This window comes from Tamandua tetradactyla, chromosome 21 (assembly GCF_023851605.1).
Source record: "Tamandua tetradactyla isolate mTamTet1 chromosome 21, mTamTet1.pri, whole genome shotgun sequence".
NCBI lineage: Eukaryota > Metazoa > Chordata > Mammalia > Pilosa > Myrmecophagidae > Tamandua > Tamandua tetradactyla.
In genome coordinates, this window is record NC_135347.1 from 45,823,647 (window position 1) to 45,967,825 (window position 144,179).

The window sequence follows — 144,179 nt, forward strand, 5'->3', positions numbered from 1 at the left end:
TTATTTGTTAGTAGCCTTATTTAAATTTAAGGAGAACATACCTTAGCAGAATAAAATTGCATTTGTTTAATTTAAAGATTCATTATTTAATTTCCTTTATTGTTTTTATAATATTCTAAAATTATGAAGAACTTTAAAAGTATATTGACTGTTAAGTTTTGAGAACTATACTGAGCTCATTGTATTTGTTCTAAGTTTAAATGTAGGAAACCTTCTTAATTTGTTGCATAGACAGAAAGGTATCAGGCTTTGGGGGTTTGAAAGTTTTATGTAAACACCATGGGATTTTAGGAGATTTTATGTTTTTTTTTTAACTTTTTTTTCTTTTCTTTTACATGGACAGGCACCGGGAATCGAACCTGGGTCCTCGGGCTTGGCAGGCAAGCATTCTTACCTGCTGAGCCACCATGGCATGCCCTTAACTTTTTTTAATTATTAGATTATTTTATTAAAACTTGTGACCAGGACCATTGAAAAAGTTCATTGATTTTTCCAGAGACAGCTCTTTGGCAGTTTCCTGTTATTTTAGGGAAATTCCAGGGACAGGAAGGAAATTCCAGGGGCAGTTTTTAATATTCCCCTTTGTTTACAGTAAATACAAGACTAAAGTTTGAGCAATTCAAATAGAGTTTGTTAAGAATTTTATTATTAATTTATTCTTATTACCCAGAGGTATGAGATTATAAATTATAAATGCATACAGACACAAAAAGGAAATTCATTATTTCAAAAGAAAAATAGAAATACAGAAATACTTTTGAGAAGAACAAATAAAGGATGGAATATGTTATTTTATCTCATTTTTACTTTTGGCAGAACACTTTTAACCATAATATCCTTAATTTAATTATAACAGTAATATTTTTATTTTAAATTATAGTGAAGCCAGATTATGTTATAGAAATGAAACCTTTTTATAAACTCATAATGTTTTTTTTTAATTTTCAATATAGCCCAAATGTTCCCTCTTTAAAAAAACTTTCATAATTAATAACCAGTTATGAACATTTGAGTTATATAAATGCAGGAACACACTAATTAATAAGTAGAGTGAACAAAGCAATAGAGTAGCACAGAAGAAGGTAGAGATTTTAATAAATTTGTTAAGCTTGGGAATAGAGGCTTCTGACCATGTACCATTGCACCAAATAAAATTATTAAATTTGGTGAGCATTTGTTAATTGAGGAGCCATCTTTTGGCCAATGTTTTGGTTGTTCTAAAGGGTATTGGGAAGGCATATGCTTGTGGGAAGCTTACAGAATTTTACTTGTGGAAGGCTTACAATTTTCAGCTCCATTGGAGGCTTATGGGGCTATCCAAGATGTAGTTTTAAATGAGACTAACTGCCCAGATCCATGATCCAGTCACAATAACAAAGCAGGCTTGTTGTTGGAGACCAGGAGGATGCTTGCAGTCTTTCACTCAGGGCATTTCGCCAGGCTATGTTTGACTGCCACAATGGGGAAAAATGCTCTTGGAACTGGAGAGTTTTGACAGAGCACTTGGATTTGTCAGGCTGATAAAAAACACTCAGGGAGCTGGCCAGGGCACTGCATTAAAGTGGGCCCAAACACCATGGGGCAGCCATCCATGGGACACAAAACTCTAGGGGAGGTTCTAGGGAGAAAATCATCACTTACCTAGGGCCAAATTAGTTGTAAACATTTGAGTACCATAGAGGTGAGCTGGTGTTGATTGAGATGCTCTAAGCGGGGACACTCAAGCTGTCAATCACATGGAAACCATAGTAATTGTGCCAGTTTGGAGAACAGAATGACTGAAAGTTGCTCCTATAGTCACAGGGGGCCAGAAACTTAAACTTCAGTCTAATCTCCATTCCTGGGTTTTGGAACCATTATGTTAGGTCATTAAGAAATCCACGTGAGACAGCGAGTCAAAGCTTAACAGGTTTATTGAAGAGAGAAAAAGCAGGGAGAAAGTAGGCAGGCAGGAGCCAGTGAAACTTGCTAGAGAAAGGAAAGAAAAATGGCTACCGTTCTTTGTTCTGGAAATTATGTTTTAAAGGGAGAATGGTGCTGGGAGGGGAGGGTATCCACTAGGTGATGTGTTATCCTTTGATTGGATGGGGGCTTGTTGACTTAGGGTATGATAGATTTCCGGAGTATTGACACAATATTCTCCTTTGATATGCAGCTGCATGTATCAAGCAGGGTAAGACACTGGTAGGGGAGGGTGTTATCAGCAGAGACAGATTATGACTGTATTTCTAGCTATCTGGGATGTCTTCATTCATCTGGAGGGTACAATACCTGCCAGTATGGTGATTGGTTCATACCTGGATCCTTGGATCTGCTAAGGATGCTGGGGAGGGGGCTGAGGAGCTCTGTGTCAAGAGTTCCTTTTGCTCTTAGAATTCTTTTTCTGAGACCTAACACTAAGCCTTCCACAAATTACAATTCTAAAGTCTGAACAAAACTGAAAAAATAATATATTTTAAAGCATTGGAGTGTGACCCAATGCAGGAAGAAATAATGTATGATGAAAATTAAATATGGACCTCAAGATTTAATCATCTTTTTTCTCAATTTATTGAGTTTCTATTATATACTAGTCAGAATTCAAATGCTTTGCTCATGCTCATTACAACACTGCATTAAATATTATTATAATATTTACTATGTGCAGCCTGAGTCTCAGAGAGAATAAACCACTTTCTTAAGAATATAAAATGGAAAATAATGACAAAAGGAAATTCTTAAGAATAATTATTGGAGTATAATAAAATTAACAAAAGGAAAACATGTATGGTTATAATTGGTGGGAGTATAGCTATAGGTTTATAAATGCTGTTTTTCTTCCTACCACATGCAAATTTGCTTTGAGGTCACTCTAGACATGGGGTTGGCAAACTAGGTCATGCAGACTATGTTCAACGTACTGCCCCCTTTTTTATAGCCATGAGATAAGAATGGCTTTTATAATTTTAAATAGTTGAACAACTTAAAAACACCGAAGTATTTTGTGACAAATGAAAATTATAAAAACTTAAAATTCCAGAGTCTATTAATTAAGTTTTATTGCAACACAGCCACATCCTTTGATTTACTTCTTGTTTTACAGTTGTTTTCATACAATATAGCATAATTTAGTAGATATAAAAAATGCACGGCCCAAAAAGCCTAAAATATTTACTATCTGTTCTTTAAAGAAAAAGTTTTCCACCTCCTACTGCTCTAGAATAGTCATTAATCTACACGTGGTTGTCTTTGTATGAATTTGTGTGTGCACATGCATTTTTAAAAATATATGTCAAGAAAGTGTTTTCTTTGCTATAGTCACTGAAGTTTTGGTTTGTTTTCAAGTGACCAGTGTCTCAGTTGGTATTTCCAATTTATATTTAAATTGGAATTTATTAATCCAAAATATTTAAATTGGAATCCTATGATTGAATCATTTGGAAAGGAAAATTCATGAGTCAGAATGAGGCTCTTGTTGTAATCCTTTCCAATTTGATTCCAGAAGTAGGGATAAAAGCGAGCATGACATTTAGAATTTCATGGCATTTTTTAACTGCAAAATGCTTTACCACATTCATTCGGATGTTAACCCTACAACACACTTGTGAGCATAATTAGGCCATTCGATGCTGTTTCAACTACTCTTTTCCTAATAAGAAGAAAACAAACCAAACCAAGTTTATAAATTGTTTACTTGACAAATAAATTATAGCTATGAAGGTGTTTTCCCATAATATTTGGTGATGTCTACAAAATGTGACAATAATCTAATGATCTGGTAATTGAGACAAACATTAGCCAATTTAAAGTGTTTACTTGGACTGACAAGCCACTTCAACCAATTGATTGGTGAGTTTATAACAGTACTAAAAGGGTATACTTGATAATATAAAAACATAAAATGACATATATATTGTAATTAAACAGCACAAAATGCAGGAACAACCAAAAAAGATGCAGTTTATATTTACTGATATCTTGAAAATTTCCTCTTTTTAGGAGGTAAGGATGCATATTCCATCAAAAATTAAGTTTAAAGAAGCAAAATACAGTGTACAAAAAGAGCTATTGGAATTGGGATTTATCCAGATACTATATTTTATTGTTAGGTAAGATTATGTGTATGACATTTTATATTTCATTGATACTATTAGAGAAATTAAAAGGAAATATTTAAATATTTTTCAAAAAGTATTTGTAAAATATGCATATCCCATTTAGTTGTGCAAGGGAGCAATAGTTGGGTATGTGAATAAACTATATTTAAGAAAGAAAGCCAATATATTTTAGCAAAACAAAATGATATACCAACTCCAGAAGGGACTTTCAAAGTCATATTTATTTTTACTTAAGGTGAATTACCATACTATATTAATTTTGAAAAGTAATACACTATTTTAAGAAATTACTTTATTGGGGCAAAATTAAATGTTTATGATAATTTTTATTTATATAACGATATTGCGTTCTTTCATTGTGAGATCTAGTGTGTTTTGAATTTGGTTTAATATACATGAAGGAACAAGAGATAAGGGAAGATATAGCCACATCCAAGTCTCAAATGATTAACAGAGTATTAAAATAAAATATTTTCCACATGTTAATGTAGAAAACGGCCACTGTCAATATTAACATCTGGCTTCAGTACTTATACTTAATTACCCTGACATGCCATCTCTCAAAATGAAATTTTTGAGTATAATAGAAGTAGAAGGCATGCGAAAAATGTTTATACAATTCTCAAACTGATATACAGTCATAAAACCATTATTGCCGTATGCAATATTCTAAATTCTGTTGTTAGCAATTGTCCATAAATTTTAAATGGTTTCTCCTTCTGATTTTTCCTTGAGTAAGGAAGAGTGTTCAGGTTGAGAAAAGTGAGTTCTGGCTAATAGAAACCTACCCCAGTCCTAGAAGCAATGCCTCCCCATAACAACAAGCACACCAGTAGCTCAGAAGTTGGTGTCAAATACCATCCTCTAATAGAGGAAACCAGGGTTTCTAGGACTGGGGCAGGATCGTAACAAGGAAAGCCTGTAGCATCTTGTAATGTCAGAAAGGAAGAGCTCAAAAACCAAAGAAGCCAATATACCAAAATACAAAACAACATCAATGATGGGGATAGAGAAGCCATGTGGCAGAGCTCCAAATGATCAAAGCTTAAACAATTTAAACAAACCAAAAAATATTATTGGCTAATAACATGAAGTATAAAATGAATATACCTGAACCCGCATTAATGCAAATTCATTATTTAATAAATTTTTAAAATGTGGGAGAAGATAGAAAAATCTCCCATGCAGAATTATTCCAAATAATATTTAGAGATGCACCACTCTCAAGAAAGTGGAGTATGACTCTGTACTCATTGACTGTGAGGTGTGCAGAGTGCCCTCCTTCCAAGCAATACAGTGTGGAAAGGCATAAGGGAAGAAACTTTGCAATAGAAAAAAGCTAAAAAATACTACCTCAGCTAGGTGTATTAGTATTAACAATGATAACTTCATGTTAATAATGTTCCCTTGATGTAATGTTATGAGAATGGCAATTTACCCTAGTGGTCTTCCTCAATTTAAAATCACTTTAGTCAGAAAAATGCACAACAAATCCTAATTGAGGGACCATCTACAAAATACTGGACCAATACTCCCCATAACTGTTAAGCTCATCAAAAGTAAGAAAGGTCTGAGCCAAGAATACCTAAGGAAGCATTATAACTAAATGCAGTGTGATCATTTGGATAGGATGCTAGAAAAGGATTACAGATAAAAAGTAAGGAAATCTGAATAAAGTATGGACTTTTACATTAAGTGAATATAATGTATCAATATTGGTTCATTAATTTAGATTCAATGCACTTATACTAGTGTGAAGATAATAAGAAATAAAATCTGGGTTTGGACATGAGGAAACTCTGTATTATATTCATAATTAGTCTTCTAAAATTATTCTAAAATAAAATTTATTAAAAATCAAAACAAACTTGAATGATAAAATTGCAAGAAAATTCCCAACAGAAAATTAAGTACTTTTTATAAAATTTTGATGCTGTGCGGTGAATACCATTGATTTTTCCATTATTTTCTGTTTTTTTTTGTTTTTTGTTTTTTTTGCATGGCCAGACACTGGGACTTGAACCCCGGCCTTTGGGCATGGCAGGTGAGAATTCTACCACTGAGCCACCATTGCACTGCCTGATTTTTCCATTTTTAAGGGTGAGGTAACAGACTCAGCATGTGTTCCAGTTTGAAACTGTTATATATCCCAGAAAAGCCATTGTTCTTGTAATCCTAATTCCAGTTTATGAAGCCAGATCTATTGTTTAGGGTGGAACCTTTTTATAAGGCTGTTTCCATGGAGCTGCGACACACCAGTTGTGGGTGAGATATCGTGATTAGATTATTTCCATGGAAAGCTCTGCCCATTCGTGTCTTTTAAGAGGAGAACATTTTGGAGAAAGCTCAAAAGCAGATATTTGGAGATGCTTGGAGAACCAACACAGAACGCAGAGAAATACAAGCTCAGACACAAATATTTGGAGATTCAGAAGATGCCAGAAACCCCACGAGATGGCAGAAGCTGAGAGAGCCATTTGAAACCATGAGCTGGGAGGAAGGGACAGCAGTCAACATCATGTACCTTCCCATGTGACAAAGAAACCCCAGGCAGAGAAAGTCTGCCTTTTTTTCCAAGAAGGTGTCCTCTTATTGATTTATGGACATTTTCATAGGCTTAAAATTATAACTTGTAACTTAATAATAAATCCCATTTACAAAAGCATATCCATTTCTGGCATATTGCATTCCAGCAGCATTAGCAAACCTAAACAGCATGCTAAGTAATCTGTACACCTCAAATAGCTAATAAACAGAGTAGCTGCCATTTAGATCCATGGAGTGTGTCTTCACAGTTCACATTCCCAACTCCTACCTTTTACTTCTCATTACACAAAATATTCACAGCCATCCAAATGTACATGTTGGTGCCCACGATCTTGAAATGTCTTCTTAGTTATCTGGAACTACATAATATTAGGCATCAGGTATTTCATCAGAAGCAGGACTTGTGGAGCAAGTTGCTATACAGTACCTCACAGGAACACAGGTTTAGGACACATAAATGACCATTTTATTACTTACAGAGTCCAAAAGAGCAGGGAAAGAAATTGCATTATGGCAGGTCTCATGGGGTGGCCAAAACTGCTCCAGTTAGGGTCAGTAGATGGCAACTCTGTTTATCCCACTTTGCATTGGACAGGAGAGAGCAATGTATACTGTTTGAGCATAGTATTTATCCACTTATAGGGGCCCAGGCTGTGGAATGGAAACAGCACAACACACAAGAAAAGGCAGGAGTAGGTGAGAACTGGGAGATGGCCTCTTAGCATGTACCTGATTCCCCAACAGGACCTAGCTATAGTTGCAGTTGAGAAAAATCACCCTATTATAGTAGAAGGAGATTCTCCTAAGAAAGCATGCTTTCAAAACATGTTTACTTCAGGCATGTTTTACTGAGATGGATTGAATTATCCCTTTTTAAGATGGAAAGCAGATACAGAGAAGTTAAGAAATTTAGATAATACAAGTTTCATTGGTGATCCTCCCGATAAATTTAAATTGTAAGCTGGCTAAACAATATACCTATATCTGGATGTCAGTACACAGTATAGAAAGTAATGACTCCACTAGCTATTTCAATAAAATAATTACTAATTTTATATGCGAAGAAATGTAATGACTTTCATTAACTAATTTACTTCTCAGCTCAAATATCACCTTCACAGAGAGACAGACTGACATCTATTTTATAGTAGTCACACCTACTTATTCATTTCACCCTGTTTTATTTTTTATGGTACTTTTAGTGTATCATTTAATTTAAATTTATTTTTATTAATTTATTTTTATTTTATCTTATGCCTTCTCACTAGACTATAAGTTCCATGTAAGCAAGGATATGGTTTTGCTCATCTCTGTATTTTCAATATGTAAACTAAAACTTGTCGTATGGTGTGTATTGCTTAAATATTTTTGGACTAAATGTAATTTTCACCAAGAAAAACAACAATATTCTTCTATGACTTTTCTTCACATATTTTTTCGGGTAGTACACTGGCCTAAATCATCACACAAAGAATGCTACCAGCTTTCACTTAATATTATTTTCTTGGGTAGGTATATATGTGGGTAGGGTGATTTCATGTGAAACTTCCTAGGAAATAACTTAGCTTTGACCTTGGAATTTAGCTGTGTGCCAAGACGTTAGGTTGCTAAGCAATATTTATTCTCCACTTCTTTCATAAGACTTCCCAACGTGTATTCAGGGTAGAAATACACCCAACTAGAAGACTTTATTTTCTAGCTTACTGTATAACCAGTGTGGCTCTATGACCATGCTCTGCTTAATGAGATACAACAAACAATACTGTTTTACAGGAAGGATCCTTAAGAGAATCTGACTAGCTTCTTAATGTAGAAGCTTAGAGAAATTTTTAGTCTTTTCTTTATTTCTCGTATAAGCGTTTAAAGCTACAGATTTCCCTCTAAACACTGCTTTAGCAACATCCCACAAATTTCAATTTGTTTTCATTTCAATGTCTTCCTTGGATAGTCACTTTCTTCAACTTACCTCATCTCTATTAAAGTTAGTGACTGCTCATAATGAAAAACATCAACAATTATTTAATTAAATTTTAAATACTGATGAAAAGCGTCTTGATTTGTAAAATTCAAATTGAGTACAATGAAAATTTCAAATCTTCCTCCCATTAGGAGAATGTTTTAAGCTATTCTACATGATGTTTTGTCAGTAATGCTCATTCAAAGCTTAAACAAAATACATATTTTTACAGATGTAGGTTTAACTTGCAATGTCAGAAACACAAAGAATTAAGGACTAGAAACCTCTCTTTTCAGTTTCTATACGTATGAATGTGTACCCTGCCAATGTTCTGTCAGTAAAATAATTTTCCCCAAAGCTTTCTTGTAGCAAATATATATATTAGAGGTTTCAAAGAAATTTCATTTGACCAATTGTTTTAAATTAAGAATTCTGTAATTTAAATGATTAGTAGAAAACTAAGTCTCAGATGACCTTGGAAATTTCATGAAATATTTTTTCCTGGAATATTAAGCCTACTATAATATATTTTAAAATATGGTTTTAAATATTTCCATAATAGGTGAACATTAAAAAATGTAAACTCTTGTAGAAGGCACAATATTTTAAATTTTATGTACTTAAGACTTTTTAATGGGATTCGATAACAGGGAATTTGAACTCAGATGTGACATTAATTCCAGGAGACACAAAATGTCACTCTGGTCCACCTATCAGAGTACGAACTTATGAATGTCAGTTGACCATGGGAGTTTTAGCTCACATCCATCTCACATTGGGTCCAGTGGGTCTCCAGATCCATTCTGTAGTTATTTCCTCAGATATGGAAAGCATAATTGGAATAGACATATTCAGCACCAATAAGAATCCTCCCTCACACTGCTTCCCTGACTCATGGAGTGAGGGCTATTTTGATAGGAAAGGCCAAATGGAAGCCAATAGAGCTGGCCCTACCTAGTAAAATAGTAAATCAGAAACAATACCAGATTCCTGGAGGGATTGCAGAGATTAGTGTCAGTCTTCAGGACTTGAAGAATGCAGGGGTGTTGATTCCCACCACAACCCCATTCAATTCTCTAATTTGTCCTGTGCGGAAAACAGACGGGTCTTGGAGAATAACAGTGGGTTACCATAAACTTACCCAGATGGTAACTTCAATTGCAGCTGCTACTCTAGATCTGATATCATTGCTTGAGCAAATCAACATATTGCCTGGTGCTTGGTAAGCAGCTATTGATCTGCCGAGATCAATATTTCAGGGTATCACACTAACCTATACAAACCAACCAGATCTCGCTCCCTATTCAAGGTCCCATGTAATTAAGGTATGCAAATAAACAGACCATACATATTAAATTAGAAAGTGTGCTACCAAAAAAATCAATTTTGCACTAAATGAACATCTTTCTCTGGTCTCAGGCCGAAGTTGAAGTTTTAAAATACAGTCAGTATCATCCTTTATTCTTTAGTCTGATTTAATTTAGTCCTAATCAGAGCAACTTCACTCATATCTCTAATGAAGTCTGATCTCTTTCTCAGCTTTTTAAACAGTTGCTATAAAGTAATGCTGACTTTCATAGCTGCAAAGCTCTAGCTCTGAGTCTTAGGTGTCACACAGACAACTGAAATGCCATAAGACCTTGAATAGGGAGTGCAAAATCCTTGTTTTAGTTTATTAAAGCTGCCAGAATGCAATATACCAGGAAAAGAACAGCTCTTAAAAATGGAATTTATTAAGTTGCAAGTTTACAGTTCTAGGGCCATGAAAATGTCAAAATTAAGGCACCAACAAGAGGTTACTTTCACTCAAGAAAGGTTCCTGCCATCCAGAACAACTCTGTCAGCTGAGAAAGCATGTGGCTGGCATTTTGCTGGGGTCTTTGGCTTTTGGACACCTCTGACAGCTAGGAAGACATATGGCGACATCTGCTAGCTTTCTCTCCTGGCTTCTCATTTCATAAGGATTCCCCAGGGGAGTTTTCATTCTGCATCTCCAAAGGTCTCTGGCTGGGTGGGCTCTGTTGGTACTTTCCAAAATGGTTCCCTCTTAACAGACTCTAGCAAGCAACGCCACCTTGAATGCATGGAGACATATCTCCATGGAAGCGACCAAATCAAAAGATACCACCCACAATTGGTAGAATCACATCTCTGTAGAAGTAATAAAAAAAATCTCACCCAGCATTATTGAATGATGATTAAGGAGCATGGCTTTTCTGGGGTATACAACAGTTTTAGAACTGCAAAATTCCCCTTGAGGGATCGGGAAAAATGTGGAAATATCAACTTACACACCTGAGGAAGACCTAATATTCTTGCAAACATTCAAGACTGCAATCTAATACACCCTTGATCTTGGGACTTCCCCTTATGAAACTTATTCCTGTAAAGGAGAAATTAAGACTATTTATAAATATCCATAAGAGTCACCAGCAAAGAACTTCTTTTGTTTCTTAGATGTCTCTCTCTTTAAGCCAACTCCACAGGTAAACTCATTGCCCTCCCCTCTATGTGGGGCATGCCTGCCAGGGATGCAAATCTCCCTGGCAATGTTGGAACTGACTTTCAGTAAACAGCCTAGCCTTAGCATCGTGAGATTGAGAAAGACTTCTTGACCAAATTGGGGGAAAAATGCAACAAAATAAAGTTTCAATGGCTGAGATATTTCAAATAGAGCCAAGAGTTCATTCAGGAAATTTATTCTTATGCATTATATAGATATCCCTTTTCAGTTTTTGCTGTATTGGAGTACTAGAGGAAAATACTTGAAACCATTGAACTGTAATCCTTTAGTTTTTGAAGGTGATTTATAACCATATAGCTTGTATGGTGTGGCCATGTGATTGTGAAAACCTAGTGACTGACACTCCCTTTATCCAATGTATGAGTGAAAAAATAAAGACAAAAATAAATAAATAATAGGGAAATGGAGGGTATATGGGATGATTTGGGTGTTCTTTTTTTACTTTTACTTTTGTTTTTATTCTTATTTTTATTGTTTATGGAGTAATGAAATTGTTCAAAAATCAATTGTGATTAATGCACAAATATATGATGATATGAGCCATTGACTATATACTTTGGATGATTATATGGTATGTGTTAGGCACGGGGTCGCTAAAGGATTCCACGTGAGACAGCGAGTTAAGGCTTAATAGTTTATTGCTAAAGAGAAAGAAACAGAAAGCAAAGGTAGAGCAGGCAGGTAGGAGCCAGCGAAACCTGCTAGCGAAAGAGAAAGGAAAAATGGTTCCAAGTCTCTTTCTGACAGCTCCTGGTTTTAAAGGAAAAAACCGTGCCAAGATGGGTGGAGGTGACATGTGGCCACAGGCATCACTGGGAGATGTCAGGCGGGTGCAGATCATGACTTTATGCCCAAGGTTATCTGTTCTGGCTTCTGGTGGGTGGGATGTTGGCACATTTGTACTCACAATATCTTGCTGGCACATCAGGTCCTGTCAGAAGAACTGCTGAGAGAGAGAAACTAAAGGGGCCGCCATGCCACAGAATCCATTTTGAATGATAAGTTTTATTTTCTGATACCTGACAGTATGTGAATACATCTCAATAAAATTGCATTTAAAAAAAGAGAAGAGATTGATCATCTGAGTTATTCAGTATATGATTTTTAAAGTTCATACATAAAAAGGGCCACTCTAAATGAAGACCTAAAAGGAACGGGACAGTTTTAGGAGCTAAAAGCCATAGAAATGATTAGTAAAAAGTTCTGTAATCAAGATCTTCCTGAAATAAAAATGTTGGAGTCAGTCTATGAATTAAAGGATAACTTATAATTATATTCTTTTAACAATGAATTGTTGGCAAGATCTCCTTTTATAATTTATATATATATATGTGTAATTTATTTTATGTATACGTAAGTAATATATGTATGTATAAAATTCATGTGTTACATATAAACACAAAGTAATAAAACATGCATAATTCCCCATATCAATATTGTCTGAAGTGAGTGTAAACTCATAAACTGTGGTTTAGGTTTCCAGTTTTGAAGATTTTAGAAAACTGGTTTTCAGGATCAGTTGTCATCAAAATCACTTCAGGTCCTTCCGAAATTGCAGAGGTACTTGGACCCTGCCTAAAGCCTTTTGAATCAGCATCTCTTGCATAGATCCTAGACAGTCTTACTATGCAAAAGTTTTATTGGAAGTATCAGTTTGTAGCCAGCATTGGGAATCTCTCATTTGAAGAATGGAGAGCTAGGGCAATGCAATTACTGAATCAGTTAATTTGTTCATCAGCGATGGTAAAGGGCGAACTGACTGATCTGAGTGTGGGGACCAAGGCAGGATTCAAACATTTTTTATTTGTTTTTGTTTTTTTTTCTTAGGATTCAAACATTTTGAGCATCCAGTTATCAAATGTTGAGAAACCAGGGCAGAGGCTGACATGTACAAGTATTTGAAGTACAGGGCAGCTTTCCCCTTTGAGGTGAGGATCCACCCTCTTTACTGATGGATGGTCCTTAGGCCTAATGAAATCAAACCAGAAATTAATGGATGAGCAAGAAACTGAGTGATGACTTGGAGTTTGTCCCATAAGACTATATGTGAATATAAGTAAAAACAGACAGACATTATATGTATACTTTATATACATACAATAGAGCATTGTTCAGAGGTAAAAATGGAAATGACGTTGTGAAACATAAGACAACATGGATGAGAACATCCGAGTTAAATAAGCCAGAAGCAAAAGGACAAGTACTGTATGAGCTCACTGATGTGAAATAATAGAACGAGCAAATTATAGTCAGAAACTAGAATACAGGTTACCAGGCACCAGGGGTGAGGAGCGGGAGTGATGAATAGGAAATAAATGCTTACTGGATTCAGAGCTTCTATTCTGGGTGATGGAAACATTTTGGTGATAGATGGTAGGAATGGTATCGTCATGAATGTAATTAACTTTCACTGAATTATATATTAGATATGGTTAAAAGGTGAAGTTTTAGGGCGTTGTGATGGTGGCTAAATGGCAGAATTCTCACCTGCCAAGGTTTAATTCCCAGTGCTTGTCCATGTTAAAAAGAAAAAAAAAAAAGATGTGAAATTTTAGATTGCATATATGTTACCAGAAAAAAAAAGACTGTACAACACAAACAATGCACTCTAATGCAAACTATATATACTATAATAATAGTATAATTATTATAATATTGTTCTATAAAGTATAACAAAGATACCATAATAATGCCAAGTATTAATAATGGAGGGCTATTTGGGAACTCTATTTTCTGCATGTTTTTCTTGAAACCTACAACTTCTTTAGTAAAACAAACCAAAACCAAGACCAAAAAACTACAACACAGCTGCATTAAATTGATTGGGTTTTCCTATTTCCCATATACAGTGGAATCAGCAGTCAGCAGTAGATTTTCACGGTCTCTCCTCCTAGTGCTGGCCAAAAGGCCCTTTGAAATTGAAAGAGCTGTTAAACCCATTCTGAGTAGAAATTTGAAGGGGAGGAAGAGGAGTATTTCAAACTCCAGAAGTAAATAATCAGGGAAAATACCAGATCTCTATAACATAAGACAATAGAATAAAAGCAAAGGCCAAGTATTGGCAAAGTCCCTTGAATAAATAGAGAGAAACTATGAAACTTTCCCACTGGGAAATCCCTGATACTCTCTCAAAAATTAGGCAGTCTTAAGTCATGAGGCCAAGTCCTTGATCTTGAGGATTGCTCTTATGAAACATTTCTGTGGTAGAGAACTTAAGCCTACCTATAATTATACATAAGAGTTACTTCCGGAAAATCTCCTTTGTTGCTCTGATGTGGCAGTTCTCTCTCTCAGCGCAACTCTGCAAGGAAAATCATTCCCCCCCCCCCCCCCCGCCATGTGGGACATTATATCCAGGGGTAAAATTCTTTCTGGCAATGTGGGACATGACTCCCAGGGCCCTGACACCATGGAGTTGACAAAATCATCCTGACCAAAAAGGGGAAAAGAAATGTAACAAAATAAGGTAACAGTAGCTAAGAGAGCTCAGTTCAGGCCTATTCTGTAGGCTACTCGTATGCAAGCTTCAGCTAGATATTGCTAATTGCCATGGTTTGCCAAAGCCCAACCAACACCACTCATGTTAACTCTAAAGAATGGCTAGGGTTCTGAAATTCTACTAAAGTTTTTTGCACTAGGGCTACTTTCCTGAAAACTACAACCTCCAGATGGTTTCTAGGACAGATAAGTCCTGAAACCCAGAGGGACCAGCCTTTCCAAGAATATCAACTAATTCCACCCCCCTATTTCATACTATCAACACCCCTTTCCAACATGAAAAAGTTAGAATGGGCATTGCATAAATACACATAAAGATCAGGAGAAAGATAAAAGGGGAAAGAGTTACAACAGAGAAGATAGGATTTTATAAATGAGTATGACTGCACAATCATTATAGTGATATCTGAGTCTCCAATATCTTAGAGCAGTTAGAAGGAAAATCCTGAAATTGTGGAACGGTAACCCACGCCAAACTTTGAAATCTGTTCTATAACTACTTGTTACTATGTAGTTTGAAATTTATTGCTTTTATATAAGTGTGTGTGTGTGTGTATGTTGTATGTCAATAAAAAATGTTAAAAAAGAGTAAAGGCCATACTTGCTCTATACTATTCTCCACTAGACTGAAGAACAGTAAACTCAATCATCTGAATGTAGCACTCAAAATCATGCATTCTTTCCTTCACAATCAGTTTTCAAAATTTAAAAGTGATCACTCCTAGTCAGTGTCAAAAAAGATAATACGGAGGCTTAATTTTGAAATATTCAACTTGTACCATAATAACTCCTAAATAGCACATTCACTATAAATGGCTACTTTATTAGCAGCCTCACAGTGAATCAGCTTACTTAAAGAGCCTATGGAATTCTTAAGTTCCTAAAATTACCTTGAGTTTGTCTTAGCAGTAAAAGCCTAAGCAAGTAGACGTGAAAGGCTGGCAGCGCAGCATGCCTGCTCAGGACTCCCTAACTAAAACGACAGTCCAGACACACAAATTTAAATACTTGCTTCTGTTTGACAGGGAAAGTTCTACTTATGGAGAAACCAGTGGGTTGACCCATTACCTATGCCGCACAGCTCAGGCATTTCATTTAATCATTTTCAGTCAAAATTAAGTTGAGTCTCCTCAGATTTAGTTCTCTTAAAGACATAAGATTTCCAAGTAGACAGCTGGTAGAGCTGAAACAACTCCAAGGCACCTTATCAGAGGTGTTCTGCAACTCCCCACAAGAACCAAAGAAATTACATGGAGATTAATACACTTCAGAAAGAATAAGCATTTGAAATTAGGTTGTGATTACTGATCCGTCTCCTGTTTATACCATTAGAAAGCTGACAGAATAGATGTTTTCCCAGAAGCCTTTTCCTTGCAGTCACCATAGGAAGGGGCCATGAAGACCCCAGTAAACAGTCCTCTCTATCAGCTTCAGACTTAAGGTTTATTAGGGGAGTCTCCTGCTCCATTTGCATTGATGGCAAACATAGCTCCAGTTTCAGGAAGACAGGGAGATTCATAGATTTTGCAGATTCTGGTTTCTCCTCTTCATTTCCTCAGGTATTGTCTGCTTGTTGAGGCATGGACAAAGAAGTTTCCTCCTATAGGTTTTTTAGGATCTCAGCAAACATGGCTGCACCATCTGCTCGGGCTACCACTAGTTTAGTGATTACCACTGCTATGCCAAACTCATCAGCAAGTCACAGAAGCATCTGCAGGAAGCTGACCAAATGCATCTACTTGGCTGAGAGCTTGCATTGACCAGTGTAGTCTGTTCTGTAGGGGTCGGCGACACTGTCTACATTTAGCAGCGTATACCTGGACTCTACTATTCTGGCTGATGATTGATAAAGGAGCTGGATTTGGTGGTCTGGGTTGTACCCTCGAGCATATGCTAATGTTATCCAGGACATCCTGCCAGAGAGGCCATATGTCCTCTAGTCACTGCTAGCAGTTGTTCTGGCCCAAATGTACCCTCAGTGTCAATTTACATGCCTTTCCTTCACTCCACCCTGGTCACTGGGAAGCTGGCATGTTACAGCCAGGGTGTAACAGATTTGGGTCTTTCCAGTTTGGAATTCTCCACACATCTCTGTTATGGATCCAGGTTCTATTCCATCTTGAAATACTCTATCAAGCTCTTTTGACCCAGAACTAATCTGCATAATCTCTGATTGCCTTTGGTAGAATTCAGCTGCAGTGGTGAAACCCACTGGAACTAATTTAGCTGCCTCAGTAAAAACTTTATCAGCTTTGGCGTTAATATTTATCAATATTAATATTTATTAATATTAATATTTATTAGCTCCCTCTTTTATTGGTGCATAGGCAACAGCCTCGACAGTGTGAAATTCAGCTTCTTCCAATTTCTTTACACCATTGGCGTTTATGCCACATTGTTCTAACCATGAAATAGGTTCCAGACCAAAACATTCTTCTTCCACTGAAGTGTCTGCATTTTTCAAGCTGCATCTACACAGCCATGATTCCGGATGTTCAATACTGGTGAGCCTGTAGCGTGGCTCCTCAGAAGGCTGAGTGCGCAGATTTATGTCCGCTGGGCCTGCGCGCGCCCGACCCGAGACCAGTGGGATCTGCGCGCCTGCGCCACACTTCCCTGCTCCACTGTCCAGGGATTCCGTCCACAACCCAGGTGAGACGCAGCCGGAAACTTGGTGCTCGTGGCACTCCTCAGCTTTCCAAAGGCCGTCTAGCCGTAGCATGAACTTTGCTTTGTGCCTTTTGGAAACCTCCATATTATTTATAAATTCTCCTTTAAAATGAGCTCAAGTGTATAGAAAGGTAATTTTGTTCTTAAGATCCCTATAAACCAACTTCCTGCACATGTGGCACCATATAAAGTATGCTTCAAATAGATTTATTGCTGCAAAGGGCTCACTTTAGTGATCCCTTTTATATAACTGCTTTATTTGAAATGAACATTGTTTTTTTTTTTAATAAAACACAATAAAATTAAAAATGGAAAATGGAAATCAAATTGCATTGTAACATGCTCCCATTAATGCCAATGACTCTATTCAAAGTAATAATTAAGATTTTTGTGTCCTGAGATGAGCAGCTATAGTTGTGCCCACAAGCAAGGAAGTGTGTGTGTGAATGCGCACGTGTGTGTGTATGTTTGTGTGTGTCTGTGTTTGCGTGTGCAGGTATACTTAGGGGAAAGGTCAAGCTAGCAGTGAAGGGTCAGAGAATTAGCATCCCAACCACTTACGGGTATTCTCCTCATATTTAACCCTGGATCTCTGGTTCTATTTTTGCCAGGAACCTAGGGAAGACCTTCACAGTGCAGCTGCAGTGATGTGAGTGAAGGTCCATTTGGAACCTTTACTTAAAGTGAGTTTTGCTCTCCCAATTCCAGTTATGTCCATGTAGATAGTGAATCTACCATATTCTCATACCTTTCCATCCTCATGACAAAAGCTGTAAGGGGATAAAGATCTGTTTCTCTACCTAGCAATACTTACAAAATGACCTGGGTTGATAAATCCAGATGATTCAGAAGACAGTTTTGGTATAAAAAATACTTTGGCATCTGCTGAACAAGTTATTTCCAAAACCATATTCTAATAGTTTTCAATATACTGAAATATCAGTGATTCTCCCACTTTCAATATTCTCTAAAATTAAGCATCTGAAGGGTTAAGCAGAGACCCAGAACCCATAGTTTCTAATTCATGATCACATTCATAACAGAATTATTATTGGCAAACTTTGTATACCTATTGAATCATTCTTAGCTTCAAATAAATTTTAATATCTTTAAGAAGTCTTGTGAGAATCTTTTTAAAAAGTCTTTAATAATATGATTTATTGCAAAGTACTAAGAATACCTACAGTTCTAGAGAATGAGATTTGCATTTAAAATAATAATAAGGGAGAAAATGAATTCTGATTATCTTAATTTAAGTTCACAAATCTTAAAAACAAATATTCATGTGCACCCACTAATAAATAGGTGCATATGTGTACCCAAATATGCTTTTGGAATATTAAAAAAAATAAATTTCTAATAATTTAATGACAATACATTGCACTAATAAGGAATTTGGATGGGAAAGTGAATGGACCCTGGAGTTAAATTTACATGGATTTTTTCCCCAGAACTTGCCCATGCCAAAATATATATATATATATATATATATATATATATATATATATATATATATATATATATGTATATGGATTTTAGTTCCAGTTCTTCACGTTGCAGTCTGTGAGATCATAATCTAAATCTCCAGCTTCATTATCTGCAAAATAAAATGAGGTACTGAATATATTTTATTTCTGATCAAGGGCACTGTGAGATAACTGTTCATTTTATAGTTAATCATAGCTCTCTTATTTCTCATAAAGTCTTGTTGGTATATATTTGAGAAGTTAAATGTGTTTTATACACATCCTGGATGACTATACACCTCTTATTATACCTCTATATAGATGTCAAAATAGATATTCAAGAAAGTTTTTGTGCATGTGTGTAATTAGGAATAGAATTTCTATTGATTTATAAATTCCTCAAAACTTTGGTATTGAACGGGTTAAAGGGTTTATGTAGAGCTCAGTGATACTATTGTGAATGTTAATTTTGTCATCTGTTATTATTGTCAGTATAAGTAACTACTCTGAGACAATCTTGTCTCAGTTTTATACACAAATGTATTTAGTGCCATGAGATACAAATTCATTTTTTAAGACATGTTTGTTTCCAGGTAACAAATATATGTGAAACTGAATTGTATATGAGATCAAAATATGCCAGAAGTAGGATAATTTAAAATTCTGCAACACTTAGTCATGCATATGGCAGGTTGCTTTTTTGTGACAATAAAATGTGTGCCTGATTTGCCTCAAAGATATTACTTTGCTTCATGTTTGTATATTCTGTCATCATAGAAGCAGACTGTTTAAATATTTTTTTAAGTTTGTTTTGCTGTCTGCCTTCAGTAACATTATCAAAACAATGGCTTGCTGAAGATTGGAAAGGAAGATAGAACACCCAGATTTTGTATTAGAAGAAAATATGGATAACTTTGAATCATGTACTAGAGATTTTTTTGTCTCATTCAAGCATCAAATTTGAATGCAAGTATATTTTCTGGAAACTATTGTTTTACTTAAATACAGGAATAGTAAAAGGCTTACAAAACTTATTTTGCAAGGAAGGCAGAAGGCACTGGTGAATATAATTACTTATATATATCTAAATTCGTCAAGCAGTTGAGGTATTTATATTATACACATAATACTGAGCTATGCAGTCTTTAGAAGTACAATCGAGAAAAAAGTAAACCCTGCGGCTCATTACTACTTCTAGTCAATGGGTCCTTAAACTGCTTAACCAGTCCTGACAAACAGGCACTTGGAGCTGAAAGAAATATTTTACTTCCTTAGAGCATCACTCTAGTAAAGAGAGAGAAAAATGGAACAATTCAAAAGAGTTCCAAAAGAGTATTTCCTTCAGTCTCTGTTTTTTAAATGTGATTTTCTGCATCATTTCAAGCTAGGTTGGTGAACTGAAGAGTATAAAAAACAGGATATTTAAAGCCGGGTTTAGCACAGTGGATAGCAGCCTAGTATAGGGCCTTAAAAACAGACCCTGAGGGCAGAGATTTTATGCAACACTACTTTGTCTATTTGGTAACTTAGAAGATATTTGACAACATACTTTACTAAAGTCAGGCACTGTGTTATTGATTATCTGACATTGTTTAAGAACAAAATTTTAGACATCAGAAAAATGTTTCTCAACTTGTGAATGGATAAACAAATTACGATCCAGCTATGCAATGGAATGTTTCTTTTACAAGATTTGGAAGAATGAATAATTTTGGAAAAAATTCCAACATGATGTTGTGGTGTTCCTTTCAACCTTCAGGTTGGCTGAGCCAGGGCTTGAGTCACCAAGATCTGTCACTGTCGCTATAAGCAGTCTCAAATGGGTCTCCAAAAGAGCACCAATACTGAATACTGCTTTTTTTTTTTTTTTTTTTTTTTTAATGTGGGCTATGAAACAGAAAGTTTGGGAAAATACACAATGCTTCACACCAATATTGCCAGTTCTTCATTTGGGCATTCGGGGGTAGGTTGCCAGATAAAATACAAGATACTAAGTTAAATTTGAAATTGGAATAAACAAAGAATAATTTTTGGCATAAGTGTTTTCCAAAATCTTACAAAATATGTGTTTGTAACCAAAATATTTTTTTACCTGAAAATCAAATTTAACTGGGTGAACTATATGTTTATTTGTTAAATCCAACAATTGTAGTTGGTGGGAATTTCAGTTCCCATCTATCTTGAAGTTAAGTGTTGTAATTTAACTCAATTTGGCCAATTAAATGTATTTCACGTTCAGATAGAGACAATTTATTGCCTGAGATAAAATTCTTCCCCTGACACTACATTGTGGAATCATACGATGTTATGGTGGGGGAAATGCTGAGCTGTCCCTTGAACAAAGGCTGCCCCAATAAGCTCCCCAGTCTAGCAGCAGAGTCTTATTGAGAAGCAAACCATTGTCTGTTTGTTTTTTAAGCTACTGAGGTTTAGGGGGTGTTTGTTAGCAAAGCATAACACAGAATATTCTGACTAATAAACCTGGGATCACCAGGACTCTTGGCAAATGTAGCAGGACTATTGTTACATTTAACTTGATATTAGTGACCCTGAATTTCACTTGATATTAGTGATCATGAATTTAAAATGTTTATAATGAAGTATGTAGGAATGTGTATGTGTGTATGTTTGAATGTTCCAGCCATGTTAACCAGTGGAGAATTTAATTTAGCCTGAGGTAGGATTTTCCAGGTGAATATGATAGAAAAATAGACAAGAGAGTTGAGAGTGATTGCAAAGGAATGAGCGCAATGATGGGGCATCCTTTTCTGATAATGACAAATGCGGTGCTAGGGACCATGAAATAGATACAGAAATCAATGAATTGCTGGCTCTGGTCAGCCAAAAATATATTTAAAAAATATATAATACAGCCCTTAATCTACTAGAGCTTCTAATCTATTTCAGAAAATATAGGTCCTTAAGAATCTTTACTTATATAGTTATTTGAATTAATTTGTTAATGAGTAGCAATTGATAAATAAAGAAGTAATATGATGGTTATTTTGTGATGGAACAGTACCTCAAATGGGTCTTACAAATAATGGTAAAATATGAAAAGATGTAGAGAAGGGGTCGAGCATTTCAAAGAGGATATTCAGATTCAATCTCAAATGATCCATTGCTATTTAGCAGCCCTATTTCATTTCTCCTATTTTTTTCAGTTCAAACCTTTACCCTCAACTCCCCATCCCATTCAGTTTCCAGTAGCATGCATTTGTAACCACTGACAGTTAAGTACTTAATCCTTTCCCTTTCCTAAATATGTCTACATCAACACATTTCTTGTTCAACACTCATTATTTATGAAGATATATTCAAAATTCTGGATGATATAGTTTTTTGGAAAACCAAAATGGACCAAAATTGACACCACAGGGAAAATTTGAGCAGATCAGAATACCAAAGAGCTACCTTTGTAGCAATGACAGAATCCAAAACAAACAATACTATCCCAGTAGGTTTCAGAGGCAAATCCTAAAACTTTCAAAGGTAACCACAGCACTGTTCATCGTACCCCTCCTAGCAGTGGTAGCTGTTTTCTTCCTACTAAACTAAAGCTATTTATTTGCCCTTAAGCTTATTCTCATGTCTTATTACATTTGCATCTGAATTGCATTATATCATTATTTTTCATAGTCATTAGCATAAAAGTATACAGTGATATGAAATATCATGCAAAATCAGTAAATTTATGGACAATGAGTACATTTAAGTACATAAGTTGATTTATAAAAAGAAGCAACAACTAAACATCATTAATATTCAGTATAGGCACGTGCAGTTGTAGTTTTTTGTTCCAAAGCCTAGCAACATATGTCATTTGTTTTTTGAGATGCATTTTTTGGGATGATGAAATTTTAAGAGGTATCTATGAGTGAGTTATTTTGTTTATGTATATATTAATTTAAGTCACAAATGACAATTTTGTCTTTAATTAAATTGTATAAATAGATTAGAAAATAAAGTTAAAAACTGATTCTCACTTGACTAAACCTAAATATGATAGTTAACATAAACTAAAAATTGATAGGTCTTTAAAAGATAAACTTTTTTATTTCATTTTGTAACTCACAAAAAGAATATTGGTAGTAACCGACTATAAATGTTTTCAACAAATGTATCAGAGCTGTAATCAAAAGTGTTCAAATAAACAAATTGAAACAATGTCCTTGAAGATAAGATATAAAAAAATATATCAAAGAGTAATCACATGTAGTGGTGGGGCCATAATCCAGGTCCCTTAAATGCCTTAGGAGCCCAGATATGGTAAGGGAGGAGAGAACAGTAACAATCAAGAAAGAGAATGAAGAATTTGAAGCCACAATTATGAACAAAGCAGGGGTCAAAGAGGGAGGCACATTGTTGGAAATTTAGAAACAGGATGTAGTTACACAGTTGTAATGGGATAGTTCTGATTCCAAAGTTGTGGATACTTTTGTCTTGGTACAGTAATTGTTTTTAAATGAAATTATTATTTTAGAACAATTTATGATTTACTGAAAATTTGTGAAGAAAGTAGTATAGGAAGTTCCTATATATATGCACTCATTTCATCTATTATTAACATTTTACATTAGTATGATACAATTGTTACAATGAACAAATCAATATTGATTTGTTATTATTAACTGAAGTCTTTATCTTCAGTTAATAATCTCCTGCACTTTTCTCTAACATTCCTTTTCTGTTGTCTGATCCCAACCAAGATATCACATTACATTCTGTAGCCATGTTTCCTTAGGCACCATTTGGCTATTAAAGTTTCAAACTTTCCTAGTTTTTGATGACCTTGACGGTTTTGAAGAATATTGGGATTTTTAAGAAGCCCATCAGTTGAGGTTTGTCTGGTATTTTTGTCATGATTAGACTGGAGTTTTAGGAGGATACTGCTGAATTTGAACATGGTCACCTGGCTAAGGTAGTATCTACAAGTTTGTCACTGTAAAGTTACTCTTTCTCCCCCCTTTTCTATACTGTACTTTTTGGAAAGTAGATATTATGGGCAGCCCAGGTGGGAAGTAATGCTCCGTCTCCATTAGGGTGAAGTATCTACATAAATTATTTAGAATTATTCTGCATAGGAGATTGATCTCTTCTCCCTCACATCATTTACCTTTATGAGTATGGACCCAGCGATATTTATCTTGTACTTTGGGTTATAACTCAATATCATTTTAATTTTCCTGCTCATGTAGTTCCAGCATTGGCCATCATGAGCTCTTTCAGTTGAATCCTGCACCTCTTTGACACACCCCATTTTTGTGAGGGTTTTTTTTTTTTAGCTTTTCCTTTTTTTTCTGTTACTAAAGCGTATCCAGATTCATCATGTGAATTTCCTGCCATTAGACTTAGCCATTTCTGCATTCTTTCATTGGAGAATGAGATTGGAAACCATATATACATATTTATAAGTATTTACATACGTAACCATCTATATCAATGTTAAGCTAAAGATATGTTTATATTGATGTCTCTAACTTAAACCCAATACCTCATGGATCATTCCAGTTTCTTCCTCCTGCTTTTCTGTCAACTTCCTGGCTTCCACCATCCACAAGCCATTTACTTTATTGTTCAATTCCATGTGTAGCAATTTCAGAATCAATGCCTCTCTAGTGTTTTTGATCTATAAATATAGATTAACAGTCAAATGGAAGAATCATAAAAGAAAGAAGGTAGGAGAAACAAAAGATTGACAAACTTCTTAAAATAAATTATTGTCTTTGTAAAAGTCTTTAATGTAAAATTAGATTCAATTTTTTGAATATACAATATACAAACTAGTATACAAACTTTGAGACCCAACTAATGCCTCACTTTATCCAGAGTAGGTACATTTCCACACTGCACATTAATGAGCCGTTCTTGGGATTACTGCAATATTACATGATAGTTTTTTAAGATAGATATAAGTATGTAGGAAAAACTAACCTCTTTTATTTCACTGTTAATGAGTTTTTATATGAATACAAGCTGAATTATTTCCTATAGTCACCACTTTTTATAATTGTTCATATGCAATTTGGACTTAAATCATATAACCAGAGATTTAAGCACAGGTAGAATCTTAGAGATTATGCTATCCAACTACCTCACGTTTCATAGTGAAATGAAAATATAGAAAGAATAAGAATTCTTCACGTATTTTCATTTGAAAAATATGGTGTCTGAATTCAGATTCAATTTAAAAGACTAATTCACAGCTTTCAAGATCTAAATCTATATATTTCAACCTTGCAAATTCTAATGTACACTAATAGATATTAATGTAACTTAAATAAATGAAAGAAGTTCAAGTAAATTGCACTTAATTAAATATCAACAGGTCTCAACAGGTCTAAATAATATTCACAAAATTCAAATAGAAGGGAGAAAGAGAATGAAATGAAAATAACTCATTGAGATAATTTTGCTCATTAGAACTCCTTTGTTTCAACTTGTGAGGATATCTCTGATCAGAGAAGCAGCACCTACATTCCTGAGAACATTAGTTTGTGAATCAGAAAACCTATGCTCTAGGATTATGAATGCATTTGTTTATTCAACTGTAAAATAAGTTTATCATCCTGATGGTAACTAAACTTTAAAATTCCATAAACTTTCAATATTTAACAAAATAATTCCTGATCTACTGAAAATTTATCTCTTTTGAGAATTTATTTTCCATTTTAAGACTGTAAAAATCCATATACCATTTGGATATCATCCAAGCAGAAATCAAGATAGAATGTGAAAACTAGCGTCAAATTTCCTGGCTTCAAATCCCATTTCGTCTTACCTAGAAAGTCATTTTACTTATTAATGTGCTGACAATATTCAAAGTCAAAGTATTTATATTCTTAATCAGTTTGATGGTTTCTAATTAAGAGAGAGCTTTGCAATGCCTAAACTGCCTCTCTTATTATGCATACTATTTGCAATATTTTTATTTTGGGGTTTTTTTTTTTTTTTTTTTTGTAGTTTACACAGTTCTTTCCATATCTTCTGCCAGCCCACAGTTAATGACAATCAGCTCATGAAGAATTTGGACTCTTGGTCTACCATGAGAGTGAGCTGTCTTACCAATCTAGAATGCCTGTAAATGAGGCCTCTTGTTTACAAGCAAGCTGTTGCTTCTATCATGTAAGGAATAATCCAATTGATATGCATGCTTTTTAATTAGCTAAAATAGTAGACATATTCTAAACTAAGCACAATTGAACTACCAGGATTTTGCCAGGTCAGTTAACTATGTCAGTTTGTTTAAGGTTCTTCTCAGGTCCAAATCATGCATTTAACAATGTGGAAACTGAAATAGCAATATCTTGGTTAACAGAAATAAGACACATCCTGAATGATTTATGCTAACTGTATTATTTAAAACATATGTAGAGGACATGTAAGTTGCAAGGAGATATACTCGTATTCTTTACTGGTCAACCCATAAAGAAGCAAGCACAGTGATTCTTGCTTTAGTATACCAACTATCTGAGTGTCTTGTGAACATTTTTCCTACATTTTGACTAAATAATATTGATTCTTTGAGGACTTGGTGATAATTTTCTATTCTCTGGCATCTCCGAATTGTATATATTGTATCAGCTAAGTAATATGTAGAAACAATGATTACATCTGTACAAATTCTCTTCCCAATAAGGAGGCTTCTCTGATACAAAAGAAATTTCTACTATTACTTGTGGTAGATTGAATTATGTGCCCCGATTTAGACACAATCTTACTGCATTTCTGCATTCCTGTGGTTGTGAACACATTATCAATAGGATCTTTTGAACATGCTATTTTTAGTTCAGGTGTCGCCCTACTGAAGAGATTGGGTCTTTATCCAGATTACTGGAGTCTTTTATAAGCAGAAGAAATACAGATATAGTCTGTTGATGCCACGGAGAGATCCTGGAAATCAGAGGTCATCGGAACTGAGGAAAGAAAAGAGGGTGTAATGCCATGTGACGAGAGTCAGAGAGACAAACCAAGGAAACACAAAGATTGCTGGCAGCCAGTACTGCAATGCCACAGTCTTCTGGGAGGAAACAGCTCCTTTGCTGACCCCTTGATTTTGGATTTCTGCTAGCCTCAAAAGCATGAGTCTGTAAGTTCCCATCATTCAAGCTATACCCAGTTTATGGTACTTGTCATAGAGAAACCTTAAAGGATTCATTTCACTTTGGGTATGTACTGTAATTTCTTTGATTTGTACATATTTTCAATAATTCATAAAAAGACTATTATGATTTCTATTAAAATGTTAATTACAAAGATCTACTTTTAAAAAGACCCCATGAGAGTTTTAGTTACAAAATCTTTCATTATACTTCAAACAGATCTGCTTTATACTAAATTTTATTCTATAATGAATAATGTATAACAAAGTTGCCAATTGAAATGACAAAATTAAAATGAAGATGTGCCACATTCTGATACAAATCCAAACTTTTGACATTGGGTGGCAGATCTAGGTGCTATCCACCATGACAAAAGTTAATGAAAAATTCCTAATTGGAATTAGATGGCAAATTCTAACCTGCTAAGAAATCCTTTTAAAATTCCACATATATTTATGTCCTTCTATAATTTAATAATATTAAGGATTGAAAATGCCTTAGTTTTTTTTCTGCTTAGCTATATGCAATTAAACCATGTAGTGGATTTAGATTATTTATTTAAACTTTTATTGGTATAAAAGTGTCACAACCAGTACGGCTCAGTGTGGGAACTGAAGGGAGGCAAGGGGGTATTAAGAAAGAAACACAAGAGACAAATTATAGTTAAAGCTGGGACCAGGTGGGACTCTGAGCGCTGATGGAGACTTAAAGAGGGAAGAGGTTCACCACTGTTTGTTTTACAGGGCTGTCAGGTAAAGAAAGTAGCAAAAGTGTAACTAAAGAACTGGGAAGGAGGAAGCATGGGCTGAACCATTTGCTTTCCTGTGCCTAGATGAGTCCAAAGTTAACATGTGTCCCAAGACCTCCTTCCCCCCTTCTCCCACACACACTCAAGCAGCTTTGCCACACTGTAGTCTTTTCAGGACATCCGGTGCCTATTCCCACAGAGACAGCTTTGCTATATCTACAGCTTTGCTATATCTCTGCAGCGGAGCATGTAACCTCTGTCTCATCCCAACCCAACACTAAAGAGTTAACAGTTTTAGCAATATCTATGTAAACTTGCCAGTAAAGCACAGATGTCTATAAAGGAAAACAAATTTCACATCTCATATTGTACTCAGCATGATGTATCTAAAGGAAAAATGTGCAAGCAACCAGCCAGTATCCACATATCTAAGAACCAATGGACTCTTCCATCTCCCTCCTCAAGCTACAATTTGGTTTTAATCTCTCTTTAGACTAGAGGATAGCAAAATTCAGCAGGATTTTCTGGATACATTCTCATCTCATGAATGCAGTCTTCATCACCACCAGCATCCTTTTCTTTCCCACTCAGCTCTCTTAAACTTTACTCAATTTATCTCTTTCTTAATATATAAAATAACTTTATTTGATCCTCATTTAAATCATACTTCTTCTGAGAGGACTTTTTAAATTCTCCATTCCTGCCTATCCTGTCCCCTTCCTTTCTTTCCCTGCTCTAATCCTAAACTCAGTCATACAATGCCATAGCACCAGATACATCCCTGACAATCTTTCTATCTTACCCAAGACTATAAACTCAAAGGTCAGTGTCATGTTTGACTTATTAGCTTGGGGTTTACAGAGCCTAGTGCAGTGCATTACATCTTTCATGCCCAATAAATATTTTGTAATTTTGATTTGTTTTTCAGGACAATTTTCACAAAACAAAATATATAGAAAGTAGGGCATCTATTACTATTATTGTTTGACTACAGGATAGTAGAGCTGGAATTTTTCTCAAACATTGTAAACGTGAATTACAATATTATTTTTTTCTCTGTTAAAATTCATCTTAACCCATGGAACATGAAAGTGTTTGATAGAATGATATCCTTATTATTAATATAACTGTAGTGAAATTGTTTAAATACATTCTGATGTTTTTTTACCAATATAATATTTACCAATATAATAGCTAAGATCTCTGTGTGAGCCCCTTAGATTCATTCTCTTCTATGGCTCCAAACTTCATTAAGTTTTGAAGTGAAAATAGTATAAGACAATGCAAATCCATTTTTACTATTTGATTACCATAATACTCTTTGTATAACAGTTAAAAGCAGATGGCAATGAAATCTAAACTACTATTATGTTTGGCCTACCAAAATGTCAATTCTGACTTATTGCTATAAACTTATAACCTTTAGCACTGATAACTGAAATTAATTGCTCTAACAATAATCTTAGGTATTATGTTTAATAGAACTTTCATTTAGATTAGATACTACCCGTTGGCCCCACTGATGGCAATATGCATTCTTTTTCTAAAATAAAACACGGAAGCTATACCTCATCCCTAACTCTTTCAAAAATCCAATGAATAATTAATAGTTTAGAAGTCGATTTCTTTAATATACTATGTGGTTTTTGTTTCTGATTCCACATAGATTAAAATCTATGAATTGAAACTGAAATAGCTTCAGATACCTTTATCTAACAGGCTTACATTGCAATGATAAGCTTGCAATTCAATTTAGCATAACAATGGGAAAAAATCGAGGTCATTAGTCACTTAGGAAAACAACTTTCTACCAGGTGACATTTTTGGCCATTTCTTCTTAAATTGAAATTCTTCTCTGAAAATCTATAGACATTATAACAAAAATAACAATCTCATTTTCCTGTTCTCCTCCCACTTGAAACCCTGCTGGTGTTACCCACTTTGTTCATTTTCTTTCTCTTTCCCTCCTGTGGAGAGTTCCAAACTATTGCATTTTGCTACATAGTTTATGTGTGATAAACATGGAGCCATTTAAAATGATTTATCTGCAAATGACTTGCTATAATCCCCTTATTTTACCATTTGTCATTGTGTTTAGCGTTTAAATCAGTGAATCACAGTTAAATAATTGAATTAAAGTATGGAGAAATTTGTCACATCATTAAAATTAATGACAAAAATCAAGGAAGATAATGAATTGGCATATATTTTTCTTCACACAATGTGTTAAACAAAACAATCACTATTTGGAAATCTGGGTTTGGTGAAGCATAAAAACAGAAAGTGAGAACTTAAATTGATGGTGGATAAAATCAGAAGAACTAAATTGTGGGTAAATATTTCAAGGTAATAAGAAACATGCTTCTATTATCGTAAGCTGTATTACCTTCTTCCTATAAGTCTTCTTTCTAATTATTTCTTGAGCATTTCAGTTTCCCAAGTTCCTTTCCAGAAAGATAATGTAATGCAGTTAAATCTGTCTTTCCTTAAGATATATGAAAGAATTGTGTAGTTTCATGGTATTGTACTCCTTGTATCTTATGAAACTTGAAATCAAGAAACATATCATATCATCCAGTGTTACATAGCTAAGAAGCAATTTTATAGTCTATGAAATGTAGTAATTTCTGTTTGCATAGAATTGATTTACTTAATTCCTGACTTTAATTTAAACTATTGTGTTTATCCTGGAACATCAAGACAGTTTGAGATATATTCTTAACTCCAGCCACATAAAAAGCACACAATAGAAGCTGACAAAAAGTTTGATAAAGTCTGACAAAAACACATCAAACTCTTATTTTGCCATTTACTTTCTAAAATCAGAAGAAAAATAATTGTACACTTGAACTAGAAAATAAAGAATACAAATTAGCTCAATTTTAACTCATTGGAAGAAATAAAATAATGATATGGCAAGTGTCTTGTGTGTCATGGAAAGCCTGTGATTATCACAAAAGAAGCAGGAATTTAGCATGTCTGAAATTGTCACTGAATTGTTTGTGGAGATTATGAGGAGGAAACTTCAGGAAGGGAAAAGGAATGGGGTAAAATTCAAGTTTGAAGATACAGACAATGAGGGTGAAGGATGTAAAGATCACGCTGACTTTTGTGAAACTGCTAAGATGCTAACAGAAGAACAGCTGGGCATTTTTCATGCAGCAGCCACTAAAGACTGCTGGCGTGATTTGTAAAATATTTTAGATCAATTAAAAAGAAAGATGAAATATATGTCTGAGAGATATTAAGAAGATGAAGAAGGGGAAATTGTGTAGCTGTTTCAGTCATCCATTGGGCTTCTGTGATGAGAGCTGAGATTGGCAATGCATTAATGGGATCAAGAACTAATTACTGGAAGATATACAATGATATGACATCATCATAAATTTGTGTGAGACTAAAAGGAGTACCCAAACATGAATTTCGGCCCTATGTATGTCACTGGTATAATTTCAGATCTACATTTGCATATAAATAGTGTATCTATGTTTGTTAGGCAGCATTAATAATTCTAACAAACACAATAGAAAGAGAAAATAGTATTATAAGAGATGACTATATTTCTGAAGTCTCAGATGTTGGGTGGTGGTGGAAAGATTCTTTTAAATATAAAAGGCAATAAAATGACTTTTTTATTTAAAAAATGTGATATATGATAGATTAAAAGCATTTCCTATTTGAAGAGTACCATTTCTGAGAAGAAAGGAAGAAAACTGGTAAAGAAGAGGAGAAGGCTTCATCAGGCAGTCCAGTGAAAAGTTTCCTGCTATAGAATAGCAAGATAATTTTTATTAAGTCTCTAATATTCAATTTTAATTGGATTCCATCTTCCTAGAACTACTCCCCTTGCCCTGACATATTGTCAGATATTGAGATGTTCTACCCTAAATTACAATACTTCCGCAGTTTGTGAGAGAGAAAGAAATGAAGAAAATTTTTCAAAATTACTAATAACAGATAAACAGGGAAACATTTGTAAATACCACATAAGCTGTTCTGGTTTATCTCTCTTCCTAAGTTTACTGCTGAATTAGAGACTGCAGAGAACACAGCCCTGGTAGAACCTCATCCCTAGTTCTGAAAAACAAAACAAAACAAAACAAAAAACAGAATTATCTCTGTGAGATACAGCTACTGTTAAATAAGTATGGTGAGGGTGGGCCATGGTAGCTCAGCAGGCAGAGTTCTTGCCTGCCATGCCGGAGACCCAGGTTCGATTCCTGGTGCGTGCCATGTCAAAAAAAAAATAGCTATGGTGAATGGGAAGAAAACACATGAAACAGCAATTAGGTGTTTAAATCAGTTTCTTAAAATATCACTGTCAAAAGGAGGATTGTAAGGGGAAAAGAGGAAAGGAAAACATAAATATTGTAGCTAGCAGTCATCCTATTAATGCTTCAGTCTTTAAAAATCAAATTGCTATTATACTGCACATAACTACCAGTTGAGTATTTTGTGTACTGTGAGCAGGTCCATAGTCTGCATTTATATTTACTGTGCCGCAGGATATACACCACATTTTAACAGAGCAGACCTAGGACTATTAAACTATAAAAATGGTATTACAGATTGCAGTCCAAGACCATTTCGAGATTATTTAAGAGAATACTTTAAAAAAGCAGTTTCCTGGAGGGAGTTACACTTTAAATGCAGTGACCTGTGAAAAGAATTTCTCCTCTCTAAACCTTGTCTGCTTCAAAAGGTTTATTGATTGTGAGGAAGAAAGAGTAAACTTTTGTGTTTTATTTTATTTTTAATACTTTCTTTAGCAGTCTAAAGGGAAAAGAAACACCATCAGCTTTCCACCATCTTTTTGTTCTATGTGTCGCATATATTTACAGGAAGGAAGGAAACAGTCACAGAAGTTATGTTAGCAAGGTAAACAACATTGGGCCAGCATTTGCAGGCTGCTTATTTGCAAGATGTTAAGGTTCATAAGCTACTCATCCTTATGAATGGCAATAAGGTTATCTGTCAGAATCCCAATATAAGTGGAATGCACGCTCAAATTAGAACAATTTTGGAAGCGTTCAAAAAGACCCTATGTAAAAATACCTGGTAAGGTGTCAGGAAAAGTCAAAACAATAGTACAGAACCCAAAGGAGTGGGTGTGAAGAGGGTTACCGTGAGATGACTACAATTTCAGAGGAAGGACAGAGCCAGCTTGGTGACCCTGCAAGGCAGGCAGCAGAATAAATAGAGTGATCTCACCTCCAACCTCCTGCCAGGGCTCTGTGTTTGTTTAACAGTATGGGAAGTAAGAGACTAAAGGATATGCATTCATAAAGTGACCTGCGAGACAGGTCAACTTATGGAACAAAGATGGTAGAGAAAGGCGTAAAATAGAATTGGATGGCAAACAGGAGATAACTGGCATATCAATTCTATCAATGAAGATTACGAGTTTATTAGACACAGGAAATTGTCAGGTCTGAGAAAAAACGAATAGGACATGGCTCAATCTCTCAAAGAAGACAAAGTTATAACAGATTCTAAAATTGAGTAAATAGTACTGAGAAATGGGAGGGGCTAAAATGCCATATATCAGTTCCTCCCACAGTCACAAATAATGCTTGTTTGTTTTTAACTATTCAGTTACTCAGAAACTTTCATTTGGGGACCACTAAAGCTTATAGTTTCTTCTTCCTAATACCATCTATTTTTTCCATATTATTACTATAAAAACATTCTGTGTTATTTCTACTTAGTCATATCAAATATTTTAGCACCAAGGACATATAGATTTTAATATCTGCATAAATCCTAGCAATTTAGCAATAAACCATCTCCGTACTGTTTAAATTATTTGCAATACAAATTCACTGTCTCTGTAATTGTTTTAAGCCTTTCTCTCTCTCCTTTATTTTCACAATCTAAATCTAAACTTTTTCTTAATATCCTCTCTGTCTCTTTCATGCACACACACACACAAAGAAACCGAGCAAATTTAGCCCTCAAGATATGCAGAGTTTTTTTAAAATGAAAAGGTGTAGGTATTGTATACTTGTTAAATGAGTTAAATCTGATCTAATCTAACTTTTTCAAGCCTTTAGGGACATCTGGAATTTTAAAATTAGACACTAGGTAAAAAGAAAAGCCATATACCATTCCAAGAATACAATTAAGAGTGTGCCTTGGGATAGTCACTTGGGAACTTGGAGACTTAAATCTAATATCTACCCAATCTAGACATAGTCTCTGAAACACACTTGTGGATAAATATCCAGCTTCTTCAGAATTTTCTCATCAATAAGGAATATAAAGTACTTTAAAGCAGATTTTTTTCATTTCTTTTGGCTATTTCCAAAATGTAAAAATGATTTTTACTTTGTGATTGGGGGTGGGGGGTGATTTAATTAAAGTAGTTCGCTGTCTAAACCAGATTGAGAACATGGTCGTTGTCAAGATGTCATCAAGGAAGTAGAGCCATTAGCCATGTAGAAAATTATCTGATGGGATTTTTTGTGCTGAAAATGAGAGCTTCCAAGTTGGATCCCACAGACCCATGTGGTTCAAGTGAAAGGAAGATGGGAGACAAGACTCGAGGTCAGAGAGTTGAGGGGGCAGACACTAATGTTAACCTATGCAATGACAGCATATCCTATAAAGAAAGACAACATGGTATAACTTTACTCAGCACACCTCAGGTAAAAGTAGAAGAACTTGGCTGTGGTAAACATGAAACCATTCTTTTGGGGAGTGGTTCAAAATAGCTTTGCAAAGAAAGATTCTGTTTTTCAGTCATAACTGTCATTTCTCATTTAGTTGCATAAGAAAGTGAATGGGACCGAAAATTTAAAAATACTTTTCTCAGTTGTTTAAAGTCCTTCTAAAAAGACGTTTTAGCATCTTCTGCCCTGAAGTCTGCTCATGGAATCTGTAGTCTTAGAATGAAAAAGCCATTCCCACTATCAGTGGGCAAATAACAGCCTTGGTCACAGGAAAATACTTTATAGTATATAGATTTGCTATTTACATAGTTATAAATGCATTATTTATTTAGGATCCGATACCATTGAGAAGTGGGCTGAGAAGGAAAGCCTCTCAGACACCTGGGAGCATGGTCAATAAATTAAAAACAATTCTCTCCATTGATATTTACCTTGTAAATACTAGTAAGCCTACCATTTCAGTGTTCTTTTATGACCCTTCTAAATATTTATTTAGCAGGTATATTAAAGGTCTTCATTTATCTTGGTTACCAGAATTTTCTATAGTAAGTAAACTAAGAAAACTCTTTTGTAAGAAAAACTACTTTGTTAATTTAGTACATTTAGCACCCAACTTTCCTGTAGATTTTTCTTCATTGAGGAAGAAGATAAGAAAAGTTTCATGGCACCTTGGCCACTCCCATGGACAAAAGGAATACTATTTATAAATTACCATGACTCAAAGAGTGCCAGTCAATGCAAGGCTGTGGTGCTAGTCTAAGTCCCTACAGTAAACAAAAATAAATAAAAAGTTCCTTTTGTTGCCCATTATCCATTGTTAGAGTATTCCCTTATATGAAAGGGAGTTGTTTTTCCTTTAAATATATTATCACTTGGTTAGTATAACTTTAAAAAAATTAGGTCTTTAGTGTGTGATGAGACTCAGTAATTCTCATTTCCTTGTGATTTAGAGACCTATGGATGTTCAGTGAAGGTCATTGATAGTGGGTTAGAGAGATTAGGCCAATTAAAGTTCAAACAAGTGTGGATATGAAAAATAACAACACCTGTCATCCTCACTGGACCCTCAACTTTCCCATTATTTTGAACAAAGCAATAAATCTAAAAGTGACCTTAGATAATATCCACTGCAACTCTCATGTTACAGATGAAAAGTGGGGCTCCACAAAGATTAAATGCTTCCTCCAAGGAAAAATGGCTTGTAAGTGACAAATCTGTTCAGAACATGTCAGTGTTCTGAACTCTACACTCTCTTGACCTTCTTTTTATTGACTCCACTAGAATTAGTTTTCCTTTCTTCCTTGGCTCTTACCTGACATCCCCTTCTTCTATTCATTCAAAAATTAATTGACTGTATGTGCCAGGAATGGCACAGAAGGTAAAGATTATTAACATTTCTCTAAAATCTCATTCAACTCAGCAAATTTTAGTGTGCACTGATTGAGTAATGGGTGTTGTGATTGTGATTGGCACTTAGTGCATACAGAGGAATAAAACCAGACCTTGTTCTCAAGAAACTGACACAGGTGAAAGACAATAAACACATATAATAGAGGTAACAATGTGATAGCAGTTTACACAGGTTCTCTGTAGAACTGTGGTTAAGCACCAAGATCCTGGGTCCAGTTTTACCACTTATAAAACAAATGACTTTTGTTAAACCTCTCTGTGACTCAATTCCTCATCTATAAAATGGAATGACATTACCTACCATATAAGGCTCTTGTGAGGATTAGGTAACATTAAATACATAAAGAATTTAGAGAATGCTGTGCATAAATAAGCCTTTTATAAATCTGAGCCTTTTACAGGAGTCTGTAGGAAGAACACAGTCTCGGACTATGGTTCCAATGAGTTCTGAAAGACAAAAGTAGGAGCATGAAATAGTACTTTGTATGTAGAGAAACAGTCACAGCTCAGTGTTTGGAAAAGTTAAATTGCAGTGTCCAAAGCAGGGCATCAAGAAGACTACCCTTGCCATATTATGGACTTGCCGAAGGAGTTTAAGCAGGGAAGTACAATAGTCAGATTGACAGCTTATAGCATAACACCAGTGTATGCAAAGACAAATTTTGTAGTAATTGGAAAGAAGAGAATGGGAAGTTCAGAAAAAGGTAGATGACAACAATCTGATTACCTAATAGCTTCTGCCTTCAGACTCCTAAGTGCAATTCTAAATGACCCTAGTTAATAATGCAGTTTAAAAACCACTTCTGAGAGTTGAGTATGCAAAGGAACCAATTTCCCTTGTTTAAATCTATTTCATCTCCTAGCCTTAAGAAAAATTATTTTGCCTCTTTTGTATGTTTAATTTTTTCTTGACATTATAGGCTGTTAAAATTTAAAGCTATAAAATAGCTCTGTTGCGTTTTTTTTTTCCCCTCATATGTTTAAAATAGGAGATAGTTTGGGGCAAGAAAATGGAAATTCCATAGCCCTCTTCCATCTCAATATACTTTTTTGAAATGTAAGGTGCCCTGACTGATAAATCTTTATGAATTGGTGTTCATTATAGCTTGAAATAAGAGAAATAGTATTTCCATACATTTAAGCATGGGTATTGTTATTAATAGTGAGTAGTTGCTTGGCTAAATTTCTCTATAATTTCTTATCTATAAATGATAAGATGCCTGATTCAGATTTAGAGTTCTGCATGAAGAGTATGCAGAATGTCTTGCACAAATGTCACAACTTATAATTTACTTAAGAAATTTACAATACTAAACTGACATACTATACACTTAGCTCTGTATTTCATAGAAGAGCAGCCTCCTGCTTATAGCCAGATCAAAATAAAGAGTTCTAGTCCTGTTGTTTGCCACTATGTGGTCTTGACTCCTATGCCCGGCCAGCCCCTGTGTGTACATATAGGAGGCTGGCTGGTAATAATTAGTCTCCTGCAGAAGCATTGCTTGCCAGGTGTCTCCAAGGATTTTAAGCTTGCAGAGATATCTTAAATGAGAACATTCTCTGTGGTCATCGTGTAGATGTCATTTGACATTTGTCAATCACTTGTGAAAAACCTATCTCCCTGTTTCGCATCAGCCCTGACATCATCCTAGTTCAAGCCACTGTCACCTCTTATATGACTTATAGCAATAGCCTATATGAGAGGAAATACTTTATTTTGTATTCGTTTTTCTTTATTGCTGTGTTTCAGTTTCTCTAATGAACATTATTGGTTTCTGTGCTGGTTTGAAAGGATGTATGTCCCCTAGAAAAGCCATGTTTTAATCAAAATCCCATTTTGTAAAAGCAGAATAATCCCTATTCAATACGTATGTTTGAATCTGTAATTAGATCATCTCCCTGGAGATGTAACCCAATCAAGAGTGGTTGTTAAGCTGGATTAGGGGAGATGTGTCTTCACTCATTTGGATGGGTCTTGATTAGTTTCTGAAGTCCTATAAAAGAGGAAACATTTTGGAGAATGAAGGAGATTCAGAGAGAGCAGAGAATGCTGCAGCACCACGAAGCAGAGAGGCCACGAGCCAGCGACCTTTGGAGATGAAGAAGGAAAACACTGCCCGAGGAGCTTCATGAAACAGGAAGCCAGGAGAGAAAGCTAGCAGATAATGCTGTGCTCGCCATGTACCCTTCCAGCTGAGAGAGAAACAGTGACTGTGTTCCACCATGTGCCTTCTCAGATGAGAGAGGAACCCTGAACTTCATCAGCCTTCTTAAACCAAGGTATCTTTCCCTGGATGCCTTTGATTGGACATTTCTATAAACTTGTTTTAATTGGGACATTTTCTTGGCCTTAGAACTCCAAACTAGCAACTCATTAAATTCCCCTCTTTAAAAGTCATTCCATTTCTGGTATATTGTATTCTGTCAGCTAGCAAACCAGGATGCATCAAAAGCCCTGGCCAAGTAGCAGTTTTCAGTACAGAAATATCCTAGCATTATTTGTGCTCACTATCGAAATCTCAGGTCTTCACTGATGTGTGGGTAATCTGTAGTATGAACAGTGAGACAAAAAACACCAGAGAGAACAGCTATTCTGATCCAGCAGTGATGCCGAAGATAAGGCTCTGTCACAGCTGAAGCTAGTTAAAGTGATAGCAAATTAAATAGCCACTTGTTACTGGTCGAATTCCAGCTTCAAGATGATTAAAACCTATAAATTCACTTTCAGTTGAACATGAGCAAGGAAGCAAGGAGAGAAAATTCAAAAATTATTCTAATTTTTCCTGGAGTCCTTGAGGAGCATTCATATACCAGTTTACAAAATAGTATGCTTTCTTTGAGAGCAAACATGGAGAAAAAAGTGTCAATTGCATCCATAAAATATATCTATCATTTAAAAGAAATATATGAAAATTTTGCTCTAAATAAATCATTTAGGATATACCATGTTCTATATTTTAATTCATTTGCAGGGAACTTATATTAAATAGTTTGCTGCGCCTGCATCTCTGTTGGCTGTTCATCAGATTAAACAGTGCCTAGAGAAACATGGTTTTCAGTATTCAGAAGAAAATTAAATAATATGTTTATTTGATTGGCAACTTTACAGAACTGTAGGTTAAAAAAGAGCTAAGCTTAGAATTCAGTGGTGTGAGAATTCCAGTCTTGTTAATATTTTGTACAGTAAGATTTAAAACCCACTTAAAAAAAGTCATAAAATATGGGAGCAGATAGGAGCACTCAGGTATTGTGAAAAATGGTCTTTTATTTTGCAGACCAAGAAAGGGTAGCAATTTAAAGCTGTGATTTGGTACAACTCCACTTCAGCTTTACCCCATGGGTGTGCTGCTGCAAGAGGACCATCAGCCTACTGTCTTGTTTGGGGATTACCTTAGCTAAAGAAATCTGCCTTGCCCAAGGTCCTGCAGAGCCAACCAAGCCAACAAGTGACACAGACATTTGGAGTTGCCGAAAGTAAATGCTCCAGGTGAAGCTGTTAGAATCCAGAAGCAGAGACCTCAGTGACTCCAGCCATGCGCCTTCCCAGTGACAGAAGTGTTCTGGTCCCATAAGCTTTTCTTGAATCAAGGTATCTTTCCCTGGACACCTCAGTTTGGATATATTTATAGCCGTAGAACTGTAAACTTGCAATTTACCCAAACTTAATCACTGACCTGCTGTCCTGCCTGAGCCAAGGACTTTCAAAGCTTTGAAAGTCAACAGTGGAGCTGGACTCCTACAGATGAGCAACGGTTTGATTGCTCAGAGAGTTTCCGCATTCCTCCTACATTTCCTTGGCTGATATTTATAGATGTTTCCCTGATCCATTCTTTCTCCTGCATAAATACCACAACCAATCTAATTCTACCTGTTACTTGCTAGCTTAAAGAAACAATAGTGATAGGTATCAGAGAGCTGTTGTTAAGAGACTAGTCAGTGTTGCAAATATCTTGAATAGTTATTGTGCCTGATTATTTAACAACAACAACAAAAAGAAATATATCACGAGAAAATATACAAGAGGCTTGGAATTGCATTGCCAATATAATAAGGCCTAATGCTATTAAGTTTATAAATCAATTTGTATAAACTTGAAGTTTAAACAAAAACCTTTTAGGAAGTAATCTTAAACTGAAACGATAGTTCAGAAACCATGTTTTCTGAAAAAGAAAAGATAATTTAACACTGAAATGTGATTGTAACAATGATATAAAATGTAATACATCTTTTTTGCTTTAATCATAAAATCTTGTTTCTGTTTTGTGCAGTTTCCTTGTGTAACCATGATTAAAACTATATTTTAAGTTAACTTAAAATGTATTATAAATTTGTATTAAGGGCTGTTTCATTCTAGAATTAATATTAAATGATCAGTGGTGATGAATATACAACTATGTGAAGATATTGTGAGCCATTAATTCTACACCATGTATGGAATGTTTGTATGTTAAGAATGTATGTGTTTGTACGTTGTTTTATCAACAAAAATTTAAAAAATATGTTCAATGATCAGTGTTAAGGTTAGCAATAATTTTATAATACAAATAAATGCTCAGCACAGAGCAGTATATGAGCAAAAGTTATTACTCGTTGTTACTCATCTTTATATCTTCTTATGGTCCTGGACCAGTGACAGTAAATTACATACCAGACAACCTTTTTGGATAATGGACTAGAGATTTCTGTTAAAATACAATTGTTTTATAAAAATAAAATTAGCAATATACATTTTAACCATTAGTGATTTGGTTCAATTTAATTGATACCTTCAGGTCAACCTTCAGGATAAATAAAGGAAATAAGGATATTTACTTTCAGCTCTCCAAATCCTGGAAACTAAAAGAAATTTCAATATAGTAATTCAGCAGTCATGCTCATTTGTTAAATCCTGTTTTCTCTTCTCCTCTGATCCTTCTCTCCATTTATAGGGATCTTTGAGAACTACCCATTTTAACTTTTTTATGTTGAGAAGGTCCATCAGCAATAGAGGATAGGGGGATGGAATTAGTTGATAGTCTAGGAGAGGCTGGTCCCTCTGGGTTTCAGGATTTGTCTGGCCTAGGAACCCTCTGGAAGTTACTAGTTTCAAGAAAGTAAATTTAGTGCATGAAACTTTTATAGAGTCTCATTTAGAGCCCTTTTCTTAAGAGTTAACAGGAATGATATTGCTTGAGTTTGACAAACCAAGGCAATTAGCAATATTTACCTGAAGCATGCATACCAGTAGCCTCCAGAATAATCTCTCCACTCTATTTGAAGTCTCTTTATCCACTGATGCTTATTTGTTTATACTTCTTTTCCCACTTTTGGCCAAGAAGGTTTTACTGAACTCTGGTTCCAGGACCAGATTCATCCCTGGGAATCATTTGTCACATTGTCAGGGAGATTTTCACCCCTGAATTGTAGGGGGGAGGGTACTGATTTTCCTTGCAGAGCAGACCTTAGAGAGAGGCCACATCTAAGAAACAGAAGAGGTTTCCTGGAAGCAACTCTTAGGCCTCATTATAGGTAGTCTTAGCTTGTCCACTACAGAAATAACTTCCATAAACACAGGCCACAAAATCAAGGACTTGGCCTCTTTTCTCGGGAGTCCGCGATGTTTGAGAGTGCACCTGGTATTTCCTTGATGAGGAAGTTTTTCTTTTTCCTTCAGTCCATCAGGGAACTCTACCAATACTTATTAATTATCAGCCCACCATAGTCTTGGATATATCCAGATATTACATTAAAGTATACAGAATTACAAGGCTTATTCAGGGAGATTTTTATATAAATCAACTTCAGTACACCCAAGACACACCAAATAAACTCTAGGTAAATTATAGTGTGTCTGCTGCATGTAGAAAGCTTCAAGATGAGTTACCTATCACCCCACAATATACTTTGTCCAATTAAATTGTCTTCTGAGACCTCCATTAGAGAGAGGTTGTGGAGCCCTCCTATCCTTCCAACAAACATTAACCTGAATAATAATTAATGCCAGTTCTTAAGACATGCCTCCGAAGATAACATATTACATAAATATTCTTCAAAATCATCATATCTTATGATGGCAACCACAGTCAGAAAAACTGTGGTAATATAATTGGTTACAACCTGATAATTATAGGATTGTGAAATGATAAGGAGCAAAAAATAACACTTACAGATAGCAGTTTTAAATAATTTAGTTGCAACTATTATATTTAAGGGGGCAAAAGACTCCTTATGGAAAGGAACTTAAAAATAACCTGTTGTAGTCTTTTAGCTAGACTCAAAGCTCTTTAATACAGTTGGTGAGCAAGAGAAGCCCAACTTTGTCTACCTAAAATAATCTTTCTCCTCCACAAATTGTATAATTCATACTATCACTTCCATAAAGAGAGTGTTCATGAATTATGCTTTTGAAAAGTGTCTCCAGATCCCCTAAAATACAGTTTAGAAGGGCTGGCTTTTTGAGGTTTTTCTATTTCTGATATATTTTACTGTTCAAAGCAACAGAGACATGAAATTGCCATTAGTTCCAGCTATTAAAAAAAAAAAGAAGCACAAATAAATTGTTCTTTTCATTAATCCCATAAACTACAATCAGAATATAAGAGTTATCAGGAAACAGTTTAATAGTTTAGGAATTTCATTTAAAAATGAATCTAGCATCATCAGATTAAAAATAATCTAACATCAAAGAGTTGTTGGAAGCAAAGGTATCAACTAATCTCAAGTTACTAATTTTTGTACAAAAGTTCAGAATCCACATTCAAATCAAAGCCAAATTTGAAATGATACTTTTTGCTATGAGTAACAAAAATGAAGTGGATTTATGATATACATGGAGAAATACATTCTGTCACATCTTTTCTATGGCTTTTCTTTCTTAACTGCTAAAACTTCAATTAATCCTCCATCAGATTAGGCAAGAAATGACAATCTCAGAGGACTCACAGCTCCTCTAGAATACCTACCTTGGGCTTGAATCAAGCCTTACAAAAGATTCCCTCAGGTCTGGAGTATGTGTTTCTATCACTTACATGTAATTCTTAGAGAAGTGAGACTCAATTTTGATGTTTTTTTTATAATAACCTTTTAATGATTTCAATTCCTGAAACTGACTATCAGGCTTTCATGACTCAGTGGGAAAAATGGGATTTTTATATGTCCTATTTATCCTCTGTCTCTGGGAAAGCAGGGCAAATTTGAATACCAAGTTTTTAATTAATTTTTTTTTTCAAATCAACCATGTATCTAGGGTGTAGTGGCTAAAAATACAGACTCTAGAGCCAAAGTGCCATGGTTAAAAAATCAGATTCCATCTATATTGGTGATGTGGTCGTAGTGGTATTATGTCTAGGAATATATACTAAAAAAAATAAGAAAAATGTAGACAAGATATTAGATAAGATAGCTCATAAAAATATTATACTAGTAAAAAAATACCAGAATGTACAATAACAAAAAAATGACTAAATAAATTAACTAAATCCCTTCAATGTATTATTGTGCTGCAATTAGATATACTATTTTTAAAATATTCTAAGGTATATTCATTGTCACAATACTACAGTAAGGGAAACCACACCAGATAAAAAGCTACATAGGATTAACAGATAAAAGTAAGATATACATCCATAGAAAAAGTTTGTAAACAAATGTAGCAAATGTGATGTTAGTTGCTACATTTCTGAAGAGAAAATAGTCAAGAGAAGTAATTCCATCCTTTAGATCTCATCCTGATGCTACATGGAAATCATCTTAATTATTACAGTGGCATTGGCTGCAGTTTCCTGCTTGACATGTCTATGGATTATTCAATGATACAAGTCAAACAAAATAGAATAGTTCAGCTTAACATGAAGTGCATTAGGAAAGGTGCTTTATAAAATAATAATTTGTTATCTGGCAGAAGTTGATTTCCCTTACAAGGATTAAACAATGTATTCCTAATAAATTCCATTCATTATGATCAGTCCCATCATAATTAGGCCCGATCATTAAAATTATTGCCACCAGGAAATGTGACCATGGCCTTGAAGTCAGTTCATCTAACATTACCAAGGATCATTAACTCCCTAAGATACACTTTCTCTCTGTCCACATAAACCCCAACTTGAGTACACTTTATTACTGAACCCTGAGATATAAAGGTCAAGATTGGTTATGATCATCAGTTATAAGTAGTCCAAATGACAATCCTTTAACTCACATCTTTCTATTAAATACCGTTTTAAAATCTTTCAAAATTAAAGATAAGAGGTTTATGTGCCTCTAGACAAAAACATGAAGCTATGAGCCATTGGGCAAGTCACTTCACGTTTTTAACCTCAGTTACCTTATCTATGAAAGGGACATAAAAACAATTTTTATTTCTTAGGATTATATTGATAACTAAATGACACAATTCATGTAAAGTTTTTTCTCATACCGAATGATAGCTCTTACTGTTATCAAACACATTCCATTGTTTAAAATTGCCCATGAATATCATGAAGTTAATATTAGTTTAGATCATGAGAAGTAAATATCCTGAAGAATAGACTTTATATTTTTTAGAAATTAGAAAGTATAATAGACATATGGAAAAAATGTTAGAGATAATCTCTGGAATTCCATGTCATTAATGGATATTTAAGGAATATGTGAAATTTCCGTTTCTCTAGACCCGTACATTATTGTGTATTTGGTCCTTTCTGGTTGAGAGCTGAAAGACTCCACCCACCTTCTGAGAGCTCTGCAGAAGCTTATATCCTGGCAGTAATGTCTTCTCTAGTTCTTGTGCCCTGTGACCAGGTCTTCCCTTGTTCTCATACCCTATGAGCACAATCTTCTCTACAGCCCTTAATATGGATTTATACAGTACATTTACTCTGTTCCTGCAGTATCATCAAAGGAGAAAATTGATTAGCAAAAGAGTTATCATCACATACGTGTATGTTAAGTTGTCATTGGACTTGCATGACAAATTGGGTCTAGACCCCTGTTTTCAACCATGTCTTTTGTTTTTTAGCATGAATTATTTTCCTCACTCACACAGCTCCAGTTTTTGTCGTTTTCAATAGTAGTTTAAAGTTAATTCCAAAAAATAATCATTCACATGTTATTATTGAGAAATCTGCATATCTGGTGAAAAAGCTGGGAAAGATCAAGTTATTTCAGTGAGAATGAGCAATGTTATTAGAGGTGCTGAACCGGAAAGATGAAGTTCTGATTTCTGAGAGAAAGTTCAGAGTATCTGAAAGTGAACTCTTGGAAATCTTACAGGTAAGAGTTTGGCCAATGGGATCTAATAGGAGGTAGTGGTTAGTCTCAGCAATCAGAGAGATTTAAAAGTCCAACCTGTGATATCAGCAAAATAAGAACAAGTAGAAAACTACTTAACATGTTGGGTTTAGGGAAATAGTGGCCTTGCAGAAAGAATGTGTGGTGAAATCTCTTCAAATAGGCCATGCAATCAATTGCTGGGCAATAACACCATGAACTAATTTGGGACATAAAAGGGGGCTGAATCTTGATCATAAGATTGAGTCACAACAGTTACCAATACAGCTGCCTAAATTTTACTTATATCTTTTTTTTTGTATGCTGTATGCCAGGGTCACATTTCATTATTTTTCCATGTGAGTATCCCATTATTGCAGCACCATTTGTTGAATTGTTTGTTTGTTTTTGGGAAGTGCATGGGCTGGGAATCAAGCTTGTGTCTCCCACATGACAGGCAAGAATTCTATCACAGAACTACCCTTGCACCCCCAAAAGAGTACAAAGCTGACTGAACTTTGTCTTTGAGCATGCAATGTATTTTTTGTGAAGTCATGCACAAGTGAATAAACAACAAAAACAATGTATAGAATGAATGACTAAAGTAAATTTTGAAGACCATTTAGTTTCTAATTTGTCCAATATAATAATATTGTTTGGTTTTCTGACAAATATCATGTGAACTCAGAACTTCATTTTACCCTTATCCTTAGTATGTTTACTCAGGAGAAACTTCATATTGTCCTATAAACATGCCAAATTCAATTATTATGCTACCATCTCCTAAAATGCTTTTCTCCCTGGTGATTATCTCTCTAAACTATTCAGAACTCACCTCTGCCCTGTTCCTTTCTATGACGATTTTTCCTCCATTAAAACTTTGTTGAATAGTAGTGACCCCAAACTTTCTAAGTTCCACCAGAAAGTGCAATGTTTATCCCATTATTGTATTTTAATGTATTTTTAAATTTTTCTTTAATGCTTCATGCTTTATACTTTTTTATTTCCAATGAAATCACAAAGGTCTTAGAGCACATTGTTCATATCCTGCATTTCATTAAAATTTACCTATAGAATCTAGCAGTGTTCTAAGAACATGCTGTGGGTTGCCATAAAAAATGTTGCTGATTTTTTTTTTGGAGGGGAAGTGCATGGTCTGGAAATCGACACCCAGGTCTCCTACATGGAAAGTAGCATTCTACCACTGAACCACCCATGCACCCATGATGCTGGTTTTTATATACAGTTTTTAAGTCATTGTATAGTGTTGGCTTCTGGAGTTCAAGGAACTCACTAACTTAAGAAAATTGGAAGACTTTATAGGTATAGACAGACTCTAGTAAGCTAAGTTTTAGCACCAATGGCAGTGCTAATGACTCAAGATACTTTCATCTTGTTCTCATAGTTAAAAAATATTTTTCTCAAGATATGCCTGAATCACTACTCTTGTCTGCTCCAAACTAACTAAGTTACCTTCTATATTCCCTGGTATAAAATCCAAAGAGAAAAAAACATAGCTTCTTTACATCTCTTTTTTTAGGCAGAACTGTTCAGGCCTTCAATTGTTACTTGAGTTTAATTGACAGCCATCCTTGTTGCAAGCCTTCATGGAGGTCTTTATGAGTTAGAGGTTGTGAACTGGTGGCTTCTACTAGAAAATGGCATTCGACAACTAACAGATTCTGTGAATTGGACTATTAGGGAAGATGTTTGATTAGATAACAAGAGGAAAGTTTTCGATCAGTTTTACTCTTGAAGGGTATTAGAATTTTCCCTTTGGTATACTGTATGGTTTCCAGGCTGCTAAATCAACTAGCATAATATAAGTTGGCTTTTTTTTTTTTTTTTTTTTTTTTGTGTATAATTTTTTTTTTTTTATTAATTAAAAAAAGAATTAACAAAACAATTAGAAATCATTTCAATGTACGTGTACAATCAGTAATTCTTAATAACATCACATAGTTGCATATTCATCATTTCTTAGTACATTTGCATCGATTTAGAAAAAGAAATAAAAAGACAACAGAATAAGAATTAAAACAATAATAGAAAGAAAAAAAAAACAAAAAAAACAAAAACAAAAAACCTATACCTCACATGCAGCTTCATTCAGTGTTTTAACATAATTGCATTACAATTGGGTAGTATTGTGCTGTCCATTTCTGAGTTTTTATATCCAGTCCCGTTGTGCAGTCTGTATCCCTTCATCTCCAATTATCCCTTCTCTTTTTTTTTTTTTTTAATTAACAGAAAAAAAGAAATTAACCCAACATTTAGAGATCATACCATTCTACACATGCAATCATTAATTCTTAACATCATCACATAGCTGCATGATCATCATTTCTTAGTACATTTGCATTGGTTTAGAAGAACTAGCAACATAACCGAAAAAGATATAGAATGTTAATATAGAGAAAAAAATAAAAGTAATAATAGTAAAATCAAAACAAAACAACACAAAACAAAACAAAAACCTATAGCTCAGATGCAGCTTCATTCAGTGTTTTAACATGATTACTTTACAATTAGGTATTATTGTGCTGTCCATTTTTGAGTTTTTGTATCTAGTCCTGTTGCACAGTCTGTATCCCTTCAGCTTCAATTACCCATTGTCTTACCCTGTTTCTAACTCCTGCTGAACTCTGTTACCAATGACATATTTCAAGTTTATTCTCGAATGTCCGTTCACATCAGTGGGACCATACAGTATTTGTCCTTTAGTTTTTGGCTGGATTCACTCAGCATAATATTCTCTAGGTCCATCCATGTTATTACATGGTTCATAAGTTTATCTTGTCTTAAAGCTGCATAATATTCCATCGTATGTATATACCACAGTTTGTTTAGCCACTCTTCTGTTGATGGAGATTTTGGCTGTTTCCATCTCTTTGCAATTGTAAATAATGCTGCTATAAACATTGGTGTGCAAATGTCCGTTTGTGTCTTTGCCCTTAAGTCCTTTGAGTAGATACCTAGCAATGGTATTGCTGGGTCGTATGGCAATTCTATATTCAGCTTTTTGAGGAACCGCCAAACTGCCTTCCACAGTGGTTGCACCCTTTGACATTCCCACCAACAGTGGATAAGTGTGCCTCTTTCTCCGCATCCTCTCCAGCACTTGTCATTTTCTGTTTTGTTGATAATGGCCATTCTGGTGGGTGTGAGATGATATCTCATTGTGGTTTTGATTTGCATTTCTCTAATGGCCAGGGACATTGAGCATCTCTTCATGTGCCTCTTGGCCATCCGTATTTCCTCTTCTGAGAGGTGTCTGTTCAAGTCTTTTTCCCATTTTGTAATTGGGTTGGCTGTCTTTTTGTTGTTGAGATGAACAATCTCTTTATAAATTCTGGATACTAGACCTTTATCTGATATATCATTTCCAAATATTGTCTCCCATTGTGAAGGCTGTCTTTCTACTTTCTTGATGAAGTTCTTTGATGCACAAAAGTGTTTAATTTTGAGGAGTTCCCATTTATTTATTTCCTTCTTCAGTGCTCTTGCTTTAGGTTTAAGGTCCATAAAACCGCCTCCAGTTGTAAGATCCATAAGATATCTCCCAACATTTTCCTCTAACTGTTTTATGGTCTTAGACCTAATGTTTAGATCTTTGATCCATTTTGAGTTAACTTTTGTATAGGGTGTGAGAGATGGGTCTTCTTTCATTCTTTTGCATATGGATATCCAGTTCTCTAGGCACCATTTATTGAAGAGACTGTTCTGTCCCAGGTGAGTTGGCTTGACTGCCTTATCAAAGATCAAATGTCCATAGATGAGAGGGTCTATATCTGAGCACTCTATTCGATTCCATTGGTCGATATATCTATCTTTATGCCAATACCATGCTGTTTTGACCACTGTGGCTTCATAATATGCCTTAAAGTCAGGCAGCGCGAGACCTCCAGCTTCGTTTTTTTTCCTCAAGATGTTTTTAGCAATTCGGGGCACCCTGCCCTTCCAGATAAATTTGCTTATTGGTTTTTCTATTTCTGAAAAATAAGTTGTTGGGATTTTGATTGGTATTGCATTGAATCTGTAAATCAATTTAGGTAGGATTGACATCTTAACTATATTTAGTCTTCCAATCCATGAACACGGTATGCCCTTCCATCTATTTAGGTCTTCTGTGATTTCTTTTAGCAGTTTTTTGTAGTTTTCTTTATATAGGTTTTTTGTCTCTTTAGTTAAATTTATTCCTAGGTATTTTATTCTTTTAGTTGCAATTGTGAATGGGATTTGTTTCTTGATTTCCCCCTCAGCTTGTTCCTTACTAGTGTATAGAAATGCTACAGATTTTTGAATGTTGATCTTGTAACCTGCTACTTTGCTGTACTCATTTATCAGCTCTAGTAGTTTTGTTGTGGATTTTTCCGGGTTTTTGACATATAGTATCATATCGTCTGCAAACAGTGATAGTTTTACTTCTTCCTTTCCAATTTTGATGCCTTGTATTTCTTTTTCTTGTCTAATTGCTCTGGCTAGAACCTCCAACACAATGTTGAATAATAGTGGTGATAGTGGACATCCTTGTCTTGTTCCTGATCTTAGGGGGAAAGTTTTCAATTTTTCCCCATTGAGGATGATATTAGCTGTGGGTTTTTCATATATTCCCTCTATCATTTTAAGGAAGTTCCCTTGTATTCCTATCTTTTGAAGTGTTTTCAACAGGAAAGGATGTTGAATCTTGTCGAATGCCTTCTCTGCATCAATTGAGATGATCATGTGATTTTTCTGCTTTGATTTGTTGATATGGTGTATTACATTAATTGATTTTCTTATGTTGAACCATCCTTGCATACCTGGGATGAATCCTACTTGGTCATGATGTATAATTCTTTTAATGTGTTGTTGGATACGATTTGCTAGAATTTTATTGAGGATTTTTGCATCTGTATTCATTAGAGAGATTGGTCTGTAGTTTTCTTTTTTTGTAATATCTTTGCCTGGTTTTGGTATGAGGGTGATGTTGGCTTCATAGAATGAATTAGGTAGTTTTCCCTCCACTTCGATTTTTTTGAAGAGTTTGAAGAGAATTGGTACTAATTCTTTCTGGAACGTTTGGTAGAATTCACATGTGAAGCCATCTGGTCCTGGACTTTTCTTTTTAGGAAGCTTTTGAATGACTAATTCAATTTCTTTACTTGTGATTGGTTTGTTGAGGTCATCTATGTCTTCTTGAGTCAAAGTTGGTTGTTCATGTCTTTCCAGGAACCCGTCCATTTCCTCTAAATTGTTGTATTTATTAGCGTAAAGTTGTTCATAGTATCCTGTTATTACCTCCTTTATTTCTGTGAGGTCAGTAGTTATGTCTCCTCTTCCATTTCTGATCTTATTTATTTGCATCCTCTCTCTTCTTCTTTTTGTCAATCTTGCTAAGGGCCCATCAATCTTATTGATTTTCTCATAGAACCAACTTCTGGCCTTATTGATTTTCTCTATTGTTTTCATGTTTTCAATTTCATTTATTTGTGCTCTAATCTTTGTTATTTCTTTCCTTTTGCTTGCTTTGGGGTTAGCTTGCTGTTCTTTCTCCAGTTCTTCCAAATGGATAGTTAATTCCTGAATTTTTGCCTTTTCTTCTTTTCTGATATAGGCATTTAGAGCAATAAATTTCCCTCTTAGCACTGCCTTTGCTGCGTCCCATAAGTTTTGATATGTTGTGTTTTCATTTTCATTCGCCTCGAGGTATTTGCTAATTTCTCTTGCAATTTCTTCTTTGACCCAGTCGTTGTTTAGGAGTGTGTTGTTGAGCCTCCACGTATTTGTGAATTTTCTGGCACTCTGCCTATTATTGATTTCCAACATCATTCCTTTATGGTCCGAGAAAGTGTTGTGTAAGATTTCAATCTTTTTAAATTTGTTAAGACTTGCTTTGTGACCCAGCATATGGTCTATCTTTGAGAATGATCCATGAGCACTTGAGAAAAAGGTGTATCCTGCTGTTGTGGGATGTAATGTCCTATAAATGTCTATTAAGTCTAGTTCATTTATAGTAATATTCAGATTCTCTATTTCTTTGTTGATCCTCTGTCTAGATGTTCTGTCCCTTGATGAGAGTGGTGAGTTGAAGTCTCCAACTATTATGGTATATGAGTCTATTTCCCTTTTCAGTGTTTGCAGTATATTCCTCACGTATTTTGGGGCATTCTGATTCGGTGCGTAAATATTTATGATTGTTATGTCTTCTTGTTTAATTGTTCCTTTTATTAGTATATAGTGTCCTTCTTTGTCTCTTTTAACTGTTTTACATTTGAAGTCTAATTTGTTGGATATTAGTATAGCCACTCCTGCTCTTTTCTGGTTGTTATTTGCATGAAATATCTTTTCCCAACCTTTCACTTTCAACCTATGTTTATCTTTGGGTCTAAGATGTGTTTCCTGTAGACAGCATATCGAAGGATCCTGTTTTTTAATCCATTCTGCCAATCTATGTCTTTTGATTGGGGAATTCAGTCCATTGACATTTAGTGTTATTACTGTTTGGATAATATTTTCCTCTAACATTTTGCCTTTTGTATTATATATATCATATCTGATTTTCCTTCTTTCTACACTCTTTTCCATATCTCTCTCTTCTGTCTTTTTGTATCTGACTCTAGTGCTCCCTTTAGTATTTCTTGCAGAGCTGGTCTCTTGGTCACAAATTCTCTCAGTGACTTTTTGTCTGAGAATGTTTTAATTTCTCCCTCATTTTTGAAGGATAATTTTGCTGGATATAGGAGTCTTGGTTGGCAGTTTTTCTCTTTTAGTATTTTAAATATATCATCCCACTGTCTTCTAGCTTCCATGGTTTCTGCTGAGAAATCTACACAAAGTCTTATTGGGTTTCCCTTGTATGTAATGGATTGTTTTTCTCTTGCTGCTTTCAAGATCTTCTCTTTCTCTTTGACCTCTGACATTCTAACTAGTAAGTGTCTTGGAGAACGCCTATTTGGGTCTAATCTCTTTGGGGTGCGCTGCACTTCTTGGATCTGTAATTTTAGGTCTTTCATAAGAGTTGGGAAATTTTCAGTGAAAATTTCTTCCATTAGTTTTTCTCCTCCTTTTCCCTTCTCTTCTCCTTCTGGGACACCCACAACACGTATATTTGTGCGGTTCATATTGTCCTTGAGTTCCCTGATACCCTGTTCAAATTTTTCCATTCTTTTCCCGATAGTTTCTGTTTCTTTTTGGGATTCAGATGTTCCATCCTCCAAATCACTAATTCTATCTTCTGTCTCTTTAAATCTATCATTGTAGCTATCCATTATTTTTTCTATGTTTGCTACTTTATCCTTCACTTCCATAAGTTCTGCGATTTGTTTTTTCAGTTTTTCTATTTCTTCTTTATGTTCAGCCCATGTCCTCTTCATGTCCTCCCTCAATTTATCGATTTCATTTTTGAAGAGGTTTTCCATTTCTGTTCGTATATTCAGGATTAGTTGTCTCAGCTCTTGTGTCTCATTTGAGCTATTGGTTTGTTCCTTTGACTGGGCCATATTCTCAATCTTTTGAGCGTGGACAGTTATCTTCTGCTGCTGGCGTCTGGGTATTTATTCAGATTTCTCTTGGTGTTGGACCCAGCAAGGTTGTAATATTTTTCTGTGAAATCTCTGGGTTCTGTTTTTCTTATCCTGCCCAGTAGGTGGCGCTAGTGGCACACGTTTGTCTGCGGGTCCCACCAGTAAAAGGTGCTGTGGGACCTTAAACTTTGGAAAACTCTCGCCGTCCGGGGGGTTCGCTAGCCGAAACGGCTTGAGCCGGCCCGGGGTCCGAACGCAGGGAGGGTTGCTGGTCGCCGCAGCCAGGGAAAGAGCCCGTCCGAATTTCCTAGTCGGCCCTGGGCAACAAGCGTGGCGGGAGGGCGCCAGCGGCAGCGGCCCGCCCGAGAGAGTGCACGTTCCCCGGGAGTCACGGGTTTGGAAGGGGCCTCCCCCACCCGTCACCGTTCTCCGCGGCCTGGGGGTTTCCGATCCAATTCTCTCAGTTGGTCCGGGGGCTGCGCGTGGTGTGGGCGCCAGCCGTCTTTGTTTCAGGGGACCGCCTCTCCAATTCTCCCAGCCGGCCCGGGAAGGGGGAAGGGAGTAACTCCGGCCGCTTGCCACCCCGCCCGGTAAGGCCCGCGCGCCTCGGCGATCTCACCCGAGCTGCTTCTCTCAGCCAGCCAGCCGTTCCAGGATGGGGTACGCTGTCTTTTTTATCTCTGTTGTGGCTTTGGGCGCTTTCTGTATCGTTTCTACTCCCCTAGTAGGTGTCCTGGAGAAGAAACTAAGATCCGCGCGTCTTACTAAGCCGCCATCTTCCAGGAAGTCTAAGTTGGCTTTTAAACAATGGAAATTTATTGGCTCATTGATTTGAGGCTAGAAAAGGTCCAAACTTTAGGCTCCAGCAAGGTGATGCTTCCTCCCTGAAGGCTGCGATGTGTTGGGGCTGGCTTCCTCTGGTCCTTGAGTCCTTGGCTTTTCTATCGCATGAAAATGCACGTGGAAGCATCTTCTCCTTTTTCTTCTGGGTCCATTGACTTTCAGCTTCTAGCTGCTCCCCATGGCTCCTCTCTCTGTGGTCTTCTCTTTGACACCTCCAGTAACAGAATCAGATCCACCTTGATGCAGTTGAGGCCTGAAGGGAACTAACCTCATCAAAAGGTCTTATTTATAAGAGTTCACATCACAGGAATGGAGTAAGATTAAGAACATGTTTTCTGAGGTACATAACTCCAAGCTACCACATGTACTAAAAGTGGTAGAAAAAGACTAAACCTTTTCTTCTCTTACTCTCTACATCTAACTAGATTTAAAATGAACTATTTTACTCCTCTCACCCCCACAAATATTTGTCATCTAATTCTGGGGTCCTTCATCCTCGTATCCCCATTAAAGGCATGTATCAAGATTGTATTTAAACTTTTCCTTCTTCTTATATACTAGTTAGCAAAATATGACATGTATGTTATGCATGTATGAACTATATATATATATATATATATATATATATTTGAACAAATTTCTTAAATACGTATACACTCATTTGATCACACCAAAAAGAGTGTGGGTTGTAGGTGAAGTTATTTTTAATTTACCCCTTTTTCAAGAAAATGCTCTATTTAAAGGATTCAAAAGAAAAGCTTTGTTAGGTTACTGTCATCACTTGGAAAAACCTCCTAAAAAATGTTTATCTTGCATCCAAAAAAAGATACTGGTGGTTACATGTTTGCTGACTTGTTCCTTCATTTAAAACTAATAAAAAGCTAATCAATCTATGCTTTCTCTAAATTCCTGATGTTATATATTTTTCTGAACTACAAAACAATTTCTTTGATACGAAGTATATTTTCACCATATCTCCTTCCCACACTCTATCCCAACATTCAACTGTTTATCTTGTGCAGAAAAATGTAACTTTAGCCTAATTTTAGGAGCTCCAACGCCAAGTCAGAATTAATTTTACTGGCAGCTGTAAAGAAAATAATGTATTCAAAGAGAATCATTTTTACTATAATCCTGAAGAACAAAATACAATATTTTATTGATTTTGCAATTCAAAAATGTTTATATTTTATTATATCAGAAATTCAGAAGTATCCTCTGTCTTATAGCATGTTTTGGTTTAACTGATAGAGTTGGTGTTTTCCTCCCTCTGTTCTTAATTGTATATACATTAATGGTATGAATCTCAATCAATGACAACTTAGAACCTAAAAAAATATATTATAAAATCAGGAATAAAGAACATTTTTATTTTTAGTACATAGAACTTCATTTAGTAAATATTTCACAAATAATTGTTGAATGTATTTTGGCAAAGGAGGAATAGTATAATAATTAGTAATGGCTTTGACAAATTTTCAGTTTCAGCTGTAGAGAATAATAACCAAGCAAAGGAAAACAAGGTAGTTTTCTTGAAAACAGTTATGAAGGGATCAGAGGTGCTTGCACATGGAATGTGTAATATAGAATAGATGAAAGCTGTTACCTTGATTACCTCTTCCATGAATATACAGATGATGTGAAGTCCCAGAATCATAAATCTATCACCCCTAATAGGCATTAAATCCCAATTCGGATGATAAACACCTATGTTACATTCATCAAAAATTAATACCCCATGAACTGTTTATCCTCTGAGTGACATGTCATAAGTAGGAAAATGCTTTTGACATATTTTCATTTTCAGAAACAGTTCCCTTGAAATTTATCTTTTGATTCAGAATACTGGCCCTTTTAGCCACAAGCTGCAAGTAAGAGCCAGTACATGATATCCTTCTTTGTCACTTTTCCAGTTACGGTTTCCAATCATATGTAAGTTTATGATAAATGAGCTGGACTTGTTAAGTAGATGAATGATTAGGTTGACAACTTTTGTCTCTTAGCTCTTCCATTCTATTCCACATAAGATTTTTCAGTGAAACATTAGGGTTGCTAATAAAATTGTGAATATGCCATTAAAACAGAAAATATAATGGCATCAGATCATTGTCATGTGCCACTGAAGATCTTTCTGGATTTGGACATGCCCCAGATGACAGCAAATATCACCTTGTGCTTACATTACATTATTTAAAATAAAAGATGAAACAAAATCTTACTCTCCCATAAGGGCAAGCAATTGCATAGTGCTTAGTATGTGTAAGGTGCTATTCTAAGCACACAACAATAATAAAACAGTTCATCTTTAGATAATCTTATGAAGCGGCTACTACTAAGACCCTCATTTTCAGAACGGAAAACAGTACACAAATGGATTAAGCAATTTGTATAAGATATTACAGGTAAGAAGTGAAAGAGTCAGGCTTTTATGGACAAATTTTCTGAACCATTCTCCATATCTTTACTCACTATGCTATATTGTCTCCCTAAGTATAATAATGCACTCTTAGCAGACAGTTTCTTTGTACAAAATGAAAGGCATGAATTTATTTATTAATTCTTGGGCAGCATACAATATGGTACATTTATAAATACCTCCAGTGTCAGGTATTATTGGCTATTTTCTCTAAAATACTATTCTAAAACTATATGCCATCAGAATATCCTGCTGACATTTTGTTTTCCCCTTTTCTGAGAGCTCACTTACATTCTTAGCCACTGAAACCCAGTACAATATATTTATGGACATTCTCAGGCAGTTAGCATTGGAGTATCATGTTTTGACATGCTCAGCCAATGGCAGATGTATCACACCATCCTGAATTGAATGTGTTTGGCATTTATTATGCATTTGTTGTGCTACAGTCTCTTTTCCTACCGTTCATATTATGCTCTGGAGAACAGTTTTAACCTACAGTGGTTGGCAGATTGTGTCCAAGGGATATCAGAGACTTGATGTTAAAATGTGGGTTTTTACTAAGCACGAGACACTTTGGGAATATAGTGGGAAAGCAGAGGTTAAAAATCAGCAAGTATTTGGAGTTTGGAGTAAGACCTTTGACACTAAAGTGCATTACAAGCATCTACTACAACTTGGCAGAAATTACTGGCACTTGCATGAATGGAAACTGGAAAGAAATATGGCTGGGGACATCTTTTGGGGAGATTTGAAAATAACAGAAGGGTGCTTTCCATAATTGTAAAATCTCCCATTTCTTTAAAGCCATTCCATGAAAATACTTATACTGAATAATGAATATGAGTATGAAGTAAGTTCATGGGTCCAATGAGGTCAATTTGAGATTAAAGTGCTTCTATAAGCTTGGGGAGAAATGGAAATGTATGTGCTTCTGAAATAAGGGACAAGAAAAATAATATGCTAATGAATTGCAAATAAATATGAAAATTTAAAATTTGTTACTTTCTGAAAAACTATAAAGATGGAAATAAATTCTGAGATTCCAGAATTCAAATCCATGAGGTAGCTTTAGAAAATGTTCTTTATAAACTCAGCATTTATTACTCTGTGTCATGTTCATATATGCATTAAATTGATTTCAAGTTGCACATTTGCTCTGTCATAATTCACTTTGGTAATTATTTCTTGTCTCTCATCCTCACACACTAAATTTTGCTTAACTGATATCCTAATGTTTCCCATTTTCTAAATTAAAAAATGATGTGTTCCTCAATTTATGATATGTAAACCTCCCATATATTAATATGATTTCTGACATTCGATTAAAAGTGTGAACATATAGGAGTTCAATGAGAACATTGTAACTACTATGCTCTTACTCTGTAGTGGCATAAAAAAGCATATTAGAATGCCAAAACCAGGATTAAAAAAAAGAAATGGAAAGAAAGAGGATTGAACTTTTGTCAATATCTTAAAAATATACATCACAAATGATTTTATTTCTCTAGTCTTGGTACCAATCTCTGTTTTCTACTTTCACTTTGTTATTTTTTGTAGGCTTTTCAGCTATGATAACACCTGAATTTCTCAATGGTGTTACAACTTTATTACATATCATCAGAAACACATAAATCTATTTTTATCAATGACAGCCATGCATTGGAACTGAAATTTCGTGCCAAATCCCAGGCACATATATTTGGAGTTTGGTGTTTGATACTATTTTAGTGTTTCTCTATCATTATTATCTGATTTCATGTAATTTACTCTGAAAAAATACTGCCAAGCAGATAAGAAAGTATTATATATCTTTAAGTAATGTAGAAGTTCATCACTTACTATTACACATGGAAGGAAAGAGTCTTTTTGCTAAGGAAGAAAAGAATATCTATTATTATGAAATCATCCTGAGGACATGCTTATGAATTTTTAATGTGGCTAATATAATAACTCAAAAATGTTTCATTATCTAAAAATGCACGTATTTAGGTAGTTAAACTCGCTATCCACATTTCCAAGTAAAATACAGTATGTCTTTTGAATATATTATTTCTTTTTAAAAATATTTACAAAAATTTCTAACAGTCCACTTATATCTCTATATAATTAAAGTAAGTGAGGTTTCAAGCTGACTAGATTTGTATCTTGACTCTACTACTAGGTTGCTAGATGACATAACAAATCACTTATATGTAAAGTAATTTATATGTTTCCATATTATCATTGCAAATATACACATAATTATGACTGTTGATATAAATAGTATATTCCGTTTTGAATTATTTTCCAATTCCTAAAATAATTAATCATGAGGAATTACAAAGTAACTTTAAAAAGAAAATGTTATTAATGTCTTATTGTCAGAGCTTCTTAAAACAAGAGTAATTATCAGTTTGGGATTATAAAGATAAATATTAGAAGGACTAATGGTAGGTATTTAATATTTATGAGTAATAATTTATGCCTTTTAAGGATCCATGCATATGGAAGTGAATATATTAGGCAAATTAAAGTTCCTTGGGAAGGGTAAACTTCATGTTTAAGGATATATACATATGCAAGGAAATGTATTAAATATATTTGCCTTTCTAAAGATAAGAGGAGAGGAGTGAGAATGAGTCTTGAATGGTCCAATTATGGTCTTATAGCATTAAAAGAGAAGGTGATTAGCCTAATTTTTGTTTCTGAAAAAATATATGAAGAGAGATAAATGAGTGTTACATTTTCTCATGCAGTTGAAAATTGCACCTTTTATATTTTTGATAATATATAAGATAATATTTTATAGAGTGATTTAATGATGCCAAATTGCAATAATATTTGCATTTTTAAGGCAAATAATTGCTTCTTACAGATTTTAAAAGTTATTTAAGAGAAAGTTGTGATGAGAAATTTCAGTTCCACCCCTGATGCAATATCTGGATTTAGACTAATTCTCCTGCTGTAAAGAAAAATAAAATACAATAAACAAATGATTTTAGGACTGGGACAGATATAGCCCAGAGATAGGATCCCTGAGAATAGGGAGGCACATGAGCCAAACTCCCAAATCACCCCAGGTTCTAGCTTGAGAAGATTTCCAAAATTCTGAGTTGGTAAATGGAGTCCAAGTAGAGAGCGACAGTCTCACTTGTTAGAGGAAAGGACATTGAATCTTGGAATAGCTCAGGAAAGTAAAACTTGCAGACTGAGTACTGGAAGAGGGACAGCTGTACTGCAGGACCAACTACCAGAAACATGGGCGACTGGAAAACTTTCAGTGGCATGTATTCAGAGCGAGAATCTCTAAGAGAATAACCACTGGGGATTTGTTTCTAAGAAGTGCAAATATTTCAAGATCACTGCATGTAAAGAAGATTTTGAAATCCTAACGGATCCAGAATATAAAGACCTTGGTGAACACCCTGAATATTCTGTTGAGACCCAAAGTGAGACTTCAGAAAGCCTATATCTTAAGTGTGATGAACCCACTTTAGCCTAAAACAAAGCGTCCATAGGAATTGTGTGATATGTCATCAATTTAACTATCCACCTGAAAAAAACACAAGACCCTTTAAAGGAAGAGAAAATAATTCAGAGTCTCTAAACAGTATCACACAATAAAAAAAAATACAATTGTAGATATGTGAAGGAGCCGTAAGTATAAACCACAATCAGTAAAAAAAAAAAAAAAAAAAAAAAAAAGAATTGATATAGAACAAGCAATGTTCTAGATATTTAAATTAGGACAATCTTTAAAATAATTATTACAAATGTGAAAAAATCTTAAAGGGAAAATCAGTAAAATGTATGCAAAAACTTCAGCAGAGAAAGAAAAATTAAAAAACTACACACATATATATATACATATATGAATATATCTATAATATGAATTAAAGAATTAATTGAATGTGATTAATAGTATAACAAACAGCAGAATGAAGGATCGTTGAAATCATAAAGAGGTGAATAGAAATTATCTAAAGAGAAAAATAGAGAAAGAACATGGTTTCTGAGACACATGGGACAAATCTATGATCTTAAATTATGGCCCCAGAAAGAGAGGGAAGAGGTGGAATAATTATTTGAAGAAATGAAGACCCACATTTTCTAAATCTGATGAGCAGCAGAGAGGGAGAGGTGCATAAATGCAATGCACTATTTAGTTTCTCACTTCTACAGTGGTGTGATATGGGTGGTGTGCACAAAATGTTCAAATACACTATTATATGTATAATATGATATTTACAGGTGTATATATGAATAATTATATTGACTACCAAAATTAAAATATAAGTTTAGATACAAAATTAAATTAAATTTCTACAAAATTAAATTTGTACCTATTAAGAGTACAAAATGAATAACAAGGGAGCAGGGAGTGAATCAGGGAAATAGAAAATATATCAAAATGGTAAAGTTAAAATCATATTAGCAATTTCACTAAAAATAAATGAATTAAACACTACAAATTTAACAGAATATGCTTCTCAGACTAGATAAAAACAAAATAAAGCAAAAAAAAATCAAAATCAACTTTCTCAGTTATAAACTAATTCCAAGCAATACTTTGGAAATGAGGACACAGATTAAAAAACAAACAAATAAACAAATATTCCATGCAAACAGGAGTCATAAGGAAGACATGGGGCCATATTATTATTGAACAAAATAGACTTCAACACAAGTAGTATTTCCAGAATTAAATTCAGAATTTTTATGATGTCAAAAGAATTAATACGTAAAAAAGTCATATAATCAAGAATGTGTGGCATCCAATTCAGAGCATTAAAATACATGAATCAAAAACTGAAATTTTAGGTGACAACTGGTTGACCAAGATGGTGCAGTAAGATGCTCCAGGGTGTTGTTCCACCACAGAATCTTTGAACTATTAGCAAAAACTGGCAAAGATATCTTCCTCAAAACTCTGGAAAATACTTACAAGACTGTGGTAACAGGGCAAGGGTGAAATCAAGAAATTGCAGCTTTAAGAATGTTAGGAGAGTATTGTGACACATTGGTTGGCTCTTCCTCTACTTCTTCACTGGCATGTAGTGGAGCCAGTTTACATTCCTGCTGTGGGTCCCTGGCTCTGTTCTGGAGAGAGCAGAGAAACCCTTATGCAATACTGGGCTACCTGGATGACAGTGCCAATCTAGCATGTGGCAGCCTGAAACACTGAATCAGGAAGCGCATCTATGGCTTGCACTCTCAAATCTTACCTTGCAGAAAGAAACAGCTTCAAGTTAGCCAAAGTAATATAAAGAATTAATTCCAAGTGGTCTGAGGGAAAGATTACAGACATAAAACAGGCAATAGAGCATCAAGGAGGGATTAAGTCAATTTCATAGGAAATAGAGGAGTCTATTGGGTTCCTGTAATGGAGAACTTCCTAAGGCCACAAGGAGATACAAACCCATAAAAACATGAAGGCTCAGAAAAGATGGAGAAAACCTTGGATTTCATTTTCAATTTGGGATTATCTTGTTTATAGAGGATTAAATTCTGAAACAAAGTCATATTGTTCAGGGTTCTCTAAAGAAACAGAACCAACAGGAGATATCTGAAAATATGAGATTTATTAAGATGTCTCAGGCAACCATGGGAATGGAGGAGTCCAAAATTTGCAGGGCAAGCTGTAAAGCAGCTGTTTTGATGAATGTCTGGACGAACTCCACAGGAGAGACTCATTCACTGGCTGATGCAGCAGTGAAAAAGTCTCTTCCAATTCAAAAGCCTTTGACTGATTGGATTACTCACATTAGTAGGAGACATGCCTTAGTTGACCACAAATGTAATCGACTGACTGATGATTTAAATATACCAGCCTTCCAGTTTATCAACCAGCCATGAAATATCCTTGCAGCAATGGTCAGGTCAGTGTTTGCTGGAACAGACAACTGGTCATAGTCACTTGGCCAAGTTGACACCAGAATGAACCATCACAGTTCACCCCTTTTCAACTTGTCAACTATACACATCACTTGAAACACACTTAATTTCCAAATGGAACAGAATAACAGACATATGTTTCACCTAACAATACCCAACTGTCTGAACAACCGGAAACGCATAACATCTCTCCAGAATAGGATGCAAGTCCTTAGGCAATATTTACCCTTAGGCTTCATATCTTATGACATAAATACTATAATATGAACTACATAATTTACATCATATGGCAAGAGGAAAGCAAGGTATTTGCTTATGCATAAGCACAAACATACTCATAACAAAACAGGAAGGAAATGTCATAGAACCATAGTCCTTGTTTCTGTAACTGGTTACATGGTCATATTTCACATTTATCACTACCTTCTTCTACTCCCCGTTCCATGTTCTCTTTATCCTCAGCAAGCACTTCAGCTGGTTATGGTTCTTTTCCAAGTGGAGTGAACCAAACCTTCACTTCTGAAGTTTCTGGGCCATTTGTAGCCCTGCCTGGATTGTTGCAGTTTTCCATTGACTTTAATCAAAGGGCATGGTAGTACTAAGAGACACCCTAGGGGATCTCCTGTATTCCAGGAAAACTCTTCTTTATCTCCATTCTGTAATTGCAGTTCTAGTTCCCTTGATAGTCAGGATCAATCATCCCAGACAGAACAGTAATCTCCTTTTATGTCTGTTGATTCAGTGGCATGAGAAGCCCAAAATGGCCAGGTGGAGTGCTTAAGACTTCAAAGACTGGAAGCAGAAATATTCCTAGGGGATCACTAGGGGTGATAGCGAGTGGTGCCCCTCCCATTTCCCCCCCATTAATTCCTGGAGCCTTGAATCCTGGCTATGGAAGAAACAGCACCATGGAGTGGATGCTGATTCAAAACATACTCAGCCTCTTGGCTGTAAGTAGGTCTTCAAAAGGCCATTCCATTAGTCTGTGACCCAGCTGCCTCAGGATGATGGGTAACATAGTAAGACCAGAGAATTCTATGAGCATGTGCCCATTCCCACAATTCACTTGTTGTGAAGTAGATTCCCTGATTAGAAGCAATGCTGTATATAATACCATGATGGTGGGTAAGACATTCTGTAAGTCCATGTTTTGCAGAAGTATTATATGCAGGAAAGGCAAACCCATATCTGGAATATATGTCTATTCCAGTTAGAACAAATCACTGCTCCTTCCATGATGTAAGTGGACCAATATAATCAATGTGCCACCAAGTAGCAGGCTGGTCACCTTGGGGAATGGTGCCATATTGGGGACTGAGTGTGGGTCTTTGTTGCTGGTAGATTGGGCACTCAGCAGTAACCATAGCCTGGTTGGCCTACTTTGTTCATGAGCCCATTGGGCAATGGCAGAAGTGGCTGAGGAAAGAAAGTGACTTTTATTCACAGGATGGGCCATCTTAACCACTTGATTACTAAACCTTTCTCAGCTGAAGTCACCCTCTGGAGAACATTTATATGGGATGTAAATATCTTCATGTTCTTTGCCCACACAGAAAGGTCTATCCACATACCTCTTCCTCGGACCTTTTTGTAACAAATTTTCCAATCATGCTCCTTCCAAGACCATCCAGCCAAACCATTATATCTCTTAATTCCACAAACCCCCTAAAAGATGTCAAACACTCTCATCCAGACCCTTGCCTCATATAAGTAGATTCTAATGGTGATATTTTGAGTATCTGTTTGGTCAATTCACCCCATGGACTGTCAGTGCCATTTTGATTATAGAAACAGAGTCATTAGTGCCTCTGAGTCTATTCAGAGTCGAAAACCAATTGTAAAAACCCAGTTGTAAGATTCTGTTTTTCAAGAACCAGTCCTGATACCAAGTTGTATTAGCCAGGGTTCTGCAGAGAAACAGAAACAACAGAAGATAACTGGAAATATGAGATTTATAAAGATGTTGCAAGCAACTGTGGGAATGAAAGAATCCAAAATCTGCAGGGCAAGCTGTAAAGCTGGCAGTTATGATGACTATTTGAATGAACCCCACAAGAGAGACTCACTGGCTGATGTAACAGTGAAAAAGTCTCTTGTCCTGATTGGAATGTCTTATTGGTGGGAGATGTGCTTTAGTTGATGGCAGATGCAATCAGCCACAGATGCAACAACAGACTGATGATTTAATACACCAGCCTTCTGGTTTATCAACCAGCCATGAAATATCCTTTCCACAATGGTCAGGTCAGTGTTTGCCTGGGCAGACAACTGGGCATAATCACTTGGCCCAGTTGACTCCAGGACCTGACCATCACAAAAGCATTGGATAAGACAGAGCCAATTTTCAAAGATTTTGAAAATGTACAAGAATAGATTACAAAATAAACAAATAAAATAGTAAATGGTGGCCCATCCAAAGGAACAAAATAAAAATCCAGAAACCGTCATTGAACAAGCCAGATAAAAACTTACAAAAAATAAGCTTTAATATGCTGGAGGAGATAAATGCAAAAAAGGAGGAAGAAACAAAGGCTATCAGGAAAATGATGAATGAATAATATAAGAATTTTAGTAAAGAGATAGAAATTTTAAAAAAAGAGCAAAGGGAAATACTGGAGTTGAAGACAACAATAAACAGAATGAAAAGTACTCAAGAGGGTTTCAGTAGCAGATTGGAGCTGGCAGAAGAAAAAAATCAGTGAAAGTAAAGAAAGGAGCTACAATAATATTAAGTGCTGATTTCTCATCAGAAATCAAGTCAAGAAGGCAGTGGACAAAATATTTAAGGTATATAAAGAAAACAATGGCTAACCAAGGCATTTCTATAGCAAGTGTCTTTCAAAATTAAGGGAGAGATTAAGTCGTTTCCAGATAAACAGAAACTAAGAGGTTCTCACAACTAGATCAGCCCTACAAGCAGTGTTAAAGTGAGGTCTTCAGACTGAAAGGAAAGCCCATTAGACAGTGGATCAAAGCAGCTTAAGAAATAAAGATCTCCAATAAGAGCAAACAAATAAAGTAAAAGAAAGAAAGAATGAGAATGCAAAATAAAAACAGAAAAAATAGAAAATTCACCTAGCTTAAATTATACTTCTTTGAACAATAAATAAAATTGACAAGCTTATAGCATTATTGCTAAAATTTACCAATATCAGGAATGAAAATGTAGTAATCACTAGAAAATTTATTGACAGTGAAAGGAGATTAAAGAGACATATTGATAACCCCATGCCAATAAATGCAATAACTCTCAGTAAAAGGCTAAATTCCATGCAAAAATTACAAAAATGGTGTGCTGGTTTGAAAGGATGTATGGACCCTAGAAAAGTCATGTTTTAATCAAAATCCCATTTTGTAAAGGCAGAACAATCCCTATTCAATACTGTATGTTTGGAACTAATCAGATCATCACTTGGAGAGTTGATTTAATCAAGAGTGGTTGTTAAACTGGATTAGGTGATGACAGGTCTCCACCCATTTGGGTGGGTCTTGATAAGTTTCTGGAGTCCTATAAAAGAGGAAGCATTGTGGAGAATGAAGGAGATTCAGAGAGAGCAGTGAATGCTACAGCACCATGAAGTAGAGAGTCCACAGCCAGAGACCTTTGGAGATGAAGAAGGAAAACACCTCCTGGGGAGCTTCATGAAACAGGAAGCCAGGAGAGAAAGCTAGAAGATGACGCCATGTTTGCCATGTGCCCTTCCAGCCCAGAGAGAAACTGTGACTGTGTTCACTATGTGCCTTCTCACTTGAGAAAGAAACCTTGAACTTCATCAGCCTTCTTGAACCAAGGTATATTTCCCTGGATGCCTTTGATTGGACATTTCTATAGACTTGTTGTAATTGGAACATTTTCTCAGCCTTAGAACTGTAAACTAGCAACTTATTAAATTCCCCTTTTTAAAAGCAATTCTGTTTCTGGTATATTGCAATCCAGCAGGTAGCAAACTAAAATAAATGGGCAGAACGAGCAATAGAATGTCTGAATAACTCTGTAGCTAATAAAACAGGTAAAATAATAATTCATAGCTCCCAATATGTAAAACTTCAGATAGTGATGTAGTCACTAATAAATTCTACAATATGTCTAAGAAAGAAATATGCATTTTTAGTATTTTTTTTCAGAGAACAAAAGAAAAGTGAACATATTAAATTGGTTTAATGAGGTCAATATCAACCTTTAATTAAAATTTGGTAAAGATATTACAATAACAGATAATTACAGAGCAGCAAACTTCATAAGCATAAATGCAACAATCCTCTATGAAATATTAGCAAATTTTATCTAACATTATACAATGAAAGATAATCCATCATTACCAAAAGGGAGTTATCCCAGTAATGTAAGGATGGCTTAATATTCAGAAATTATTAATATAACAGACCATATTAAAAGAGTAGCAAAAGACATGCTTATTCAACTAAATTGATGTACAAGAAAGCATTTGTGATAGTCAGCAATCATGGTAAACATTCTCAGAAAACTATGAATAGAAAGAATCTAAAAATTTCTTACTCTAAAAAGGTACTGAAGACTGAAATATTGAGTATTTGCCACTAAAATTAGATAAAAAGAAAAGAATATCCATCCTTACCACTTGCATTCAATATTTTACTGAAGGTCATAGCCAGTGCAGCAATTAAAAAAAATGACTTAAGTAAAGATTCAAAAGTAAAAGAAAGATAATCTCCATTCATGAGTCTCATGATACTTTACATTGAAAAGTCAATGGAATATAAAAACTACTAGAAATAGCAAATAAATCCAGCAGTGCTATACAAAACAAAGTCAATTTACAAATGATGATGGGCATGATTTTTAGTATTATAATGAAGTATAGGTAACTTATAGGTTAAAGTCTAAGCGACTGTGCATGTCAGGCAGGCTCATTTTGGTTAGATCTAGTTTGGGATATGAAGATAACTTTAGACTTTGGGTGGGTTAGATCTGGGCTGTCTCAGAACCCTTCATTAATAAACCCAAGGGCTGTCTTTGGTGATCCAAGACCATAAAGTTGAAAAACTGGTTAAATGGGTACCGGTGAAGGTAAGTCACAAGGTTTTTACAATCACAAGAGTATACAATCGTTATCAGAGATCAAGGCAGCTGAATTATAGTTCAAAGATTTCAAATATTTCTCTCTGTCTACTCTAGTATGCCAGAAAGTAAAAAGGACTATTTATATAATAATTCAGTAATCATAATCATCCCTTAAATATAACTCCTTGGTTACATTACTTTATTACACATTAAAAGTCAGCATGGAAAAAATAGTAATTAAGGCTGTATAATTCTTGCAGGAATAATCGATCAAATGAAAAAAAACAAAAAGCACAAAAAGAAACCTCCATACATAAATACAACTTATGACAACCAATATAACAGCATGACGTTATAGAATGAATGATCTTCTCAGTAACTGGACTTGGGCCAATTTGGCATTCAATTAAAACATATGAATTTGAATTCTTCCTCACACCAAACATGCACAAACACATAAATCTAATCTAGAGGAAAGTAGATCTGAATGTGAGAGACAAACAATACAGTTGCCAGAAAATAACAGAGAATTTCTTTATGTTCATTAAAGAAAATTTCCTTAGAAGAACAAAAATACACTTAGCTTACAAAAGACTGACACACTGAATTTTATTTCATTGTTCAGCAAAATACACTATCAAGAGAGTAAAAAGAAATGAACTAGAGTGAAAGAAGGTATTTTCACACATATAAAAACAAAGAACTCATTAAAAAATCTCTTGCAAAACTTTAAAAGTTGAAAGGTAGATAACTAAGATATTTGAACAGGAATTTTACAAAAGTGGATATCCAACATCTAATAAAGATAATAAAGATATCTAATAAAGAGTTCTCAGTTTCATTGTCTTCAGGAAAATGCAAATTAAAGCTGCAATAATATATTACTATATACTCAAACAAAGCCATATGTTGGGGAGAGAGTGGAGCAGCTAGAATGCTGGTAGGGAAATCCCAGGCACCTGTTAAGTAGCCATCACCCCGGACTGGCTTTTCTGGGGAAGTCACAAACCCATGTTAGGTGGCCATCCTCCAGTCTGCAGATACCCCCACTTCCTACCCTATTTTTTGCTTTCCACATCCTGAGGAATATGTTAAGATTAATGAAAAGACCTGGCTAGACTTTAAACCAGGAAGTAAGGAACGAGTAGCCCCAGATGCTTGTCAGAACAGGAATTCTCAGTGGCAGAGTCACCTTTGCCCCCAAAGATGGGCACAAACCACCTAAACAGTATAAATTTATCTCTCTTCTCTGATATGAAGTGGGGCATTTGGAGCTGCCATCTATAGACAACTCTGACCCGGAAAAGCTTTGGCCACCACAGGAGACCAAAGAAGTCCAAAAGTTGTGGGACTTCTTCCCTGCTCTTTTGGCTCTTTCTGCTGTGTAAGTGACAAGGAGAGCATTTGCCCTTTCTGGACTCTCTATTTATGTGCAAATAATAAAGGGATAATTTGCTGAAAGATTCTGATGTGCCCAATGTGTTCCCATAACATACTGTTGTTGATGCTCTAAGTGCTCTTGGGAATATCAACTGGTACAACTGCTTTTGGAAACTATTGTGTAATATCTTCCAAAGCTGAGGATACACATGCATATAGAGAAACAGGGACAGGATTTATCCAACATTTAATTCCTAGGTACATAGCCACCAAAATGAATATGCATGTGCCCCAAAAGCTATCTATTTAAGAATATCTACAGCTGTGTAATTTATAATATCCCAACAATGAAAACAAGTTAAATGTCTAGTAACACTGTATTTATGCATTGCTAAAATAAAATGAGGAGGATATACGAACTACAGCTATACAAATAGCATGAATGAATTAATCTCGCAAACCAGTACTAAACCAAAGAAGCTGTACTCAAGAAAAGAGAAGGAAAAAAGGAAAGAAATAAAACACAGCCTGTAATAACCCATGTTATTAAAGTTCCAAATATGGACAAAATTACCATATCGTTAGAAGTCAAGATGGTCGTTTACGCTTTTGTGTATCAAAGAACTTTGTCAGGAAAGTAAAAAGGCAGCCACATATCAGAAACCACATATCAGATAAGAATTTAATATTCAGAATACATAAAGAGATTCTACAACTCAACAAAAAAAGAGAAACAATCCAATTTAAAAAATGGGCAAAAGACATGAAGAGACAATTTTCAGAAGAGGAAATGCAAATGGTTAAAATACACATGTAAAGATGCTCAACTTCATTGGCTATTATGGCAATGCAAATCCAAACAACAATAAGATATCATCTCACACCCACTAGAATGACCATTATCAAAAAACAAAGGAGGAAAGAAAGAAAGAAAACAATATGCGTTGGAGAGGATGTGGCAAAAGATGCACACTTATTCACTGTTGGTGGGAATGTAAAATGGTGCAGACACTTTGAAAGGGAGTTTGGCAATTTCTCAGGAAGTGAAGTATAGAATTGCCATATGATCCAGCAATCCATTACTAAGAATATATTCAGAGGACCTGAAGGCAAGGACACCAACAGACGTTTACACACTGTTGTTTACAGCAGCATTATTTATGATTGCCAAGAGATGGTTTAAGAGCCCAAATGTTCATCAATGGATGAGTGGCTAAAAAAGCTGTGGCATGTCCATATGATGGAATATTATGCAGCTGTAGGACAGAATAAAGTCATGAAGCATACAGGAACATGGATGAACTTTGAGGGCATTAGATTGAGTGAAATTAGCCAGAAATAAAAGAACAAATACTGTATGGTCTCAGTAATATGACCTAATATTAATGAGTGAACTTTGAGCGAACACAGGTGTGCTGGTTTGAAAGGAAGTATGCCCCCTAAGAAAAGCCATGTTTTGATATAAATCCCATTTCTTAAAGGTAGAATAATCCTTATTCAATACTGTGTATTTCAAACTGTAATGAGATCATCTCCCTGGTTGATGTGATTTAGTCAAGAATGGTTGTTAAACTGGATTAGGGGATGACATGTCTCCACCCATTTGAGTGGGTCTTGATTGGTTTACTGAAGTCCTATAAAAGAGGAAACATTTTGGAGAAAGAGATTCAGAGAGGGCAGAGAATGCTGCAGCATTACGAAGCAGAGTCCACAAGCCAGCGATCTTTGGAGATGAAGAAGGAAAATGCCTCCGGGGGAGCTTCATGAAACCAGAAGCCAGGAGAGTAAGCTAGCAGATGACGCCATATTCGCCATTTTCCCTTCCAGCTGAGAGAGAAGCCCTGATCCTGTCTGCCACATCTCTTCTCACTTGAGAGAGAAACCTTGAATTTCACTGGCCTTCTTGAACCAAGATATCTTTCCCTGGATGCCTGTGACTGGCCATTTCTATAGACTTTTTTTTTTTTATCATTTTTTTTTTATTAATTAAAAAAAATAAACTAACACAACATTTAGAAATCATTCCATTCTACATATGCAATCAGTAATTTTTAATATCATCACATAGATGTATGATCATCATTTCTTAGTACATATGCATCGATTTAGAAAAAGAAATAGCAAGACAACAGAAAAAGAAATAAAATGATAATATAGAGAAAAAATAAAAATAAAAATAAAAAATACACAAATATATAAGAAAAAAATAAAAAAAAAACTATAGCTCAGATGCATCTTCATTCAATGTTTTAACATAATTACATTACAATTAGGTAGTATTGTGCTGTCCAGTTTTTTTTAGAAATCATACCATTCTACATATGCAATCAGTAATTCTTAACATCATCACATAGATGCATGATCATTGTTTCTTAGTACATTTGCATCGGTTTAGAAGAACTAGCAATATAACCGAAAAAGATATAGAATGTTAATATAGAGAAAAAAAAATAAAAGTAATAATAGTAAGAACAAAACAAAACAAAACAAAACAAAACAAAAACCTATAGCTCAGATGCAGCTTCATTCAGTGTTTTAACATGATTACTTTACAATTAGGTATTATTGTGCTGTCCATTTTTGAGTTTTTGTATCTAGTCCTATTGCACAGTCTGTATCCCATCAGCTCCAATTACCCATTATCTTACCCTGTTTCTAACTCCTGCTGAACTCTGTCACCAATGACATATTCCAAGTTTATTCTCGAGTGTCGATTCACATCATTGGGACCATACAGTATTTGTCTTTTAGTTTTTGGCTAGACTCACTCAGCATAATGTTCTCTAGGTCCATCCATGTTATTACATGCTTCATAAGTTTATCCTGCCTTAAAGCTGCATAATATTCCATCATATGTATATACCACAGTTTGTTTAGCCACTCGTCTGTTGATGGACATTTTGGCTGTTTCCATCTCTTTGCAATTGTAAATAATGCTGCTATAAACATTGGTGTGCAAATGTCCGTTTGTGTCTTTGCCCTTAAGTCCTTTGAGTAGATTCCCAGCAATGGTATTGCTGGGTCGTATGGCAATTCTATATTCAGCTTTTTGAGGAACCGCCAAACTGCCTTCCACAGTGGTTGCACCATTTGACATTCCCACCAACAGTGGATAAGTGTGCCTCTTTCACCGCATCCTCTCCAGCACTTGTCATTTTCTGTTTTGTTGATAATGGCCATTCTGGTGGGTGTGAGATGATATCTCATTGTGGTTTTGATTTGCATTTCTCTAATGGCCAGGGACATTGAGCATCTCTTCATGTGCCTTTTGGCCATTTGTATTTCCTCCTCTGAGAGGTGTCTATTCAAGTCTTTTTCCCATTTTGTAATTGGGTTGGCTGTCTTTTTGTTGTTGAGTTGAACAATCTCTTTATAAATTCTGGATACTAGACCCTTATCTGATATGTCATTTCCAAATATTGTCTCCCATTGTGTAGGCTGTCTTTCTACTTTCTTGATGAAGTTCTTTGATGCACAAAAGTGTTTGATTTTGAGGAGTTCCCATTTATTTATTGCCTTCTTCAGTGCTCTTGCTTTAGGTTTAAGGTCCATAAAACTGCCTCCAATTGTAAAATTCATAAGATATCTCCCTACATTTTCCTCTAACCGTTTTATGGTCTTAGACCTAATGTTTAGATCTTTGATCCATTTTGAGTTAACTTTTGTGTAGGGTGTGAGATATGGGCCTTCTTCCATTCTTTTGCATATGGATATCCAGTTCTCTAGGCACCATTTATTGAAGAGACTGTTCTGTCACAGGTGAGTTGGCTTGACTGCCTTATCAAAGATCAAATGTCCATAGATGAGAGGGTCTATATCTGAGCACTCTATTTGATTCCATTGGTCGATATATCTATCTTTATGCCAATACCATGCTGTTTTGACCACTGTGGCTTCATAATATGCCTTAAAGTCAGGCAATGCAAGACCTCCAGCTTCGTTTTTTTTCCTCAAGATGTTTTTAGCAATTCGGGGCACCCTGCCCTTCCAGATAAATTTGCTTATTGGTTTTTCTATTTCTGAAAAATAAGTTGTTGGGATTTTGATTGGTGTTGCATTGAATCTGTAAATCAATTTAGGTAGGATTGACATCTTAACTATATTTAGTCTTCCAATCCATGAACACGGTATGCCTTTCCATCTATTTAGGTCTTCTGTGATTTCTTTTAACAGTTTCTTGTAGTTTTCTTTGTATAGGTCTTTTGTCTCTTTAGTTAAATTTATTCCTAAGCATTTTATTCTTTTAGTTGCAATTGTAAATGGAATTCGTTTCTTGATTTCCCCCTCAGATTGTTCATTACTAGTGTATAGAAACACGACAGATTTTTGAATGTTGATTTTGTAACCTGCCACTTTGCTGTACTCGTTTATTAGCTCTAGTAGTTTTACTGTGGATTTTTCAGGGTTTTCGACATATAGTATCATATCATCTGCAAACAGTGATAGCTTTGCTTCTTCCTTTCCAATTTTGATGGCTTGTATTTCTTTTTCTTGTCTAATTGCTCTGGCTAGAACTTCCAACACAATGTTGAATAACAGTGGTGATAGTGGACATCCTTGCCTTGTTCCTGATCTTAGGGGGAAAGTTTTCAGTTTTTCCCCATTGAGGATGATATTAGCTGTGGGTTTTTCATATATTCCCTTTATAATTTTAAGGAAATTCCCTTGTATTCCTATCCTTTGAAGTGTTTTCAACAGGAAAGGATGTTGAATCTTGTCAAATGCCTTCTCTGCATCAATTGAGATGATCATGTGATTTTTCTGCTTTGATTTGTTGATATGGTGTATTACATTAATTGATTTTCTTATGTTGAACCATCCTTGCATACCTGGGATGAATCCTACTTGGTCATGATGTATAATTCTTTTAATGTGTTGTTGGATATGATTTGCTAGAATTTTAATGAGGATTTTTGCATCTATATTCATTAGAGAGATTGGTCTGTAGTTTTCTTTTTTTGTAATATCTTTGCCTGGCTTTGGTATGCGGGTGATGTTGGCTTCATAGAATGAATTAGGTAGTTTTCCCTCCACTTTGATTTTTTTGAAGAGTTTGAGGAGAGTTGGTACTAGTTCTTTCTGGAATGCTTGATAGAATTCAGATGTGAAGCCATCTGGTCCTGGACTTTTCTTTTTAGGAAGCTTTTGAATGACTGATTCAATTTCTTTACTTGTGATTGGTTTGTTGAGGTCATCTATGTCTTCTTGAGTCAAAGTTGGTTGTTCATGTCTTTCCAGGAACCTGTCCATTTCCTCTAAATTGTTGTATTTATTAGCGTAAAGTTGTTCATAGTATCCTGTTATTACCTCCTTTATTTCTGTGAGGTCAGTAGTTATGTCTCCTCTTCCATTTCTGATCTTATTTATTTGCATCCTCTCTCTTCTTCTTTTTGTCAATCTTGCTAAGGGCCCATCAATCTTATTGATTTTCTCATAGAACCAACTTCTGGTCTTATTGATTTTCTCTATTGTTTTCATGTTTTCAATTTCATTTATTTCTGCTCTAATCTTTGTTATTTCTTTCCTTTTGCTTGTTTTGGGATTAGTTTGCTGTTCTTTCTCCAGTTCTTCCAAATGGATAGTTAATTCCTTAATTTTTGCCTTTTCTTCTTTTCTGATATAGGCATTTAGGGTGATAAATTTTCCTCTTAGCACTGCCTTTGCTGCGTCCCATAAGTTTTGATATGTTGTGTTTTCATTTTCATTCGCCTCGAGGTATTTGCTAATTTCTCTAGCAATTTCTTCTTTGACCCACTTGTTGTTTAGGAGTGTGTTGTTGAGCCTCCACGTATTTGTGAATTTTCTGGCACTCTGCCTATTATTGATTTCCAACTTCATTCCTTTATGATTCGAGAAAGTGTTGTGTATGATTTCAATCTTTTTAAATTTGTTAAGACTTGCTTTGTGACCCAGCATATGGTCTATCTTTGAGAATGATCCATGAGCGCTTGAGAAAAACGTGTATCCTGCTGTTGTGGGATGTAATGTCCTATAAATGTCTGTTAAGTCTAGCTCATTTATAGTAATATTCAGATTCTCTATTTCTTTATTGATCCTCTGTCTAGATGTTCTGTCCATTGATGAGAGTGGTGAATTGAAGTCTCCAACTATTATGGTATATGAGTCTATTTCCCCTTTCAGTGTTTGCAATGTATTCCTCACGTATTTTGGGGCATTCTGGTTTGGTGCATAAATATTTATGATTGTTATGTCTTCTTGTTTAATTGTTCCTTTTATTAGTATATAGTGTCCTTCTTTGTCTCTTTTAACTGTTTTACATTTGAAGTCTAATTTGTTGGGTATTAGTATAGCCACTCCTGCTCTTTTCTGGTTGTTATTTGCATGAAATATCTTTTCCCAACCTTTCACTTTCAACCTATATTTATCTTTGGGTCTAAGATGTGTTTCCTGTAGACAGCATATAGAAGGATCCTGTTTTGTAATCCATTCTGCCAATCTATGTCTTTTGATTGGGGAATTCAGTCCATTGACATTTAGTGTTATTACTGTTTGGATAATATTTTCCTCTAACATTTTGCCTTTTGTATTATATATATCATATCTGATTTTCCTTCTTTCTACACTCTTTTCCATATCTCTCTCTTCTGTCTTTTTGTATCTGACTCTAGTGCTCCCTTTAGTATTTCTTGCAGAGCTGGTCTCTTGGTCACAAATTCTCTCAGTGACTTTTTGTCTGAGAATGTTTTAATTTCTCCCTCATTTTTGAAGGATTATTTTGCTGGATATAGGAGTCTTGGTTGGCAGTTTTTCTCTTTTAGTAATTTAAATATATCATCCCACTGTCTTCTAGCTTCCATGGTTTCTGCTGAGAAATCTACACATAGTCTTATTGGGTATCCCTTGTATGTGATGGATTGTTTTTCCCTTGCTGCTTTCAAGATCCTCTCTTTCTCTTTGATCTCTGACATTCTAACTAGTAAGTGTCTTGGAGAATGCCTATTTGGGTCTAATCTCTTTGGGGTGCACTGCACTTCTTGGATCTGTAATTTTAGGTCTTTCATAAGAGTTGGGAAATTTTCAGTGAAAATTTCTTCCATTAGTTTTTCTCCTCCTTTTCCCTTCTCTTCTCCTTCTGGGACATCCACAACACATACATTTGTGCGGTTCATATTGTCCTTGAGTTCCCTGATACCCTGTTCAAATTTTTCCATTCTTTTCCCGATAGATTCTGTTTCTTTTTGGAATTCAGATGTTCCATCCTCCAAATCACTAATTCTGTCTTCTGTCTCTTTAAATCTATCATTGTAGGTATCCATTGTTTTTTCCATCTTTTCTACTTTATCCTTCACTTCCATAAGTTCTGTGATTTGTTTTTTCAGTTTTTCTATTTCTTCTTTATGTTCAGCCCATGTCCTCTTCATGTCCTCCCTCAATTTATCGATTTCATTTTTGAAGAGGTTTTCCATTTCTGTTCGTGTATTCAGCATTAGTTGTCTCAGCTCTTGCATCTCATTTGAACTATTAGTTTGTTCCTTTGACTGCGCCATATTCTCAATCTTCTGAGCATGGACAGTTATCTTCTGCTGCTGGCGTCTGGGCATTTAGTCAGATTTCCCTGGGTGTCGGACCCAACAAGGTTGTAAGATTTTTCTGTGAAATCTCTGGGTTCTGTTTTTCTTATCCTGCCCAGTAGGTGGCGCTCGTGGCACACGTTTGTCTCAAGTGTTTGGAATGGATCCCCCCCCAGTCACTGATCTCCGCGACCTGGGGATTTCCAATCCAATTCTCTCCGTTGGTTCAGGGGCCGCGCGTGGTGGGGGCGTCAGCCGCCGCGGCTTGAGGGGACCCTGTGGCTGGTCGCCGGGCACAGTGGGCCCGGGGAATTCGCCACCGGACCAGGAAGTCGCCCGCGGGGGGGGGGCACCGCAGCTTGCATAGCCCTCTGATCCGAGACTCGTAGCCGCGGACTTGAAGCCGAGACTCGAAGCTGCCCGCAAAAGAGTGGCGCCGGCCGCCTCGGCTTGGGAAACTTGCCTCTCCGAGACTCTCAGCCAGCCCAGGAAGGAGGGAGGGAGAAGCTCCGACCGCTGCAGCTCCCGCTGCTTGGGAAATTGCGCGCTGCTCGGGGATCTCACCACCGCCAAGTTTCGCAGTCAGACTAGCCAGTCCAGACTGGGGTACGCTGTGTGTCCATTCCCTGCCGTAGCCCCGGGAGCTGTTCTGCACTGTTTCAGTTCACCTAGTAGTTGCTTTGGAGGAGGAGGTACTAAGACGCACGTATCTTACTAAGCTGCCATCTTGGAACTCCGACTTGTTTTAATTGGGACATTTTCTTGGCCTTAGAACTATAAACTAGCAATTCATTAAATTCCCCTTTTAAAAAGCCATTCTGTTTCTGGTATATTGCATTCTAGCAGCTAGCAAACTAGGACAACAGGTTATTAGGCTATAGAAAGAAGGTAGAGATTGGGCATTTGGTGCTGAAGAAATACAGAATGTACAACAGAACTGATGGTAAAAATTCAGAAATGGATAGCCCAATACTATCTGATGGTAGCACAATAATATAAATACACTGAATGAAACTAAATGTGAACATGATTGAGGGAGAATGGCCAGGGGCATATATGAAACTAGAAGGAAAGACAGAGGATAAAATCTGAGATGGTATAACTTAGGAATGCCTAGAGTAGACAATGAGGGTGATTAAATGTACAAACATAAAATGAGGGAGAACAAATGAATGTAAACATTGTAAGGTCTTGGAAATGGATGGAATATAGGAAAAAGCACAATCAATGCAAGCTAGGGTCTATAGTCAACAGTAACACTGTAATATGTTTCCCCCAGATGTAACAGAGGCATTATGCCAAAACCAAGCGTCAACAAGCAGGGGGTATGGGGGATGGGTATGAATTCTTTGTGGAAGAAAAGGAAATGTTTTTATATAGATTACTAACTTAGGTTGGATTGTATGATGTGTGAATATAACTCTTTAAAAATGAACACAGAGAAACAAGTGTGAGAGAAATTGTGGAGAAAGAGATGTACCTATTCACTGTAGGTAGGGAAACTGAGAAACACAGCTCCTTGGAGAGCAGTGTGGTGGTTCCAAAGGAGACTGGGGGTGGGGTTGCCATATGATCCTGAAACCTAGCTGCTAGGGATATAACTGTAGGAGCTGAGAGTGGGGACAGGAATACACATTTGCAACTGGGGTTTATGGTGGCAGTGCTTGCAATGGATGGAGGTGGTCTAAGGGTACAATGACTGAGGAATGGAGGGGGAACTGTAGTATATATATACAGTGTACTACTGAGTGGCCACAAAAAGGAATGAAATTGTAAGGCATGCAACTAGGTGAATGAAGCTTAAGGGTAGAATTTTGCATGAAATGTCAGAAGCAAAAAAGAAATATTATTACACCTCAGTCATATGGGCTTACTATAAAATATAAATGCAGAGAACTGAAGTCAGAACATGGATTATCAGGTTAGGGACTGTAAAATGTCCTAGATTGTAAACTCTTATAGCAGTCACATATATTTTGGAGTTGTAACAGTTATTTCTAAATTCTGAGATACTGAGCTATTTGTGTATAATCTGGTCATTCCCAGAAACTTTGTGTTCTAGTTTACTAGCTGCCGGAGTGCTGGTTTTTAATAAAAGGGGATTTATTTTGTTGGTTCTTCAGAGGAAAGGCAGCTAACTTTCCACTGAGGTTCTTTCTTACGTGGAAGGCACAGGATGGTCTCTGCTGGTCTTCTCTCCAGGCCCCTGGGTTCCAACAACTTTCCCCGGGGTGACTTCTTTCTGCATCTCCAAAGGCCTGGGCTGAGCTGCAAGTGCTGAGATGAGGAATACCGAGCTGCTTAAGCTGTGCTACTTGGTGCTCTCTCATTTAAGCACCAGCCAATTAAGTCAAACCTCACTCATTGCAGCAGACACGCCTTCTAACTGACTGCAGATGTAATTAGCAACAGATGAGGTTCACATACCGTTGGGTTATGTCTGCAGCAACAAGACTAGGTATGCTCACCTGGCCAAGTTGACAACTGAATCTAACTAACACACTTGGTTATTTTTGTGATACTTGAGACTCAGAGTTAGAGCACTGAAGTTATGAAAGTCAGCAGTACTCCATACAGGAACTGTTTAAAATTCGAAAAAGGAATCAAACTTTGACTGGAGATGTGAATGAAGTTGATCCGGATAGGACTAAGGTAAATCAGAATACAGGGTAAAGAATTATATTGTCCATATTTTAAAACTTCAAGTTCTGTGTGAGACCGAAAGGTGAGATGATTATTAGTTGCAAAATTTATATTTTGGGTAGCACAGTATCTAATTTAACTTGTATGTTCTGTTTATTTGAACACCATAATTACATGGAATCTTGAATAGGGTGTGAGATCTTGTTGGTTTGTATAGGTTAATGTGTTGCCCTGATATATTCCAGAGTAATTTGGGCAGAGAATAAAAAAGTATTTTGCAAAGTCTCTTTAGGAGACTGGGGAGAAAGGAGGAAATAGTCAACTTCTCCATCTGGGGAATTCTTGATATTCTTACAAGCAGTGGGGACAACCAATTCAATAGACTGAGACCTCAATCTTGGGGTTCACCCTTGTGAAGTTTATTCTCACAAAGGAGAAGCTTAGCCTATTAAAATTATGCCTAAGAGTCACCCCCCAGAGAACCTCTTTTGTTGCTCAGATGTAGCCTGTCTCTCTAAGCCAATTCAGCAGGCAAACTCACTGGCCCTCCCTCCTAAGAGGGACATGACTCCAGAGGTGTCAATTTCACTGACAACTTGGGACACTCCCAGGGTGAGCCAGGATCCAGCACCATGGATTGAGAAATCCTTCTTGATTAAAAGGGGAAGGAGAAAAATGTGACAAAATAAAGTTTTGGTGGTTGAGAGATATCAACAGTCAAGAGCTTATCCTGGAAATTATCCTTATGCATTATATAGATAGCTCTTTTTAGTTTATGGTATATTGGAGTGGCTGGAGGGAAATACCTGAAACTGTGTAACTGTGTTCCAGTAACCTTGATTCTTGAAGACAATCATATAACTATATAGCTTTTACAATGTGCCTGTGTGATTGTTAAAACCTTGTACCTGATGCTTCTTTTATCTAGGTATGGGCAGATGAGTAAAAAAATAATGAAAAATAAAAAAATACATAAATGATGAGTTGGTATAGCAAGCAGCGAAAGAAAAGAAAGATTATTCTTTGCAGATCCAGATCCAAAGGTCTAGATGTGAGAAAATGCATGCAGTACTCAAGGAGAATAAATTTCATACAAAGATGGCTTAGCTAGGTTTCGATATTCTAATTTTTCAATTGTTCTTCTTTATTTATTCATCTTAAACTAAATCTAGTTTGAATAACTATTCTTATACCTTCTTATGCATTTACTGTTTATTATTTTAATTCATTCTTGCTGGCAAATTACCTGTTTTTAATGGTATCCTACTAGGGAGTAGAACTATCAAACATCACCAAACCACTGTAAGTGATTAACTGATGGCTTTGGTTGAATATCAATATAGAAGTGCTGGCTGTGTTTTCACACTAAGGGTAATGCTGTTTTCCATTTGCCTCTCCATAATCTAAAAGAGATTCAGTTTTCATTTTCCTTTTCTCTTCCTCATCCACCATTTTTTGAAACTAAACCTGTTCTTTTATTTATGGGAATTGGCACATAGCCATCAGCTCGCTACCCTACACACTCCTGATCTCTATTTGCTGATTCTTGATACACATCTTTTCTTTTTCTTTTTTCTTCTTTTGCACGGTCTCCAGTGCAATACAAAAATGAAAAGATAATTAAATGCTCATGATTTCTATACTTCTCTTCTGAAAGAATACAGTACTATTTGTGTGTTACAGTGGATAAATTCAAGACTGAAATGTTCATGTGCAAAAAACATATGATTTATATAAAGTTGGTATTTTCTGTTCTAGCTGTTTATCAAGACTTTAATAGATAAAAATCAGCAAAGTGAGCTGAGTCATTTGCAGTTAAATTTGTCCATATTTATACAAATAGTGTACTTTTAGCATGCTCCTTTTACCCTCTCCTGGTGCTATATTTTGTGTAAGTATAAAATAACACTGCAAACATAAACCAGAATTAGCATAAGTGATAGACAAGAAAAGATACTAGAAACGTCTGCAACTATAGTGAAAAGCTTGAAATATATAAAATTATTGGAAATAACGGAAAGCCATTCTAATCTGTATAAAATTTCTCAATTCTTTTGCTATGAAATTGAAATAGTTCTTATTTTATGTTAATTGTTGTTTCTTTCATCATTATATATTCTGGTTCAAGTTTTATTTGAATTTTTAAGAGTTCTTAATTTCATACTAAAATGGGATTTTTTTCTTTTCAAGTCAATCTAAAATTTGTTTTCTCCTAGTGGCCTGGCTTGTAGTTGAGGCAAAACATTTTTTTAAAAAGCTATCTTTGCTCTGCAGCAGCTTTGGTATTACTGACCTTGTCAGATATGAGAAGGATGAAAGGAGAGAGCACACATTTTTCAGTGGTATAAGCTGATAATGCTCAGTCAAGTCAACATTTAAGGATCATTTCTAATCACATTTACAGTTTAATCTCATGCTACTCTTGGTAAAGCATTTCTGAAACTTACTGCCTTTTGAACATAAGAAGGAACTGTCTGATCCTTGAGAAAATGCTTGTCAATTAGGGAAAATGGGCATTGATGAAGAGATGGACCATAAATTCAAATATAAGTAGGGAAAATCTCTACTGGATTCTGAATTTTTGCTTTAGCTTGGAGGGACTTTAATCTTCCATGAGAGATGTGACAGGCGACTGGACATTTGGCACTTTTTCGATGGGCTCTTTTTTCTTTAAAACACAGATTGCTTTCGACTGCTCTCTTTCTATAATTTGTATAAAATGGATGTCCTCTTATGTGTGGATTAGGTTCTAAAGTCATCCTGCAAGAAAAAATCACATGTAGTCAAAATCATCCTTGATGATTCCACAAATTATCCTTTCATCTCCAAAATTCTGGGGCCTCAGATTCTGAAAAGAATTCGCATTTTATTTACGGCTTTCCCCCCAGAAGCAATGGAGACCAAGGTTTGTATAAACCAGAAAATATTCTCCTTCTTACTTCTTTTTATCTCTTGGCCTCTCTCTCACCTCCAATCTCCACCACTACTTCCTCTTGTACCTCTATCTTGATCTCCTTTCTCTCAGCCATGTTGTTGCAAGTGTGCATATGATATGATTCCATTGTACTGAAAATAGGATAGAACAGACATAATTCAAGGGCTATAGTTCAACACCAAATTTTTGAAAAACGTTAGGATTCATTTATGAAAAAAAAAGGTATATCTAAGTAGGTGTTACAATGTATTTATCTAGTCTCCAAACTCTAAGAAAAATGAATATAAGATATCAGGAAAGACAGTGGAGCACTATGAGTTTTATTGATTTTTCTATACTCAGCATCTCAGTTATTATCTCTGAATCGTTCACTCGCCTCTCAAATAGATGCTATTTAGTTGCACTTCCCTTTTTCTGTCAAACCTTTCAAGTTCTTCATCTAGTTCAAATTTTAGATCCTTAAATAGTCTCCATAAAATAGTCAACTTAATTCTATGGTCTTACATTTTTACCAAAGGTAACCCAGAACTGCAACTCAATTCCTGACCTAAAAATCTCTAGACACAAGACTTTATATATGTCTAAAGCAGACTCACAATCCATCTTTCATTAGTCTCACATTAACCTTTCCTTTCATCTATCAACTATTTTCTGTTCTTACAAGTTTGGAACATTTAAGTATTCAGGTACTCCAAGAGATAAGACGAAGGGATAGAAGCTAATTTCTTATCTATATACAACTTGAAGAAAGCATTTTTTATTCCTATTATAACCTCACTCTTATTCTTCCAATTGTTGTTCCTTTTATTTTTGGTAAATATCCAGAACTAATGAGAACATTAGAATACTACTAGTGCTATTCTCAGTCATTATTTCTTTCTGGTTTTAAATAGAAATTATTCTGCTGCTTGGCTAATATGCATATTATTGGCCATTGGTTTAAATAAGATAAATGCTCATCATGTTCTAATTTTTAAAGAATTTTCTCTAAATTGTGCTATGTTACTTTTTCAGATACGTTTTAAACAAATTTGGTTAGAATGGTATCTTTTCAGAAGAAGCTGTAGCAAGCAATATAATATCATATAATCCATTTAATTTAGAAAGAGGCAAATTAGATGAAAAAATTTGGAGATGATAGGGTCCATAAACATCAAAGGTAATGGATATGGCTTCTTAATGCAAGTTACTTTTTCTGGTTTTCCTGAAATAAAAGCCCAAACTTTACCCATGTATGTGCTTAAAGGGGGTCTATTTGTAATTGTCATGAGATACTGAATGGTGTCTAGTAGGTAATATGTGTACAATCTCTGGCTATATGACACAGCCAGAAAAACCAAGAATGAGATAAAAGGAATCCCTAAATTTGAGACATAATACAAGAATGATCTTGCGAGAATTATCGTGTTATCTCTAAAGAAAAAAAATAAAATAGATACCCTGCAATTTTTCACTTGAGCATAAGAACATGATATTCTAATACATGAATGAATTCCTATTAAAAATAAATCTTTCCAGTAAAATGATATTTCCACAAAAATTTAGAGTACTTGATAGTAATACTTTGCTTACACAACTTCAAGATAGTCAAAAGTAAAAGTGGGAACATTCCCCCACCCTCACTAGAGGTTGTATTTTTTTCCCAAAATTATTTAATAGACCACATGATTTGGAATTCAACTGTGAATAAAAGCGGACACAATCTCTGGTAAATAAATTTATATTTTTGCTCAAACTATTTGTTCAAGGATTGTTGGCAAAAATATTCTTACTGTAGGATTCAAGTCAATGCTATTTTTTTTGTTTGTTTTATTGTGGGCAGTGCATGGTCTGGGAATCGAACCTGGGTCTCCCGCATGGAAGGAGGGCATTCTACCACTGAACTACCCCAAGTCGACGATTTTTAAATCTGACAAAAAAAAATTGAAGGTTTGGAGAGGAGTAGTTATAAAACAAGATAAAACACATTAGTAAATTTATTGGGAAGTATTTATTATCTAAAACTAATAAGATGCATGAATAAAACAATAAAGAAAGAAATGAATCACGTAGGAAGTCCACCATGACTTCTTTTATGGAAGTGGGCTTCAATCCTCTCCTTCCCAAAGAGAATTTCAAGTTCAACTTCATGATATAAAATATGTCTCTTATTGATCTTTTATGGCCATTTTCCATTCAGGTGTCCAAGTAGATTGAAATTAGTTGGCATATTTGGTAAAGCCCATTAGGCCTAGTGGATAATGTAGAGAAATGAATCCAGCTAATATTATTATATTATACTCAATACATAATTCATTCAATATTTTAAAATATGGAAGGGATTTTTAGTGATTACCTAGCAAAACTCCCTGAAGTAGAGTATTTTTATTAATACCCTGGAAAAAGAATGGAGGAATTTTGCCTGTCAGAACAGTTAACTTTGCACTGAGAGACTAACTGCAGAAATTAAGGTTCTCATTATCCATCTATTCAGATGGTGTCTTAGAAGAGTGATATTTTCTATGATATATTTTGGAAAGGTCATTCAATCCTATTCTTAAAGTGACATTCATTCCTTTTGAGCCCATTCTGTTATTTTTAAAATAGTCTCTAGTGCATTTCCAGGAGCTGATTACAAAGTCTATTAAATAAAGATGTTTCTAATGATGTGAACTGTAGTTTTATTTTTTGTTAAATCATTATTATCCATGAACTGATTCTACTTTTTTTTATGTTTGACAACATTTTTCAACATTATCAATTCAGAAGGCTAAATAAGTGAAACTTTATCATTACCCATAATTTCTAAAGTACATTGTGCATGAAATTCACATAATTATAGTGAAAAGACTATATTTAATACTGAAAAAAGCAAAGAATTTTATTTAAATGAAAAATTCTGCTAATGTATACAGCATATTTTATTATTGTAAGACATTCTATTAGTTACTTTCAGTACTTTAAGCTGTCCTCTATTTAAATAATGATGAATATTTTGTTTTTATAATTCCTATTAAACAATGACCAAATCCTATACAATATCTGACTACCAAAGAGAAAAGTATAATTTACTGGTAAGAGATGATCTTATTAGGTTTCCTTTAAATAATATGCATAAGTATTTTAATAAAATGCACATCTGATTCTTATTTTTAATAAACACTTTCAGTAAAAAATTTTAAAAATTCAAAAGTGCTACTTCAATATGTAAATCATAACAAATAGAAACTGTTGACATGGTTTGTTCTCAAAATCTATGGATATAGTTCTTTCAGGTTAACCAAAAGCTTATTATATTAATTTATCATTTTAGATTCAAATAAAATGAATCTAAAACAGCTTAACTCCCCTGAAAGTGTTCAAGGCTATATTTAGAACCAATTTGAAAAAGTTAAATTCAGCATTGTACTATTAAGGCTATGCATATAAACATACCTGTATTATTATGGAACTATATGATGATTATATTCTTTCAGGAAAAAGATATCAACATTGAAATCTGTTAAATAATGATTTATAATCAGCCATGAATATTGTAATTTGTTTTGTTTTGTTTCATTTTATTAGTATATGTGTACCTCAGATGAGAAAGTGTGTTAAGTGTTAAATGTACAGATGCATCTACCCATAGTTATTTGCTGTAAATTCTCATATGACTTTTTAGATGTGACATTTTCCCTTGTAATATATTAGTGCCGGTGTAGATGTGAACAAACTTTAGCTACGCAAGAATTCTGTGCAAGTATGGAGGCATGCAGAAAATACCTTATTCCATGCAATTTTATCTCAAATAAATGTAAATCTTTTTCAGATACAGAAAAGGGAAAAGAAAAAGGAATTCACAATTATGCCCACTAGTATTTTTCTATTTCTTAGAAAAAGAAATAGAAGACACTAGAAGAACACATCCCTATTGTCTGTGTTATTTGTTTAATCCTTAGTAATTATTGCTTGGGAATGAAACCATAAAATATTCTAAGTTTTTGGTGTTCTAGATTACCATAGAATAACTAAAATAGGTATACACAATAGCAGTCTGTCTTGCGGCACATATAATGTTATATCATCCTGTTGTACAGTCATTTCACTAGTAGGTAAAAGTTCCTTGAAGTCGGGAAACACAGTTAATGAGTATACAATTTCTGAATATAAAATTTCTGAAATTTTCCAGTAAATGCCTTGCTCACAACAGATGTTCAATAACTACTGTGTGGATATTTTTAATGTGGCACCATGACAAATAAAAAAAATGGAGAGAGGGCTTATGTCCTCGTCTGTAGAAATTATGCAATTTATTTTGGAGATAGTCGTATAAGAAATTTAAAATTATAGCACAAGGGAACATAATCCAAAAGTAATGCACTAAGGATGATACAAATTCTAGGCTGAATTAATGAAAAATAACAGATATCTAAGAAAGTAATTCTAAAATCTTGGTGCCATCAATTTACTTCTAACATTACATATAGAAACTATTTTGACTAATTTTTGCACAGAAATAATTTAATGAATAGACATTTCCTAGCTCACAGAACTGGTGGAAAGCTGGCAACAAAGTCATAAAATGAGTAGAAACAACAAAAGGAAGTTGGCAGATGGATTACAGTCATAATTGCAGCATGACCCTGCCACCGTGGTTAGACAACACTGAAAAGGAGCATCTCAACTACCACTAAACTACCACTGGACATCTGACTTACCACTGGTTAGCTACTGTGGCCCCTGAAAATAGGAGGTTGGTGATACCTCACTTGGTTGTAGGATGGTACTCTCCCTTGCCTTCACTGCATTATTAACCCAGATTCAAGCCCCAAGGAGCTAAGTTCAATTGCCATGTCCAATCCATCTAAACATGTTCTGGGTACCGAGAGGAGTCAAAAGTGAATATATATAATATGTGAATATTTGGCTACCCTAGATACTAGTGGGATTAGAATTTTTAAATCATAAATAGTTGTTCAGTCCATGGCGGGCAAACACCAATAAATGTTTCAACAACTCTGTTTCTCAATGTCTAAGTAACATTGAGGTCCCTATATCAAGCTGTACTTGAAGGATTTTTATGATTCTATGCCATAACTTTTTAAATAAGGGAAAATTTTAGCAGGTTCAAATTAAGAGCCCATGAAACATTTTTAATGTCAAGATGTCATGCCATAAACTTTTTTTTGGAAGATGGTATTATTTCCTTAAAGCAGAGGGAGAGAAGAAGAAGAAACAGCTAGTTTAAGAAGAAACAGCTAGCTTTAAAATGCACTTTCTTATATACTCCTCCTATTAGTCCCATTAGCTTATAAGTACTGTTCTAGTTTGCTAGCTGCCAGAATGCAATATACCAGAAACGGAATGGCTTTTAAAAAGGGGAATTTAATAAGTTGTTCGTTTACAGTTCTAAGCCTGAGAAAATGTCCCAATTAAAACAAGTCTATAGAAATACCCAATCCAAGGCATCCAGGGAAAGATACCTTGGTTCAAGAAGACCAATGAAGTTTAGGGTTTTTCTCTCAAGTGGAAGGGCACATGGCGAACGCAGGCAGAATTTCTCTCTCATCTGGAAAGGCACATGGCGAACATGGTGTCATCTGCTAGCTTTCTCTGCTGGCTTCCTGTTTCATGAAGCTCCCCGGGAGGCATTTTCCTTCTTCATCTCCAAAGGTCCCTGGCTTGTGGGCTCTCTGTTTCTCATGTCTATGTTGTTCTTTCCTGCTTTCTCTGAGTGTCTTTCATTCTCCAAAATGTTTCCTCTCTTATAGGACTCCAGAAACTTATTAAGACCCACCCAAATGGGTGGAGACCTGTCGTCACCTAATCCAGTTTAACAACCACTCGATTAAATTACATCTGCGGGGAGATGATCTGACTACAGTTTCAAACATACAGTATTGAATAGGGATTATTCTGCCTTTACAAAATGGGATTTTGATTAAAACATGGCTTTTCTAGGGTCCATACATCCTTTCAAACCAGCACAAGTACTTTAAGAGCAAAGATAATATATTTACAACCTCTTATAGATTACCATAGTTTAAGACTCAGGAAATATGCTCAATAAAGGCTTTTTTCTAGTTTTTGTTTGTTTTCTGGGAGTTCATAGAATGTGGCAGCATGTCTGATTTTTTGTAATTTATTAAGGTTTACTTGTGGCGTAATATAAATGTGATTTTGTAATAATTTGAGGAAATTTCAAAGTAATGTATATTATATGAAAGCTTCATATTCAATATGTAAAATTAAAGTGATGAATACTGTGTGGCTTAGAAATGATAGCCTAAGGCATTTTATCATATCCTTTATTTATGTGTTTAGGAAGCAAAATACAAATATTGTCACTTAGTAGAAAAACTAGTGTATCTTTTTTCTCTTATTCTTCCATCAGCAACAAAATACATGCCACAAGTGATTTTGGAAGTGCTTTGTCATGCCAATTTCCATGATGTCCATATACTGTAATAGCTCTTGAATTAAATTAAAAAGAACATATGCATCAACAAAGGATTTACCTAATATAGTACTTTACAAATTGTAATGCCAAAAAAACAGGGTTTTTTAAGAAACTATTGGTCGTTTACAAATACATTGATTCATTTACTAGAACCTGATGACAATGTATTAAATTGAGTTGCCTGAGGGATGCAAGCATTTTTATATGAAACCTGCTTTAAACATCTTTCAGATTGACCTGTAAGGTAGAAATTGAACTCAGTTAAATGTAATAAAAGTTGGAATGGAGATGGAAATTCAGAGTTGCATTTGGTACACTTAAAATCACTTATGTTCCTCCTCTGCCACATCTGCAGATCCAAACTATAAGGACAAAACTTGCTCAGGTGAAACTGAATGACATTAAGTGCCTCTATTTTGCATGCAGTCAGCCAGCAACTCCAAGACATTTGATCTAGTAGCTCAGCTACTGCTTTGAAAAAGGTTGTCAAATATTTTAGGCTTAGGAATCTTTTATTTTCATGAAAGTATTAAGGATCCTAATTAGCAATTCATTGATATGAGCTATATCTATCAATGTCAGTTGTATTAGAAATTAAAACAGAAATTTTAGGCATATTTATTTAATTCATTAAAAAAAGCAATAATAAATCCATTACATATTAACATAAATAATATTATGAAAAAATAACTAGATTTTCCATAATAAAGAAAATTAGTGAGAAGAGTAGCATTGTTGCAAATCCTCTTCAAAGATTTCATTAATAGAAGACAGCTTAATTCTCATACGTGCTTGGTATTCCATTTTTTTTTCAGTATCACATCATATAGCATTTGGAACACTCTACTGTATACTCACAAGAGAACAGCATTGTAGAGAAGCAAATAATAAAAAATATTTAAAATAATTACAAATAAAAATGATTAAAATCTCGGTTTTTATGAACACATTCCTATTAATATAATACATTTCTTACAATCAGTGAACAAAAATTACTCCTTAATTATTAAATAAAATTTGTAATTTATTCAGATTTCTTAGTTGTCACCTGATGTCTCATTCTTATTCTAGGAACCCATCTAAGATATCATCCTGCATTTAGTTGCCTTGTTTTTTTTTTAGGCCTTTGTGGTTATAATAGTTTCTCAGAATTTCCTTGTTTTGGATGACCTTGACTTTGAGGTCCAGATATTTTGCAGAATGTTCCTCATGAGTAAAATGATCTATAGATGTCTCTTAGCCCTAATTGAATTATAGTGAATATTCAAGTTTCTATTTTCTTATGGATCTTCTGTCAAGATGTTCCATCCACTATTGAAACTGGTGCACTGAAATATACTACTGTTTATGTGGAATAATTGGCTACTCCCTTCATGACTGCCAATATTTGTTTCATATATTTGGGGCTCTGCCACTACGTACATGAACATTTATAATTGTTATGTCTTCTTGTTTAGTGGGCCACTTTATCCCTCATAAAACCTTTTGAAATGGTGTATATTTAATTCATATAATATACCTATACCAGCTATCTTTTGGTTGCTGTTTGTATGGTATATTTTTTCCAAGCTTTGATTTTCAAACTACTTGTGTCTTCGTGAATTTAAAATGAGTCTCATGTACACAGTGTATAAATGAGTCATGCTTTTTATCCATTCTGCCAGTCTCTGCCTTTTGACTGGAAAGTTTAACTTATTTACATTTAAAGTAACTACTATAATGCAGGACTTTCTTCTACCATTTTGTTGTTTGGTCTTTGTAAGTCTTGTACCTCTTTTGTCCCTCGATTTATCTGTTAATGCCTATTTAATTTTTAAGAAGTAAAACAAAACGGCAGGTGATTGAGGAGTGTATGTGTGTATGTTATTGAAGTTAAGCTAGTATCAAATCAAATGTTATTATAATGCATATGGTATGTTAAATTTAAGCTCCATGGTAACCACCAATTAAATACAAGAAAATATTTACTGAAGAGATGAGAAGGACTCTACATGGTACAATGCAAAAATTAAAGATCCAAAACCATAGATTTATCATTACTTTTTATGCATTTGTATTTTAGAACCTTTAAGAAATAAAAAGTGTACCTACACACCAGAGATTCAGTATGCTAATACTGGCATTTATAGTTGCCCATATGGTTGTCTTCACTGGAAGCCTTTATTCTTTCTGCCACTTCAATCCATTGTCTAGTATCCTTTCCTACCAGTCTAATGAATTCCCTTTACCATTGCCTGCAGGGAAAATTTAGTGATGACAAACTCCCTCAGCTTTTGTTTATCTTGGAATGTCTTCATCCGACCCTCCATCTTTGAAAGACTGTTTTGTCAGATGCAGAATTCTTCTTGGCAATTGATTTGTTTCAGCATTTATATATTTTTCTTACTGAAGTTGCCTACATGTTTTATAATGTTTAATCTGAACTTAATTTTATTGGTGTTTTTTTGCACATAATTTGTTGCTTTTATCTTGCATCTTTCATAATTGTCCTTGTCTTGACATTTGACAGTTTTAATACTATGTGTCTGGCTGTGGTTGTTTTTGAATTTATCCTCTTAGGAATTCACTGGGCTTCTTGAATATGCATATTCATATACTACACTAAATTTTGGAAGTTTTATGCTATTATATCTTTGAATATTCCTTCTGCTCCTTTATTTCTTCTTCTTCTCACACTCTCATAATGTATATGTCAGTGCATTCATTGAGTCCCACAGCTCTGTTCTCTTTTCTTTCACCTTTTATTTTTTATACTCCTCATCCTGAATTATTTCAAGTGACTTTTCTCAGATTTTTTCTTCTGCCACCTCCAATTTTCTGTTAAAAACCTCTAGGCAGTTTTTTATTTCAGTTTTTGTTGTCTTCGACCCCAGTATTTCTTTTTAAAATTTCAATATATTTACGGAGATTCTCATGTGATTCATTCATTTTTTTCCTGATATCCTTTCATTCTTTCTGCATTTTCCTTAATCTCCTTAAGCATAATCGATGATCATGTTTTTAAAGTCCCTGACTGATACATTCAAAGTCATATTCTCTGCTGTTGGTGTCTGGATTTTGATCTTGTTCCTTTGGTTGAGCCATCTTTTCTATTTGTGCTGAAATTTTTTGTAACGTCCTGTACATTTTCAGTGTTAACTCTGGGATTTAATCCCTAAATCTCTATTCCTTAAATTTGTGTCCAGCTATTTATGTGACAGAGATTTTCTTGAGTGCCAGAACATTCCAAACAAACAAAACAAACAAAAACATCTTCCTCAGTCTTTGAAAATTGGTCTGCTTTGCCTGGTGCTCTCTTTCAGAGTTTAGCCTTCCCACCAGGAAGATCATCAGCCTGAGACGAATGTGAAGTGCAGGGCCCTCTCTGTTTTTTCTGAGTCTGAATCTTGTCCTGGGCTTGTGCTTATTCATGGCCTTAGGAATTCCCTCCATTTGCAAGATTTTGAATGTCTCCTCAGCTCCATGTGAAATAGACTTTCTCCCCCTCCTCAGTGCTACATTTTATAACTTAAAGCTGAATTCATTTGTCTTAGGCTGCTTTGACATAATTGTTTCATGACTGCTTTAGCAATCTGCAAGCTGCATCTGCTTACAGGGTATGTTCTGAAAGGGCTAGCTTAGGACAAGTTTCCTGGCTCAGTCTTTTCAAGCTGCCACCTGATAGATTGGCACTGACATGCAGCTACTCCATTAAGTACATAGGATTACTCTACTCCCTCTGAAATAGGTTCATGGATCCACAATGGCAGCAACAGACTGGCTCCACTCTACTGTGTAGGTGCTGAGAGTGGGGCCAGCAAGGGTTCCAGAGCTCCTCTCATTCTTTTTAAATCTGTCTTTTCTTAATTCAGCATTTACCCAGTTACTGCAAATCTTTAACCATTGTTTGGAGTTTAGATATAGATGGCTCTGTCAGGTCTCACAGTTGTTCAGCTTCTGTTGGGGAATGACCCCCTGGTGTGTCTTAATGCCTGCTTTTGATCAAGCAGAACTAGACTTTTTGTTTTTATTAGAGAAGTTTTGGGTTTACAGTACAAATCATGCATAATCCTTTATTTTTTTCACATTGAAGCCATCTTACACACCTGGAATAGACTTTCATTGGTCATGGTGCATAATTCATTTTACATAATTTAGGTGCAATTATTAGAGAATTCTTGTATCTATGTTCAAAAGCAAGGTCTGTAGGTTTTCTTTCTTGTAAAATTGTTTTCTGATTTTGTTATTAAGGTAATGTTGGTCTCATAAAATAAGCAGGAAATGCTCCCTCAGTCCTTATTTTCCAAAAGAAAGTGTGAATAATTAGTATTAGAATATAACAGTGAACCATATTTACCACATGAGTTATTTTATAGAGAGTTTTAATTACTGATTTAATATGTAGTAGACATAACTGTGTTCCACACAGAAAGACTGGAAAGGAAGAAGAAGCAAAAAGAAGATGCTAGCTAAAACAACACCTTTTATAAAAGCTTTTCTGTTTATATCTCATTGACTAAAATTGTGTCACATGGCAACACTGAGTTTCCAAAGACGTTGGACTGTGCAAATCCTTAATGCATGTTGTGAATGCTGATGTTTATTAGAGAAATAGTAATACTTATCCCAGAACCATTGACTTAGCCAGTAACAACATATTCAATAGTACATATTGTACAAAACAATTAAAGTAACATTTTTTTCTGGGAATAAAGATGAGCTTCCTCTTTAAAAGTAGTATTAGAAAATCCAGTTACTATATCATTATCTCTTGTATATACTCTGGTTTCTGGCAAAATAAAAATTAATTGACTAATTTTGCAGAATGAGAAGTGTACCATACCACCATATATTTCTAACTCTATGCTTTCTATGCTATCATAAAAGATATTATGATAAAACATTTTGACAATCTGGATAAGCTTTTACAACTAAATATAGATTATCAACTTGCTTATCTATGTGAATGCATTTTTAATTTTGTCACATATGAATAGCAATATGTATTTTAGGGGATAAAAATCATTTCTAGATAAATACATTGTTCTTACAAAGAACTACCTTCTATTCATGTGTTTGTCTATGTCCTACTAGCTTCTAAAATTGTCTAAAAATTCAATTAAAATTTAATATAATTCATATTATGTCTTACTATGGTATAAGACTATTTTGTGGTTTATTATATAATTTTTACTTTTGAAGGGTTTGAAGTGAAATTACATTTAAATCATATGGAGAGATACAATCTAATTTTGAAACATTTCCAAAACCAATCATTATTTATGTTTTCAGTTGGTGATAATACTGTAACAATAGAGAGTCTTCTAGATGGTAAAGCGCATTTATCAACAACGCTGGAAAAATCACTTCATTAATCATCTATCTGGATATATATGTTTATGTTGTGTGTTGTTGCCAGAAAAATTGCCTCATTCATCATATATCTGGATATATCATGTATATTCTGTTATAGATGTTATAAGTGTAAGTTAAAATTATTTTGATGGAAATAGGGACTATCACTGGATTTTATTGGTAAATGATAAGAGACAGCTTATTGTTATATTAATTGTCTTAGTCACTGAGTAATAATTATATGCAAAACAAAATTTTCACTTCGCTAGCAAAGAACTCAAATATATGGCACTTTTTTATTCATACCCATTTGAACTTCAAAGCTCAGTTCTCTTACTAGATACTCGAAAATGAGTGAGAAGCATTAATTTCTTTAGATCTTAGATGCCTATTCTTTAAAATTGGAATATCAATTATATTTATCTATAAGTTATTGTGAGGATTTATTAAAATCACATAAAGCATCAGTTAAAGTTCCTGGCACATAATAAGTCTTTTATAAACGATAGTCATTTCCTATTACTTTATACTTTATAGTCTCTTTCCCCTTTTTTGCATCCACCCCTCCTTGTTTTTATTATGGCTGTTTCATTAATATTATCATTACCACTGTCATTCAAAGTTTCCTGCCCAACTGCTATTTACCCTAGAGGGGATAAGAAACATTCACGACAGAAATCAAGGTGTAGTGGACACCTCTGTGGTCAGCAGCAAAGCCCAAAAACCAAATGAAGGTTTTGCAGTAAGGTTCTTATAAACCATAAATTCATAATTATATTATAAATTTGGGGTTTGAACAAAAAATAATTCCACTGTCTGTCTCTAATCACTTTCTGCCATAAGGTTGAAATCAATTCAAGTAAATGGGAAAACCTTAAAGTATATTCAACTTCCTTTGAATTTTTTGCAGATAGATTATGAAGATTATTCATTAGAATTTATGGAAAGTAGAACTACATATTTATGATCTTGGATATTTAGTTTGGAGGATAAAAGATGGGAGAAGATAGACCTACAAATCATTCTTATATTTTATTTTCTTCTGTAATCCCATTAAGCAGCAGGTGGACTGATGGAAAATATTACAGGAAGAAATATATTTTCCTGGAATAAGGAGAAAATTGTTACAAACAAAACTGTTTGAAACTGAGATTCTTAATGAGATGGGTCATCTAAGAAGATAGTTGAAGTGTTATCATTAAGGATTGATTATAAGAAATCAAGCAAAGAATTGAACAGAAAGCAGTACCTTTTGAATCCTCGTGTGGCAAGTTTTTTCTACTACAACTTAGAGTTCTTTCCCCTTAAAGAATACATCTTCCAGTCTAATGAAGAGGAAAAAAAAAATACCCTCCCCAAAGCAGTAATTTAGGTAACAAAAAACTTTCAAACAGGCTTCTTGGAAGAGTGTTGGAGAAGCCATAAAATATCACTAACATGGCTGCCGTGGCTGATGCAAGGCAACACAAAATGGCTGACCTAAACTCTGCCCTCCGCCCTAGCAACAATGGTGACCAATCCTGGAAATCTGCCCTCTGCCCTAGCAACAACGGTGACCAATCCCGGAAATCTGCCCTCCAGCCTAGCAATAACGACCACCAATCCCAGCCCAACACGTGTCCCTGCATGCTTCCCAGCCTATATAAGCCTATGCACTTCGTGAATAAAGCATACGCCTTCCATTTTCCCCTGAGGGTTGTCTTCAGAGTTATGTGCTGTGTGCTCTGTGTCTGTGTGACTGACTCCGTACGGCCACTTACCCCCAGCCATTGGCTAACCAGCGATCAGCCACCCCACAGAAGAGGTAAGTTGTGATTTGGACTTTGGAAGAAAAATATAACAGTCCACTTGTATTCAGTAGTTACAATGTACAGGTGCTTTTGCTATGACATGCCCTCTGCTAGACGTCTCATGTCACTTTTCGCAAAACTAACAGCTAGATGATGTTCTTACTATGCTATTGTGCAGAAAAGTAAACAAGGATGCCTGATGATAGAAGGTATCCAATTTATCGCAGCACCAGGGTAAAAAACAAGACAATTACATACCAAAGCTTTTGAGTGGTAAAATGCATTGTGGGTAGTGGCATAAACACTGACAGGGAGATGGGAGTATGCAGAGAAGATTGGGGGACAATCAGAAAACTTATTTAGTGTAGAGGTTTCACTGTAGAGCAGTGAGATTAAAATGCAGAGAAGGACTACATTTTGGAACCCTTAATTTGACTAAATAAACAGTGAAAATACAGTTTTAGACCAAGACAAAGCAGATAAAAATATGTTAAGATTATAAGAAATAAATGAAAGGATTGAAGTGAAAAAATGAACTTAAGATAATAGTCTTGTTAAGAATTTATGACAACAAGTTCACACGTGAGTAGAACAGAATCCTGATGATTAGAATTTGGAAAAAGAGGTACAAATAAAATTATTTTTATTAAATAATGGACAATGTTCATTGACAGTTTGTTCACAAAATATGAAAAAGAGAAAAAATATTCGTTTAAGGATATTTTCTGTTGTAAATATTTGTACAATGAAATTGGGCTTCTTTGTATCTGCAAAAGTAATTCTGTGATTTTATTGAATAGGAAGATGTAGCACCAATTTTATAGCATTTCGAAAGTTCACCAGTGCTGTGGACAGCTTGATAATGGTAATATCAAGAACACTGTGCCTATCACCTAGTTGGAGTTTCTTTTAAGATATAGTTTATATAGAGAAACAGCTAAAACTATGAAAGAATGTAGGCCACACAAGTCAAGTGGATAAGTAATAAAATTTTATATCTCATCTTCAGCCAGTTCAACTAAAAATCAAAGAAAAGCAAAGCAAAGCTTGCTTACTATGTCTAAAGGATGGTTATGGTTGGCTGTTTATTAACAGAAAAAATGAAGATTTAAGATGAAACTTGGCAATATATGGAAACATTTTTAAGGTCATAAATTAGTTACTGGTGCAATATGCCTGTATGTAATCAATTCAGCATACATTGAATTGTATTATTCAATGAATTGAATTGAATTGAATTGAATTGAAACGGATGACCTAGGGAATTTTGAATGAACTAGATAGTTTGGGGGGAAAAGGAATCTTTAAAAGCACAACAGCAATTTAGTCCCTGAGATCACACACTTCTCCGTGAATGGATGCATTGAAAAGACAATGCACTTTAAAGTCAAATCCAAGCTGTTCAAGAGAAAGGAGTTGCTGATAGGATTCTCTATCTCTTAGGAGATGGAGCTTATGTATGACCTGAACAATAATAATGAGATGACTCTAAGATATAAAGAAATAAATAGCATATTGAAATTAAACATGGCGTGACTAAGACTCAATAGAGTTTTGGTTTCAGAGGCAAAGTCCTGGAAAAGAATTGGAGACAGAAGAAGGAAAAACCTATAACAAGGAAAACTTTCCTGTGTCTAAGGCTCAATCAGACTACAGTTGGTTAAGTTTCTTGAGAATTGAATCCTCAAGGGGAAATTATATGAAATCATAGTTGCTTTGTTGTAATGACCTGTTATGAGGAAGAAAGCTAACCATAGAAATACTAGAAAATGTTCCTACTTGTAAATTTAATTTGGTGTTACAAATGTAGTGCTTAGCTGATGGTTAGTATTATTCTACTACCCAGATTCTAGACCAAAATACTGAATTGGAGTATTGAACCATGCTCATTTTGAATGTTTGGAATGTTTGAACATTTTGATCTACAAATTGTAATTTTACACTATTAAAATTATGCTCTGTAACAACATTTTTCTTCTTGAATAAAACTTGAAGACATTTAATTAATAATATTCTTTTCATATTAAACTATAAAAATATATTAATCCACTTGAAGGCAGTTTTCTCCATATTCATAAATCCCTGGACTAAAAATCACAGAAATTGATATTTGTATGGCTCTGAAGTTTTTGACTGATTACCTAATAATACCATTCTACTAATATAGTTAAGTATAAGAAAAATAAATAAGCGGGTCTTTAATTTGCATTCATAGGATGATAATTATCAGGGTTGATTCTGCTTAAAGCTTGACATTGCAGAAATCTCTTCCTAAGTTAAAGAATATTAATTTTCATCTATCTAACTTATTACAGCTGGAATTGCTGAGGGAAATATAGCTGCTAAAATATTTTCTTTCATGGCTTTCCCCTGAAAAAGAGCAAATTTAAAAATATGAAGGCATGACCTTTATTCCACTATAGGAGTCTGCCTTGGGCAAATAGTGTAACTGTGTAATGAGTGGGCAATTAAATGTGCCAAGAGAGCAAGGATATGGCTTCTTCCAGAAAGCAATGGCCAGTTTATCATGGAAAGGGATAATGATGAGTGAAAGAAAGAGAAAATGAAGAAAGGGGTAAGTTGAACATTGAAGAAAGTTTTAAAATTTTAGGAGCAAGGAGTTGGGGGAGAAAATGGGTGTCTTAAATTCATTAATAAATGAAAGTTGGGGTGCCACTTACAATAGAAAAGTTTGAGAGTAGTATTCAGTCTCAGGATCATGCCCTAGAGTAACAAGATTTTATCAGGTTCATTCCAAAGAAGTAGATGTGTCTCTGATGGAGTCAAAATTGTAAATGTGTGTGTGTGGGATTGGGGAGAGGTTAAGCCAACTTTAGTTCTCATCGTTCACTGTGTGATCGTATAGTCAATCAAGGATGAACTTCCATGAAATAGGTTTTGTTCAGGTTGGAAGAGGAGAAGACGTAGGGGATGAAGACTGCCTACCCAAGTTTAAAGTTCACCATCTAGTATTCCAAAACTATGTAAACAGCCAAATGTGCATGTGTGTGTATATATAAATAATTGTTCAATTCAATTATGCAATTGTATAAACTACTTTTAATCATGCTAGAAACAAAACTATAACAATGGAAAGACCATGTAAGACTCTCTCCTTAATTCCCTTATCTGTATTGTGAGGAGTTGGGTTTTATGATGCACTTCACACATCCACATTACAGCTGTATATTGCTAGAGGAAAGTTTCACTCCTTTTACTATTGCACCTTCATTCAACTATAATTCTTATAAACAAAGAAAACTAAATAAAAGAGGCTTACCTGAGGTGTCGAGAATTATCTTTTTTCATTGGATTCTTTTGGTACTTTCTATTCTGTTCCCACATAGTATGAGTGTATTAACTTAGCATTGTACCTTGCATATTTATCTATTTTAGTGGTTAGGGAATCCTGAAACTATATATTAAAAGCTAATTAAGATATCATGGTACCATATATGTCAGTGATACACTCTCCTTGCTCTAAATGGAGAAAAAGTCCTTTCTGGATTGTCTTGCCATTTTTGCATAGAGGATAGGGAAATATTAAAAGAAGCTCTTAAAACCATGGGATAAAATCCTAAAAGTACTGGGTTCATGGGTCGTTCAGTGGTAGTATGCTCCCCCTTCCATGCAGGAGACCCAGGTTCAATTCCTGGACCATGCACACCCCCCCCCCAAAAAAAAATCCTAGGTACTGAACTTAATGTAAGGGTTTCATTCTTCTTCAAAATGTGCAAACATTTTGTTTTCCAATCAGCTCCCAAAAAATTTTGACCCATCTATTTCTGCAAGCAAGCCTGTGTGTGGCCTTCTTTTTAAAAAAAAATTTGTGAGCACAGGCACACAAATATATTACTGTAATACTTGGAAAGTCATTAATTTGCTTATTTCATCTCTGTGATCATATTTTTAAAAATCTGTTCCATATAAGGCATACATTTATCTGAAGGCAAATTAAAGTGCTACTTATTTCTGGCACATACCTGCTTCCGTATACATTATATGTGACCACCTTGCTTTGACTTTAAGTGCTGCACTTGATCTCTGATAATTCAGGATCTCATCATTTTCACTGAAATCAGGGGAGCCATCCCAATGATAGCATCCCCTCAGGGGAGCCATCCCAATGATAGCATCCCCTATGTTCACAAGGCACTGAGGAAATCCACCAGAGAGTTTTTCAAGAACACAGGTGTTCCTCTGAATCATATATTTCTTAATGCTTCAGAGTTGAGAGTTCTTCTGGACCTTCTGATGGAAATGAATGCATGGCTCACATATCATACATTCAGACCAACTTTCTTCCCTCTCAAAGCCTTTTGATTCTCTCCTCCATATCACACCAGGCAAGTTCTGGCATTATCAGCCTCATTAAAAGCAGGCCACTGATTCTAAATTTCAATCAGCTCATTAATATATTAAAGGCACTGATGGCTTGGAACCACATCTGGCTGCATCAGCTAAATTGGGTGCATATGTATATACATATGCAACCCAATCTAGTGCTATACTTTGCCCTGCTTGATCCTTAGAATGTACTTCCACACATTTCAGCCAGCTTTGCAATGGTACATATTTGCAAAGCCCTGCAATTATTTTTTCATTGTTGTATCTGCATCTTTAGAGCATGCAGAAATTTGGCCCTCATTATGAAATGATGGCAAAAGGAAGGAGAGGCATTAATGTTGGTGGTTGTAAAGCATCTGATCCAGCTGAGATCATCACAGTGTACTCAAATAAAGAAAGGCTGGTGTCCTTTCCCATGTCCTCAGACACTGGATTGCAACTTGCTTCTAAAGATAAGACTTTTTTGGAGTTCAAAATTGTCAGTTTCATCTAGGTCCAATCATATGTTTTTTATTTTTAGCTTCATAACACAGTCATATGTTCACAATAAATGCTACAACTTTGGCATACAGAAATTCACGTGAATTCAACTGTGTTGTAATTTGACAATACAGACAATTATATTTTGCATCTGACAATATCATATTGTGGCTAGAGGAAATAAGACATTATTTTAGGGCTGTCATGGATGCTCTTTGGTGCTCAAACTAAGACCTGAGATTGTCATTTGCTTTCTGTAGGTGCTCAAGTGAATTCTGTACAATCAATCACTCCATGGTTCTCATAACTTCAGAGGCCCTTATTTCCGTGGACATTTCACCAAAACCAACCACAGGTGATATCATTTTTTAAACAGGTTTTATTTTCATACCATAAAATCCATTCAACATGTAAAAACGATGGCTTTCAGTATAATCACAGAGTTGTGTGTTCATCACTACAGTCGAGAACATTCTCATTGCTAAAAAAAACAAATCCCATACTCCTTATGCACTCCTATTAATATTTACCAATGATATTGCACCTTTATTACAGTTGCCACAAGAATATTACAATGCTGCTGTTAAGTATAGCCCATATTTGTATTAGTTGTACTTTCCCTATATACCACCTTATTACAGGCATTTTATAATAGTGATGTGCATTTGTTTTAGTTTGTGAAAGAACCATAGTCGTTGTCCAACACAGGGTTCACTATGTTATACAGTCCCATGTTTGAGCCTCTAGCTTTCCTTTTAGCGACAAACAAAAGCTTAAACTTCCTCTGTCAGCAACAGTCGCATCCATAATCCAATGCTCTTTGTTGCCCTTACAGTAATGTACTACCATCCACAGGTAAAATCTTGAAGTACTATTTCACTGTGTGCCATGTATCACTAACATCATACTTCCCATTGGCTGAAGAATCAGCACTATGCTTAAGCCCAAAGGCATAACCAAGCCAATCCTAAAATCTGATCATTGTGAATCTGTTTCCTACGACTACTACTGATGCCGTTCAGAATCAGTCATGACTCAATTACGAGAGAGAAATCACATAATAATCTGAACAAGGACAATTTAATATAATCATTATTAACCATGACAGGGGACTGTAGTAATGTGAGAACCACTAATAAGAATTATTAAAAATTCTAAGAGTATCAGATATAGCAGATACAAAGAACAATGCCTGCACATAGAGCTGAGACAGAACACTCTGATGAAGATATCCGAATCTCTTTGGAGAAGGTAAGGCTGTGGGTACTGGGCATGGAAAAGTTACTGAGTGCCATGCAAGTGAAACTTGCCAGAAATATGTACCGGCTGGAGGAACCAAGTCCTGGAGAAACTGCAAGGACTTGTACGCATTGCCAGAGACTGATGCTGAAGAAGCCACCAATGCTGTAGGAGTCAGGGACTGGAGTAGTAGCACTGCAGGAGCATGGAGGGAAAAGCATGCTGAAACCAGGAAGAGAAGCCCCTTTCTTCTGTAAGGTACTTGCAGTGACTTCTACTAAAAAGCTTAACATCACACCATCTCTATTAGTTCGTACACTGCTAGAATGCAATATACCAGAATGGATGACTTTTAAAAAGGGAATTTTATAAGTTGCAAGTTTACAGTTCTAAGCCTAAAAAAATATCCAAACTCATGCATCCAGGGAAAGATACCTTAATTCAACAAAGGCCAATACTTCTATCAGCTGGGAAGTCACATGGCTGCCATCTGTTGGTCCTCTGCTCCTAGGCCCCATTGTTTTCAGTCTCTGTTCCTGTGGGAGTTTTCTCACTTTGCTTCTCTGGAGCTGGCTTTCATCTCTTAGCTTCCCTTGGCCCTTTCCAAGTTCTGGCTTGCTTAACATCTCATGGTGACATCTTCTGTGCCCCAAGCATCTCCAGACATCCCTGTCTCTGTTCTCTGAAGCAACTGTTCTCCAAGCATCTACATCTGCTCTGAAGTCTCTGTTGGCTCTCACTCTCCAAAATGTTTCCCCTTTTAAGGGACTCCCGTAAACTAATCAAGACACACTTTGATGGGTTGAATCCCATCTCCATCTAATTAAAAGGTCACATTCACAATTCGGCGTGTCACATCACTGTGAAGATAATCTAATCAAAAGCTTCCAACCTACAATATTGAATCAAGATTAAAAGAAGTGGTTGCCCCCACAAGATGGGGCCAAGATTAAAATATGGCTTTTCTGGGGTACATAATAGTTTCAAACCAGCACACCATCTGACAAGGGTGAAATATTTATAAGGTCTAGTTTCTTTAGTATAAGGCAGACAATTAAGGGTACATTTGGAGCTGGGAGGCAGTTAATTGAAAACTGGCACCGTTTCATGTTACCATATTAACTAACTCATTTTAAAAAAATAGAGACTTAGGTTTTTATGTTTTCCCCCAAACCTATGACTAATGCTTTGACTCAGGAAGAGGGACAATTTATTTATAGACAAAACCAGTTACGTCTTCTGTTCACATCCAATGTGTAGCATGTAAGAGAAAAAAATATAAACTGTGTTGACTAAATGTATTATATGTGTTAACGTTAGCTTTACAGCTAGAGCAAACTGATGGTCATATCTTATTTTCCAACTCAGTTTATTTTAATGTACACTCAGGAAAAGGGTTTCATCTGTTTTGTTTATTGTGTTCCTGAGTATGTTTCCCAAAATTTCATTCAAGCTGAGTTACTTTCAGATATAATTAAAAAGAGTAGGCTTTACTTACAGAATTTTTAACACACGAGGTGTTCACCTTTGGGGCAACAATTTCCTTCTACTTTATAGCTATATGGAAATCAGTGAAATGATATTTGTATCTTACCTTTATATACATAGGGGAGAACTGCTCTCAATAAATTGTTTTTGTTTTAGAGTTCTTGTTCATTTCAGTAATTCACCATAAGCCATCTTTATATTTCCAGGAGCTTAGAATAACATGGAGCAGTTGAACATGCTATTCATATAACATAGCCTGATATGCCATTTATTGACTCGCTTTTTAAAAATATACCACCTCATTTCCCTTTGTGCATCTCTATATAATCAGTTTTCCAGAAAAAATTAACCTCTCTTCGTTCATCTTTATGCATCTTATTTTGTCTAATTTTGTTCTTTATTCACATAACTTCTTCCTTTACTTTTACTTTGCCCATTTTTTTTCTTTAGGCTACCCTGAGGCTTATTTTTAATATTTTTGTTGTCAATTTCAATGGAATCATTTTCCTCCTCCTTCTGAGTTTTGCTTTTACTTAGTTCATGAAATTTCCTGCAAAATATTGTGTCAGCAAATCCCCTGTGACATAGCTTGACACTTTAATGAATGCCAATACCACAGTTCACTAAACTATCCCTCCCTGTCCTTATGCGCAAAGTGTCTGTAAACACTGATGAGCTGACTTCCAATTCTTCCTGACTAATAAGAAAAATCATACCATGGAACAAGTACTTTGCAAAATGTGCTCAAGATGTGCTCTATTGATATTATTAATAATATTAAAAAGCCGCATATGCAATTTTTAATTGTTACAATAATGCCCATTAATAACACTTATAAATTTATCTTTTAGGCAGATGAAAACAAAAGTAGATCCAATAAACTTGTTCTTTCTTAGTACTAGAGAATCTTAGCTCTAACGTTCTAAATCAAAGAAGGTGATTTAAAAGAACATCCGATGGTGTAATAGCACCACTTTCGTTTTTATTACTATTATGCATCTCTAAGTAAGCCTCACTACATGCTGATCTTCTAAATTCTATCAAACAACAACAAAATAAAACAAATCCCAAAACAACAATAACAAAAATTCCTACATGCCAAAATTAGCTGATGGATTTGAAAAGCAAAAAGAAAAAAAAAAAAAGAGCTCACTCAAAAAGTCAAAAGTAAGTTTAAGACAGACAAATTTTTGACTAAAAAATAATCATTTTTTTAAAAGATTGATGTAGTAGTGCTTGACAGATATGGTCTAAATGCTATACAATTTATTGAACATTGTGTATTGAAACTTTGGAGCAAAGGAACAAATTAAAGAGATAAAAAGAAAAAAAGAAAGAGAAAAAAATGGCAAACCGAAAATTTATATTCTTTTTTTTTTGTTCTAAAGTTATAATGAGAAAAAAGTTACATAGAGAGAGCCCATTTATGACTGGTAAATCTGTGGTAAGCTTGAGTTGATGTCATTTGAGGACTCTAAGTTTTCAAATGCAGAGTTGTGGATTTAAAATGATCCATGAAGTTCAGATAGGTGCTTTAACCTGGGTGAGCCTTGAGGTCATCATGTGGAGTGAGATGAGCCAGATAGAAAAAGGACAAATATGATCTCATTTATCTTAAATAATTAGAATTTGCAAATTCATAAAACAAGAAATTAGAAAAAGTTACCAGGGGCCGGGGCAGAGTATGGAATGTGGAGTCGATGCTCAATTGGTCGGAGTTTCTGCTGGGGGTGATGGAAAATTTTTGGTAATGGATGGTGGCCATGGAGGTGGAACTTTAGGAAAGTAATTCACAACACTGTGTTATATAATTGAAAGTGAATAAAATGGGACATTTTAGGTTGCACAGTTACCAAATTATATTGCGAATATAAGCATTTCTTTGTTTAATATAAAATTGTCTAATAAATTCATCATTTTGCTAAGCAAATTTTATAAAACACAGTTTTTCTTAGTATAGATCTAATAGAACTAACCAGTGCCATCATGGGTATAACTAACCCCCCTTACCTGGGCACCTTGTGGTTCCAGAGGGAACAAAGACCCTTCTCTCCCGCTCAGCTGCAATCTCCCGTGCATGGCACAGCTGGCAGAGACTTCCTGTTCTTGAAACATCACTCCACCACCATCCAGCCAGTTGCCAAGTACTAACCCGGCTGGTAATACCAGCCCACCTGTCGTATCTACATAAGCTCTTCCCACCCGGCTCAGGGTGCTGTGTGCCGTTTTGGGTGCAGCCCGGCAGATTTGCTTTCTAATAAAGCTTGTTCGGTACCCGGTATTTTGGCTCTCCTCTATCAGACCAAGGGTGGGCAAACTTTTTCTGTAAAGGATCTGACAATAAACATTTTAGGTTTTGTGGATCAGATCGTGCTTTAGTCTACTAAAATGCAGTAAAGGAATATACCAGAAATGGGCTGGCTTCTAACAATGGAGATTTATTAGATTGCAAACTTACATTTCTAAGGCTGTGAAAATGTCCTCTGTCAGATGCCAAGGCACATGGTGGCATCTGCTGGTCTCAACTTTCTCTTCCAGACATTGTTGCTTCTGGCTTCTGGCTTCAGTGGCTTCCTCTCTGGGCTTCTGTGTCTTTCTCTCTGGGCTTCAGCCCCATATAAAGGACTCTAGTAGAGGAATAAGACCCGCCTGGCACACACCTCAACTGAAATAACTAATCAAAAGCCTCATCCACAATAGGTTTACACCCACAAGAATGAATTAGCTTTAATAATGTGATTTTCTGGGGTCCTTAAAACTTCCAAACCATGACAGACGGTCTCTGTGTAGTTACTCAAATCTGCCATTGTAGCTTGAAAGCAGTCACAGCGAAAGTAAGCAAATATGTATTGCTACGTTCCAATAAAACTTTACTAAAATGGGCAGAGAGTTGAATTTGCCCTAAGGCTGTAGTTTGCTAAACCACAGTGTAGACAGTATTTCAAAATTATTTTATGTTGCTTTCTTTAATAATTCTTGTTTTAGGTTATTATGTGGACAGGAGCAAGGATGCCAAGATAAGTGATGGAGAAATAGGTACACAGAAATTACTATTTGGGATTCCTTTGACTAGCAGCCTAGGCAAAAATCTTTTTCCAACGAGTATGTGAAAAATCATGTCTCCTCAATATACTTAAAATTGTTAAATTTTTAAAATATACACGTGATTGTACATATGTGTGTGCTGACTGTTGCGCTCTATCTGAATTCATAAATGTCAGTATCCCATCTAGGGTACCCATAAACCAAGTCAGGCAATTTTAATGTCTCCTCTTATCCGAGTGGTTTGCTCTTTCCTCTTCCTCTCCCTCCTTTCTCCCCAAATTATTGCTGCCCTCTCATTTATCTTCCCTATAATACAAATACAGCTGCCCTTGTGCCCACATACCCAAAGCCTAGATATCAGGGGTTTATCTTTCAAGCATTTTGGCATTTATGAAAAAAACACTCAGAACAGAGTCCCCTTTCTCATTCAGGGATTCTAGTACCAGCTGTAAACTTAATAACTTTTCCACCACTTTGATTCAGAGTGATGGAGAGTGATGATAGGTACCTGATGATGATGATGATAAAAAAAAATGTTTACCTAACCTTTCAAGACAAGTAACAAAACAAGTAACAGCTTTCCATTTGCCGGTTTCTATAGTAAAAACAAACAAACAAAGTGCATAGCATGCATTGATGGCTACTCTTTTAATGTTTGCAGCTGAATTGCAGTTGTATTGTATCGTATGGATAATTAAAGCTAACCCAATTGTGGTTGATATTTTTCTGTTTCTACTTAATCAGACTTGACATTTCTAGAAGGTGATGATGTTTTGTGTAGAATTATCTGTATGCATGCACTTATATTTAGAAAACAGAATTACTGTGGTTGGAAAATGGGAATCTACTTTGAAAATTTGATCTTAGACATTAATTTACTTTAGTGTCAGAGGGCTAGCTAACATTACAGCTTTGAACTGAATTTTTGAATGTTGTTTCTATTTTTAAATTGGTATTTTATCCTTTCTTCTTCTCATGCACGAAGTACAAGAAATCTTACAAACTAACAAGGAGAATGTAAACAATATTTTTTAAAATAGAAAATACATTTCTTAATAAGTCTTTCTAAAGTATGTTTGAGCATAGATTCATATTTTCTGTTTTAAATAGAACTTTCCAGAAATTTTACCACTAATCATAAAAAGTTCAGAACATGGCACCTCTGCTGGTTTGAAGCTATTAGGCACCCCAGAAAAGCCATGTCCTTTAATCCTCATTCACTATTGCCTGGTGGGATCTGTTTGATTGTTTCTATGGAGATGTGACCCACCCAATTGGGAATGGTAACTTTTGATTAGATGGTTTCCTTGGAGATGTGTCCCCAGACATTCAAGGTGGGGTTGCTTACTGGAGCCTTTTAAAAGAGAACCATTTTGGAAAACGCTTTAGAACCAGGACAGCGGAGAGAGCCCACACAGCCAAAGATCTTGGATATGCAGAAGGAGAACACCCCCAGAGGATCCTTAGGAAGTGAGAAGCCAGGAGAGAAAGCTAGCAGATGCCACCATGTGTCTGTCCAGCTGACAGAGGTGTTCTGGACCCATCGACCTCGTTTGAATCAAGGTATCTTTTCCGGGATGCCTTAGTTTGGATATTTTTATGGCCTTAGAACTATAAACTTACAACTTGATAAATTCCCCTTTTTAAAAGCTGTTACATATCTGGTATATTGCATTACAGCAGCATTAGCAAACTAAAACAGCATTATAAAGGAATTGTCAAGTAAATTAAAAGAAATCTGGTAAACAGCAAGAATAAATTTTGTAAGATTCATTTTCTTGCAGCAAGTAAAAACATAGTATTTTTTATTAATTTTCAGGATACTAGGCTAATAAGGGAGCACTTCAATAAACAAAACTGAGTGTATACAAATGAAAACCTTTAAGGTTAAAAAGTTTATGCAAATAATAGAAAGAAACTCAAAATACAGCTATAAAATGAATTAAAAATGAAAATCGGTGTTTTGCTTCCAAAAGAATGAATGATGAAATAATTGAACACCAAATTCTTATACAAGGGAATATAAAAGAAGCTTTGCATTGAACATTTACATTATTCATTTTATATGTTTAAATTATCACACAAAGTTCATTTTGTTAAATAATTGGAAAGGAAAACTCATTTTAAAACATTTAGAATATCACAGTTAATCACACAAAAAATAAAATACTTAAAGTAACATATTGCAATCGTAATATATTTACAGGACACATTTTGCATAAAGGCAAGAATATGTCTGAATTTTAATTCAATAGACAATTTAAAATGAGTCACACTTTTAACTACCAAATATAATTGGTCAAATTTGCATTTATAATTTGTTATAAACATAATATTTTTATTTACTGTCATCTTTATATGTTCCTCTTCATCTGTTCCTCTTATATGCAAAATTGTCAAAAATAACCCAAGAGCTCTTTTGGTTTGTATGACATTGAACTTTGAGGAATGAAATTTTTTAACAAAACCACATTGGAAGTGCTGCACTCAAAACTCAACTTCTCATTTGACCACTGCTCTTCTGTCTAGAGCAAAAGGAATGCCAAATTCCCGGAGACTCTCAGCATTGGGTAGCTGCTTTTACCTAAAACTCAGAAAAAAACAAAGAGGGCATCTAAATTGATTCTTCAGCATCTGCAAACTCACACTATTTTTACCCACTGATAAGGTCACTCTCAGGTTTACTGCCTTTAGGAAAAGAAGAGCAAATGGCAAATGGAGTCCATCCATGCAGCACTGCCAGGATATATCCAGTATACTACAGGCGAAACACAACTTTTCATGAATGCTAAGTGATTTGGGAAACTTCCACTTCTGATTTTTCTTAAACAAAAAAACCAAATTTTATTCAAAACAATTACCAAAAAAAACCACATTAACTCAGAAACACTTGGAGGTTTCGTTAGACTTGTATAGTCACAAAATTCGAAATATCAAACAAAAGCATCTTGTATATTTAATCATTTTTAATAAATGAGTTTTTTAATGGAAATACATAGAGATTCCTGTGTAATTTGGAAGTCATTTAGGCAAGGAAATATTTAATAATAAGCAAAAAGACAGCATTAAGAACTAGAATGTTCAGATTTAGGGAAAATGCCTTTTCAAGTCCTGATACGCATTTATACACACACAAAAAAAATACAGATATTTTTAAACTTAATAAACAAGCCAAGTCTGAGTATCTATCCCTTCCTCAAATGGAATCTCCTGTGTAGCCTTCAATTAATGACTGCATACCCCTCATCCTACAGTATTTCATCTACAAGAACCAGTGTTCGTTCAACAAGATGGGCTTAATGTGAAACCCTCTAGATCCCATTTCCCATATCGTCTCTACCACCCATTATTCCCTTACATGTTTGCATTGCCTTACACTGAGTATTACCATAGTTACTGAGATTGAGATTTTCAGGTCTCCAAAGATGGCTATATATGCACAATTTTGTTTAATGCATTGTTCACAGTATATAGCATGTGATTACATAAATAACCTATGAGTTGAATATTGACTGTTGAAACAAAAACATGAACCTTGGCCCACCTATAAATGAGACAAATAAAACACACAAATTTGTCACCATATAAAGGTTGTGTTTAGTCTGCGGTGCAGTCCTGAGAGCTCATACCACCTCTAGTTGTGTTAAATACAGAATCCATACCTATTTCTGCTAGCATTAGACATGATGTATAGGAAGCAAAACCCTAAATGTCTTACACTCATGAAACATCTGTGCTGCATTTCTACCGGGAAGGCCACTTTTTAAGCTTTTCAGATGAAGTTATTCAATCAAGTTTGCTTTTTCAAAATTATTATACTAGTTTATAGTGAAGGTACAAGCAATTGCTAGAATCTCTTACTTATTTATAACACATTATAATATATTTTAAAGTTCGGACTTTGGGCTACCATAAATTCTGTTTAGTCTTTTATCAAATTTACAGAATCTACAGGATACATAAAACCATTCCTAGTAATGTATTTGCAGTAAGATCTTCAAAGATGCAAAAAGTTAAAATGAAACAAATATTGTAGGTATTAAAAACAATAAAAATATTATTTTTTACATGCCATAAATTTAAGAAGCCTTCTCCTTAGAATTCGCTTATATTTCACAAAAGTGCTTTAGAACTTAGATTTCTATAATCTACACAGAGCATAAAGAAGAAAGGAAACAGTGTACAGTAATGAAATTTTGTAATGGATGGTGGTGATAGCAGCACAATGCTGTGAATATAACACCACTGAATTGCACACATAAAAGTGGCTAAAATGAGAAATTTTGTGTTTCATGTGTTACTACAATGAATTTTTTTTTAAGTGATGGCCAACAATAAAAAAGGAAGCCATAGAAGGAAGGCCCAGCAGAATTTATTCTCAAGGCCAGGCATCAACCCGGGGTAACTCACTACATGCACTGGGCTACCCAGAAATGCCTGCACGTGCTCAGACACACACAGGAGCGAGGCAGACACTGTAGTTCCTTCCTCATTCATTTCTGAAACACAATTCCTTCCAAATACTGACTCTAATAGGCTAAAAGATGCTATCTGAATTTATTTGGTGTCAAACTTTTGTTTTCAGATATCGCTAAATCTGCATCTTGATTTCGAAAATAAACTGCCATTTCTAGCACAACACTGTTAAACAGAGCTGCTGTAAAGTTATTTAGCTTTACTGCCAGGCAAATGCTTGATAATGTTTCCTAATCCTTTACAGTTGGAAGATACTGCATTTAGAGGTAAACAGCTTTTTTGGACTATATGCTGATAATTTGTGTAAATTATTGATTGAGGCCCTGATTTTATTTTGGTGGGGGCATGTACATATTCACAGTTCACATGCAGTTATCTAGAATGAAGAAAAACTGATAATAACAAATCTAACTTTCTCAATGCCACATCAGATCCTGTAAAAGAATTCCAAGTATAGAATATTTACAGAGGTAAAACGTGATAAACCATTTCTCCAGGATGTTTCACTTTTTAAATTTTGTATCTAATTGCTAATTGTCATTTTGCCTTTTTATCTGGAAAAATCCTCTTAAAAATCTGATTCCTTTGAAAGATAAGTTTTGACCTGTGTTAAAGAGGAAGTATGCCATTTGGTTTTTCCCAACTTCTAAAACTTAAAATAACTCTTCAAATAAATCTTGTGCTTTCAAACTCTCATTATTTTAATGATAAAATTGTAAACTTGGGGTCCCAAATGTCAAAATTCTAAGAACATCTATTTCCAAGAGTAACCTAAAAAGACAGCTAACACTATGTGGTGGAAACTATTTTTTCTTTTTTCCCCCTGTAACATTTAGAAACTAGAAAAACAACAACAACATCAGCAACACTGGACTGTTATTAATAGACTTCCAAATAAAAATCTATAAAAGTGATTTTGTTTTAAGGAACAATCCAAGGGAACAGGCTTCTACTGAAATATGACAAAACTACTCAAGGGAAAATCCACCAAAGTCTCTTGGCACCCAAAGAAACATAGTTAATCAGATTTTGATCTGTATGCAATTAATATAAAACTTCTTAACAGAATCAAATGCCTACAACAAAATTTAAGTTCCCCACACTTGGCAATAAAATAAATGAGATCAATATAAGGATATTTTAGCAGGGCTTAAGGTCACATTCAGAATTAAACAAAACTTTCAAACTCAGAGAGCAAAATGGGATCTCTCATTAGCTACTGGATTCTATCACATCTAAATAGAAACAGGATAATACATCAATAGGTGCTTATTTTCAAAACTCATATAACCTATTTATCATGAAAAGCTTATACCTAACAAGCTATTTTTCTATGCTGTAATGTGTGTGAGCTCAAGTTTAATGAGTATCATCCTTTGCAACTCCTTTGAAGAGCAGAGAAGTAAGAAATGGAGTAACAAAAGTAACCTAAGAAGTCAGGGGGCTCTAAAAGTCTTTTCTCTGCCTGCTAATGGCCACTTATGTTTCAGTTCAGAAGGATAGAATATTTTGGGAAAAAGAATCATCTTGACCAGTAGGTTTTTTGACAAAAACCATCAGATAGACAATTATTAATCAGACCATTAGCCTAAAGCTCTTGGAAATGAATAAAAAATAAAATTAAAAAAACCTGATTTTCCTATTGACACCTTTCATTTTGTTGTTCTTGGAATTTAAAGAAATAGTTCTGCCCATAGTTCACTTTCCCTGGGCTTAGATACCGACTAGTACATGGGTAATTAGGAACCAAGCTGAACTGCATTCGTTTTAGGTCTTTTTTGTTGATAAATGACACTCAACTTATAATACTTTCGTAGAGCCTGTGACATGAATTCATAGGTCACATTGATTGTTCCGCAAAATATGAGGGACTGATGGTAATTCAAATGGGCGCCTCTGGAAAGGTTTGTCAGTTTCCTATCCGGTCTAGCCAGATTTTTTTGAAAACCTTGGAGAAAGATTGAAACTCCTCGCCAATCTGAGACTGCATGGGTGTCTTTACAACACTAAATGGAAAAAGCAAGAATTCAGTATTGTACCCAACAACCCTCCACAGATAAAATCATGACCAAATGTGCACTGTGAGTCCCTGCAGTAAGCAAATACTCTTTAATGGGACTTTGAAGGCCAAAATAAAGGACATTGCTGAATCCATTGTGGAAAAGAATGGGCAGCAAACCTCAATAATACTCTCCAATTCCATGGGATTTCAGTGACCTGAAAGCCTGGTTAAGTGTGTATAAATTTGTCTTGATGCTTGTGGTCTTGAAACAATGTTTGAACTCTTCCAATGGAGTGAAAATTGCTTTTGTTGTTTTTGCAAGTACTGCTGCCACACTCTAAGCTACAAACTCTAGGGTACTGACATACTTATGGAGAAGAAAAGTAAAATCCTCATACAGACCAAACAAAAGGGCCAGTATAGTTGTCTTCTGCATTAATGAGGGAGGATTCCATGATACAAGTTTCAGAATTCATCCCTCCTGAACTTAGGTATTCCATCCCTGGTTTTCATTCCATACAGCTGTTGCCAAAAGAGGACCTTCTGAATAGGAAAAGTGATTGTTATATTGTTGAAAGCTGTACAGCAGTCACACAAGTAATGCTTCATTTCACAAACATCCGTAATAAGAAGTGATATATCTTGTTCTGAAGAGGTTATGATCAGTGGCCTCTTTTCACGGGCTTCTGAATCAATCATATTGCTTAAGAACATTCTTCTTCATGAAGGATTTTTTAACCTTTGACAGAGGGCTAGAAGCAGTGTGACTTTACCTGAATGCAGTTTAGCACAATTATAGATGGGGATAAAGGGGCAGTAAAAACTGTCTCCTGCTCTCCCAAAAATTTGTTTCACTGTGACACCATTTGGTTCTGATGGTGGCTTTTGGATATCTCTCTCAATTTCATCCATTGTTAATACATTCTAGGTTCCCTCTTCAGCTGTGGTAACTTGAATTTCCCATCAACCCAGCCACATCCACCTCACTCCCCATGGCCGCCCGCCCGCAGGTCAGTGAGCCAGCCAGGCCGCTCTACTTCCTCTTGATCTCAAAATTAAGCCAGAACTTTAATCCAAACTCCATGACATTGTGTCATTTTCCCACACCCATCTTGCCATAATATATATCATGTACTTGATAACCAATCAGCATTTTTTATAATTTTGCAAATATCTCCTTCCCCGTTAAATTCAATCTAATGTCTAGTGGACTCAAAACTATACAAATAATGGTTCCTTTTATTATTACATGAATTAACTGAATACAACTTACACAATATTAACAAGTCAAGTCACACATACAGACAGAGGTACTTTTCAATAATATTGCACTTGTTTAGTTCATTATTCTTTATGTGGAAATCATTTATCATATGATTTTGGATTAACTTCTTTAATCAATCATAATCTTTGACTCACTAAAGATTCTATGTAGTTTAATGAACTACATATGTATTATATATGAAAATTAAATTTCCTTTTATTTAAGGGATAAGATATTCTCATTAAAGTTGCATTGAGCTTATACTTAAAATGTAAGCAAAATGCTTTCAATCTCATATACATGAAAATTATTATTAATAGGTATGAAGTGGATTTTATGGCAATGGAAAACAACTTCTAGAAACTATCTAGGAATTTACATCTTAAGTCTTAAAACATCTATCCAGAAGTTATATTGATAATAATTGTTATAACAATAGTAAGGAACAATGTTCAAGTCACAACTTTCATATCAGATTATATATCAGCCATTATTTGGAAATAAAATAACAGTTTTGAAATATTGGCAAAAATAAAAATATTTCAATCACAAAAGGGCTTTTATAAAATATTCAATTCTAGAAATAATTTGAAATTATAAAAAGAATAGTTCGTTTTTTGAATAAACAATTTCAGAAAGGGGAAACAAACAGAGATAAATAAACCACAAAACTTGATAGACTAGCTTGCTTTATAAGTTTCCTTTAGTAAATCACTATTTTCATATTATAATAGTCTGGGGAAACTATATTATCACACAAATATAACTAGCACTACTTCTGATTTACACACACCATTGCTAAATCATAGAAACTGTGATGATCTACTCTACTAAGTACCTATAAATGAATTCAGGGGATGCCCATTAATTTTGCACAGGTATAGGAAAATGTGAGCAAGGGCCCCAATTTCCTCTTTTTGTGCTCTGCATGTCTTAGAGAACAGAAGAATTATTTCTACATCATTGTTGTATGCTCTCTACTGCTTGATTCTATGCTCCAGCAATCACTTCAATGGGATTAGAAAAAAGTTAATGTTTTGTTGTTTTCAGTTTAGTTTAATCTCAAGATCTATGAAGCTCCTTGAAGGCAGAAAGCATGTCTTACACATCTTTCAATCTCTGGCATTATTTTAAAGTTAACCAGGGTAGCTATTTTAGTTCCCCTGGCTGCCAAAGGAAATGCCATGTAATAAGTTGGCTTAAACAATGGAAGTTTATTGGCTCATGGTTGCAAGGCTAAGGGAAGTCCAAAACCAAAGACAAGGTGATGCTTTCTCCCAGAAGACTGTGGCATTCTGGGGCTGCTTGCTGCCAATCCTTGGCTCTTGGAGTTTCTGTCACATGGCAGAAAATTCACATCACAGCCTCTCCTCATCTTTCTCTTCTCTCCCTCCAGTTTCAAACTGTTCCCCCCAGTTTTTTATTTTGTGCGGCCCTTCTGTATAAGGCCTACAGTAACACGATTATGGCACATCCTAATTCAGCTGCCGTATCTTCTCATTTAAAAGGCCTTATTTATAAGATTTTACATCTACAGGAATGAATTAAGTTTGAGAACATGTTTTTTTCTGGGTACATAACTGCAAACAATCCCAGTATCCTCTGCTCCTTTCATTTTCAGAGCTCTTTATAGAAATTCTTGAAATGGGTAACAGGGAATCTGACATAAATACTATACTTTAATCAAGATATTCAATCACTAAGGAAAAAAAATGATTGGGCTGGGTAATTAACCTGTGGATAATGCAAAGATGGTAGTAATTTGAGGGAAATAGGAAATTCTCATGTCTAAATGATAAATACTAGCAAATAGAAAGCAAGCCAAATGGAAACTAAGACTACTGAAAAAGCATAAAAGCATTAAAAAGTAATTTTGCAGCTAAAGAAGTTCTGTGCAAATGGTGACCTTAATTACTTCCAAACAACAAGTATATTAAAAGACCTTTCTATTACATTGCTTTTTTCATCCCAAAATAAAGGAATCAAATTATTTAATTTTCACCAATCTCTGAGGCTTGCCATGCAGTATGCTATTGGCTATACTTTCTAATCTTGGAGGTATGCCTCCTGATAGCTATAAAAGTAAATAGCTGGAAAAACAAGGAACGTAACTTATTCCACCTGCCAGAAAACCAGTTGGCTGTAACTTTTCTGTTCAGTTTAATGTATTCATTGTCAAGAGATGCAGAGCAATATGTAATTAAAACATCTGGAAATCATACTAATGTAAAGCACTAAAACTTATATGAATTGATATCTTTCCTTTCTGCAGTGTGCTTGAGTTGACTTATTTGTTTATCAGAAACTAGAAAACTTCTACTACAGCTGGGCAATTTGTTGCCTTGTTTGTGCAGTATTGCCCTGAGGAGATCTGACAAAAACACCACACCATATTATAGGGAAACCGACTACAAACTTATAGAAGAGTACACAGATACTATAACTAAATGGTGATAATTGCACATTATAAAACTGAATGTTAGCAGATTTGTACCAGAGAAGCCACAAGTGAAGAAGACAAATGGAATTGCTGGCATTGCATTCAAAGGAGAATACTCATTAACTGACATATGCTTGAGACTAAATTAATCTTTATTATCAATTGCATATATCAGGAATTTTTCAAACATGAGGTGTTATTTATTTATTTACCGGTTGAGTATGAAATGTGGGCTTTATCAGACTTTGTATATTATGTAGATATAGAATGGTATTTACCAAGTTTATATTATCTACATTGCAATTATTCTCTTTTGCACCAGTCTATTGAGAGCAATCTTATTTTCATTAAGAAGATCTGTTTTCTTCTTAGTTTGATTGTTTTGATTTTTTAAAATAATCTAGTGCTCTTTTTTTTTTTTTAATCAAGAGAAAAGTAGAAAATATCTGCACCAACCCACCTTCTCTACCTATTGGAAAGGAAATGCTCGTATTTAAGATTCATGTTCTGACTTTCCACACTATATCCCAATGATTTCAACTGAAGTGTCTTGGGTTAAGCTGACATAGGGGATTTTCTGAAAATATAGTTGCCTGTGAGAAATTCTTCTGAAATGCCAAATAAATTCCCTTTCTGTCAGTGGCTCTAGAATGACCTCTACCTCTAGGCCAGCTACACAGAAGGATGTGATGAGTTCTAAAGTATAAGCACATTCTAACTTATGTATTGACAAGTTGCTCTACAAAGTGCCTGTGATGATTTATGCCCCTACCCACTTGCAATGAATAATATTCCTCTTACTGATATTTTGTGAAATAATGGTATTATCAGTCTTTAGTTTTCATTAACTGATGAGTATGATATGCTACTCTCCACTTTGCTTTTCATTTTATTTCCCTAGTTCCTTGTGAGAGGGAGAATTTTTTTTATATATTTACTGTCTATTCAGTTTTCCTCTTCTTTCATTATCTGTGTATATGGTTTACCCATTTTATTTTGTCTTTTTTGCCCTTTCATTTAGAATTTTGAAATTATTAACATTTATACATATATTTCTTTACTTAAGTATTTGCATTATAAATATCTTCTCCCTATCTGTGCTTTAATTATGTTACCTGTGGAATGAAAATTTTATTTTTATAAGTGTCACCCAAAAGCCTTCCCCAAATTTTAATTCAGTAATTTCTGTTTAATATTTCTTTATAGTTATCTATAGATGTTATGACTACTATAAATTGGATATTTTCTATTTCATGTTTTGTTGATAATTTGATATTAATTTAAAGGAATTAATTTGCTTGTTGATATTACATAAAGTAAATCGGCTAAACTTTTTTCATTTGTTCTAACAGTTTTATGTGGTATAAAATCATATTATCCGTTCTTTTATAAATTTTGTACTACTGATTTATTTTGCTTATTCAAATCTCTCCATATACAACCACAAAAGAAACCTTAGCAGTAGCTTTCCTCCAAATCCTGAAAACTTTTTCTTACATCTCAATGGCTTGAAATAGATCAGGTGCCTCTTCCTTAATTGGGTAAAGGGTTTTAAACCTCATCTGATTATCATTTTAGAATGGTCACTTAGGTTTCAATATGGAGAAGCACTGGAGGAGATAAGAATGGAGACAGAGAATATAGTTAGGAACCTGCTGCAATCAGGGCAACAGCCAGTGATTGCCTGAAGCAACAACCTGATGCTGAATACCAAAAGGGCTCCACAGGTGTTTGTGTGGAAGGTCAACTTGATGGAGATCTTCATTCTAAGTTCTTTGGTTGAAAGGGTAAAGGTACTTTTCCTTCCATGCAAGTCTATTAGTTTCATCCTAGATCAAATTGATGAATATTTCCTTATAATAATTCTTTGATTCTCTAAGTGCTTTCTGTTTTCTCGTCCATTTTATGAAGATAATAATGATTCATCATTTTTTTTTTTTTAGTTTATTGATTGCATGGATTGGAAAATTGAAAAAAATCACCACATAATCCCTACCCATCAAAAATGGAAATCTGTGTCTTCACTCCTTGAATCTGAGTTGCAGGTTAAACCAGTCTGCCTGGACCAACAGAAGGTAGCACAAAGTGGGACTGTATAAACTTAAAGCCATTCTTTTGCAGAGCTGCCCAGCTGATCAAGCGCAGTTCAGCACAGACACATGAATGAGCCAGCCCAGCAAAACCAGCAAAGAAGCAGTGAGCTATTACAAACTCACATTTCTCACACACAATTTCTTATCATGTATAAATCATTAGTATTTTAAGATTCTAAGACAGGGTCATTTGTCAGCCAGCAAAATGATAAATATGGTATATATTTCTGTCTTGTCTGTGTATGTTTACATATATCTATCTTAATGAGTTCAATCTGTTTTATATCCAATATCATATTTATATTTTAAATATATTCAAGGCATTTATATTTATTATAATTGCTGATATATTTACTTATTTCTGCAGACTTATTTTGTACTTATGTGCTCTTCTAATTTATGTATTTAATCGCTCTGTCTTTATCATTGGATCTTTTACATTCTTTTTATTCTCTAGGATCATTCGGTGTTATAAATTCTATGCTTTGGCATTTAGTGATTGCCATAACTTAGCTTGAGGACATGTAATTTTTTTCTAAGAAAGAAAATTTTTAAAATTTTTATTTTAGCGGTTGAGATATGAATCTTATTGTCCGTTGAACAGGATTCCACCCCATCTTATTATTGCAGTCTTGATCTTTAAATTCACATTTTTATTTTAACAAAAAATTAGCTATTAGCAAGTTTTGCAAAGTCAATTTTCAGACATACTTAATTGATATCCACACTTGCTTTTACTTTTTGAATTCCTTTGTTTATTTTTTCTGCTCATTCTTATTTGTACTGAAAACTAGCATGAAATAAATAAATTTCCGTAGGTAATAAAATTCCTTAGTCTTTATTTTGCTATTATCTTAAAAGAAAGTACAATTAGTTATAAAATTTGAGGTTGGCAATTATCTTCCATTAAAACCTCCAAAATCTACTTGTGTCTGATGAGAATTCTGCTATCAATCAAAGCCACTATTTTGTTATCTCTCTCTTTCTAACAGCTTTGAACTTTTCCTTTTTCCTTTTTAAAAGTGTTCTAATTTGCTAGCTGCCAGAATGTGATATACCAGAAATAAAATGGTTTTTAAAAGGGAGAATTTAATAAGTTGCTAGTTTACAGTTCTAAGGCTGTGAAAATGTCCCAATTGAAAAGCAAGCACATAAAAATGTCCAAATGAAGGCATCTAAGGAAGATACCTTGGTTCAAGAAGGCCAATGAAGTTCAGGTTTACTCTCTCCACTGGAAAGGTACCTGGCGAACATCTACTAGATTCCTCTCCAGGCCTCTTGCTTCATGAAGCTCTCCAGCAGTGTTCTTCATCTCCAAAGGTTGCTGGCTGGTGGACTCTGTGGCTCTCTAGTCCTTCTGTCGTGATTCTGTGGCTCTCTCCTCATTCTCAAAAGGAACTCTTCCAAAATATCTCCTCTTTTATAGGATTCCAGTAAACTAATCAAGACCCATGTAGAACAGGGTGGAGACATGTCTCCATCTAATCATATTTAATACCCACAATTGATCAAGTCACATCTTGGAGATAATGTAATCAAATTTCCACCCTACTGAGTGCTGAATAGAAGTTAGAAGAAACTGCTGCTCCCACAAGATTGATCAGGATTAAAACATGGCTTCTCTAGGGTACAGGAAGGCTTTTCTATACTCCACCTCCTCTCCCTGCACTGCGGTTGCTACAAGGTTGGAAGGGCAGTGATTGTCCTGTGGGTGCCACCATTCACCTGGGTCCAGGACCCTTACTTCTTTTGGTGTGTGCTCAGCTTCTGCATGGCCCGGATCTTGTCCAGCAGGCCAGAGATGAAGGTCTCAGTGGGTTTGTAACAGTCAACCAGCAGCCACTCGTCCATGGCAGCGTGGATAGTGTTACTCTCCTTGTCCAGGAGCTCAGCCCCCTCAATTTCCAGCTCCCGGATCTCTTTGTCCTGGCAGCCGTAGAGGCCTGGGAGCTGCTCCAGGATCCACTCCTCTAGGTGGAGGCGTTTCCATAGCTCCTGGCCGGCCTACTTGACCTTCCCTTGGCGCCTCACTTGGTCCTTCCTCCTCTGCGCTGCCCGGGCCCTCACCTGCGGCCCCAGCGGGGCTCTAAACGTAGACACGGGGTCCTTGGCCACCACTGCCCCACCAGGGGTCCAAGCAGCCAATACTGTGCTGTTTGTGGGCCTCTGTTGGCCTCCTCCGGCCGTCCCCTGCATGCCTCGGGCCCTTCCCTGTGCCTGCCACCTGGGCTGGCCGGCTGGTTCCCGGCAGCTGGCTCACATTAGCTCCCCGGCTCGGTTCCGCCTACATATGCATTTCTAATTTTTAAAAATGTCTAGAGTTATTCTTTATCTACTTTTGCCCTTGAGATTTAGTTTCTCTGCTTTTATTTTATAATTTTTAACTCATTTTTAATGTTCATGTATATCTCTCTACTTCTGAGTGCAACTTTTCCTTTGTGCTTTCTTCCACTTATGTATCCATGTTTTCTAGTTATAAACAAATTTTATTAAAGTGTAGTTGAGATCCTATTATGATACTGTAGATTTTCTGATTCAGTGACTTGTCAACATTTGAAAGAATAAGAAAATAAATGCTTTGTCTTTGTCTTCCCACAATCTGGGCTCACCGTATTCTATGAAGTCATAGTCCAATAAATGATAATGGTACCACGATTTTAGCCTGCTTTTGTAAATTGAGTTCCAGTGTGACCTCTGGAGTCAGGCAAGAATGCTGACTCCAGTAACACATTACACTTCCCAAAAAATGTATGCCCAGCACTGTTTGTGCCACACCCAGGGGATACCATAGACCATCTCACCTCTACCTACTACGTTGTTTGTTTTATTTTTTTCTTTATCTGATCTTCAGAGCTTGGATTTTTCCCTGTTATCATTATTTGATTTTCCATCTTGATACTTTAGCTGTCACTGCTATATCTTAGATTAGAAGGCATGAGTCAACAACTGAAATGACTGTGACACCTTTCAAGTTTTTATAACAATTAAAAATGTTTTCACCACCCCCTACCTATTTTTAAACAATGGCTATAACATCCTTTAAAGCAGACAGTATTAATATTTGTGCATACTTCAATGCAACCATTTGCACTTTCTCTTTCCCTATTATATTTATAGAGAAACCAAGACTTTGATTGTTAAATAACCTGCTTAATGTCACTAAGCAATTTGATTGACGGAATTTTCAAATTTTATGTTGATTTTCATAGGTTTTTTAGATAGCCCTTATGAAGCCAAGTTCCCAGATGGTACAATTGTGGGGCCTAATTATCACCTTCCTCTAATTTGTGGGAGAGTATAATGGCAAAAATTCCTGGTGGTAGTTAGTGTCAAGTGGACCAAATGACAGAGGTTTTGGAAAGAAATAATTGGGTACAAAAACCCAGGCCCCTTGCTAAGGTTAAATTATTGTTTAGGTAGTCTGTAAAATTAGAGTAGAACAGTAAGTATATAGTTAAGCTACAACTGGCTTCTATGAAGTTTTTGTTTTTTTTCCTTTTGGTGTTTATTTTGAAGCCCCTTCATTTAGCACAGATATTTAATTGTAAACAATTAAACAATATAAACTTCTACAAAAGCAACCAGATATCAAAAGCCATCTTCCCAAAAATGTCTACCATAATAATATGCCCTAGTGTGCAGAATTTGGGTATTGTGATTTGTTTTCATTAAGGGATTATCATTTATTAAAGTCATATAATAATTTATATATTAAAATATAAATTTTTTTAGCATTGTGGTTTGAAACTGTATGTAAGCCAGAAAAAAACATTTTCTAAATTTGCCCATTTTTGTGGGTGCAAACCCTTTTAAGTAGGAACTTTAAATGAAGTTACTTCTGTTAAGATGTGTCCCACCTCAATCAGAATGAGTCTTAAGCTTATTACTGGAGTTCCTTATAAAAGATGAAGTTCATACAGAGAGAGAAAAGCCACAGAAGCAACAAGCTGAAATCAATGAAACCAAGAAGAGACGTGAGAGACCAGCAGACACTGCTATGTGCCTTGTCATGTGAGAGAGGAGCCAGTGATCACCAGCAGCCAGTCTTCAGGGAGAAAGCATTGCCCAGATGATGCCTTGATTTGGACATTTTCCCAATATTTGCTCCCGAAACTGTGAGCAAATTAATTCCCACTCTTTAAGATGAACCATTTCATGATATTTGCTTTGAGAAGCCTAGGAAATTAAATTTTGGTACTAGGACTGGTATGCTGCTATTGCAAATACAAAAAAAAAATGTGAAAATGGCTTTTGAATGTGGTAATGGGTAGAGGCTGGAAGAATTGAATTTGACAGAAAAGACATAGATTGCTTTGAGGAAACTGTTGGTAGAAATATGGATGCTAAAAGTACTCCTAATGAGGTTTTAGATGGAAATGATGAATGTGTTGTTGGAAAAAAGGCAATCCTTGCTTTAAAGTAGCAGAGAACTTGGCAAAGTTGAGTTCTGATGTCAGATGGAAGGCAGAAATTGAAAGTTATGAACTTGGATATTTATCTGGGGAGATTTCTAAGCTAAGGGTAGAAAATTGCAGCCCAGTTTCTCCATGTGGCTTTTGTTAAAATTTGAGAGGTAAGAGATAAACTAAGAACTGAACTCCTCAGCATAAAGAAACCAGAAAATTGATGGTTTGGAAAATTCTGAGTTACTGGAAAGTGAGGCTCTGGAGAATAGTGCTCCATAAGAAGGTTTAACTGAACATGGATCTTGTGAGCCATCTTAAAATTTGCATTTTCGTGCAAGTCAGGATTGGAAATGTAGTTATCCAAGAAGGATTTGTGGAAAGTTCTTTTGCCTGATGATTTGGATCCCTTTATACTACATGCAAAACAAACAAGATTTTGCAACATCTTTATCAATGAAACCACTGCCATCCTTGGCTAAAGGGACAGAGGAAGGACAAATTGAAGGAAAACACTTCAGGGTCAGAAACATGAAAGCAATGTCTGAACCATGGAAGCAATGGTTTGGACTGAAGATGTTTCTCTGGCTAAGAGAAGGGGCTCAGTTGTGTGGAATGGATGAATTGTCCCAGTGCATGAGAAGGAGGTCTCCTGCTCCATTATTCAGGAGCAGTGCTACCACTCCAGTGTTCTCAGAGGGTGGAGCCTCTGCTGTGCAGATTTCAGAGAGCCTGCCCACCATCCTGATGCTTGAAGAAAGTGAAGCTTCACCTCACTGTTTCAGGGAGAGCATGGTTGCTGCCCAAGCACTTGGAAGCAGTGGGGTTGCCACTCCACAAGGCCTGGAGGACAAAAAACCATTCCATAGATGACTCTCACAACTTAAAATCTAATGAACTGTTCTCTGCAGTTTTGGAATTGTTTGGAACCTGTGACCTGTGTTTTACTTCCAATTTCTCCCTATAGGAATGGAAATGGTTATCCAGTACCTGTCAGTGCATTGTATATTGGAAATAGGTAACTTGATCTCTAGGTTTCACTGGTCCATATAGAGGTATTGTACCCAGGATAGGCTATACCCATAACTGATATTGACGAAACATTTAACTTAGCATTATTTCTGAAATGACTTAAGACTTTGGGGATTTGGTGATAGAATGAATCTCTTTTGTGTATGGAAAGAACATGTCTTTTTGGATTTCAGAATATGGAGTGTGGTAATTTGAAAATGTGCATACCTCCCAAAACACATGATCTTAAATCTAACCATTTCTTCATGTGTAAACCCTTTCAAGTAGGAAGTTTTGTTGATTTATTTCTGTTAAAAGTATGTCCCACTGCAATCAGAAAAGTCTTAATCCTGTAAGGCTGGAGTCCCTTATAAGAGAATGAAATTCATACATGGAGGGAAAAGCCATAGAAGCAAGAGCTGAAATAAATGAGACCAAGAAGAGAAGGGAGAGACCAGCAGATACTGCCATGTGAAAGAGGAGCCAAGGTTCGCCAGAAGCATGTCTTCAGGAAAAAAACAATGCCTTGATGATGCCTTGGTTTGGTAGTTTCCCAACCTCGAATGTGTGATAATATTAATTCCCATTGTTTAAGTTGAACCATTTCATAGTATTTGCTTTGAGCAACCTAGAAATGATAACCCTTAAGGCTGTACTTAATTTGCATAGCATGGAGTTTTTATACAGTGCCTAGGAGGAAATTAGGATTCTACAAACATAGTTGTGGTATTGGGGTGGAAAAGAATGTCCTGAAAGTGGTTAAGAGGAAACACAAATGTAAATATTATGAAATAAATTTAGACTACCTAGACCACAACTCAAATTTAGGAGACCTCACAATATATTAAAGCAATCAGTAGAACTAGATATTGCCATCTGGCTATGTAAAAACTTGTAATATATAACTATCTGCTTGAAATTGAAATAATATATATTTAATATAAAATATATGCTTTATGTAAAGATGTAATATAAATTATATAAATATATGCTTAATATTTTAGTGCATCTGCCTTCTCACAATCCTGTCATCTACTAACCATTAAAGGAGAGTCTTTGTTCAAACTTAGTGAAGAAAGGTCAAGAGAGACAAAGAAATGAAATTAAGATGTAACCAGTGATTCTAATCCCATAAAACTATGAAATAAAGAGTTTAGGGACTTGATATGTAAGTAGGTCTTAGAGTAGTTTAAATTCTGAATATGTTACTTGAGCAGTGAATTGAGCCCCATTGATGTTCTTTCAGAAAATCAAGTAAGGATCGAACTTCTTTAAATTAGTAGCTGATGCTAAATTATGCCTCCCTAAATGCAACTCAGAGAGTAAAGTGAATCACATTAGACCATAACCTATACTTGGACCTGACTGGCAATTCTCTAGTTAATGTACAGTGAAGTGTAAAGTAAATTCAGAATTTAAAGGGAGGCAAGAAAAATGTTTTCTTTGTTCTACCTACCTATTTATTTTTACACTCAGGTATGAAAATAAAAGTTGTATATTGAAAGGGAGAGATTCTGATTTGGGAAGGGGAGTGTGTGCAATGAATTTTACTTGTTAAAGAAACATAATTCAAATGTAAAGGATTTGGGACTTCTTTAAGAAATATAGCTAATAACATTTCTAAATATTTTCTTAATTCAAGAGAATTTCATTCAGAGCTATGAGTTGATTTAAAATGTATTGTCAAATTCTTTTGAAAAATTCGTGCAAACATATATTTGTATTGAACTTTTTTTTTGCTTTTTTTTGTTTGTTTTTTACTTCTCCTTCACATGGGCAGGCTCCGGGAATCAAACCCTCCGGCATGGCAGACAGGAATTCTTCCTGCTGAGCCACCATTACACCACCTTGCATTGAGGTTTTAAGAAAGATATTTGAAAATTTAACATATTATTATAGGGCTATCTATTAGAATTAAGGGTGAAGAAACCCACAGCCCTCATTTCTGGAGTTTGACTTTGTAGGCCAAATTAGAAGGAGCTTAAATAATTGGACACTGATGTCAAAGTTAGCACTGTAGGTATACATTCTGGAGTCTCCAATTCATTTCACCTGAGATATTCTCAAAATCGTTCAACTACTAATGTGGTCTTTAAAAAAAGACTCACTGGTTATTGATTACATGGCTGTCTTAATGAATCACCTTTAATCCTCCATTATTGTTATTTTCAAATTTGAATTAAACAGAATTCAAATGTGTATGGTTACTTATAATATCGAATCATTTAGACAGCAATTTTTCCATGAGTGGATATGAGAAAAATATTTCCCTATTTATATCAGAAAACTATACAATTGATGCAATACAGGTATGTTTCCATTTGTGTGTGTTAAATTTTGAATAAAAAAGAATATATGTGTGTGTTAAATTTTGAATAAAAAAGAATATATATGATATTTGATCCAAACTTAAGTTTATGAAGCTCTGAATATGCTGTAATTTTCCCTTATATTATGATATAATAAAACTATTTAAATTTTTGCATTTCAGCATGGAGGAAATTTGAAATACATATGTTCATTGAAATAAGCAAGACACGTTAGGGCAAAAACTGTATCTCTTATTTTTTTGGTTTCCCAAGGCTGCCAGAATGCAATACACAAGAAACGAATTGGCTTTTACAACGGGGATTTATTAGGTTACAGATGTACAGTTCTAAGGTCATGAAAATATCCAAATTAAGGCAATGAGAAGAGGATAACTGCATTCAATTAAGGCCAACCAAGTCCGGGATTTCTCTGTTAACATGGGAAGGCATATGGTGATGTCAGCTGTCCTCCTCTCCTGGGTTGGTCTCAAAACGACTCTGTGAGCTCCTGTGCATCTTTCTAGCTCCTCCTTGGATGTTTTCTTTCTTTCAGTTTAAAATCTCCTAGGGCATTTTCTGTCTTCAAGAGTGTGTAGGTTTTCTCTTTGATTCTTCTGGGGCATTTTTTTTTCTCAGCTTCTCTAAACTCTCTTGGCTCTCTTAAAGAACTCTATAAATGGATTAAGACCCACCATGGTCACAAATGTCTCACCCAGCAATGTCTGCCCCCACAAGTTTCTATTTAAAATAACATGACTTTCCTGGGGTGCAGAAGTTTCAAACCAGCACACTTTTGATGATTAGAAATAACAAAGAGGTTATGGTGGAAGGGAAGATGAAGAAAGTAAGGATGGGGCATTTTGTTTGTAAAGATAAAATATAAATAAATAAATAAATCACTGAAGCTCTGAGTAGTAAAATAATTAAATAAATGGAATTATTAAAAAAATATTTTAATAAAGTAGAACACACAAAAACACTTTTGCATTATAAAATGAAATTTATTAATTATATTAAATTAATATAGGTCAGTAGATATTAGAAATTCATTTTGTGTATGATGATTTAAAATATGCGCTCAAAATTTTTTATTTTTTGAAGAAATTTTTGCTTAAAAACTCCTTCTTCTAGAATAAAACTTTTATATTACTGTGTTTTTCACACATGTAAGATAAACTCTAGATTTCATTTTGTCCATTTACAAAAGAAAATGCCTGTTGTGCTGACTTTCAAGCCAAGTGAATGTATTATGTTGGTCCTTTGTTCTTATTAATGGATGGATATCAGGGTTCTTCATTTAAAGTCTTAAGCAACACTATAATGAGACAGTCTTATATACAAATATATATGCATATGTTTCATGTATAAAATCATTCTGCTCCAGAGATATTTAAATTCTACAAATTGAGAACAATTCTACTTATGTCAACCTTTGCCTTGTGTTGATACTAGCTTAAAGAAATGTGTATTGATAATTAAACAATTAAAAAAATCTGTACTTATTGTGCTAACAACTTATTTACTAATTTACAGGTTCAGAGTTATTTCAAGGTGCTGTTTATAATAAAAAAGCAAAGAAATAGTAGGCAAAGCGGTCTGTATCTAGAAGCTGCACTTTAGAAGGAAAATGTCAATCATTGATGTTTTGCTGAAGCAAGGTATTAAAAATTTGTGCTTCTCCTTTAGGCAAAAGCTTAGAAATAAAAAAAGAATGTAATGTCTTTTCACATGTTAACATAAGGGAAGTATACAGTTCATGAACTGTGACACCATGACAGTTTTATTCACATTATCTGCCATGTTTCAGTTAGAAGTCATTCAATTTCTGGTAATACAACCTTGCACTATACTGTGGTTGTTTTGTATAGCTCTACAATTTGAAGAATATTATATAAAAATACCAATAGAAACAGCGCACAAGGGCATGCTGCCACCTTGAAACCTTAGGTTTTTATGTCTGTTCTACACATGTAATATTTATATTGTCCAACAGAATATTTGTATTTCTATAATTATCCCTATGTAGGTCATCATTTAGGTTAAAAATAAAAGCTTAAAATCCATCATGATTTAAAGGGGCTTCTTAGAAAAATTAAAGACAAAATAAAAGAAAAACAAAGAATGAAATTTAAATTTCATGCATTTTACTGCAAATGTTGCTTATTTTAAGTCCAGATACTATTACAATATTAATTCTTAACTTCCAAGAATCTTTTTCAACCACATATTTCTATGTAGATATTGTAAAATTCCAAAAACTGTAGTACTTTAAAATACATGCATTAATCAAATGTGTGCATCTTGCTTTATATCAATATCATGTCAAAGAAACATAAAGAAATTCATGTGATTATTAAGGTGGTTGGAATTCCCTGAAAGAGTATTTTGTTAACTGATTTGGTCATGAGGAAGTCAAAACTTACCTTTAAAATCATGAAGAGTAAATGAAATGTTCTTAGAAGCTTGTTGTGGAGTAATTATGATTTTTTATCTCACTTCATCTTATTAGAGTTCCTTAAAGCATTCTGATAAGCATATATTTGTTCAAATGCAAATACAGACATGTTATTTAAGGAAAGAAACTGTATTTGCAATTTATAACCTCCAAAGCACATAGTGTGGTTCATTCACTACAGTACATCTTCCATAGGTGGTAAACCAGTCAATGTATAAGCAAAACAAAGTTATATATCACTGCTCTTCCATTTAGTGCAACTGCTTCTGATTATTGTTGTTACAGAAGTGACTAATTCTTTAAGAGCTATTTTATTCACACAGATCCAATGGAAAAATGTTTTCAGTAGACAAATATAGTTTCTCTTTGAATAATGTGTAATTGGTTACTAATCTAGCCATTTTTCATGTGTTTTAAAAATCCTTCTTATGTAACAGTTGCTGATTTAAATCTACACATTCCAATCTGCAAGAAATGTGTGATCTTAATTTAAGTTTTACATAACTAAACTCAATGTTCTTTTCTGGACTCCTGCACTGGGTGGTAATTGATGTTAAGTAATTCACAGTTACCCGATCCTTTCTCAGTGGCGATATCTATGTCCCAGTGACATGAGAGAGGACAGGACATCAAGGGGTACATGAAAAATAAGCACGTACTGTAGGTTTGTATTGAGCCATGCTGGTATCTTCTGACAATGTTGCTTTTATCTTTGCCTCGTTTGATTCATGGCAGTCAATGCTGATTGTACGAAATTCAAGATCAAAAGGTAAGAATGACAGGCTGAGATTACCTTCTTGGCCTCTTACATGCTACGGGTCATTTTGTCCTTTCCATAATCTGATGGCTGCATGTACAAACACACAATACACACAGTATACATAAATACACACACCACAGTAGAATTACTTGAACCTGTCACTACACCTTTGGTTACTTTTGATTATCTTTTTTGGGTGTGAGTGAAAACCATGCTTGACATTGGTAGAACTACCTAGTGCATCTGTTTCCATCCTGACTTTCTAGGAAATCTGTGCACTGAATTAATTCTGGCAATGTGCCTCTTCCCTGAGCATCACCAGAGAAGATATGCCCAGATTTCTTATTCTCCATTTTTAGAAAATCTGAAGTTTGTTACTTCCTTACACCAACCCAGGATACAACATTTTACCTGCACATCATTTCCTCCAGGATCCATTAAATGCATTATTTGCTGTTCTCCTGACATTCCTATTTCCTTAATCCAGAAAACTTTTCAAATCCTGGAGTAAAACAAGAGCTCATGCACTCAGTTCTGCATTGAACTAAGATTTTTGTTGCTGTCTCTGAGCATAAATTATTTGGGTTTCTTAGTTTATAAAAAGAATATAAAGGTTCAGAACCCTAAATTCAAGGAAAAAACAAGAAGTCTTTTTCCTATCATTTTTAGTTGTACCATCTTTCCTCAATACCTTCTTCAAAGCAATAACCATAAAGTGCCCTAAATGTGTCTTGAAGACGATGATGGGTCATGGGCTGAAAAGAAATACCTAGAGCAAAAAAATTATTGAAATAAATTATCTGATCACATTTATAAAATAGTGATTTAATTTTGACGTTTTTATCCAAAGTGTCAAAGGTACTTGTGCAGCTGCTTCTTATAACTGTGGATCTGTAATTAATGACACTGAGTTCAATTTTTTTCAGGAACTGGGTTTAGTCACTCCCACAGTAAATATGCAATGTTTTGCTGAATATGTTTTGTGCTGGTTACCTTCCAGGAAGGTAACCTATATGGAATCTACACACACAGAGGCACAGACACACACAGACATTGCAAATATTGGTCAGATGGGTATAGGATGAAGCTTTGGGGAGTAATGCATCTCCCTTGGGAGTGAAGAAGGGAGCTCTGTGTTCCTGATGAGGTGGTGTAATGACCAATTCTACAACATTTTGAGGACTTGAGTTCCTCTATCCCCTGCATGGTGCAGCTGTCTTCAAAAGTCTATTCTTTCCAGCAAAGAAAGTAAGTTTTTTTTCTATTTTTGCTAAATACCTTCCAACAATAAAATACTTGATCTGCTATGATAATCATATAGATTGATGTTAAGTGTGAGATTGATACAAATGCCATACATGCTGAAAGCTAGTTTAGAGAGAAAAGTACAAAAATTATGGTGGAACAGGGAAGTTGATAATACCAGGTTTCCAAGATGTGTGCAGACCATATTTAATAAGAAAATCTGAGAACAATTGTTTCAGTGGAGTGGAACGCCTGCTCCCCTTGAGAGGCTGGCTCTCAAAGCAGATACCCCTTATATGCTCTGTAAATATGTGTGTGAATGTTCATCCCCTACTTATTGTCAATAATGTTTCTGAAGAAACAATTTAAATGTTATATGTAAATTCCAAATCTTCCCATTGCTTTCTTAAAACACCTGCAAATGAACAACAAACCACCATTATATTCGGGTTTAAACTACTAAAAAGATTGTTTTGTGATCTCTAAACAATGTATATTATTGCTACTGATCACTTGTTTTGCATGCAGTAATAACTTCTCTTTTATTATTTTAATTTTACTCACTTTTCTTTTTTATTTTTGTTGTCACCGGAATCAAACCCAAGTCTCCAGCTTGCAGGCAAGAATTCTTGCTACTGAGCCACCATTGCACTGCCCTAATTTTACTCATTTTTATTTGCCACACTTTTCTTTGACACTATCTCTCTAAAGTAGGATTTGCTATAACATTGGATACATACAAAAACCAAATATGAAACAAATTATGTAAAGATGCTCGGAATAATCCAACAATAGAAGAGAATGTTCCAAATTGACTCTAACACTGCCAAGCCTCTCTTAACATTAGCAAGACCCAAGACTGTTCATCCTTGTTAACACTTGTCACACTTTTTAAGCATTTGTATGTGGTTCTGATATTCAACCAATTTAATTTGAAATGTAAATTTAAATTTTTCTGTATACCATTATTTTTTTTGAGAAGTCTTCACACACATACAGTCCATACGTGGAATACTGTCAGTGGCTCAAAATATCATCACTTAGATGTGTATTCATCACCATGATCAATTTTAGAACATTTGCATCATTCCAGAAAGAGAAATAAAAAGAAACAAGAAAAAACATGTATCTGCATATCAGTTTTAGTGCTGTATTGAATGTTAGGGATATAAACAAAAAATATTTCTCTACAAATATTGGCAAATCATAGCTACACTGTTTCCAGAGATGTGTATATAAAATGTGAAATATGAAATAAGATATGAAAATTGGGTACAAAAACAGAGAAGTATTTTACTTACACTTCAAAATAACCAGACTTAAAATTCGCTGGAAATTTCTATCATTTACAACTATAGTGATACAGAAAACTGAAATAAGACATTGAAAAATTGACATACATCAATATTGTCGAGCAGTCAGGTTGTACATTGAGACAAACTGGAGTACAATTAGGCAATATCTGATAAAGTTAAAAATATGGCATTGTCTTTGTACATTTAGACATGTTTGTGTTTTCATAAACTGAGCGAGCAAATTGAAGCACAGTTAGTACTTGCTAAGGAATAGTAATAATGTAATGATAAAATAAGTTGTATTGGTAAATAATACTGTCCTTATTAAGGATAATATCTTGTAATTCTTAAAGGTATGCTACTCCATATGTTTAATAGGGAATAAACTCCAAGCTATATGGTAAATTTTGAAGTCAGGGAAGACTTCAAAAGAGTGAGTTTAATGTATTGTCATTTGTATAAAACTGTATTATTTCTACAAATATAGTAGAATATGTATGGAATAACTATGTATGTCATCAGTATAAGTCAGAGAACATTTGGAAGGGGGCTCTGGATGACTGAAAGACATAGTAAGGGGAAAATACATTTATTTCACTGCATATGCGTATTTAAAATAAGTTTAAACAATGTTTCAAAAACAGATTGCTTGCTTAATCATGCCTAAGGTTATTATTGTATATTGTGAATAATGAAGACAGTGCTTTGCAGTGAATCAATACTTATGAAATTTAGAAATTGTGATGAGTGAATAAACTTTTTAGGTCAAATAAAGTGCAAACTGGCGAATTCAGCAAATATAGAACAAAAGTTGTACCACCTTCATCATGTTTTAATTCAGCTGAATAAATTGTGCTTTTTCATAAGGGGCCAGCATGTATTCTCCATATTTGTATAGTATGATCTTTTGCTGAACAACTGTATTCAATGGATTTCAACAAAACTTGAACATGGAATTCCATGATCACATGTTTCATTGATTTTACACAACCTGGCCAGATAATAGAGAAGGAAAACTGTCCTCCTCTTGGGTATAAATGAATGAATCAGTTTGTGTTTTTATGTGTGTGCATGAAGACTTTCAGTTATCTAATTTAATTTTACAGGGTTTATTGACAACTAACTTTTCAATCACAAATTAAATAAAATGTATATGTAAACTTTTAGATAAAAGAGATGTTGTACAAGGAGCCCAAATTCCACTGCTTGTTCAGTAAGAAAAGAGTCACTCCAAGGTCAGTTCGCATGCAGTCAGGAGTGCACTGAGCTTGACTCCTTGAGGAACTCTATTAATCTTCTTTCTCTGCTCCAGTTTTATACTTTACCGCCCTGGAAACAACCCCCCCCCCCATGATTAAGACCCTGGGACTGTGCCTGTCAGTTATGAATCCAATAGTGTCAAGAACTTTATATCTTTGGTCTTAGGTAGCTAGGATTTATTCCTTTGGAAAAGGCAATAACCATGTAGTTAGTGGATATTTTGCCCTAATAAATTCTTCATAGCATCATTCATAGCCATAAAACTCATAAAAATAGTGGGGGGGGGCAATCTGATTTATGATCTGATTCAGCAATAAACATTGAAGACTGGAATTCAAATATACAGCACATGGTCACATGTTCAACTTTAAAGAAACATGTATAAAGGTTTGCTTTTTAAATTAATAAAAATAAATCTAAAATCACATAATTTGATTCATGAGCAAACTGCCATCAAGGGTGAAATAATAAATTAAGCCTTTTTTTCATTGCTTATTTTTATTCTTACTTTTTATTTCTAAAACATAAAAATAGGAAATTATTATTATTTTGATGAATGCTTCTTATGGAGTTACTATTTATATGCCTCACACATGTATTTCTATTGCACTATTAATGATTGTAGACTCAACGAAGATTTCTATCTCTGAAAAACTAGCACAGACTATGTTACATTTATAAGGAAAAAAGTATTCAGTAGCATAATTCTGAATAACTTTGAATTCTCAAATTGCACATGCCATTGTGAACAAAATTTTCTTAGATTGGTGTTGTTCAGTTTTATAAACAAAATCATGTGAGCTTTCCAGATTCTGAAAGCAGAGAATATCAGGATGACAAAACCTGGAAGAAAAAGGAAAAGGTCAAGGTCGGGAATCAATTCTTAAGTCCTGTGTATCCTCCACAATATTAGAATCATTTAATTATTTTTAAAAAGATGATAAAAAATATGTCTGGCTCTTAAGCTTTAATGATTCATATACCCATGCAATGTTATCTGAATAGGATATATGTGTCATTGGGAAGATGGAATTATTTATAGTGAATTCTATTTAGATATTAATTCCTCCTTTTTAATCAATAATATTATGGTTTCCAGTAAACATAACATGAATATAGTAGAGTATCTGTATCTATATGTATATGTATATGTATATGTATATGTATATGTATATGTATATGTATATGTATATGTATATGTATATGTATATGTATATGTATATGTTTTTTGCATGGGCAGACACCAGGAATCGAACCCAGGTCTCCCTGCCACTGAGACACTGTGGCCCACCCTATATTTTATTTGTTATTTTTTTTAAGTGGGAGGAGGTAGGTGATAAAAAAATTTGAGACTGCTGAAAAAGTCATTGGAAGACAGAAAAAGAAAAGCAGACAGATTCAGATTTTCAATTCTTGATTGCAGATGTGGAGCAAAATAAGTAAAGTGTTATTAACACAAATATTATCAAAATGTAGCTATCCTCACATCTCTGTTCTTTTTCCAATTTTTTGGATCTTTAAGTACGTATAATGAGAAGAATGCCTTTTTATTTTGCATTGCCTTCTGGATTATTCTTTTTGCTTGTGTTCTAAGAGAGATGATTAGAAAATTTTTTCTTATAAATTTTACCCAATTAATTTCAGAGAATCTTCAAAAATATAGCAATAAATCATAAAGTCCTCTGATGCTGTGATTTTATACATATATATGTATGCATACAAATATATTCCTATAAGTATATAAACATATACATGTGCATATACATGTATATGCTTCATATCTATATGAAAAAATTAATATATTTATAATTACATATAATTAATATAGTATAAATGACACTATAACATTATACATAAAATACTGTAAATAGCATATCTATTTGATAAAACATATATTCTTTTTCTTTGTTTTTTTTTTGCATTGACAGGCACGGGGAATCGAACCCAGGTCTCTGGCACAGCAGGTGAGAACCCTGCCACTGAGCCACCATTGCCTGCCCAGTATCTGTTCTTTTTATATTTGAAAAATAGGTTTAATTAAATTAGAAAAAAGTATAATCGATCAACACAACATTTTAATACAAAGAGAAAATATACTTCCCTATCTTTAGAAAGCCCAGAATCACCCTGTGATTTGTATTTTTGTAATTGTAGAAAGACTTCTCTCTTTCCTCTGAGTTGATCACTCTTTGGAAGTTGGAGAGTGTTGGCTTACATTATGCATTCAATTCAAAGGAAAGTTACTGCCCTCTCCAAGTCAAACAACACATCCTAGGCCCACCATCCGCCTGAAGATAAAAGGAAAAGACAAAGAGCAGTCACAGATGTTTAGAGTTACAATGTCCGAACCTTCTCCATATCTCTGCCCCAATAATTTTAACATTACTGACATGTACATTTTTATTTTTGCATTGATAAAAATAATCCTACTCAGCTTTCCCACCTCCCATATTATGTATTTTCAAAATATGTACTGTGTATTTTTAAAAAATAAACTGCCAACAAGATTCCTCTTTGTGAATCTAGAGAAAAGGCTATCATGCAAAATTCTGTCCTAAAGGCAAGAACGTTAGTGAAAAAACAGGCAGGAGAGATTTATAAATGTTCCTTTTGAAGCAGGTTCTATGAATTTACTTTCATGGAATATACTTGGCCTCTGATTTAGTGGTAGAACTTTTACAAAAGTGGCACTTCTTCCATCTTTCCACTAAATACCATTGAAGTGGTTCACAGATTTAGTAGAACACAATTTTGAATTTTGTGTGCTCCAGGCATTAAAAATATCTCAGACACATTGGATTCCATCATGATTGCAATGCATCTATTTTACTCTTATATAATACCACCTTATGATCTTTAGAAATGTGTTTCATGGAAGTAAGCATTAGAAATATATAGCCTTTCAGCCAATACAACCCATTGATCCAAAAGAATGTCTTCATAATTAATTATACTTATAGTAAAAGTAATTATATGCAGAGTTTATAAAGTTAGTTTTCCAAGTTTGAGCCAGTTGTCCCTGTATATTTCATAGCAGTAGGGTAGTTGAATTATAATCAGTAAAATAACATTTCATGCAAGCCTTTTTATACTTTAGAAAATACAATGACAAAATGCTAAAATATGCATCATACTGCAAAATATATCTCTCTTGTAAATTTTATAAAGTATGGCATGAATATGGCCTTTCCCCATTATATTTAAATATCAACTTCCACTTGAAAATAAGAAAATTTTATACAAGTGATTTAAGTAATGGACATTTAAGCTCTTTCAGAACACTTGAGTATTAAAAAATGGAAATAGTAGCTTATCAAACATTTTTGCCTCTTTGGCAGCTTGAGATGTTTAGATATGAAAAGTCCTTAACCACGGAGCAGAAAATCTTGCACTACTTAAAGACAGACTGAGGAGGACCATGATATATTGGGTGTTTGACTGACCGAGTACTAGACTTGGCAATGTACAGAAGTTATTTGCTTCAATTCTCAGAACCACACTAGAAAGTAATTATTGTGAGAAAACTGAAGTTCAGAGAGGTTAAGGACTTTATTAAAGGTTATCTGGCTGAACAAATAGCTGTTTGCTCTAGGTTTCCTTGGTTGCAAATAACAGAAATAACACTGAGCCATCTTCAGCAGAAAGTTGAAATATATCATTAAGGCTCAGAGCCATATTACAAAATCCATACCCACAGATCCAACTAGGCATCAAATTATACTTATTACCAAGTGATAGAGCATACTCTGTGGCCCCAATTGAGTCATTCTTCACCAAAAAATGTCTGCCTCTGCTCTCCTATTCTCATGGTAGAATTTAACCAAATCTCATATTTTATAATTTCAACAATCTGAAAATAATGATCCTTTCTCAGTCCTAGTTTAGTTAAGTTGTACATTTTTAGGTCAACCAACTTATAAGAGAATGATATTGCATTATATGAGCCTACTTACAATTGAGCATAGGAAATTCAGAAATTAATAGGGTAACTCTAAAAAAGTGGCTATTACAGGAGCAGAAGTGAATCAGTATTTAGATTCAGTTAATTTACTCAAAAGTTGAGCTGAACTCTATTCTGATTCCTTAAATAAGTCTTTCACCTTTTGCTTTTGTGTTTGCTTGTTTACCACACTCTCCAGACAATAATAAGTAGCTGCTATGGACTCCAGCTGTCAATAGCAAGTTAGATTGTAGAAAACACTGGGTTTCAGAAATATGAATTTGATGAGACGAAACTACATGATACAAGAGATGTGTTGTTTAGGTTAGAAGTGACTATAATGAGAGTGCTGATTTCCTGAGTCATTTCTGTCATTTGGAACTTGGCAAAATCAAGACGCGTGAGAATTTTAAATTTTAAAATCAGGACACATTAAAGATACAATTTAATAAATTCCTAAACAGGGTTCATAGACTCTATCCAGTGAGTACCCTTGCATTTTGTGTATGCATAATAAGATGTGGAGGAATGGAAAGTATATGAATTTTAATTTCTAATCAGTAGAAATGGGAGAGAAAATTATTTTAGACATTTTTCTGTGGAAGTAGGAATCTGTGGTGGAAAGTGCTTTGTACAGGTTCTTTTTATAGGATGATAGAAAGTCTGGAGTGTTTTAGCATCAAGGACACATTTTTAAGTCACACTCTCGTGCTGTGTTCTATGGCATAGCGTAACAGTACTTGATAGGATGGACTCTGTAGTCAGTTGCTAAATAATGTCTGTGACACTTGACTTCTCTATGACAATTGTCAAATTACTTATCCTTTCTATGTCTAGTTTCTAAATCCCCATGAGCAGTAAGCAAAGAATGCATCTAAATAATTTAGCAACATGTCTGGCATATAGTAAATTCACAATACATATTAGCTATGATCATTATAATTAGATAGTGCATCCATTTATTTTTCAAGTTAAAAATACCTGTGTTTGAAACTCCCCTCTGTTATTTAGCCATTGAATTTGAGTAAATCACTGAAACATTCATGATTTTACTCAGTAAAATGGTTGATGATTAATTACATGTTAGTTCTTTGCTAATCAGAACACTTAGTTGAAGAGTGTTGTCGCTTTGCGCATATTAGAAATGCAGAATCTTTGACTCTCCAGATCTTGTCAGATAGAATCTGCTTCAATGTAATCCTTCTGTATAAATTGTACAGTCATTAAATTTTGAAAAGCAGCATGTAAGTTCCTTTCCTTTTTAAAAGATGGTTGCTGTGATTGATGTTCAGTAAGTAATTGTTGATTTGCTATACCATATTGCCTCATTGAAGCAAAAAGTGAGATACTGCTGAGAAATGCTGATTCTGCTTCAGAATTATGTAATTTTATGTAATCTTCATGGGTCCCGGTTTGAGGTCAGATAGTAAAAATTAAATAAAAATAAATAAGGTAAATAGACACCAAATGAAATTAAAGGGTTTAAGAGGAAAGAAAAACGGTCACAGAGGGATGACATAGTTATCAAAATTGAGGTCTCTTATATATAAACACTTTTCTCAACTCACAACAAACAAACAAAAAACCTAATTGACTAATGGGCAAAAAATATGAATAGACCCTTCTCAGAAGAGAAGATACAAATGGCTAAAAGGCACATGAAAAGGTACTCACTGGCTATTAGGGGAATGCAAATCAAAACCACAATGATATAAAATTACATCTCACACCCATTAGAATGGCCATGCTGAAAAAAAAAAAAAAACAAACAGAAAACAAGTGCTGGAGAGGATGTGGAGAAAAATGCACAGTTACCCATTGTTGGGAATGTAAACTTGTACAACCACTCTGGAATGGAGTTTGGCAATTCCTCAGGAAGCTAAGTTTAGAACTGCCATATGATCCAGCAATCTTATTACTAGGTATATATTCAGAGGAACTGAAGGCAAGGACAAAAACAGACATTTTCACACTGATGTTTATAGCAGCATTATTTATGATTGCCAAGACATGGAACAGCCCAAATATCTAACAATGGATGAGTGGCTACATAAGCTGTGGTATAAACATATGATTGAATATTATGCCACTGTAACACAGAATAGAGTCATGAAGCATGTAATAACATGGATAACCTTGAGGACATCATGCTGAGTGAAATTAGCCAGACACAAAATGATAAATACTGTTTGGCCTCACAAATATGAATTAACATTAATGAGTGAACTTTGAGAGTTGCAATTAATAACACAGGTTATCTGGAGAGAGAAATAGGGTAGAGATGGGGCATTCGGTGCTGAAGGAGTGCAGATATTACTATAGGACTGTACCAATTTGAAGCCATTATGTACCCCAGAAAAGCTGTGCCCTTTAATCCTCATTTCAATATTCTGGGTGAGACCTTTCTGTTTGTTTCCATGGAGATGTGACCCACCTGAATGGGAATGTATTAACGTTTGATTAGATATTTTCCATGGTGGTGCGTCACCACTATTCAAGGTGGGGTTGCTTACTGGAGCCCTTAAAGAGGGAACCATTTTGGTAAAAGCATTAGAACCACCAGAGACACCAGAACCAACAGAGCTGATAGAATGGACAGAGCCCCAGGGAAGCCATTGAAAGGAAAGCTAGCAGATCTCACTATGTGCCTTTCCAACTGAGAGAGAAACCCTGAAGGTCATCAGCCTTCTTGAACCAAGATATCTTTCCCTGGATTCCTTAGACTGGACATTTTTATAGCCTTGCATTAATTTGGATATTCTCATGGCCTTAGAACTGTGAACTTGCAAGTTAATAAATTCTCTGTTATAAAAGCTGTTGCATTTCTGGTATACCACATTCTAGCAGCTTTTAAACTAAAATAGAGACCTATTGTAAAAGTGCAGAAATGAATAGCTCAATGCTACCTGATTATAGCACAATAATATAAGTACTCTGAATGAAGCCGAATGTGAATATGATCATGGGAGAAAGGCTGGGGCATTTATGAAACCAGAAGGAAAGATAGAGGATAAAAACTGAGACAATATAACTTAGAAATGCCTAGAGTGGACAATGATGGTGATGAAATGTACAAATAAAAAAGTTTTTGCATGAGGGAGAGCAAATGAATGTAAACAGCTCTTTGAAATGGATGGTGTATAGGAAAAAGTACAATCAATGCAAGCTCGGGTCTAGAGTCAACAGTAATATTGTAATATGCTTCCACTGGATGTAATGAAGGCATTATGCCAAAACTAAGTGTCAGTAGGTGGGGGATATGTGGAGGGGTATGAATTCTTTGTGGAAGAAAAGCAAATCTTCATACAGATTATGGTGGTGAAGATATAGCTATATATTTAGGTTGAATTGTATGATATATGAATAAACCTGTTTAAAAATGAACAGAGAGAAGAAACAGGTGCTAGAGAAAATTTGGAGAAAGAGATGTACCTATTCACTGTCAGAAGAGAAACTGAGAGGTGTATTCCTTTACAGGGCACTGTAGGGTAGGGTTGACATATTATCCTGAAACCACTGTTGTCAGTATATACCTGGAGGAACTGAGTGTGGGGACATGAATGGACATTTGCACATTGGTGTTTATGGCAACAGTGTTCATTGATGGAAGAGGTCTAAGGGTACAGTGACTGAGGAATGGAAGGGGGAACTGTGGTGTATACATGCAACAGACTACTGAGGAGCTGCAAGCAAGAATGAAGTTGTGAGGCATACAACGAGGTGAATGAAACTTAGGGACTGTATGTTGCATGAAATGTTAGAAACAAAAAGGCAGATATTATCATGCCCCACTCAAATGGACTAACTAAAATATAAAAACTCTGTGAACTAAAGTCAAGGGCATGGGTTATCATGTTGGAGCCTGTTGTAAAGCATCCTAGATTGTAAGTTCTTACAGAAGTCACATGTATTCAGAAGTTGCAACCATTATTTCTAAATTCTGAGCTGTTTGTGTATAACCTAGTAATTCCCTGAAACTTCAGGTATTTATGTGACACCTGAGACTCAGAGTTAGAGTTCTGAAGCTATGAATGTCAAAAATACCCCATACAGAAACTGTTTAAAAAGTTGGAAAAAGGATCCGAGTTTGACTAGAGATATGAATGAAGCTGAGCTGGATAGAACAGGGGTAGATTACAGGGTAAAGAATGATATTGTCCATATTTCAAAACTTCAACTTCTGTGTGAGACCAAAGAGAGAGAGGTTTATTTGGTGGAAAATTTTTATTTTGGGTAGTGCACTACTTAATTTCATTTGTATGGTCAGTTTAGTTGAATACTGTTAAGTATATGAACTTTTGAATAATGTGCGAGATTTTGTCACTTTGTCCAGGTTAGTGTGATGCCCTGATATATCCAAGAGTAATTTGAGCAGTAAATAAAGAATCATTTGAAAACTCCCCTTGGGGGACAGGGAAGAAAGGAGGAAATATTCAACTTTCCCATTGGAAGAAATCCTGATATTTTCTCAAGCAATGGGGGCAACCAGTTCAATAGGCTGAACCCTTAATCTTGGGGTTCTGTCCTATGAAACATTCCTACATAGAATAGGCTAAGTCTACTTAAAAGGATCCCTAAGAGTCATCTCCAGAGAACCTCTTTTGTTGCTCAGATGTGGCCTCTCTCTCTAAGCCAACTCAGCAGGTGAACTCACTGCCCACCTTGCTACATGAGACATGACTCCCAAGTGTGTAAATCTACCTGGCAATGTGGGAAAGAACTCCCATGATGAGTCAGGACCTGGCATCATGGGGTTGAGAAAACCTTCTTAACCAAAAGGGGAAAGAAATAAATGAGACAAAATAAAGTTTCAGTAGCTGAGAGATTTCCAACAGAGTCGAAAGGTTACTCTTATGCATCATATAAATATCTCTTTTTAGTTTGCAGTATATCAAAGGGGATGAACAGAAGTATCTGAAGCTGTTGAGCTGTGTTCAGGTAGCCTTGATTCTTGAAGATGATTGTATAAAGATATACCTTTTACAATGTGACTGTGTGATTGTGAAAACCTTGTGTCTGATGCTCCTTTTATCCAGGAGCATTTAATACAGATGATTAAAAAATGGATAAAAATAAATAACTTGTAGGGAGGATAAGGGGTAAAATAAATTAAGTAGATAGAAATACTAGTGGTCAATGAGAAGGAAGGGCAAGGGGTATGGATGCATGAGTTTTTTTCCTTTTCCTTTTTATTTATTTTTCTTAAGTGATGCAAAGGTTATTAAAAAATGACCATGCCGATGAGTATACAACCATGTGATGATATCGTGAGCCATTGATTGTACACCCTGTATGGGCTATATGTGTGTGAAGATTTGTCAATAAAATGTTTTCAAAAATAATTTTAAAGTTTCTCAGAAAAAAGGAAGAAATTTGAGGTTTGTGCATTTTCTCTGGTCCATCTCTTAACCCCAGCATGGCTTCTAAGGATACATATAAAAACTTTCCTGGCTCTATTCTATAAGTAGAAGTAGCTGGTTCTTCTTGCAAGCACAGAGTTTCAAGAATTGTACAATAGTGTGGGATTAGACAACAAATAAGACTAGGATTCTGAAACAAGTATGGATTACCAGAGCTATTGAAACTAACCTTGTGACTTTAAAAACTCCCTTAAGATGTTCCTTCATTAGTAAATTGAGTCAGATAAAGATTGCAAGAATTGAAATTTCAATCTGCAAACTACAATTTTTTTCTTATCCTTTTAAATTGTGATCAATGTATGTAGGAAATATATATTAAAGGGCCCTAATTTCTTATTTTTCCATATGGTCCCTGAAAACACACCCAATTATTAACAATCCTATGATTTTATTAAATTGCCATATTCACAAAATTCAAATTCTGTCACTGTCCATTTACCTTCCCAAAGAAGCAATGTATTTCAATAAGCCTGCTTTGGTAATATTATTTTGAATAGAGGAAGTAAGTTATAGAAAACTGAACAATGAAAGGAAGGCTGGAAAACCTGGGTCTACTCCCATTCCTGGCTTTACAGAACTGGGTAGCTTCAGGTAAGTTGTAACCATCATGATTTAAAATATCTTCATCTGTAAAATAAAATAAAAGTATTAATCTGGATGATTAATTAATGAAATAGGTAAATTGAAATTCTCATGGATTTAAGATCCATTTGCAATTCTTTCACTCTCCTGAGATTATTTAAACTAAGCTCCTAAGGTTTTGTTGTAAAAGCAACTGAAAACTCAAGTGCACAAGAAAACTGTACCAAGCAATGCTGCACTCTGCCCACTGCACATGATCACTAAATTTGTTAGGGGCCATAACAAATGTCTATAGACTCAGATTTATCATAATATTCTGAACACTTAACCACTGCTGCGACAATTAAACAAAAAAAATGACCAAGCTATTTATTTATTTATTTATTTTTTACATAGACAGGAACATGGAGACAAAAAAAATGATCAAACTTTATTCCATGTCATAATCTGTGATAAAATCTGGTTCTGTGGCTAGTAAGCAGGGGAACCCAGACCTATTATACTTAGCAATTGGACCTGCCCTGTAACAGTCACATTACATAAACAATAGCATTCTGAACCTCTATTATTTCCATCCATACTCTGCAGAAGCCCAAACTGCACTGCTTGGCTCACAATGTACAAACACGGCTTTTAGAAGAGACAGCTTCATTTTGCTAACAGATTTTTTTTCCTCCTGGTCCATTACACATGTGTGTTATCACCTTAGTTCTAAAGGAAATATATCATCTTTTGAATGTCCTATATAATAATGAGAGAAAATTGAAAGTTGTATGATGACTGACAACATGAAAATTATAGAGCGGAAATTTTATCCTCCAAATAAAAAGTATCAAGCACTTATTGTTGTGCATGTGTTTAGCAAGAAGAAAATCTAAAATGAAATGAGTCAACTAAACTGCAGAGGATGGATTCTGTCCTAGCTGGACAGATTGCTTTGGAATATGGAGGAATTCGCAAGTTTATGGGAATGGTTTCCCTTACTAATTCTTTACAAAAACAAAACATGCAACAATTAAAAAGTGAAATTTTTTTTGTCTTTTCTTTTTTGGCATGGGTAGGCTCCAGGAAGTGAACCTGGGTCTCTGGCATGGCAGGCGAGAATTCTGCCACTGAGCCACCATTGCTCTGACCGAGAATCTTTTTTAAGTGTAAAAATTTAAAATCCTAAATTGTTAAGGTTAAATTATATTAATGCATATGAAGAATTTTAGTTTTTTAAATAGGTACAAAATATATTTGGAATGGTTTGCTGTTTTCCCATCTCAATATGTACTACTCCTCCACGTGCATATTTCCTCATACTATTTCCTAAAACACCATGGCATTCCAATGAAATTCTGGGATTCCTGGTATTTCTAGTAAGATGTAATGATATAAAATCTTTATACCTGCATGCAGACAATTTTCTGTAGGTCTACAGAGTTTAGAGGAGAAAAATAAATCATCAAGGGGAACTGAAAGTGTATGTTTGGTGGATATGGAGTGTTTGTAAATAAAATGAATTAAAAATAATAAAGAAATCACTCAATGTGGTGGATAAAGAGATACACCATCCAAATTCCAAACAAGGACGGTCTTGATGCCCAGCCTCAGGCATCCCATGACCCTACATTCCATCCCACTGGAGTCTGCGTCAGCTGAGGTCCCCCATGTTCCAAGATCAAGCCCATCCTAAAGCAGCATGCATGTGGGGCTGCGCAAGGCAGGGCTGTAAAGGTCTGGTCATTTCTGCTGGTCATAGGACAGCTCTGACTGACATTAGGTCCAGAACCCATCATGGGATCGACCAATTCTTTGTTGAGACTATTTCACAGTTTGGCTTTTCTGCCAGATCATTCTTTCTCTCTATATTCCTTTTATTGGTGTTGATGCCCAATAAACCAAGTGATCCCCAAATTCTACCTCAGCATTGGGTTTGAAGAGCCCCATCTACTACACCCCTTTAGAATAAAGAAAATTAGAAAAATAATGGAGGAATTTGTCA

General features: G+C 35.0%; 1 long non-coding RNA gene and 3 pseudogenes across 1 annotated transcript; all 4 read right to left on the bottom strand.

Moving 5' to 3' along the window:
* Positions 1-15,926: 15,926 nt before the first annotated feature.
* On the bottom strand, positions 15,927-17,378 carry LOC143665201 (DNA repair protein RAD51 homolog 1 pseudogene; annotated as a pseudogene).
* Positions 17,379-18,798: 1,420 nt separating this feature from the next.
* On the bottom strand, positions 18,799-94,307 carry LOC143665359 (uncharacterized). Its single transcript, XR_013166908.1, has 5 exons — positions 94,098-94,307; positions 44,383-44,536; positions 35,992-36,137; positions 24,254-24,388; positions 18,799-18,890 (listed from the first exon to the last, which is right to left on the bottom strand). It is a non-coding gene; the product is annotated as an uncharacterized LOC143665359 (long non-coding RNA).
* Positions 94,308-111,452: 17,145 nt separating this feature from the next.
* On the bottom strand, positions 111,453-112,414 carry LOC143665776 (mitochondrial nicotinamide adenine dinucleotide transporter SLC25A51-like; annotated as a pseudogene).
* Positions 112,415-119,252: 6,838 nt separating this feature from the next.
* LOC143665202 (protein phosphatase 1 regulatory subunit 14B pseudogene) lies at positions 119,253-122,231 on the bottom strand (annotated as a pseudogene).
* Positions 122,232-144,179: the final 21,948 nt, after the last annotated feature.